A 141,625-nucleotide genomic window follows, 5' to 3' on the forward strand; every position below is an offset into this window, starting at 1 on the left:
ATGGTGCCATTTAACTTGAATTATATCTTCCCCTCCAACCTACCAGACTGTCCCAACCTTCCAGCAGTTTGCTGAAAATAAACTTCTCAGCACTCTGGGACTGTTGGCTCATCCACCAAACCATGAACTCCCAGCTCTTTATGCGGCCCTCTGATGGCTGCTGGATGAATGGGTGAATGGATGGATGGATGCTGGGAGATGACCAGTCAGTGTTAGGCTATGTGATCAGATGACAGACTTAAGTTAATGGGTCCACAAGACGATGAAACCATAACTTATCCCATTCATCTGAGCTACTGGAAACCATGTTTAAAAACTGTGATGGAGGAAAAGCACTAACTTGGATAATCCAAACTTAGTCCAAAAAATGACTTGTACGTGTCTCAAAAATTGTTACTGCTGCCTAATTGTTTAGTTCAAAATTGTCTTACTTGCTAAAAGGCTACAATAGGCAGGAAGCAAACCAAATCAGCAGTGGAGATGGCAGGCTGGGAAAAATCTTTTATAGGCAATTAACGTCTGAGAATCCAATTCCAGTGCAAATGCAGTTAATCTTTGGGTCTCCATTACTGGGAGTATCTTGTTTAGACTGAAAACTGTCCATCAGGATCCATGTTTCTGCTTTGAACCAGATTTTGGAGTCTTTTTCCTTTGAACTCTGAATGTGTACACAGGATTCTTTCCTCAGAGGGACAAGAAAAAAATCTTGGCTATAAAATGCATTCTCAATTACTTTACACACACACAGAGAAAAAGAGAGAGAGGGAGACCAGATCCCAAGGGAAGGGACGAAGGGGAGAAGAGGAGGGCTGTCTTGCTTCAAAGAGGGGTTCTTTTAACCTTTTGGGGTGAAGCTGATTCAAATACCTGAGCGGGAGAAAGGTTACACATGTGAAAATGTTAAAAGATTGACAGTTAGGGCTTCCCTGGTGGCGCAGTGGTTAAGAATCCTCCTGCCAATGCAGGGGACACACGGGTTCGAGCCCTGGTCTGGGAAGATCCCACATGCCGCGGAGCCACTGGGCCCGTGAGCCACAACTGCTGAGCCTGCGCGTCTGGAGCCTGTGCTCCGCAACAGGAGAGGCCGCGATAGTGAGAGGCCCGCGCACCGCGATGAAGAGTGGCCCCTGCTCGCCGCAAGTGGAGAAAGCCCTCGCACGGAAACGAAGACCCAACACAGCCAAAAATAAATAAATAAATAAATTTATTTAAAAAAAAAAAAAGATTGACAGTTAATTGCTTAAAGTGCTAAAGTAATAAAGGGCAAATTTGCCACCATTTCTCTCTGAGTACAGGGTCTGGGATGTTCAGATACAACTGGCTAGGCTTTCAAAAATGAAGGTGATGTTGTTCTTTAAACCAACAGAGCATGCAGCCGTCATGGATTAGACAACCACCCAAAACCTGGCCCTGGCGAGTCCCTGCCTGTATTTACAAAGCCACCGATGCTGATGCAGGGCACTGTCCTCCGATAGCCAGGGGCTTGCGGCCGGCAGGTTCTGAAGTCCGTCAGGAGACTAACTTTAGCAATCCCCTTAGACAAGAGCGCACACACACGCACACGCACACACACACTCACACTCACAAACCGTCCAGCCCCGCCAGCATCTCATCACCAGGATCCAGAAAGCAACACCTCTAGCAGGTGCCCTTGGTCCGAGATCCTGCAGGCGGTTTAGGTGAAGACCTCTGAAGCTTGTACCCATAGCTCCAATCCACAAACCCAGTTTCCCACAAAGCCTTCCTCCCCTGGTCCTGGAGAAGCCCCATATCTGGCTTGTCCGGACCACACCCTGGGGCTGTCAGTGGGAGGGTGGCCACGAGTGGGCCTCCCCCAATTCTTTTTCCAAGTTTCACAAGTCTCTGATGAGCACAGCTACAGAAGGCTGGCACAGCCTGCTTCACATTTGTCTCCTTAAAAAATCCCACCCTCCCCCATGTGTCATATTCCCACAGGAATATGAGGACGTGACCCACAACCGTGGATGACACAACCACAGTTTTGCTTCACAAGCTGGTGTGATGAAGGGACTGAGCCAAACTGAAATTTGGGGACAGCCAATCTGGTCTGAGAAGAGGGGCTTACCTCCAGAATGAACTGAGGAATCGGGGGACCACAGAGCAGGGGCAACAGGAAAGAGGAAAAAACCAGAGGCCACACTGGCATCCGCAGTCTTGACTCTCAGCTTTAATCCCAGCTTCCCGCCCGTTCTAGGCCTGGCCCAGGCTTCAAAAGAGGGATGGTGATGAGAGCTGCTCCAGATGCTGGGTCCAGAAGCTGGACTCTCAGCTCTGGCACTCGGCACTTGGGTAACACTTAGGAGACAGTGCAGCTGTGGGCCTGGGTTTACCCATCTGTAGAGTACAGGTTACCGTGGTCCCCACCACAGGCTTGTGTGGAGGACTAAATGGGTCATGTATGTAAGGCCCAGAGCATCACGCCCAGCACATGAGGACTACTCAGAAGTATATTACACCCTAGTGCTAACAGTTGCATGATATCGGACAATGTACATAACTTGTAAGGGTCTTGATTTCTGAGCTGTAAATTAAGGAAGTAAGATGAGCTTTGTATTCAATAAAGAAATTTAAAGACTAAAAAACATAAAGCAGTCCACGACAGGTTAACATGAAGATAAATAAGGAGTTCAAAGGATTTGGAGGGCCGCTCTCGGCCCAGAATCCCCACCACCAATATTGCCTCCCAGAGAGAAGGCACTAACGCCATGCCTGGCTCTTTTGTTATCACCTTCTGAGGGCAGCATGGGGACCCGCCTCAGTCTCAGGGCTGGGTCAGGATGTCCCTAGGTCTTCATTATCAAGATCCATTTTTCCTCCATGTGAGAGGACTAGGAACAGGAAGGAAGGAGAAAAGGGGGCATTGCTGTGACCTCCCTACTTTGTGCTGTTACCACGTACTCACTCAGAGGCTCCTACTGGCCCGCCGCTCAGAATCCAAGCCTCACTGCCCTTCCCACAGAAGGCCTGAGGCCAGGCCTGCTCTCAGACGTGGACGGCTCCCTCAGCTGCCTTCTCTGCCCGCTCCCCACCTCCACCACCACAAGCCCAGCCTTGGAGCCCAGGAAAGTGGACGCCTCTGTAGTCAGGACACCCGGTTGTTTCCAGGCCCTGTGTCAGCACCTTTCGATGAGCTCGATTCTATTTTTAGTCAAGATGGAGCTGAAAGAGCCAAGAAATCTCCCACCTACCTCTTTCTCCTGCACAAGGTCCTACCTAGAAAAAATCCTCTTGTTCTCAACCTGAAAAACAGAGTGTTGGAAACTGAAAGTTTATGGGCCGGATGAGAACTGAAGAAGATGGAGACAGGGAAAGAGCAACACAGAGCAGATTTGTTATAGGAGGCTGAGTCCAGCGTGGGAGGGAGAAGTCTGCAGAGTGATGGATAAAAGGAAAGTAGTTAGGTGGGGTTGGAGGCAGGGGGTAGTGTTCAGGCAGGGTAAGAAGTCTGGGGGCCCAGGGTAGGCCAGGGAAGGAAGACACAAAGGTAAACATTAGGATGGGAAAAGCCCAGACCAAACTCCTGAATCTCTCCCACACACTCCTCACCCACCTGCCACCCCATCCCAATGTGACAGAAAGCACTTCATAAACCTGCATCCATAGAGATGTTTGTTATGATCCTAGCTTCATCTTTTGCCAGGACTCCCCCTCCACTGGCTCCTTTCCCCATGAATGGCAGCTGATTCCACAAACTAAGGGTGGTTTCGTTCCCCAGAAAAACCCATCTGAGAGCCCTCCATGCCCAAGGGTTGATGGCATGCCTTCAGATTTTCCTCCTGAAAGAAAGGCTTTTGCCAAACATTTGTGAAAGGCAGATAACATAAAAAGGGAAAACGCTGAAGGCAGAGATTAAGAGGAAATAATAAAGAAAAGATGGGTGAGGAAAGCAGCTTCTGCATCCTAGTTTCTTCCATTAAAGATGGGCAAAACATCCCCCAAATGGCCAGAATGCTCACACCTTTGGATGCACAGACTTGCTTTCCACACATTCTAGGGAGTGACACCTGTGCAGAGGGTGCTGGAAGGTGCTGGAAGGTTGGAGTAGCCCCTGTTGACTGCAAGGCACCAAGAGTTTCTGGAGGACCCTCAAGCTTTCTACTTCCCATCTTCAAGACCCCACTTTATTGAACTACCCCACTACACCCCTTAAACCTGTCTGCACCTTCATCCTCAGAGCCTGTCACTGGGGACACACCTCTGAGATCAGAAAGTTCTCATGCACTTTTTTTTGCAAAGGGGGGTTTAGGGATTCAATTTCACACACACTGATAGGCTGCTGATGTAACAGGTGTGGCTATCTGGCTGACCCAGCAACCTTCAGTTCCCTGCTACGTTATACATGAAGAAGCACTGCCAACAGTGGCAGCAGTGAGCAACCAAGTAATCTAAAAAGACAGCACCATTTACAGCAACATGGACGGACCTAGAGACTGTCATACTGAGTGAAGTAAGTCAGACAGAGAAGGATAAATATCATATGATATCGCTTATATGTGGAATCTAAAAAATGGTCCAAATGAACTTATCTACAAAACAGAAATAGAGTCACAGATGTAGAAAACGATCTTATGGTTACCAGGCGGTAAGAGGGGGAGGGATAAATTGGGAGATTGGGATTGACATATACACACTACTATATATAAAACAGATAACTAATAAGCACCTACTGTATAGCACAGGGAACTCTACTCAACACTCTGTAATGGCCTATATGGAAAAAGAATCTAAAAAGAGTGGATATATGTATATGTATAACTGATTCACTTTGCTGTACAGCAGAAAGTAACACAGCATTGTAAATCAACTACACTCCAATAAAAATTTTTCTTAATAAATAAATAAATAAGTAAGTAAAAAGACACCAAATAGGGAGCAAAGGGTGGGAGAGAACACAACAGTTTGGAGGCATTTGGTGCAAAACTGAGTGCAATGCCTCAAAATGGCTCCCAAGCAAAGCCACAGGAGATGGTGCTGAAGGTCAAAATCAGACAACCTTCATGACATTCACGCAACAAATGATGTATTGCATATATTTGGAATTCCTCATTATGTCTCAAAATCTTTATCAAAAATAAGTATTTTTCCATTTCTTTGTATCTGTTAATAATGACTTCATTTTCAAAGAAAAAAAAAAGAGCACTAGGACAGCACAATGAAACACTCGCCTTTTTAAGAGATGAAAAGTCCTAACCATCACTCTCCAGAAACAGCCTGTGAACATCCAAGATAAACCCAGTACTGAAATTCAGGTAGGAAAGGCTCTCTCAAATCCTATGTGCTCTTACTGAACATAGAATTCTAACACCTTTGGCTCTATTCATTTCCAGACCCATAGGAGCCAAACTAGAGAGAGTCCTCGTAAAGGCAAGGAAACAGACATGAGAAATACGTGGAAGGGGATGTGTGCTGCATGTACCACAAAATGCTGTCCTAATGATGACCTGAGGTCAGCATAAACAGGGTGAATATAAATAATCTGGGGTAGAGGGAAGTGGGGAGTATAGACAAAATAAAAGGTAGTCATGAATTGATCATTGCTGAGGCTCGCTGTGGGGTATATACAGTTTATTATATTATTCTCTCATTTTTGTATATGCTTGAATTTTTCCATAATAAAAAAAAGGTATTTTATGGGGAGTTCCCTGGTGGCCTAGTGGTCCGGATTCTGGGCTTTCATTGCTGTGGCCCAGGTTCAGTCCCTGGTCAGGGAACTGAGATCCTGTAAGCCACGTGGTGCAGCCAAAAAAAAAAAAAAAAATTATTTTAAGGCTGAATTGATCTTAGGGTACTCTGCTTTTAAAAGGTGGAAATCACATCATACATTATAAAACCATTCTTTTCAAAAAACAATGCAACAACATAAGAAGGTACTTTAAAGGATATACTCTAGAAGATATACATTTATCTGAAAATACCTCATTTCTTGGCAGTAATTTCTTTATGTGCAGGGAAGGAAGTGTGTGTATGTCAAACTCTCTTGCCTCTGCTAGGGCCCAAATCTATTCTTTCTGCACTGATAACCTCTCTCTCTACATAGACCAGCCAGCCCTAAAATGTGCAGCCCAAGGCACGAGTAGCTATGGCCATGGGAGGCGAAAATGCTGGGCCTCCTGCCAGATCCTGCCAGAGGAGAGGCGCCCTCCCAGGCTGCCCACAGGTGCCTGGAACCAGGATCTCTATCCTCTGCTGGCTGCCGGGGTAGCCTGGCCAGGGCCGAGCTGGATCCAGGCTCTGAGATTTGGGCTCAGGCACACGTGCGTCACCACTGGCCTCTTCCTGGAGCCTGAAGGGTTTCACCTCACCCCCTGGGTGTCAGCCATTAGGGAAGATTGGTGCTGCAGAGCAATGCACTCTCTCAGACCAAAATTAAATTGAGTTTTCAGGAGACACAAGCACTCGGGTCTGAGGGGGAATCCAATCACTCATTCCAAAGCAAGTTAATTTATTCTTCATTTGTTCACATCAATGATGTCTCAATGGCTTGAGCTCAAGAGCCGTGGGTAGGAGACAGCAGCCAGCCTTGGCATTCCAGTGGGCTTCCTTTGGAGGCTCCAAATTATTTCCTGTTTGTGAACACTTAGAGGTGCCAGCCTTCTCTGCATGTTCCTGTCAAGGACCATTTGATATGATTATCCTTGAGGGAAAAGTGCATCGAGATAGTTAATGACCTATGAACAGACAGTCACTCAAGGCAGTAGTGGCCATCCACTATTTTTACAGAAGCCCCCAACTCACAAAATGGTACCATCACCCATCTTATTACTCAAAACAAACCTGGGCACCAGCCCAAAAAGTACCCTCTCCAACACATCCAAGCCAATACAGTCCATTTTCATTCCTAAATTTCTCTCAAATCCACCCAGCTCTCCACTCCTACCTCCAATACCCTCATCCACTCTAATTTCCTTGAGCTTACTGATATCTGTGAGAAAGTTCTAAATGAGGCCAAGCAACGGAGAACACACCTCCAAACCCCAGGAAGGAAGATGTGCCTTCCCTGCAGGGGAAACTTGGCATTGTAGAATATCAAATTCTCCCCGAGTCTCAGCATCTGTCTCAACTCATCCCCAAAACTGGAGCCAATCAGGCCAGCATCGATGAGGGGGATTTGCTTGAGGGGTTGTCCCTGAAAGCCACTCTGAGCAGCAAGCAGAAAATCAAAAGTCCTATCCCAAGAAGAACAAGAAAGGAGTTTGGGGACCCAGTTAAGAATTTCACATGGGGTTACTAGCATAAAAAGTTGACGAGTCTTTCAACATGTCAGGCTGGTTTCATGTGAAACTCATTCTAATTCTTGAGGGACTCAAAGAGGCAGCCTGTTGACATGACCAAGAGCAGGTTTTGCTCGAGGTGTTTAGTATTGGCCTGAAAGGCCTTTAGCTGGAATTTTCCATCTGCATTTCACCCCAGGCCCCACCACACCTGACAGTATGACACCTGGCCAATTTACATATTTCCGCAACCTTCTGAACCCTCAAGGCATTTAATTGCTTCACCCCCATAACTTGAGCATAAATGGCAACAGAAGGCCCCAAAGGAGCACACTGTACAGTGTGTGACACTTCTCTCCCTGACCCAGCGTCTCTGGAGAAGGAGGGAGCCGGGAGCTGCTCCAGGACCTCTCGCCAAGTCCAGGGAGGGAGGTAAACCAAGTGTCCATCAGGTATTCACAGACCGCTCAACTAGAAGGGGAAGCCGAGAGTGCTGGAAGCAGACAGGTGAGAGGCAGGTTGTGTCTCGAGCTTCCACGGCCAGGCAGAGGGGAAGTGGGGGGTCAGAGCCATCACCCAGCTGAGGGCTGCGCTCTGGGGCCGGCTGGTGTTCAGCCTCCCTGGTTACCAGCGCATGAACAGTTGAGATGGAAGCAGCACTATAGAGACCATCATGTGGATGGCTGCAGTCTCCTCCACGGACCCTGCTCGGGCCTGTGCCTTCCTGCCAAGAGCAGAGCAGCCCTGGGTAAAAAGGCAGCTTGATAGCACAGGGAGATCAGCTCGGTGGTTTGTGACCACCTAACGGGGTGGGATAGGGAGGGTGGGAGAGAGGGAGACGCAAGAGGGAAGAGATATGGGGACATATGTATATGTATAACTGATTCACTTTGTTATAAAGCAGAAACTAACACACCATTGTAAAGCAATTATACTCCAATAAAGATGTTAAAAAAAAAAAAAAGGCAGCTGGAGGGTTTGGGCTGCAGCTGAACATCCTCTGCAGTGTTCACTCCAGAGGAGACGCCACGGTCAAGTCCTTCCTATCCTCAGTGGAGCTCCTCTTGGCCAGCAAGGCCCTGGCATTTCTATCTCCTGCCCTTACAAAGAAGGGGTTCAATCCAACTCTTTACGTTTGAAGCCCTTTTTAGAAATCCAAACTCTCCACAAGTCCAGATGGAGCACACCTCTTGCAGGGTGGCCCTGGAGGAGGTAACAACCCCTCCCCAGGCAGACGTGATGCTTCAGGAAGCCCAGAGGAACCACCCTAGACTTGAGCACCAGAAGGAAGAGAGCACCAGCTCAGTTCCCCATGAGCTGAGCCTGTCACAGAACAATTCAGGGTTTGCTCTTCTCTGAGTTTCAAATCCCAGATGACATGTCATGTGCATGGCAATGGCTGCTCATTCTACCCGTTAGGAACCATTGCCCTTTCCAGTTCCCTGGTTGACCATTCACTCCCGTATTCCTCTGTTTGTTTACTCATTTGCTCTTTCATTGCTATCACACACTGAGAATAAAACTCAAAGTCCTCATCACAGCTTACAAGGCTCCTGGTTACTTGACTGGAGCCTCCTGACTGCTCTCCATACACAGCAAACATCCTCAGTGCTCTGGGCCTTTGCACTTCCTACATGACTCATCACTCCTTGGATCCTGCACCTTCCAGCAGGCTGACCTGGGCTTGCTTACGTGGTAACTCAGCAAGTTTCTGAGGCAAAGGGAGGAAGCACCCGAGGTCCCTCGAGGCCTAGGCCGGGACCTGGTAGTTGGTCACATCTGCCACATTCTACCAGCCACAGCAGGTCACAGGGCAAGCCCAGATTCAAGGGATGGGGAAATACACTGCACCTCCTGAGGGGAGAAGCTTCAAGGTCACAGAGCAAAGAGGTTTGGATAGAGGGAGGGAGAGGAACTATCGACATTTTTCAATCCACCATATTCGCATTGATTTCCTATAAGGATCAGGTCTGGGAGAAATCTCCCAGGGGTGGGAGATGGAGTTTTCTTGATATGCCTTCTTATCCCTCTTGGATTTTGAACCCATTAAAGCAAATAATTGCAACTAAAGCAAATAATAAGCAAATAATTTCAACTAAGTCTCTTTTTTAACCTCTTTTTTTAAATGTCCATTAAGGAAGGAGATGCAAACGTTTAGCTAAAGAAAATATGGGGCTTCATGACCCCTGCACAAGTTAAGATGGATAACCACACGTTGGCTGGGTCTGTGTTTCTAGCAGTCCAGTTTGTTAACGTCTTTGTATTTTGGTCCTTTCTAACATTCTGCCTGTCCTTAAAGAACAAGGTGGCTGAAGTGTCATTTCAGAGGTCCGGTGTCTATGATGTTATGTACGTGTGCCCTGAGGTCACACCTTCATGGGTTCGAGTCCTAGCTGTGACATTGCCTATCTGGAATCTCGGGCAACTCGTTCATCCTATTTAAGTCCCCGTTTCCTCTGTAAAATGGAGATAATAACATCTGTTCTGTGGGATTTGGGAAAGAATTAGAGAAAACATATACAGAATACCTAGAGAAAAGTCTGGCACATAATAGGTGAAACAAATAGTACTACTCAGAAAGTTGAAACTTGAATTTTCTTTCCACAAACAATTTCCTACGTTACTTTAAAAATAAACCTTCTCAGGGGACTTCCCTGGTGGCACAGTGGTTAAGAATCTGCCTGCCAATGCAGGGGACACGAGTTCGATCCCTGGTCCGTGAAGATCCCACATGCCGCGGAACAACTCAGCCCGTGCGCCAGAGCCCATGAAGCCACCACAATGAGAAGCCCACGCACCACAACGAAGAGTAGCCCCCGCTCGCCGCAACTAGAGAAAGCCCATGCACAGCAACGAAGACCCAACGCAGCCAAAAATAAATAAATAAATTTTAAAAGTAATATTTTTAAAAAATTAAAAGTGAAAAATAAACCTTTTCGGGAGTTCCCTGGCAGTCCAGTGGTTAGGACTCGTCGCTTCCACTGCCATGACCGGGGTTCAATCCCTGGCTGGGGAACTAAGATCCCACAAGCCACACAGCGCAGCCAAAAAAAAAAAAGTAAAAAAATACCTTTTCAATAGAATGGATAAACAACAAGGTCCTACTGTATAGCACAGAGAACTATATTCAATATACTGTAATAAACCATAATGGAAAAGAATAGTTTAAAAAAGAATGTATATATATATTTACACATATATACACATATATACATATATGTATAACTGAATCCCTTTGAGGTACAGCAGAAATTAACACAACATTGTAAATCAACTATACTTCAGTAAAAAATGAATAAATAAATAAATAAACCCTTTCAGATCAGATAACTGGCTAGTGCCTCCACATGAAGCCCTGGTAAACAACCCTTTAAAAAGACATGGCAATCCTCTTATTGGTTATGATTTTCAAAACCCAGGTTTACTTAAGGTAAACAATGCCAGTGTTAATCACTGTCACTCAGAAAGCAAATCTATCCCCCAACCTATTAAATACACCATCAGAAGACACGGGGCATTTTTTATACCCATAGTTAGATGAGTCAGGCCTCCAGGAACCCAGAGGCTGGGACCGCCCCAGAGAGAAGTAACCTCTTTCCAAATAAAGTGTGGGGTTTGGAGAAAATTAGACTCTAATTCAGAAGATGGCTAATAAGAGAATGGTATGATGCCATATGCTCCAGGAGGTGCTCTTGTAAACCCTAGGGAAATGAGGCTCAGGTCGACAAGATGTCTCCTGGGATTTGGATGGATAACCGAGATGAATCAAGTAGATTATCAAGGCTCTAACTAGGCTGACTGCATCCTTGCCAGCTTAACCACAAAGGCACTTCTCTGGAAGGGCAGGGCTCCACCCTTGCTAGGGGCTTAGAAAAAGAAAGGTCCTGGTATCCAAGCGGTGGGCTCAGGGCTGCCGGGAAGCTAAAGCGTCGTGCACTTGCGTGGGGTGCCTGCTGGGTGGCTGAAAACTGAAGATGATTGCTTTCCAACGACAAGCTCCAGCTCACACTTGCTCGCACATACAGATTTATTACCCAAACAGTGAGAAGCGAAATTTTATGTCTTCGACAAAGAAGGAGCATTTTGAACTAGGGATTTACAATGACCAAGAGACAGCAGAAAGATACAGTCCTTTGCATCCATCCGAGCACTGTGGCAGTCTGAGAAATGATTATCGCTGCGTTCCTTGAGGGCGTTCATCAGAATTACAATGAGAAACTGGAAACTTCCACCGTGGAAAGGCCAGGACTGGCAGAAATGTGAAGCGGGCTGAAGTACTCTTCTAGACTTCCTGGCTCTTCTCTCCTTCCCAGCTAACCTGCCCCCATAACTCACCCCTAGACCCTCTCTCCTGCATCCCACTCTCCCAACATCAAAGGCTAACCCTAGGGAATGATCTAATCCAGGGATCAGCTAACTTTTCCGGTAAATACTTTAGGCTTTCCAGGCCATGAGCCTCTGTTGCACCGACCCAGCTCTGCTACTCCAGTACAAAGGCAGCCAACAACAAAACCGTGTTCCAACAACACTTTTATTCATGGACCCAGAAATTTGGATTTCATATCATTTTCATGTGTCATGAAATATCTTCTCATTTTGATTTTTTTGCAACCATTTAAAAATGTATAAACCATTCTCAGCTCACATGTCACACGAGAACAGGTTGGCAGGCAGCACTGGCCCTGGGGCAGCAGTAGTCCTGATCCAGTGAAGTCGCACACACTGGGAAGTAAATGACTTCTAGGGTTGAAAGTATCACCTCTCCCACAGGGAACTGCACATAAGGGAGTCAACAATGACCCCACAATCCCACTATGGGGCATATACCCTGAGAAAACCATAATTCAAAAAGAGTCATGTACCACCATGTTCATTGCAGCTCTATTTACAATAGCCAGGACATGGAAGCAACCTAAGTGTCCATCGACAGATGAATGGATAAAGAAGATGTGGCACATATATACAATGGAATATTACTCAGCCATAAAAAGAAACAAAATTGAGTTTTTTGTAGAGAGGTGGACAGACCTAGAGTCTGTCATACAGAGTAAAGTAAGTCAGAAAGAGAAAAACGAATACCGTCTATGCTAACACATATATATGGAATCTAAAAAAAAAAATGGTCATGAAGAACCTAGGGACAAGACAGGAATAAAGACTCAGACCTACTAGAGAATGGACTTGAGGACACGGGGAGGGGGAAGGGTAAGCTGGGACAAAATGAGAGTGGCATGGACATATACACACTACCAAATGTAAAACCGATAGCTAGTGGGAAGCAGCTGCATAGCACAGGGAGAGCAGCTCGGTGCTTTGTGACCACCTAGAGGGGTGGCATAGGGAGGGTGGGAGGGAGGGAGACACAAGAGGGAAGAGATATGGGGATATATGTATATATATATGTATAGCTGATTCACTTTGTTATAAGGCAGAAACTAACACATTATTGTAAAGCAATTATACTCGAATAAAGATGTTAAAAAAATTTTTTTTAAAATAAGGGAGTCAACAGAATCCATCCTTCCAATAACTAGTTATTGAGCATCTTCTAAGTGCCAAGCACCATGCTGGACCCTGGAGATATATTGGGTGATCCAAACAAGTCCTGGTCCCTGAATTCCTGTAGCTGATGGGTTAGCAGGGAATTTCCCTAATTGTAGTATGTGAAGACTTAGAGCAGCAAGAGAGGCTATCTTAGAATGACCAGAAAACTCCCCTGGATGTCAAATCCACACCCTTGAACCCAAAGTCAACCTTTGACAAACCCAAAGGCTGAACCGGCTACAACACAGCCCCGCCATTCCTCCAGCTGGATGTCTTCTGGCCCCAGAATTCCTTGAGGAAGCAGCAGCTGCTTTGTCCTGTGGAGAGTTGGATGCTTTACTGGGGAGGTTGGAGTGTAGTACAGGGGTGAGGGGACCAAGTCAGGAAGATCATTGAATGATATTAAAACTCAAATCACGGACTTGTGGTGGGATTAACATCTGTTCCCAGGCAAATTTACCGATGATAATTCAGAACTTTACGTTTTCTGGGCAACGAGACTCATTTACGCAGAGCTTTTGAAAATTCTGTTGTTCTGTCTCCCCAGCCTGTGAAGGGCGCAGAACGCAATCTGCACTTGCTTATTTTGTATCTAAGCAACTGTCAGATTCCATATCTACTAATAAGAAAGGGTATAATTATACCATGATACTTTAATTAGTAGCAGATGCCTGTGTTTGTGAATAAAATGTAAGATTTTGAGAGACCCGGAAGCTCAATTATATGCAAACTTCAGGTGCCTGATGTTTAAGACTCTAAACCTTCCTCTTGGTCAGCGAGGACACAGATGCCCAGACAGTGGCCTTTACCAGATTTGGCCGCAGTGAGGAAGGTTAGGGGCCTATTTGCATGCAATTTTCATATTATTGAATATCACTGTGTAATAGGAACAGACTTTCTCTAGCACTTTTCCGGTTATGGATGGTAATGTCTTTATTTTTAATTCACCACCTCTTTCTACCCACAAAACCTATTCAACTAATAAACCCTAAAAGAGAAAGGGAGGTGAGAGCCTGGAGAATTCGGGCAGACTACCATAAACTGGATTACAGTTTGGACAGCATCACCCAGACAGTATTTTTGAGTTTATCTATTGCAGAAGGTGTATTTCGTCGGGCCAAAAAAAAAAAAGTCTTGAAGTTGACTAGCTTGATTTATTTTCATCCTCTCAGAATTCAAGGCAAGTTCCTACAAATGAAAAAATAAAATTTGCTTCCTCAGGTCTGAAAGCACTATGTCTTGTATCCAGGCCTATAGGGAGGACAGAAGTGATCAAACATGTCCTTGGAATTGCTAATACTGCTGCTTACTTACTTCCACCTGGTAAATGCAAAGCCCCCGAGGGCTTAAAAAAAAAATCATCAAAATTCAAAAAAAAAGAGGAAGAGAGAAAGAGAAAGGGAAACTAATATAATAAGACAAAAAAGAGGGGTGGGGGCAGGAAGCCATTCTTCCATACCTGTATCCACCACTCACCATAAGGCACCTGGGCCATAAGCTGATCCATAAGCTGATAGAGACTGTACTTCAGTCTCTTTGTTTGGCCTCGGTCCCTGGCACAGAGTGGGCCCTCATTTAAGGTTGCCAAAACAGACTGAATGGAACTCTCTGGGCCTCAGTTTTCCCATCTGAACAAGACAGGCTGGGGACAGGACAATCTCTAACATCTATTCTGTAATTCTACAACCCTATTACCAGTAGGCTTGCAGACTTCTGCAGGGGTCAGCTGTCCAGCCAAGCCTAAATTTTGGTTAGAGATAGAGAATAACTTGAAAAAGTCCAGACCCTGACCTTAAACACTGAAATCTCTAAGAATAATGTGTCTCCACCCACCTGAAAACAACTTCAAGGTGTTTTCAGATGGCACTTCCACCAAATAGTCAGGAAAACATGACTGTCTCTGAACGGATTTCCAACGAAGTGCTCCAACTTTGGGGTCCACTGACCAAATGAGAGAGTCTCTGGAACAAACCACTACAGGATAAAAGAAGCTGGACTCTATATGGTGACCTCACAATCTGGGGAATTTCAGGAAACCTTCCTTTGCCCTTGTTTTCTTAGAAACCAAAGATGGACTCCAGTCCCTCAAACATGGGGGGCCACAGGGCTCCACCCTAGAGTTTAGTCCCAGGGAATCTACGGAGGATGAAGAAGAGAGAACCTTAGGAGCCAAGATAACCATGTATATTCTTTTCCCCAGTCTGAATTCAGCCGAACAGCTGGACACAGGAGGAAAGCAGATCTGCGCTCTGTCCCCTACAGAGCTGGAGGGTGTTAGCAGAGCCTCTGGGCAGCGGGTGGGCCTATCCTGCAAGCCCATTGCATGGTGGGAAAGGATGCTCTCATTCCCCGCCGGCCAGCTTTGACCAACCCACACTGCAGACTGGCTGCCGCTGCCTCCCCGACCTCAGGGAGCAGAACAAAGTGGATTGGGAACTTTTTCCCACTCTTAATTCCCTTCAGCTTCGCTGTACCCAGCTGCTGACATCCCTCCCCGCGGGAAGACTGTGTGTGTTTAACATAGCTCGAGGCAAAAAAAGAAGCAATTACTCTTGCCCAAATCTCTGATTCCACAAAACAGCCTTCCCAGACTTGCTGGTGAAGTCTCAGTTTCTTTAATATCATCCCAACAATCTCCTTTCACGACCCAACCGTGCTCAGCCACCCCTACCCACGCCTTTATCATTTTGTCTTGACCCTTGGCAGTGACAGCGCGGCGCCTGCTTTCTGCCGATGCCTGTCCATCCACTGCCACCTAGCGTTCGCACGCTGTCAGATCCGCCAGACTCTCAGGCAGTTTTGTTGAGAGCATTTCCTTGAACAATTCTGTTCGTTCCCCTGGAAAGAAATACTAGGAGTGGGTTTGGCTTTGTCCCCTACTCACAGGGGAATTTCTGACAGTGGGGACACACGGCATGGAGCCTGTTGGTGTCACCGCTGTCCTAGGCCTCGTTTGGAAGAAGCCACCCGGACATCTCTAGAGCAGGGCTTCTCAAATTTTCACATGCATTCCAATCACAGGAGGATCTTGTTAAAATGCAGATTCTGATGCATCAGCTCTGGAGTGGGGCCCGAGACTCTGCATTTCTAACAAGCTCCCAGGTGATGCGGACGCCGTTGGTCCAGAGACCACACTGAATATCAAGGTGCTAGGGAGGCAGGAGGGACTCATCGGCATTAATTAGCAGCTACGTACGTCCTCAGCTCTGTCTGAATTGCCCAGCGCTGCTTGCACATCCCCCCCACAACCCTTGCCACAGTCCACAGGACCCCCTGCTCCAGGGCGGGGTTGAAATCCGACTCTACCACTTATAGTGTGGCCTCGGGAAAAACGCTGACCCTCCCTCATCCTCAGTTTTCTCCTCTATCAAATGAGGACAATGATACTCCTCAGGGATAATACTCATAAAGCAATCATTCGTCCCATGGTTGGTGCTGAATGACTCCATCTTATTCTCATTCATTGTCAGGAAAGCTCCAAGGTCCCTATCCCGCCGCCCCTGGACGGTTATTTGTTCTCTAAGAGATGATGAGTATTCGAATAGGCAGGGGCTTCCGGAGGCCAAAAGAGCAGACCCTGATATTAAGAAAAGCGGGGAGGTGGGGAGGTGGGGAGGAGGGGTGTCAGAGGCAGACAAGGTAATAACTGCTGCTGCCTTTTGATTTCTGCTGAAGCCTCTGGAACCTGCTTTGTCACTTGTGAATGGCTCTCCAGGGAACGCGACAAGTGATGGCCCAGCTCAGGGGCTGTCATCAGGCCATGCACACGCGCCTCCTCCCCACCCTGCTACTTGGTGCCAAAGGTTTTTATTTCTGCACAACTGGCCTTGCTCCCACCCCACGGGCACGAGGCAGAGGGAGAGGCAGGCAGTCAGCACCCGGCCCTGGGGGGCTTTGTGCCATCCGGGGGACAGCAGCAGGTGGGGAGGGGGTGCACTAGGACAGAGGTGGGCGGCGGGCAATCTTGCTCTGTTCCCAGGCTGAGGCCCCAAAGGGCTGACAGTGAGGAGTTAGGAAGGGCAGGAGTTATTTGTGCTTATTCCAGATGATTGTTTTGACCAGACTAACCTGCATCACAGTTCCCACATAAAGGAATAAAAATCACAAACTTTTTTAAAAAAATGTATTCCAAATTCTAGCTTCCTCAATCTGATGGCTAGAAAGTGTTTTCTGCCTAGTACATCCCTTTGTTATTTGAAGCCATAATCAGCCATGAGAAACAGCCATAAACTGAAGTGTTAGAAGCAGGGAGATAATACATTTGCATTGTTTTGATTCTTCCCGAGGACTTTTCCATTCTATTTTTCTATATTTGAATGGCAATCCTAGATAAAATAATCTTATATAAAAAAAAAAAAAAAAAAAAGGCTGGGACTTCGCCTGTGGTCCAGTGGTTAAGACCCCGCGCTCCCAAAGCAGAGGGCCCAGGTTTGATCCCTGGTCGGGGAACTAAGATCCCACATGCCACAACTACAGAGCCCATGCACCACAACTACTGAGCCCGCACACTCTAGGGCCCACGCACCACAACTAGAGAAGCCCGTGTACCACAATGAAGAGCCTGCAACGAAGACCCGATGCAGCCAAAATTTTTTTAAAAAGGCTGCAAATCTTTGGCAGGCCTGGAGCATTTTATAATAAATCTCCAGAAAAGCCTTAGGAAAAATGACTTTGGGGTTACAGAGGGGACACTGAGGCAAGCCCTTCAAAGCCCTGGTGTAAGAACTTCTCCTTGGGGTGAGCTCAGAGCAGGCTAGTCTTATCTGCCTTTGAGAAGATGCCAATGGGTGGTCCCCTGCTGAGGATCTTTGGATATACCCCAAGCTTCCCCAGCATTTCCTCCCTACATGCCTTTCTGTTCTTGAACTTAAACCATTTTCCTACTGACTCGAAGACAGCTTCCTCCATGGTTACCACTGACAACCTTCTGAAGTCATTACACGGAAGACACTGCCAACTGTCTCTCCAGAAGCAGCCTCATCCTGAGGCCTGAGGGGCAAGAGCAGCTCAAACTCCAGGCAAGGAAGGGTTAGGTCAGAGGAGCACTGCTTACCTTGAAACCCTTCTGGCAAGAGGGGAAGAAAAGAGGTTGCAGAGGTGCACGCCCTCCCCCATGCAGGAGGCCAGCGTGGCTGGCATGCAGAGAACCAGGTGAGTGGTAGGGTAGGTGAGGTCACAGAGACTAGAAGCAAGATAATCTATCCAGAGACTGGTAGGCCAGAGCTGGGATTATTGAACACCCCTGGCATGCCTACCTCAGGGCCTTTGCACGTGCTGTGTGCTCGGCTCTCAAAACTCTTCCCTCGAGATACATAAGGCTCCCTCCTTCACCTTCTTGGTCCTCACCCAGAAGTCTCCCTGACCACCCCCCCAACACCATTTATCCACCTTTGCTTCTATATTGTTCCTTCCTAGCACTTATCATTACCTGCTATATGATATATTTCCTGATTTGCCTTGTTTATTGTCTGTCTCCTCTACCTGATTTCAGCTCTAAGAGGGCAGAGACTATTCAGTCCCATGTGCTTAGAACAGTGCTTGGCACTTAGTAGATGCTCAATAAGTTTGTGTGGAATGAATGAATGAATCAGTGAGCCTGGGTTCACGATCAAGTCTAAACCCTCAAATCACATCAAGGAGTCACGGAGTGCTCAATGTGGGCAAAGCCCTGTGCCTTGTGCCACAAGGAAGTCAGTGAGCAATAATGCAACATCCCTGCTTCAAAACTCACATAGCCTATTTGGAAGACAAGTCATAAATGTCAGGAAAGGTAAACAATAACAGAGGATTTCACCCTTTGTGATCTATTGAGATTTTTCACTCTCTAAGACAAAATCCCTGTGCTGTAGAGTGCTGGGCTTCGGTGTTATGGAATTAGTGATTCCCTACTTGATGAAGAGTCCTCCATCCTCACCAAATGACACAATCCTCTTAATATGTATCCAAGGCTGTCGTACAGACATGATAGGACTAGTGCATCAGTCAAGTGGCCAAAAACAGTGCAAGGAAGATACATAAAACTTCAGTGTATTAAGAGTTAAACAGAGGGCAGACAGCAGAAGCAAGAAGAACTACAATCCTGAAGCCTGTGGAACAAAAACCACATTCACAGAGAGACAGACAAGATGAAAAGGCAGAGGGCTATGTACCAGATGAAGGAACAAGATAAAACCCCAGAAAAACAACTAAATGAAGTGGAGATAGGCAACTTTCCAGAAAAAGAATTCAGAATAATGATAGTGAAGATGATCCAGGACCTCGGAAAAAGAATGGAGGCAAAGATCGAAAAGATGCAAGAACTGTTTAACAAAGACCTAGAGGAATTAAAGAACAAACAGAGATGAACAATAAAATAACTGAAATGAAAACTACACTAGAAGGAATCAATAGCAGAATAGCTGAGGCAGAAAAACGGATAAGTGACCTGGAAGACAGAACGGTGGAATTCACTGCTGCGGAACAGAATAAAGAAAAAAGAATGAAAAGAAATGAAGACAGCCTAAGAGACCTCTGGGACAACATTAAATGCAACAACATTCGCATTATAGGGGACCCAGAAGGAGAAGAGAGAGAGAAAGGACCAGAGAAAATATTTGAGAAGATTATAGTTGAAACCTTCCCTAACATGGGAAAGGAAATAGCCACCCAAGTCCAGGAAGTGCAGCAAGTCCCATACAGGATAAACCCAAGGAGAAACACGCCAAGACACATATTAATCAAATTGGCAAAAATTAAAGACAAACAAAAATTATTGAAAGCAGCAAGGGAAAAACGACAAATAACATACAAGGGAACTCCCATAAGGTTAACAGCTGATTTCGCAGCAGAAACTCTACAAGCCAGAAGGGACTGGCATGATATACTTAAAGTGATGAAAGGGAAGAACCAACAACCAAGATTACTCTACCTGACAAGGATCTCATTCAGATTCGATGGAGAAATCAAAAGCTTTACAGACAAGCAAAAGCTAAGAAAATTCAGCACCACCAAACCACCTTTACAACAAATGCTAAAGGAACTTCTCTAAGTTGGAAACACAAGAGAAGAAAAGGACCTACAAAAACAAACCCAAAACAATTAAGAAAATGGTCATAGGAACATACATATCGATAATTACCTTACACATGAATGGATTAAATGCTCCAACCAAAAGACACAGGCTTGCTGAATGGATACAAAAACAAGACCCATATATATGCTGTCTACAAGAGACCCACTTCAGACCTAGAGACACATACAGACTGAAAGTGAGGGGATGGAAAAAGATATTCCATGCAAATGGAAATCAAAAGAAAGCTGGAGTAGCAATACTCATATCAGATAAAATAGACTTTAAAATAAAGACTGTTACAAGAGACAGGGAAGGACACTACATAATGATCAAGGGATCAATCCAAGAAGAAGATATAACAATTATAAATATATATGCACCCAACACAGGAGCACCTCAATACATAAGGCAACTGCTAACAGCTATAAAAGAGGAAATCGACAGTAACACAATAATAGTGGGGGACTTTAACACCTCACTTACACCAATGGACAGATCATCCAAAATGAAAATGAATAAGGAAACAGAAGCTTTAAATGACACAATAGACCAGTTAGATTTAATTGATATATATAGGACATTCCATCCAAAAACAGCAGATTACACGTTCTTCTCAAGTGCGCACGGAACATTCTCCAGGATAGATCACATCTTGGGTCACAAATCAAGCCTCAGTAAATTTAAGACAATTGAAATCATATCAAGCATCTTTTCTGACCACAACGCTATGAGATTAGAAATCAATTACAGGGGAAAAAATGTAAAAAACACAAACACATGGAGGCTAAACAATACATAACTAAATAACCAAGAGGTCACTGAAGAAATCAAAGAGGAAATAAAAAAATACCTAGAGACAAATGACAATGAAAACACGACGATCCAAAACCTATAGGATGCAGCAAAAGCAGTTCTAAGAGGGAAGTTTATAGCTCTACAAGCCTACCTCAAGAAACAAGAAAAATCTCAAATAAACAATCTAACCTTACACCTAAAGGAACTAGAGAAAGAAGAACAAACAAAACCCAAAGTTAGCAGAAGGAAAGAAATCATAAAGATCAGAGCAGAAATAAATGAAATAGAAACAAAACAACAGCAAAGATGAATAAAACTAAAAGCTGGTTCTTTGAGAAGATAAACAAAATTGATAAACCATTAGCCAGACTCATCAAGAAAAAGAGCAAGAGGACTCAAATCAATAAAATTAGAAATGAAAAAGGAGAAGTTACAACAGACACCCCAGAAATACAAAGCATCCTAAGAGACTACTACAAGCAACTCTATGTCAATGAACTGGACAACCTGGAAGAAATGGACAAATTCGTAGAAAGGTATAACCTTCCAAGACTGAACCAGGAAGAAATAGAAAATATGAACAGACCAATCACAAGGAATAAAATTGAAACTGTGATTAAAAATCTTCCAACAAACAAAAGTCCAGGACCAGATGGCTTCACAGGTGAATTCTAACAAACATTTAGAGAAAAGCTAACACCCATCCTTCTCAAACTCTTCCAAAAATTGCAGAGGAGGGAACACTCCCAAACTCATTCTATGAGGCCACCATCACCCTGATACCAAAACCAGACAAAGATACTACAAAAAAAGAAAATTACACACCGGTATCACTGATGAATATAGATGCAAAAATCCTCAACAAAATACTAGCAAACAGAATCCAACAACACATTAAAAGGATCATACACCACGATCAAGTGGGATTTATCCCAGGGATGCAAGGACTCTTCAGTATATGCAAATCAATCAATGTGATACACCATATTAACAAACTGAAGAAGAAAAACCATATGATCATCTCAATAGATGTAGGAAAAGCTTTTGACAAAATTCAACACCCATTTATGATAAAAACTCTCCAGAAAGTGGGCACAGAGGGAACCTACCTCAACATGATAAAGGCCATATATGACAAACCCACAGCAAACATCATTCTCAATGGTGAAAAACTGAAACCATTTCCTCTAAGATCAGGAACAAGACAAGGATGTCCACTCTCACCACTATTATTCAACATAGTTCTGAAAGTCCTAGCCACAGCAATCAGAGAAGAAAAAGAAATAAAAGGAATACAAATTGGAAAAGAAGAAGTAAAACTGTCACTGTTTGCAGATGACAAGATACTATACATAGAGAATCCTAAAGATGCCACCAGAAAACTACTAGAGCTAATCAATGAATTTGGTAAAGTTGCAGGATACAAAATTAATGCACAGAAATCTCTTGCACTCCTATACACTAATGATGAAAAATCTGAAAGAGAAATTAAGGAAACACTCCCATTTACCATTGCAACAAAAAGAATAAAATACCTAGGAATAAACCTACCTAGGGAGACAAAAGACCTGTATGCAGAAAACTATAAGACACTGATGAAAGAAATTAAAGATGATACCAACAGATGGAGAGATATACCATGTTCTTGGATTGGAAGAATCAATATTGTGAAAATTACTATACTACCGAAAGCAATCTACAGATTCAATGCAATCCCTATCATATTACCAATGGCATTTTTTACGGAACTAGAACAAAAAATCTTAAAATTTGTATGGAGACACAAAAGACCCCGAATAGCCAAAGCAGTCTTGAGGGAAAAAAACGGAGCTGGAGGAATCAGACGCCCTGACTTCAGACTATACTACAAAGCTACAGTAATCAAGACAATATGGTACTGGCACAAAAACAGAAACATAGATCAATGGAACAAGATAGAAAGCCCAGAGATAAACCCATGTACCTATGGTCAACTAATCTATGACAAAGGAGGCAAGGATATACAATGGAGAAAAGACAGTCTCTTCAATAAGTGGTGCTGGGAAAACTGGACAGCTACATGTAAAAGAATGAAATTAGAACACTCCCTAACACCATACACAAAAATAAACTCAAAATGGATTCGAGACCTGAATGTAAGACCGGACACTATAAAACTCTTAGAGCAAAACATAGGAAGAACACTCTTTGACATAAATTACAGCAAGATCTTTTTTGATCCACCTCCTAGAGTAATGGAAATAAAAACAAAAATAAACAAATGGGACCTAATGAAACTTCAAAGCTTTTGCACAGCAAAGGAAACCATAAACAAGACGAAAAGACAACTCTCAGAATGGGAGAAAATATTTGCAAATGAATCAACGGACAAAGGATTAATCTCCAAGATATATAAACAGCTCATGCAGCTCAATATTAAAGAAACAAACAACCCAATCCAAAAATTGGCAGAAGACCTAAATAGACATTTCTCCAAAGAAGACATACAGATGGCCTAGAAGCACATGAAAAGATGCTCAACATCACTAATTATTAGAGAAATGCAAATCAAAACTACAATGAGGCATCACCTCACACCAGTTAGAATGGGCATCATCAGAAAATCTACAAAGAACAAATGCTGGAGAGGGTGTGGAGAAAAGGGAACCCTCTTGCACTGTTGGTGGGAATGTAAATTGATACAGCCACTATGGAGAACAGTATGGAGGTTCCTTAAAAAACTAAAAATGGGGCTTCCCTGGTGGCACAGTGGTTGGGAGTCTGCCTGCTAATGCAGGGGACGCGGGTTCGAGCCCTGGTCTGGGAGGATCCCACATGCCGCGGAGCACCTGGGCCCGTGAGCCACAGCTGCTGAGCCTGCGCGTCTGGAGCCTGTGCTCCGCAACAGGAGAGGCCACGATAGTGAGAGGCCTGCGCACCGTGATGAGGGGTGGCCCCCGCTTGCCGCAACTAGAGAAAGCCCTCGCGCAGAAACGAGGACCCAACATAGCCAGGAATAAATAAATAAATAAATAAATTTGGAAAAAAAAAAAAACTAAAAATGGAATTACCATATGATCCAGCAATCCCACTACTGGGCATATACCCAGAGAAAACCGTAATTCAAAAAGACACATGCACCCCAGTGTTCATTGCAGCACTATTTACAATAGCCAGGTCATGGAAGCAACCTAAATGCCCATCGACAGACGAATGGATAAAGAAGATGTGGTACATATATACAATGGAATATTACTCAGCCATAAAAAGGAACGAAATTGAGTCATTTGTTGAGAAGTGGATGGATCTAGAGACTGTCATACAGAGTGCAGTAAGTCAGAAAGAGAAAAACAATATCGTATATTAACGCATGTATGTGGAACCTAAAAAAATGGTACGGATGAACCGGTTTGCAGGGCAGAAGTTGAGACACAGATGTAGAGAACAAACATATGGACATCAAGCGGGGAAAGCCGCGGGGGGGTGGGGATGGTGGTGTGATGAATTGGGCGATTGGGATTGACATGTATACACTGATGTGTATAAAATTGATGACTAATAAGAACCTGTGGTATAAAAAAATAAATTAAAATAAAAAAAAAAACAGTTAAACAACTACCGTACAGCGCAGGGAACTATATTCAATATCTTGTAATAACCTATAATCAAAAAGAATCTGAAAAAGAATAGATATATATATATAACTGAATCATTCTGCTGTATACCTGAAACTAACATTACATTGTAAATCAAGTATACTTCAATAAAAGAAAAAAAAGAATTTTAAATCATCATGAAAGATAAACCATGAGCAGATATGTTTAAAGTTAACTTGTGGCCTCTAGAGAAGATTATTACAAGAGAATCGGGGGCAGCAGGGGTCACTTGGGGGCACTTAGTGTCACTTAAAGCAGGATGGGTCAGAAAGGAAGCACGTTTGAGCCAGAAACTCAGTTTACCAAGCCAACTTGAACACGGCCTATTGAGAGACCTGGGCTCCCTCAGAAGAAACGAGGGGATTTCCCAGAAAGGATAGGAACCCTCTTTCCCATTAAGAGGAAAATCCCAGAACACCATGCTCTGCAAGTTTCCCTCAGAAGCCCCTTCTCTCTCAGGAGAATTTCAACACTCGGAGCACCACGCAGAGCTTGGTTTCAGGGGAGCAGCCTTCACTCCCAGGCAGTTTCCCTCTTGTCCTCATGAATAAGAAGAGGTGAGCCTCGGGGTGACGTCGGGACTGACTTACAGCTCCCAGCTGGGGGAGCAGGCCTGTCTTGTCACCCACTGTGTCACTTCCCTCCTTCATTCATAATTACTCTCACTCCCACCACCAGGCTCAGGGAGCCGCTGCCTGGCAAGGCGCTGTCGTTCTGGAAGTCTACAAATGTGAGCAGGTGTGGTGGTCAGGGGGAGGGGAAGGCAATTATCTCCTGAAATGCACAGCCACCAAAATAGCAAAGTGGTGAGTCACCGAAAACTGCCAACCATGAAGATCATGACAGTGATGTCATCACAAAGAGGAGGAAATAGGAGGAAATACTCTCGAATTCGTCTTCTGAAAAGAGGTGGAATATGAAATGGGGTGAGAGGGCAAGAAATCGCTCTCAGCAATGAGCACGACACCTCCCCACTTCCTACCAGCCCTTCTACAGCCTCTCCTGGAAAAGGGGTCCTTGCTGCCCTAAGGGACTGTCTTGAGATGATTCATTCAGCAGACACTGTTCTGCACCTACTATGTGCTCAGATGAATCAAGTGAGCATCCAAAACAGTCTTTGCAAGGCACTCGCTCGAGTCCGATTTCAAAATTCCTCACAATCTCATCTCTTGACCGTTTTTATCTTAAACCTGCCTGAGAAAGAGCTGCCACCTAAAAATCAATGCCATTCAACTCAGTTTCCGAAGAGTACAGCCTAATCTGCCTCTTGGAAGAATCTGTTACATCCTGTACCTGACAACACAAGAGCTATGAGGGGAAGCGAGCGCTCCTTTAAAAACCTAACAACGGAATAGCTGGGTGCCGGCAGCTCTCTGCACCCTGGAGATGGGGGAATGCTGCCTCATCCAGCTGTCCCCTCCTCAGGGGTCAAGACAGCAAAAGACAAAAGCTGCGGCCACACTGCGGGGCCTCGTAGAGCCAAGGAGGGCCCTTGCCCAGGAAGAGTCAGACCTCAAGGTCACCAACCTCTCTTGGGAACATCCTTAACATCCTTCGGTTCCCTCAATAATTAATGAGTTCAACAAATCTTTGGCACAGTTTCATTCTATATTTGTTTGAGTGGCATTTTTAGCATTTTGAAAATTATATATTTGACAAATCCAATAGCATTAGACAGCATATAAGTTCCAGTTTGGGTTTGAACCCATTCACGTGAAGGTTTGGGAATATTTCTTGGTGGAGGAGGAGGCGGTAGGGATGCAGTTGAAATGCATGGTTAGGCTTTGGGGGACGGGAACTTGACCGTAGCAGCTATTCACGATAGTTTGGGATTCACTCATCAGGCACTACCAAGCTCCTTTTATTTACAATCCTCCTTTAATTCCTTCCTACCCTCCAAACATCTCAATCCATCCTCTTTCACAAAGAAACTGATTGTAAGGTCCTGCCCTCTTTTCACGGAGGAGAAAGGAAAAAAATCATATTATTTCCTGCTCGGAGATTTATCGGAAATCCTAGAAGACAAAATTACATCCAAGATCAGTCAAAACCTCAAACAAAGCAAAGAAGCAGATTGCAGGGCTGAGGCCTGGAGGGAGCTCTGCTTGCCGTCTGGGGAACAGAGGGGACTCAAAGGCCAGGAAGCCCCACCAGGGCCCCCATCCCTGGTTCTGAAGGGGCTGTACATTCTGTCCAGGGCCGCCTCTCTGTGACACTGTTAATTTTCTTCACCTTGCTGTGATTCATGGTTCCTGATGTGTTTCTGTGGTCTTTTCTCACCACCTTTCCCTCAGCAGTGATGTCAGTGATAGAAATGAGGAGTTAAGAACATGCCTATTTGAAATAAGCTGAGGATGGTCTTGGTGGGTTGTCAAAGAATGGCAACTAGCAGCTAAGTGCCGTGTCCTTCCTCTGTCGTTTTCCTTAACTCGGTAACGAATAAATTAGGCTGCTTTGGGATTTTCTCTTTTCATTTTCAATTACAAGTAGCTGAAGCCTAAAATGTCACAAATACAAAAATAACATCTCTTTACATTTTGCCACTGAAAGGCATTTCAGAGGGAGAACTCTATGTTCTGTTTGTCTACATGTGTTTAGCTTACATCATTCTTTCCCACCCATGTCCTGCTGGTATAATCCCTGATTTCTTTCCTGTCTCTCTGGTTTTGCTCGCTTTTCCATCTTCTGCAGGATTTTTCCTCTCTCAACTTCCCTCTCTCCTCTGGTTCTAAACCTGCCCACCAGTCTCCCAGCACCACAGCCTTTAACCCAGGAGTGCCCACCACCTTGTGCATGGGACCCAGGTTCCTTAGATTATGAGATCTTCTAGCTCTCAAACCTGCCCTGTCAATCTCTGGGCTGATGCCTGGCCTACAGTTGCTGGAGCTGGGGCTCGGGTGACTGAGGACCTGGGCCCAGCTCCAACGCCATCATTTATCCGTGAGCGGACAGGAGCAGATCAATGGCTTTGATCCTGTTGCCTTGTCTACACAATGTGAGTGACACATCTCAGGGGTGCAGAGGGGACCAACAAGATGATTTGTGAGAAAGCACATCAAAGGGTCTGGAAAGCACTAAACAGATGCTGACTCTGGTTTTCTTTCACCAAATGTCTGGCCCTGATCTCTCTCACTCAGAGATTTCCTGCAAGGCTTTTTAAGACAATCCAACAGGACACCTGCTTCTAGAATAAGGCTCTGGCTGATGCCTAGAGGACTTAACCCTGGCCTCTCAGCAACTGTGTGGCTCTGAGGAAGCGCTGATTCTCCCAGGGCCTCAGCTTCCTCATCCATACAGTATGGGTAACAAACACCTCCCAGTCTTTCTCGCAAGTTACCAGGAGGATCAATGAACATTTTTTGAAATCATAAATGTTATAGAAATGAAAGGGATTATTGTTTCTTTTTTTTTAAGTTTTTTTGATGTGGACCATTTTTAAAGTCTTTATTGACTTTGTTACAATATTGCTTCTGTTTTATGTTTTTCGGTTTTTTGGCCACTAGGCATGTGGGATCTTAGCTCTCCGACCAGGGATCAAACCCCCCCTGCATTGGAAGGTGAAGTCTTAACCACTGGACCACCAGGGAAGTCCCCATTATTGTTTCTTAATTTGTAAAAAGGAAGCAGTGCTTGGCTTCAGCTCAAAAAATTTTCCCATGACCTCCTGCCTTTCCTTATGGAAAATCTGACTCTTAGAAGATTTCTCCTAAGAAATCTCACTCATTCATTCATTCATTCACTCATTCAGTCATTCACTCATTCAGTCAATCAATCCATCAACAAAAATTTCCTGGGACTTCCCTGGTGGCGCAGTGGTTAAGAATCCGCCTGCCAGTGCAGGGGACACAGGTTGGAGCCCTGCTCCGGGAAGATCCCACATGCCACAGAGCAACTAAGCCCGTGCACCACAACTACTGAGTCTGCGCTCTAGAGCCCGCGAGCCACAACTACTGAAGCCCGCACACCTACAGCCTGTGCTCCGCAACAATAGAAGCCACAGCAATGAGAAGCCCGCGCACCAAAACGAAGAGTAGCCCCCCTTGCCACAAGTAGAGGAAGCCCGCGCGCAGCAACGAAGACCCAACGCGGCCAAAAATTAATTAATTAAAAACAAAAACAAAAACTTCCTGAACACCTCCAATGGGCCAAGACCCTCCGCCAGGCACTGGGCATCAAAGTTGAATGAGACAGAGTGCCCACTATCAAGACTCGTGGGAGACAGACAGGTACCAGCTGAGATGGACCTTGATGGAGCAGGACAGGAATCTACAGAAGCACAGAGGAAGGGGGCCAACTCCATAAGCCCTCTCTGGTCCAGAGGGTCCTGGTGTGAAAAATAAGGGGCTTGAACGAGACAAGCCCTAGGCTCATGAAGATTAAAAAAAATAGGGTTCTAAGACTCAGGACACCTGTATGCTCTAGTCCAACTGAGATACCATACACATTGAAACATTCTCTCTCTCTCTCTCTCACACACTCACACACACACACACACACACACACACACAGGCACAGCCCCCTTGCTGTGGGAAGGGATATGGCACATAATTCATAACCAGGCACATTCCATCTAGCTCCCCCCACTCTTTTGCTCATGGCTGAGGGCACTGCAGGGGTTTTCTGGATGAAGCTCGAAGAAATCCAGGTTGGGCCAGCCTGGCACAAAGCGGCTGAAGTTAGTATGGAGGCTATCCCAGGTTCAGGAGGTGGCTCCGGAGCTACTTTTAGACTTTTCAATATGCAGAGCTGTTGCTTCACAATTTCCATTAACCCCTCTGAGGTTTTAGCTGTCAGATTAATTTCCCAGGTCTCCAAGGAATGCTGGACCTTTATTAACCCCGTTGGACCATTTTCTTTGGGGGTTCTTTTCTCTGTATGTGGAAAACACTCGACATCTTCATAGATCTGCTCAATTTACCTTGTGCTTCTTCAGCCAGAAAAGTCAAAAAGAGCTTCCAGATTTTAAGACTCCTAAGCACCCTTCCCCAAACACCTTTCAGAGCAAACAAACTCACCATGGGGGCGTGCAATTAGGAGAAATGAAGCATGATCCATGTATAAGCACGGTGTCTACATACACAAATGGTAATATGTATGACTTCATAAGTATTTATGTAATCAAACCACAAAAAAGACTATCTGTATATATGTGCCACATCTTCTTTATCCATTCATCTACCGATGGACACTTAGCACAGGGAGATCAGCTCAGTGCTTTGTGACCACCTAGAGGGGTGGGATAGGGAGTGTGGGAGGGAGGGAGATGCAAGAGGGAGGAGATATGGGGATGTATGTATATGTATAGCTGATTCACTCTGTTATACAGCAGAAACTAACACACCATTGTAAAGCAATTATACTCCAATAAAGATGTTAAAAAAAAAAAAAAAAGACTATCTGTGTGACCTGAGTTCCAGTTCTAGTTCTGCTGCCAACTATCTACATGACCTTGGGCTCAGCTTTCTATCTCTTTGGGCTTAAGTCACCTTTTGTATCGAATAAGGGAGTTGGACTAAATCAGTGATTTTCAAAATTTTGAGCAGCAGAATTCTTTCTTGAGACCAATGAGATTGTAGAGGTGCTCAGTGCATAAAAGAGATGTTCCAATATATAAGGGAGGTGCTCCAGTGGGTCATGCAGGTCCTGAGTCCCACCTGGTGGGCCTCTCTTATCCCCATCCTGGAGCCCTTTGGGATCGCTGGAGCACAGCTTGAAACCCCTGAACTGAATGAGTGTTAAATCCTTACCAAATCCCAAGCTGTGTTATTCTCATTGCCAAGTTCTTGCCTCCACTGGCCCAGCCACCATCTTAGGCTGTTCCTCTGTTTTAAACAGTTCAGATCTACACGCAAAACCTTCCTGACAGAAACTCATAACGGCCACTTCACTTACGGTGACCCTGCACGACTCAGTGAGGTTCCCTCACCTCACAGCACTGGAGCAGAAGTGACCCACTTCACAGGAAGATGCCGTCAAGTGGGGAGACTGGACAAATGGCTTGAGATCTGCAGTGATAATCCAGACCTCCCAGCACACACAGAGCACCTCTCAAAAACAGGGGTTCACCCCACGGCCACCAGGCACTAGCAGAGAACGCAGAGACAAAGGTGAGTCCTCAGAGGAAGTCACCTCCACTGGGAGACATCCAGCTCTGAGTATCAGTAACTCGATGGGAGAACCTGGCAGCTGTGGGCAGGGCAGAGTGAGCGCCATCCTGAGGGCCAGGGCCTGAAACCCAACCATCCTAGACGGGGAGGGGACACTTTACCTTCCATCCCAAGGGTGTGGCTCACAGATGAGAGCCTCCAAAACTCTGGGGGTTCATTGATCCCTGTAGACAGTACCCTTGGTCAGGAAATCGATTTCAGGAAGTGTCTGCAGGCTCCACTGACTGTTCCACCAGGCAGACAAGTTCCCACAGGACCTGATGAGGAGAGACAGCAACTCATCCTCTCCTTCAACAAATACTAAATGCCTACCATGAGCCCTGAAATGCACCAGGAATTAAGCAATAAGCAAGACAACTATTCCCTGCAAAGCCACCAAATCCAACAGACGTTTATCAGTCTTTATGTCATGGAACTTTCAGCATTTGACATAACTGACCACCCCCTTCATGGATCACTGGTTTTCCATGGATTTTACAGACAAAACTCATTTTCCCACCTACCTGCCAGGCCTCTCTTCCAGCCCTTCTCAGCCTATCCTCCTCTGCTTGGCCCAAGACCCTATCCTAGCATCCTAAGCACTCTCTTCCTCTTGATTTAGACCAAGGGTCTTAACCTGGGGTCCCCAGGCCCCTAGGGGGTCAGTGAACTTGGATGTGAAAAAAACTGCATCTTCATTTTCACTTTCCTCTTACTGACATTTAGCAATTCCTTCAATTATGAATGCAAACAACAAACCACAGCAATATTAGCAGGACCTGTCACCTCGTCCCCAAGAAAAATTCCAGGGATCTTCATCCCACACAGCAGCTGTAGCAGACTTCTCGAAATCTGTATTCATCACTACTTTACAATTATAGTAATTATTAGAACTGCCACTGGGTATTGTTATTTAATGAGTTAATAAAGAAGCATCTATACTTCTATATCACAAATTTATTTTTAGTATTTTGATAACTGTATTTCAACATAATTGGTTTCCATTGTTATCTTATACATTTTATCTCACACATTTAAAATCATAGGCATTCCCAGACTACCAAAGTTATCCAAGGCACACAAAAAACGAAGAGCTGCCGCCCTTCATATGCCGCCCCATAGAGGGTCTTATGTATGACTGCAGCTTTAGTTATGACCACCCCACATATATCTTCAGCTCAGACCCCTCCTCTGAACTCCAAACCTGTAAAACTGCCTGCTCAAGAGAAACCTTTGACTATCTCCAAGTTACCCTAAACTCATCATGTTCAAAGCCAAGTTCATGGTATCCCCCAACCCAGCAGAGAACACCCAGCCTAACTCCCCAGGCTTGTGCTGTAACAGTGTCCAGTCCTCTGTCTCTGCCCTCCAGCCTCCCTTGTCAGTCCTTTGTACCCCACATTCTCCCTCCCACCAGAAATGGGGTCACAGCTGTCTCACTCCACCCCCTCCACCCTCCACCTCTGCCTAATTGACACTTACTTTCCACATCTCAGCCCACAGCAAAACCTTCCCTGCCCTCCTACCTGTCAAATTGCCCCATGGCATCATGTAACCCTTCTTTGTAGAACTACCTCCACTGCAATTTTACTTTTGCTTTGGTAATTACTTCTTAATGTTGGTGTCCCCATCTGATTACAAATTCCCTGAGAAAGGAATTGGGTCTATTTTTATCACCACCCATATCCCCAGCACCTTAGCACAATGCCTAGCACAGAACCGGCATTCAATAAACATTCGGTAAATAGATGAGTTAATTAATTAAAGTCCATGGAGTCTACAGTCTAGGAGAAAACAGATATGACACAAACATTCAAAATAATATTTAATTCCAACTGTCGTAAGTGCTACTGAGAAAAGAATGATGTGCACTGCAAATTTATAACTGGAGAACCTGATCTACTTAGTCCAGATTAGTCCACGAAGATTTTCCCAAAAAAGCAACATGTGAGCTGAGACCTGAAAGTTGACGACCAATTGTCCAGCTGAATGAAGGAACAGCATTTCAGGCAAAAGGATCAGCACGTGTGTAGTCTCGGGAGTGGGAAGAGCTGGGCAGATTCAAGGGACTGAAAGGAGGCCTTTGGAGCTGGAATGCCAAGAAGGAGAGGACAGGGACCAAATCACAAAGAATTATATAGGCCAGGGTAAGGGTTTGGGGCTGTGGTGGGTTGCAAAAGTGGCTACAGTTATTCCCCTACCAGGGTCTAGCCCCTTTGCAATGTGATTTTGCAGCTCCTCCCATCAAGAAGTGGAATCCACCTCCCCATCCCTTGAATCTGACCTGGACTTTTCTCTTGATTGAGCCAAAAGAATGCAGAGGAAGCGATATGCCAGTTCTGAGCCTGGGCCTCTAGATGCCTTGAGCCTCTACTCTCTCTTTCTCTTAGAACACTTCCCAGATGCTGAAGCAGGAGAGATTATGCGGAACAAAGCCCAGCGACCCAAGCTGAGTCCCTCCTAGACCAGCCAGTTCCCAGCTGACCCTAGAATCAGGAGTCAGCCCAGACAAGCCCAGAAGAAACACCCTGGCGAGTCCAGACCAAGTTACCAATCATAAGCCATAAATGCCTGTTAGTATCTATGTTTGGCATCATTTGTTAGGCAGCAAAACCTAACTGATATCACAGCTTATACTGAGATCCATGGGACGCCTTTGAAGGGATTTAACAGCTGAGTGACAGGGTGAGATGTGCCTTTGTAAGAACTACTCTGGCTGCTGTGTGAACATTGGGTGGAGAAGGGGAGGACTAACTCAGAGACCAATTAGTGAGTGCTGCTGCCACCGAGGGGGAGGGGATGCCGCCCTGGCCTAGGAGGTGTCAGTGATGTGATGAGAAGTGGACGGGCAAGGGAGCGCTTTGAGAAGTGATAGCCACAGGACTTGGTGACTGATTCAGTGCTGTAGGTAATGAGAGGGGATGACGCCTCTGTTTCTGCTTGAGCAGCTGGGAGGACAATTGTATTAGTCAGGCTTCTCTAGAGAAACAGAATTCATAGAATGTGTATAGAGAGAGAGAGAGAGAGAGAGAGATTTATTTTAAGGAATTGGCTCATGCAATTATGGGGGCTGCAGTACAGGTCTGCAGTGTGGGTGGGCAGGCTTGGGACCCGCGAGAGCCAACGGTGCAGATAAAGCCCAAAGCAGTCGGCTGGAGGATTTTTTTTACTTAGGGAAGGGTCCGTCCTTTTGTTCTACTCAGGCCTTCAGCTGGTTGGATGGGGCCCACCCACATTACGGAGGGCAATCTGCTTTACTCTACCAATTAAAATGTTAATCTCATCCAAAAACACCCTTGGAGAAACATCCAGAATAACGATTGGCCAAATATCTGGGAACCCTGTGACCCAGTCAAGTTGGTACATAAAATTAACCATCACACTGGTGCTGCCAGTTACTGAAATGGGGAGGCTGCAGGAGCAGGCTCATGAGCTAAGGTGCCAAGCTCAGGAAGCACGAGGCTCAACGGACAGAGGCTGCTGTGGCCGGGACCAAGGCAACCCAGGGAAGCCAGAGTAGTGAGGCTGCTTGCTTCCACCCTTGCAGTCATTCCATCACTAGATCCTGATGTGACCCTAACAGCTGAGCAGCCATTGAAGAGACCACGGCGAAGCAGACGGCACAGCCCGCACCCCGGCAGATCTTGACAGTCTAGTTAGAGGAGAAAAGTGGAACTCAAGGACACTGGACCCCAGCTGGACTCATGGAAGAGATCCTGGGGCCGCCCTTCCAAAGCAGGCCCCCACTGCAGCCGTGGGCCCTGCAGCGGGCAGCCCGACTCCATGACTGCCCTGCCTCGTGGCCTGTGGGCCTGTGCGCTGCACACAAGGCCCTCCAGGGTCTGGGGCCTAACAGCCTGCCTCTCCAGACTCACCTTCCCTCACTCTGCCCTTCCAGGAAAAGACACCCGGAAAAGGGCAGTGGTTAGGAGCACGGGCTTTGCTTTAAGGCTGTCTGGGAGCAAACAAAGGGCTCCCTGGTAAAGGGCTTCAATCCCTTAACCATTCCCCAGTGTCCTCTTCTGTGAGGTGGGGATAAAACAGGACAGACTTGCATGTGTGGAGAATTAAGTGAAATAATGCTTAGCACAGTATCTGGCGCTTAGTGAGTATGCAGGGAGTGTTAACTACTATTGTTAGATTCTTGCTGGCATCACTATCATCACTATGGGCTTTAAGGTCCAACAAGCCTGGTCCACTCCTTACTAACTACTAATTAATGATGAATCCTGGCTACGTCACTTAACCTCACTGTGCCCCAGGCCCCAAACTGTGAGATGGGACAATGGTTCTTCCTTCTCAGGGATACTGTGAGGACTAAAAGAGACGGAGCATTGAAAACACTGAGAACCTTCCCCTCCCTGGTGCTTGGTAAGTGAGCAGTACACTTTAACCTGCAGCAGCAGCACAGGGTACGGTAGTTCTCAAAGTGCGCCATGCTGCTTGGCTCCCCTGTGGCTTTTCTGTTCGGACACCCCTGGCCATCGGCCAAGCATCATTCATCTCGTGAAGCCTGCTCAAGCCCCTACTCCCCTAGAAGCTTCCCGGATATCTGCCTCGGCCCAAGCATCTTCTCCTGGGTATACCTGCTGGCAAGGATATGCCTCTATCACTTCCCATGTCTCTTCACATCGAGGGCACCTGCTTACATGTCTGCTTACATGTCTGGACACTGCGGGACCTCCGGAGCCCAACACGGGGCCTGGTACGCAGCAGAAGTTCTGTAAATGCTGGTAACACTGAACCAACTTGGCAAGAGAACATTCTGGATTCATAAGAGGTCTGCAGCTGCAGGTCCACAGCCCCTCAGACCTGTGGGTCTCTGAGAAAGGCAGGGAGACACCGAGACTTCAGGGAGGTAGCCTCTGTGCCATCTTCTCCCTACCACCCCACACTCTCTCTTTCCTCCAGCCTCCCCTGGAGCACCCCCCACCCCAAGAGAGCAAGAGGAAAGCCACAAAGAAGGGAGAGGAAATGCCTCAGGCCTTCTCTCCTGCTAAGAGGCCTGAGTTTGCAGGTTCCCTACGGCCCCAGCCCAATCCTTAATGAGTTGGCAAGAAAAGATGCCTCGGCCCAGTTTGCTGGTCCTGCCAGAGTCAAAAAATGCTAACCGGCATCGCTCTGCTCCACAAGGCAGGAGGGTCACGCTGGGCCTGCCACGTTAGATGACACGCCAGCAGCCTGGGACTCGTGTGAACCTGGCCACACCTTCATGCCTCCTGCACTCCCGGTAATTGGACAGGGCTCTCCAGCAGGCCCCGTCCCCAGGGCTAATGGTCTCACAGCCTGGTCCCGCCGACGGCTCTGTGCACTCTCCCCAGAATTGTCTGCGAAAAGCTCTCAGGGCTCCCCTCCACCGTTAATTCAAAGCTCCTCATGTCCACACAGACCCTGGGAGGTGGGTCTGGAAGCTGCAGCCTTCACACCAGAAGCCCCCCACCTGTCCTATTAACTGTCTCGTCAGAGCTACTGCACGCGGGAAGGAGCCGTGGGCTGGATGGCAGGGAGCAGAGAGATATTCGCTGTTTTCCTGAGAAACCTCACACAAAAGGGGAACTGTTCATTCACTCATGTATTCTTTGGAAATTTACCAAGCGCCCACTATATGTGGGGTTCTGCGTTAGATGCTAGACTCCCAGTGGTGAGCAAAGCAAACACGATCCCTTTTCTCCCCGGTGGGGTCCGCATGCTGCTGCTGGGGCCAGATTTGAATCAAGGAATCACAAAAACAAAAGCTTGGTTCTACTCTGCGAAGCTGCTACGGACTTCAGAGTGACAGCCTGTGTCCTACCCTACAGGACAAGGGACCCAGACTGAGTCGGGGGCTCGGGATTAATCATCTCCAGAGATGCTTAAAAGGCATGTAATGAAATTACATACATTCTTAGGATGATTTCATTCTTAATAAAAAGAGGAATTTTTTGAGAATTCCCTGGCAGTCCCATGGTTAGGACTCCACGCTTCTGCTGACAAGGGCCCGTGTTCAATCCCTGGTCGGGGAACTAAGATCCCATAAGCCACATGGCATGGGCACCCCCTGCCCACAAAACAAGAGGAACTTTTTTACAGATTATCTTACAAACGTTTAGAAACAGTTAGTTCTCCCCAGGTTTCATCCTTTTCTTTCTACAGTAATCAAACACCTGAATATTAGCTGGGTACTTGGCTACCTAGAATAAAATTACATTCTCCCAGCTAAGTGTGACTATGTAACCAAGTTCCACACAATGGGATATAAAGCAGAAATGGTCTGAGCAACTTCCTGGACGTATACTTACAGGGAAAGAGAATGTCCCTTTTATTCCCTTCTCTACTTCCTGCTGCTGGAAAAGTGGTCATGACTCCTGGAGCTGGAGCAGCTGCCTCGGACCACAAGTGGAAAAGGAACATTGTAGATGACAGAACAACAACAGTTCATTCTAATTTAAACAGAATTTGGTACCTGCAGGTGGGGAGCCTCAGATAGCAAAGCATAAATGAGACGCTGTCCAAGTGGAGCCGCTGGGACAGCCGATGGCAAAGGTGCAGACATGATATCTCATCATATCTAAGGTGCACATTATTTGCCCATTTTAACATTTCTGAAATTGATTTGCATCTTATAACTGAGGGCACATTACAATCGCCACGGGCCATTTTTTACATTTTAACATTGTTGAGTAAGAGGTACCCAGCAATTACTAACATCTCACATAAAATATGGCATCACAAGCTGGTCATATGATGACTTGTTATTCCACACAGAGCTACTGGTTAAACCATCACTCATGGTACCTTGGAAGACGGACAACCTTCCAATGAAGGTGAAGCATTGGGGAAAATTCCAAATTTTGATGGACTTTAGCTGTCTTTTTCTTTCCTTCCACCCAACATTACAAGAGAGATTAACTCAGTCTAAAGCCAGCCAGTCACAAACACAGATGGAAGAGGACATAATTCTGCTAGGAGAGGTACTTTCTGTCTGTGGCTAGCAATCTAAGTTGCCTGGAAGTCAGTACATTTATGGCCTTGAACAATAAAAGACAAGGAAGAAAGTTGCCCACAGGCAGAGCTGGGGATTTCAGAGGACAATGACTTTTTCCCAGAGAGCAGAAAGAGGTGGTCCAAATGGACTAACCAGTGAAATGTGTTCTACAGCCAGAAAAGGGAATATTTGTCATAGCCCAGTGTAATTTCTGCCATGGACCAATGTCTATCATATCTCCCATTTTCCCTTTTCAACATGGAGTTCCTGTTGTGATTAACCTGTGTCCACTGAGTTACTACATATTGGCCATGCTGTGATTAGATCATTTCCCTTTTAGTTTAAAGACCACCAGATCAAGGGAAGACTATCTTTTTGGGAGGATGGGTGGGAGGTGCTCTGAGGAAACAGCCTGCTTTCTGTCGGTCCTCAGATATCTCCACCTAGTGAGTCTGTATGACTTGTGCTGTGACATTCAGAGCCAAACCTCTTCAATAAAGAGTTGAATATTTTATATATTTGTAAAAAGTTTAAAAGTTTTAATTATTTTGGTTCCTAGCATATATTGTTCCCTCCATGACACAATTAACCTCAATAATGAATTTTATTTTTTTAAAAACAAAACAACTCAACAAAATAAATTATGATTCTAAATTTGATCTTCTCATACTGTGGACTGAAAAAAACTTAATCTCTTATAAAATAAAGATAGGACCAGCTGACAATTTCTGAAAAACAAATCAAGGGAAGACTATCCTGATCTGATGGACAGGACTAAGCATCACCCACAGATCCTGGCTGTTCACCCAGAAGCTGACCCAAGTGGGACTCTGTTCCCATTAGGGGGTGGGGATGTGCTACATAGGGAAAAGGTACACACACAGATACTCGGCTAGCCCAAAGAATTGGCTATACCGAAGGTTACTAATGATGGATGCTTACCTAATGTAATAGCTATATATCCATATCTATTTTTTAAACCAGCCTTCCCAGTTTAATGGGAAAACACAAGAAGCACTCCCATTAAAGCCAGGAACAAAATAAGAACGTCCACTATCACCCTTATTATTTACAATGGTTCTGGAAATACTAATCAAAGCAATCAACAATAAGCAGAAATATAAAGTATAAAAAAATTTAAAAGTGAAGGCAAAGTTATTTGTAGTTGGTATGATTATCAACCAATAAAAGTCCAAGACAATAAAAAAATTTTGTAGGCTGGCTGGATCCAAAATTAATATAAAGAATTTAATAGCCAGTTAGAGTTATCAAGGAAGAAAATATCTCATTTATAGTAACCAAGAAGGATAAAACATACAGAAATAACCTAAGATGTGCAAAATCGATGTGAAGAAAATTTAAATTACCCCTGAGGGATGTACACCAAAAAACGACTTGCATTAATGGGAAGATGTGCCATATTCTTAAATAGGAAATACCTCATATGCAAAAAACAAAACAAACAAAAAACCCAAGCAAACTTTTTTAAGAAAAGTCTCCTTTTAAAAGCAATGTGCAGGGGCTTCCCTGGTGGCGCAGTGGTTAAGAATCCGCCTGCCAATTCAGGGAACAAGGGTTCGAGCCCTGGTCCAGGATGATCCCACATGCCGCAGAGCAACTAAGCCCGTGAGACACAACTGCTGAGCCTGCGCTCCAGAGCCCACGAGCCACTACTGAAGCCTGCACGCCTAGATCCCGTGCTCCGCAACAAAAGAAGCCACCGCAAGGAGAAACCCGCGCACCGCAACAAAGAGTAGCTCCAGCGGCAGCTCGCGGCAGCTCGCGGCAGCTCGCGGCAGCTCGCGGCAGCTCGCGGCAGCTCGCGGCAGCTCGCGAAAACCCAAGCACAGCAACGAAGACCCAACGCAGCCAAAAATAAATAAATAAAATAAATAAATTTTTTTAAAACTTTAAAAATTAAAAAATAAATAAAAGCAATGTGAGGGCGTGGAGGCGAGCACTGAGGCCTGGCCTATCTCCCCTCCTGCCCCGGCCGCCATGTGGCCCTTCCTCAGCCGCGCTCGCTTCCCGCACACCACCGAGGCCTGACCCCGGAGGGCTTCCAGACCCCGAGGCCCAGGGCGGGGGGCCTGGTGCCGGGCCGGGAAGACCCCTCTGGGCCCCAGGGCTAGAGACAGGGAGGAGGAGGAGACAGGGGAAGCGGGGAAAGAAGACGAGGAAGACGCGGGCTTCCTGCCGTCTCTCTTGGAGAGGGAGGACCTGGCCGAGTGCCCGGTACCGGACCGGGAGCTGGAGGCCATGAAACTGGAGCTGTGGGCCATGGAGCAGGCCCAGGGCCCAGAGGGGGAAGAGGAAGACGCCGGGGCCCTGCTGGCCGGGCAGCTGCTGAGCCCCGAGCCAGACACCCCCATGGAGACGGTGGAGGCCGACCACAGATCCATCTACATGGGCAGTGGGGGCTACGGGGGCACGGCCCAGGAGCTGGAGGCCTGTTTCAACCACTGCGGGGAGATACCCCAGGTGGCCATCCTGTGCGACAAGCTCTCCCGACACACCAAGGGCTATGCCTGCATAGAGTTTGCCACCAAGAGCTCGGCCCAAGCCGCCGTGGAGCTGAACAAGAGCGTCTTTTGAGGCCGGGTCACCAAGGTGCTGCCCAAAAGAAACAACTTACCAGGGACCAGCTCCACGGACCCCGGGGGCCTTCAGGGACACCCAGGCGCCAGGGGGGGACCCTCCGCCCACAGCAGCCTCCAGGGTAGGGCCCGTGTCGGACCACGAGGGCGGAACCTGGGGCGTGGAAGATTCTCCCCGTGGTATTCACCGTACTGAAGGGAGGACCCGATTTTGAGAGTGAGGCTGCAGCTGGGTCGAGTGTAAACACCTGTGCTCCTCGTAGGACCATTTACTCTGCGCAGAATCGCTGCCCCGCCCCCTTCGCTCGGCGCGAGGACGGCTCAGAACGCACGGCGGAAGCCCCCGGTCACGAAACAGTGCACGGGGTGGGCCTGGCACCGGGGCTAGTGGGGGCTTTGGAGGGCACCGGGCAAAGCTGCGGCCAGGTGAGGCCCAGGCGGCTCTGGGTATGCTCCCGGTCGACCAACGCCTTTTATAGAAAAGTAGAATCCTGTGTCTTAATGGTTATTTTTTTAAAACAAGCAATGTGAAAATGGAAATAGACCCACAGACACAGAAACCAAAGGGGAAAGGGGGGGAGGGATAAATTAGGTGCTTGGGATTAACATACACTACTATATATAAAATAGATAACCAACAAGCACCTGCTGTAGAGCACTGGGAACTATACCCAATATTTTGTAATAACCTATAATGGAAAAGAATCTGAAAAAGTATATATATGTGTGTGTGTATGTATACATGTCTGTGTAACTGAATCACTGTGCTGTACACCTGAAACTAACACAACACTAAATCAACGATACTTCAATAAAAAAATAAAATAAAATAAAAGCAATGTGAGAGGACTGCCAGATATTAAGATATATTACAATACTACAGTAATTAAGTTAATATGGTGCTGTCACATGAAAGGACAGATAGATGAAAGGAACAGAATTTAAAGCCCCCAAAGATATCCATCAATAAATGTGTGTATAAATAGATAAACATTTAACATATGATAAAGATGATATTTTGAATCAGTAAGAAAAAGATTTTTTTCAGCAAAATAAAATAATGTTAGGAAAACTAAATAGCCAGATAACAAGGCTGCCACACATTGCAAATATTTTTTCCTAATTTGTTGTTGGTCTTTTTACTTTGTATGTGGTGTTTTTTTGCAGTGCAGTTGTTTTTTATTTCTATTTTGCTTTATGTAGTCAAATACATCAATCTCTTTTACTATGACTTCTGGGAAAGTCTTGCCCATTTTGAGATTAAAACTATTTTCATATTTTCTACTAATACTTTATGACCTTATTTTTTTAATACTTAAATATTTGCTCCATCTAGATCTTATCTTAATGGAAGATGTGACGTGAGGCCAAGTTTATTTCTCCTAGTGTGATTTCTCAGAAAACCAAGGTGTGTTCAGAAAAGAAAAGTGATTCTTCCTCTGCTTCGAGGACAAGAACCTGCTCCCAACTGCAGAGAATCAAACAGCCTGCACTGGTCAAAGCCACCTCTTCAGCTCTAATCCTGAGAATCTTCACAATAAAACCAGTGGCTGCACTGCCTCCAAGATAAAGGTCAAAGGCAGGCTGAAAGCACTTCGACCTTGCCCTGCTTTTCAGTGCAATCTCCCTCTGGCTGGCTCCCTGCCCCAGAGCACCCTCATTCATTATCTGGATGAAATGCCTTGTGCATACTGGGATTCACTCTTCACCACATTCCTTGTCTGGCTAACTCATTTTTCAAATCTAAAGTCAGTCATTACAGGGAATTCCCTGGCGGTCGGCACTTCTGCTGCAGGGGGCACGGGTTCAGTCCCTGGTTGGGGAACTAAGATCCCACAAGCTTTGCGGCGTGGCCAATAAATAAAATGTAAAAAAAAAAGTCAGTCATTACCTACCCCTGAGCTGCCTTGCCTTACATAAGACACACACACACACACACACACACACACACACATTCCCCGCCCACATCTCTCCCTCTGGGCCACAGGCACATGCCCCAGACCCCTCCACACACATCACTACCAAAGCAGAAGCCACATTCCACATTGTGCTGTCCACTACTGTGTATCTTCCCTGCTGGACTCCAGACAAATGTGCCCCCTGCTTCTGCCCTCCCCCCACCTAGTGCAGAGGGACGCTGAATGAATGACTCCAGAATGAGTGAAGATTCCCATCCTGCTCCCTTAGTAAGTATTTTTCTAATGCCGAGAATGGTAAAATCATCAGGAAGAATGTGATGTTCATAGCAGTGATATATGTAATGTCCAGAGTAATGCACACTATAAATGCTTCATTTCTAACAGAGTGATACTCAGTCCGCCATTCTGGTATACAACAGCATGGTAGTTTTTGCAAAAATGGCCCAAATTATGCTCTTCCCTGTATCCATACCTGTTTTCAGTGTGATTTTACAGCATCTTCCATACAGAGGTGGAGTCCTTGAGGCTGACCTTGGAACTTGCTTTAGCCAAAAGCGTGGCAGAAGCCACACTGTTCCCATTCCAAGCCCAGACCTCAGGAGTCCTTGCATGTTTTTTGCTTTTCTTGGAACTCCATCCAGCCATGTGAAAAGTTCCATCTAGCCTTCTGGAAGATGAAATACGTACGGTCAAGTCATCTCCATCACACCAGGTGACCCTGCAGCACCCAGTAGCAGACTGTCTAACTGACCAGCAGCAAACCACAGGCATACAACTAACCCTAGTCAGGACGAGTAGAATCACCCAAACCCCAGCACAAATTGCTGACCCACAGAATCATGAGCTAAGCATACTGCTTTTTTTTTAAGTCACTAAGTTTTGGAATGGCTTACTATAGCAAAAGCTAGTTTACAACTGGTTATTGAATTGTTGCAGTCCTTCCATATCAGTTAGTAAATATCCACTACCAAATTTGCCACCACCAACAAATGGACGCCTGACCACTCTACACCCAGCAACAAGAGCTAATGCCAGGTCCAGCAGGGGCCTTCAGTACATGCTCTGTTTCTATAGCCTGATCTCTTCTGACTAATCGATGTTAATGAGGTATCAGTTGTTAAATATTTTTCAAATAACTCTGATCAAAGGGGAATGACTAAGTGAGCTATAGCATATCAGAATATTACATTGTCACTAAAAATAACCATATGAACTGTCAGTCCATAAAACCCTGTCTATAAAATACTGTTAAATGGAAAAGAACAGATCACTACCAATTGGTATGCACCCACTGTAATAACATCAAATGTCTATGTACACAATGACAAAAATGAGAATTGAAATTATAGTACCAAGAGCTTGGTGTTTTTGTTCTCTGTAGTTATTTTATTCTAGTGCATAATAAGACAAAAACAACTCTAATCTTTCTAAGTAGAATGCATTTGGAAACTTGTCTTCTTGGAATTGAATTTTCTCAGAGCAAAGTCCTGACATTGAGTAGAATGCATTAAGAAAAAACTATTTCGTTTCCTATAGGCAATATATCCTAAATGTCTACTTAGATTTCTAACTTACTTTTAAAAGCTAAAAAGTCACAAAATGAAAACAAGGTCAATGTGTTCTAGAATAGATCTTGCTTATTTAAGCAAATACTAATTCACGTGTGGATAACTTTGCTCCATCAGCTTCTCTCCCCCATCCCAACATGGACAACAGCCCTGTGTTTACCAAATCAGCCCTCAAAATTCTTGTGATGCAAAATCTAGAGGATGAGTATACCAGACATTGGCAACTTCTTACCCAATATCTCTTCTTCCCGTCTTTATTAACAGGACCCTGATTTTTTTTCCCAGGGTTGCAAGGTGACAGTTATACTTACTTCCCCAGGATCCCTTGCAGCTAGTGATGGCCATGTGGTCATTTCTGGCCAGTGGGATGTAAGTATCAATCTACTGGATGAGGCTTCAGGGAAAGTAATTGTTTTCCCAATATAAAGAAACCATTCAGATAAAGAGACAAAGAAGATGTGGTACATATATACAATGGAATACTACTCAGCCATCAAAAAGAATGAAGTAATGTCATCTGCAGCAACATGGATGGACCTAGAGATTACCATGCTAAGTGAAGTAAGTCAGACAGAGAAAGACAGATATCATATGATAACACAGGTAGAATCTGAAGTATGACACAATGAACTTATTTACAAAACAGAAACAGACTCACTGACATAGAAAACAAGCTTAGGGTTACCAAATGGGAAAGGGGGTGGGGGAGGGATAAAATAGGAGTTTGGAACTAGCAGGTACCAACTACTATATATAAAATACATAAACAACAAGGTCCTACTGTATAGCACAGGGAACTTTATTCAATAGCCTGTAATAAACCATATTGGAAAAGAATATATATATTCATATATATATTCATATATATATATGAATAACTTTACTGTACACCAGAAACTAATGCAACATTGTCGCCAACTATACTTCAATTAAAAAAATTTTTTTTTTAAATAAAGAAACTATTCATCAGGCACATGTCTTCTGCCTTTGTCCATTTCCCCTCTTCTGGCCTGGAATGCAAACACGATGCCTACAGACGCAGCAGCCATCTGTGAGAATGAAGAAAGCTACACAGCATAAATGGCAGAGCAGAAAAGCAGAAGGACCTGCTGGACCAGCTGTGGAGCACCTTGCTATGGACTTTTCTGGGGGGAGAAAAAGAAACCTCTTACTTGTTTTAGCAACCATAGTGAGGTTTCTGTAACATGTAACCAGACACAACCCTGACTGATATAAAGGTGGGATGGGCACTGAGAAAAAGGAGGATGGGACAGAGGGTATGGACAGAGAGGCCAGGCCAATCCATTTATGAAAGAAGTAGACGAGAGGAAGGAAGGAGCAAGAGAAGATCCAGCCCCAGTCTGTGGTTAGGGAGCCATGTGGGTGTTGGCACAGAGGCCACCTGGAGAAGCTGAGAGGGGAGAGGAGGAAAGGGCTTTGGAAGTGTTACTAGAGCTCAGGAATCACATCCCCTTAAAGGTCTTCAACAGAGTCCTGTAACAATGGAATTCCTTCTCAATTACCTCTGGCTGCTTCATTTTATTTTTGTGAATTGGGGAGGGGTGGCGGGCGGGTTGTCTCTGCAGTGACCCAGCCATGTGGAGCCCCAGGATTTACTAGGGTTATGTAAGCATCAATTCAGGGAAGTTTTGAAAGAGCAGAGACAAGGCAGCTGGACATGTGAGGTCAAGTCCTCATCCTTTCATGATTTGCTGTGGAATCTCAAGCCAGTACATTTCCAAGTGTGGCTTCAGATCCCCCTTTGTGAAAGAGGGGAGCAGATCAAACGTGCCAGAGGAAGCCTTCCAGCTCGGTTCCTATAGTAGTCCAAGCGTTACTGCAAGAGAAGCATATCTGGACTCCTAGAAGGATATCCCTCCTTTGGGTAGCCTTCCTTTTTGGCTTTGATGGCAATACATGGTGTGAAGAAAAGAAGCACATGCAGCAAAAATGAAGGCCATCCCAAGTCAATAAACATCTGTTGACCAGCTGCTCTGAATTGAGCACTCCGATGAAGATGGCTAAAGGATACAGTCTAAGCTCCGTAGCCAGGGGCAAAGCCCTCCCCACCCGGCCCCCTCTAATCCAGGGCCTTTCTCCCCCTGTCCCCCACACACATCCTCACTTCTGGCACTCAAGCTGCTCACAGCATCCTCAGCCTCTTGCGATACTCCATGCCTCCCTCAATCTCCTCCAGCTATACCCTCTCTCCACGGGAGATGCCTTCCCTTTTTGACCTGGAAAAATCTTACTCATCCTTCAGTGCCCAGACCAAGCATTTTGAGAAAAATAAAAGCAGCTAGTCTTTGGCCCAGGTGCTACCAGCTAGGCTGTGATGTTCCCCCTGATGAAATTGACAATTTCATTGACTATCAACGCCAGTCGAGAACTCCAACAAGACACAAATGATACCACTCGGGAATCATACCTGAATAGAAATTGAAAACAAAGACACTGTGCAACAAGGAGAAGGACCACACCTCCCCTCCTGAGGCTGACGTGAGCTGCCATGGCTTCTTTTCCAAGGACATCTCCATCCCCACTCCATTCATCCCACCTCCCAGACTAAAGGTATTAAGATGCCCAGTCACCAAATTGCCCCTCTTTCTAACAAGACTGACCCAGAAGAGACCCCACTTCCTTGTACTCGAGTCAGCAAACAGAAGCCCAAACCTCTATGAAGCCCCTCCGAATCGCTCTTACCCAGACACTCCATGGTTCCGTGGGGTGCATGTTCTCTTTTCATGTAGCAGGTTACAAACCCAAGTTCAACTACATGTGTATTCCTGGTGCCCTTGGCAGGTGGTCAGTGACAATCTCTTCCTCTCTGACCTGCTCCAATCCAGCAGAGCAAAGCTCCTCTCCCACGGACATCTACATCCCGTGTGCATACCTCTAGCTGCTGGAACACTCTGCTGTAACATCTCTCCTCAGTTCCACTCTCTCACTACCTCTCTCCCCAAAGCCTGTTCATCCCCTCATGACAGGGTTCACCTCTTCCTCTGCACTGAGCAGGTCCCTCGGGTGTCTGTGGAACAAATGCCCCAAGACCCCACACCACAAATCAGCATGGCTAGGCCCCCGAGAGTCTCAACCCCAAGCACCAAAATGTTCATAACTCTTCCCCCTTCGCGGACCACATATCACGTGGAACCACAGGACGGGAATATTAGAAAGTCTGTCTTCATCAGCACTTCCCACACTGCATCTCATTTTTGCCGTGTGCGCTGTTCTTAAATTTGCAAATTTGCCATCACTGCTGATCTCCCATCGAGGCCACCTCTGTGACTTGAACCTCCCCTGACAGTGCGATGCCACGTTATTGCAGAGGATTGCAACGGCAGGCAAATAACAGGAACATAAGTTAATGAGTTGAGAGCACCAAGCTCCTTCACCAGAGGGAAGAAAGGAAGAGTCCTGAGGTTTAAATGATGTCCATAAAACATCTGCAAAGAGGAGTCAGAGGGGCTGCTGGCAGCCTAGCAAACAGCAATTCTAGGAAGCAGCCCTTTAGAGATCAGTATGTCCTGAAGTGTACCTTTCTATTTCTTTTTCAGTTAAAACACATCGACGTGGAGGCCAGCTGCATTTGTCCTGGCCCTGGCACGACAGGACACCACCAGGAATGGCGGCAGCAGCCCATCTTCAAAGGCTCTCTGCGAGAAACTGCATCTGCTTTCACCAAGGAAAATGTGATTTTGCTCAGCCTTATGGAATGTGGAACAAATACTTTTTTTAAAAAATGACAGGTTTGGTTGGGGTTTTTCTCCCTCTCCAAAATGGTTCCCTAGATGACAAGGGTAGTGCAAACACCACTCACTCACCAAAGCTTAAAATAAAAACTTCTTAAGTCAGACAGAGAGAGACAAATATATGATATCGCTTATATGTGGGACCTAAAAAAATGATACAAATGAACTTATATACAAAACAGAAAGAGACTCACAGGTATAGAAAACAAACTATGGTTACCAAAGAGGAAAGGGAGTGGGGGAGGGATAAATTAGGAGGTTAGGATTAACAGATACACACTACTATGTATAAAATAGATAATCAACAAGGACCTAATGTACAGCACCGGGAACTCTACGCAAGATCTTGTAATAACCTATAATGGAAAAGAATCTGAAAAAGAATATGTATATATACGTATAACTGAATCACTTTGCTGTACACCTGAAACTAACGCAACATTGTAAATCAACTCTACTCCAATACATTTTTTTTAAAAAAGAAAATTTCTTATCTGCTCCCATTTCCCCACTCACTCCTGCAGTATCAGCCCCCATACTCCAGTACCTCATCAGAAAGGAAATAGGGTCACAGACACACACACTGGAGAGAAGGGGCCCAGGATGACTCTCTGAAAAAGAAGAGAGTTTTTCTTGTTGTCTCTTTTGCCGTTGTTGAGGGGAAGTTGAAATATAACAAAATGGCCTCTTTTCTTTTTTTTTTCAACAAAAATTAATTCTGCAGCCACAGGAAGGGTTGTAAACCAGATGCCACCTCTCAATAGTTTAAGAAACGTGTGACCTGGAGAATCATCTCAGTTTTGTCACCCGTAAAGCTGGGTTCTTTTATCTGACCCCAACATCAAAGGGATGTTATAAGAAACATTGGTACAATATCTTTAAAGTGCTTGTGATTTCTCAGAGAAAAAAAAAATTGAGTATGAGGTGAGACTGTAAAATAAAGCGTAGGCCTGTCCAAAAGTGAATGAAACAAGTTCTTAGACCACATGCCACACTGGCCTTGCTGCTCAGAATGCCAGCCTGGCCACAGCTGGGGGAACACCTGGGCTCCTGGGGAGCACTGCCCAGCGTCCTGCCGAGCTCTGCACCTGAACTGCACTGGAATCGGAGACAAACCTGGTTCCTGAACACGGGTCTGCTTTGTAGTCACAGCATGGAGGGCCTCCAGGGAGTCAGAGGGGAGGGTCCGTCCTCCTACCTCACCACTGAGTCCTCCTGGTGCCTGAGCACCACTGCTGCTGACTCATCGCTTCACCGTCAACACCAGCTACTCATCATCATTCCCCCCCTAGACTACCAGCGAAGACCCAGCATCACTCCACCCACACCCCTCATCACCCACCATCACCTCCCCACCAGCACATGCTGGTTCGCAAACTAACCCTACACACGAAGGGCGGAGAAAGATCAAGGATAGAGGCAGCCACTCCAGATGGGGAGGCGGCAGGTGTGACAAGCCAGGGAACTTGCACACGAGGCTGGTCTTGGGCACCACACGTCAAGGGGATCTCCCGCCCCCCTGCCAGAATCTTACAAGTATATAGAGAGGCCTTAACTGGGTTCAGTCACATATACTGTCCAGATGGTTCCAACACCTTACTCTCTCAAGGCTGTGTCCTTGAAACCGGCTCCACTGGGGGACGGCGAGTGGAAGGTACATTCCAAGGACAGGGGAGGTAGGGGAGGGGGTGCAGCTCTCATGTCAGCCTCAGAGGAAACAGGGTCCAGGGACCTGAGACCACTGGTCCAGACTGTCTAGTAGATTCACACAAACCTTTACATTTGTCATCAGAGAACATTTAACAAGTTGCCTAGGGCAATAATAATAATAATAGCTCATAATTTTGAGTGTTTACTATGTGTCAGAGACCATTCTAAGAGCTTTTCATGCATTAGCTCATAATAACTTCAGGCAGAAAGTGCCATTACTGCGCCTATTTTGGATCTGGGGAAGCACAGAGGCGAAGTCATTTGCTTCAAGTCCTGCAGCTAATAAAGTGTCAGACCCCCAGCCCCAGAGCCCACGCCTTTGACCACTTTGTCACACTGTCATCTCACAAAATAAATCTAGGGCACGTTAGTGAAGAGCATTTGTTAAGTTCCCCGGGTTATTGGGGTACCCGTGCCAGAAAGCCAAGCAGAAGCTGCAGCCGCTCACACTCTGGGCTACTGGTATTTGCATGCCCCAAGTACACCACACGCTCAAGGACAAAGCTACGATCCTCAATGATAACAGCCAAGCATGGCGCCAACCGTGTACACACTTGGTTTTCTTTATTCTCACAATAATCTCGTGAGGTAGGTGATATTGTTCCCACTTTATACAAGAGGAAACTGAGGCTCAGAGCAGATCAATAACTTGCCTGATGGGCATGCAATAGACACACCTGAAAAGATCCTGTTCAGAGTGGTCACCTGGACCCAACCTGTGCTGAGTTCTATAAGGAGCTAGAAGCCACAGCCCTTGGGTCTGGTGTGTGCTGTGGCCTCAGCACCCAGGACGGAGCCTGAAAGGTCAGCTCCTGTAGATGAAGGCATGCATGCTTGCAGGAAGGAATGAATGACTGAATGAAACAGTGTTGCTCATAACTAAAATAAGAGCCAAATATACCTGGAGAAAACCATAGTTAGAAAAGACACACGCACCCCCAATGTTCATTGCAGCACTATTTACAATAGCCAGGACATGGAATCAACCTAAATGTCCATCGACAGATGAATGGATAAAGAAGATGTGGTACATATATACAATGGAATAAAAAAAGAATGAAATAACGCCACTTGCAGCAACATGGATGGACCCAGAGATTGTCATACTGAGTGAAGTAAGTCAGATAGAGAAGGACAAATATCTTATGATATCGCTTATACGTGGAATCTAAAAAAACGGTACAAATGAACCTATTTACAAAACAGAAATAGAGTTACAGATGTAGAAAGCAATCATGATTACTGGGGGGGAAACAGAGGAGAGATAAATTGGGAGATTGGGATTGATATGTACACACTACTATATATAAAATAACTAATAAAGACCTACTGTACAGCACAAGGAACTCTACTCAATACTCTGTAACCTATATGGGGAAAAAAGTCTAAAAAAAGGGGCTATATGTATATACATAACTGACTCACTTTGCTGTACAGCAGAAAGTAACACAACACTGTAAATCAACTATACTCCAATAAAAATTTTTTTAAAAAAAGAAAAAGAAATGAAAAATTCGAGCTTATATTGAACCAAAAAGTACAGAGTACCCATATCCTAGAGATTATTTAATGTTGTGATATTAAATAAAGCTAGTATTTTATAATTTAAAAAATAAGATAAGAGCCAACAATCCTTAAAGGTCAGAAGAGCAGGAAGTGTAACAAAGGTTAATTTTAGAGTCACTGCGGGAGGTGGGAACACAGAACCACCCCGTCCACCAAGTCATTTTCCTCCAGGCCGACCTACTTCGGGTCGAGTGAGGGTTTGCAGAGCTGTTCCTCTGTTCCAGGCTGACTTGTGAAAGTGGCTGCTGCCCTTTGCAATTAGACACTCTCAGACCTCCATTCTGAGCCCTTAAATATATACAGTGACCTATGCGCTCATGTGGCCAAAGAAGGAGGAACATGTGAAATTGTTCCCATTAAAATCAGCCCTGGGGCAACCGCCGCGTCACCAAGCGGCAGGCCTGGCTGGGTACTCGGTTTGTAGTATAGGATCGCGGTGTCTCTGCGCCTGTAAAGTTCCGGTTTTATAAAGTCCCTCTCTCCTACCGCATCTCCCGCCTCTGCCCCGTCCCCTCCCCCACACAAGTGCAGCCACTTCCAACAGCCGCTGACTTAATGAAAACCCTTCAGCTTTGTTTCTACCCTAACAGCGGATCTGTTCCTACCAGAATAACAAACCAAGTATGCTCTCTGCTTCGCAAGTTTGGGTGTTTTTTGTTTGTTTGTTTTTTGTTTTTCTTTGGGCGGGGGGAGACAGCAAATGAGGTGTGGGCACTAAACTAGTTCTCATCCGGTGCCTGGGAGACTCACTTTTTCGCATCACGTCTTCCTGGACTCACAATAAAGGTTGCTTCATCTCTTGGCGGGGTATCAGCTTCAGAGCCTCATCACAGGACCCCAATTACGTTGTTAACAGTAAAGAAGAAAGCTTGAACCAATTTTAGAGCAAGAGTTAAGAGGAATAAAAATCCCCGCTGTGATCTTTTAAAGCATTAGTTGGGAAATAGTTCCCTCCTGTGGTGTAAGTGGAAATTGCCGCTCTTACCCATTGGAAAGTTTTCCAACGTCTAGAGGTTAATAAATTTTGTGTGCTGCTATGAACCATACGGGCAATCAGGTAAAGCCTATGGACCTCTTCCCAAATGCATAAAGTAAAATACATAAAATTACAAAGGAAACCAATTATATTTAGATTTATTTATCCAATTATTAAACAAGTGGGGTCTATACTAATACATGTGCTTTTTTGACAGTAAATAACAAGACCTAGTGGTAGGTCTATTTACCATAAATGCAAAGTAGTGATAAGTATAAATGACGTTTTGAGAAATCAGTGGCAACTGTAATGTGATATACAAATAGCTAGGATTTCGAGACGGGACAAAATCACAGGTTCTAGTAGTACCGCAAAGGTCAATATTTGACATTGTGTCACCATTTATAATTGAAGGAATTCTATATTTCAGTTAGAGCTTAGTAAACACAAAGCCTCAGTCTTTCCCCATTCTAGTAGAGGAGGAGACCTCCTGAATTCCATCCCCTTGGGGACCCCTTTGGGGTTGGTGGACCCCAGCTAGTCTCTCCACCTTAATCTATTCACAGAGCAGTTTCCCCACGTGAGGCAAGGAGGTTACCAATTTTGTAGTATTTCAGGGGGAAAATGCTATTGTTACCTCCAGGGTGTGAGAACTGGGGAATCTGAATGAAATGGCCATTCCAACACTTCACGTAACTGAAACAACACTGCTCTGAAAACCAGGACACCAGCTTCTCTTCCATCCTGGCTAAACTGGCAGAAATGGAGGTGAATTTCAGCAAGATAAAATACATATAACCCTAAAGTCAGAGAAGGGCCAACAATCTCACCAAATTCTCCCCAAGTTATGGGGAGTTTGCAGGTGCTGAGAACAATGATAACAGCCAGCAGCTCTGAGCACCTACCCGGGTCGGTCTTTCAGGCGCTGCTCCTTTGCTGCCTCACCATCAGGGAGATGGAGGCTTACAGTCCAGAATCACAAAGGACCCAGCCCAGGTCATGCTGCTTCTAACAACCAGCCTTTGGCCTTCGCACAGCGCTGCTGGTGGTTTGTAAATTTGGGACTTTCAGGGGTGAAATCTGAAACTAGCCCCGAACTCGAGGGCAGGCGAAGAGCAGACAAAGCGGCAGCCAGTCCAGATCGTAGGCGGCGTGTTAACAAGCGGAGGAGCTTACCTGCGAGGTCGGTCTTGGGCGCTGCAGAGTGAGTGGGTCTCCACATCCACCCACCCACCAGAATCTTACACGTTTCTGTAGAGGCATACTGGGTTCGATCATGTATACCGTCTAGAGGGTCTCAACACCGCATACCCTCTCAAGGCTGCATCCTTGAAACCCTCTCCACTGCGGGAACCACAGGTGGCGCGTGCATTTCAAGGACTGGAGGGGGCGAGGAGCCTCCTATTGCCCGGCTCAACTGCAGGTCCCGGTCGCTCGATGACCTCCCCCAACAGCTGCCTCAGTGGGAGGGACCCTGACCCCAGGAGACCCCAGTGATACCCACAACTTGGAATGAGAAGTTGAAGGGGAAGTGTGTCCTCTGGGAAAAGCAGCACATGAGCAGAACCCGGCGTTCAGCGGAGGGCCTCGCAGCCGTGGAGAATGACACAACAACACGGGCAACCAAGGACCCCTTGGCTGGAGTGTCCGGCCCACTTTCCACAAGCCTCTCATCCACCAAGCAATTCCACAGCCCGTCCAAATGTGCCCCTTCTCCCTGCTGGACTCCCCAGACCTCACCTGACTGCACCCCTCTCCTGCCCAAACCTTCTTGGGGCCTCTTGCCAACGGAGCTCTCTCACTGCTGCCCTTTCTCACCCCTGGACTCCTCACACATTGCCTTTGTCCAAACACTGCCCAACCAGCCCACCACCGCCTCCCCGTTAAACACACACACACACAGGGTGAGGGGGCTCTCCCTTGGCCATCTAGACACGGTGGGAAGGGATGGAGATGAGATGGCGGAGTCGCAGGACTTGAGCTCATCTCCTCTCACGAAAACCCCAAAATCACAACTAACTGCTGAGCAACCATCAACGAAAAAAGACTTGGAACCTACCAAAAAAAGATATCCTACCTCCAAAGACAAAGAAGAAGCCACAACGAGACGGTAGGAGGAGCACAATTGCAATATAATCAAATCCCACAAACTGGAAAATAATTCTGTTGCAGAGGTTCTCCCACAGGAGTGGGAATTCTGAGCCCCACGTCTGGCTTCCCAGCCTGGGGGTCTGACAGCGGGAGGAGGAGCGCCGGGAGCATTTGGCTTTGAAGGCTAGCAGGGCTTGAGTGCAGGAGCTGCACAGGACTGGGGGAAACAGAGACGCCACGCTTCCTTTTTTTTTTTTTTTTTTTTGGCCCTGCCGCACAGCTTGCGGGATCTTAGTTCCCTGACCAGGGATTGAACCCGTGCCCCCTGCAGTGGAAGCGTGGAGTCTTAATCACTGGACCGCCAAGGAATTCCCCTTAAACTCCACTCTTGGAGGGCATACACAAGGTGTCAAGGTGTCACGTGCACTGGGATCCAGGGCAAAGCAGCGACTCCGAAGGACCCTGGGCCAGACCTACCTGCAGGTCTTGGAGGGTCTCCTGGGGAGGCGGGGGTGGCTGTGGCTCACTGTGGGGACAAAGACACTAGTGGCAGAAGCCCCAGAGAATATTCCTCCACGTGAGCTCTCCTGGAGGCTGCCATTTTCTCACCAAGACCTGGCTCCACCCAACAGCCTGGGACGCCTCAGGCGGAACAACGGAACAGGGCAGGAACAGAGCCCCACCCATCAGCAGACAGGCTGCCTAAAGTCGTCCTGACCCCAAGGCCGCCTCTAAACAAACCCACCCTTTGACACAGCCCTGCCCACCAGAGGGACAAGACCCAGCTCCCCACACGAGTAGACAGGCACTGGCCGCTCCCACAAGGAAGCCTGCACAAGCCCCTGGACCAACCCCACCCACCATGGGGCAGACACCAGAAGCCAGAGGAGCTACGGTCCTGCAGCCTGCGGGACCAAGACCACAAACACAGAAAGTTAGAAAAACACCACAGAGAAATCTGTTCCAGAAGAAGGAGCAAGATAAAACCCAAGAAGAACAACTAAGTTAAGTGGCGATAAACAATCTACCTGATAAAGAATTCAGGGTAATGATAGTAAAAATGAGCCAAGATCTCGGATAAGCACGGTGGGAAGTAACAGCAGTGGTGTCCCACCGCCTACGCTCTGCATGCACCCCCCCGGATTCCTGATCCACCCCAAGTCCTCCTCAGCCAGCTCACCAACTGCAAGCTCTATGGCTGAAACCCCGTGAAATGCCCCAGGCCTCCCCACAAGCACACGGTTGCCTCCTTAGGACACCATTTCTGAAGCAGGGTGTCCCTTACCTGCCTCACCCCGCTGTCTGTCCTAAGCAGCTATCTCCGCAGAGTGCCCAGGCCACCCCATGAGGACGGGCTGAGGGCTGCCCTCACACTTGGGATGCAGGCTCCACACCCATTTCCTGAGAGTCTGAGACATATCCCCATGTGTTGGCCTCAGTGGCAGGGCCTGGCTCCCCCCACCCACTAGTACCGGCCTTTATGGCACCAGTGGTTGGAGAAGGTGTGAGGGTGAGGGTCGGTCAGATAGAGCTTGGGATGGGAGGTGCCGCTCAGGTCTGTCAACACCTCTTCTGAGTGTCCAGGCCTTGCCTGTGAAGTCCAGAGCTCTGGGGAAGAAGGCCTTCTGACCTCCTCTCCTGACCAGTGTGGGTGCAGACACGTTCCAGCAGACTGCTGTGTGCTCACAAGGGGTACAGCCCCTGAAAGACTGCTGGGGAGTCCGCATCACCCACTGAGCCTCCTTTGCTCCGAGACCCCCGGAGGCCCAGGGCGTCGCCCCTGGAATTTCATTCAACTCTACAGTTTCTCAGCTACCAACCTGCTGCATCTCAGGAATGAGCCCCAAAGAGAGGCAGACTCTTCTCCTGGGACCAAGTTCGAGCTTCATCCCCCAGCACCCACAGCTTCTAGTGGGCTCATCTCTACCCATCTCTATAGCAAAACAGGCTTCCCCACAACTGGGGCAACCCCTTGGCCTGGGCCTTACATGGCATGACCAGGCTGGGGCCATTTTAGGATTCAGGCAGCTCCCTCTGAGGTACAGGGCACTTTCTGCTGGGAATGAGAAACATGAATCTCCTCAGCACTGTCTAATGAGTGATTTACCTTCTCTCCATCCTGCCAACCCCCATATCTGACCAGCAGGTGAAAGCATTCAGATCACTCTTAAACATCAGCAGAGGCTTCCAGGAGCCCTGCTATTTCTGCTCACCAGTTCTCCGGGGGGGGGGGGGGTCTCAGCCAATCCAACCAAACGAATGCAGTGCTATTGTCAGAGCACGGCATGGTATGCATGGCATGAACATTCTTTGCCCTCCCAGAGATGGCCTGAATGCCATAGGCAGCTATGAATCGAAGCTAATCAGCCCAGGTACATAAGAAATATCTATTTATTGATTGATTCAATTCTGACTCTGAAGCCCATCCCACAGGGTGATGAGAAACTCAGTCTCAGTCATTACTGGCTCCCCACACAAACACCCAATGTGGTGCCAGGTCCTGGGTCACCATTCCATGCTGCCCAGACACATGGTCCCTTCAGTTACGGAAGCTCCACCTCATTTGGAGGGCTGCCCTCACACTTGGGATGCAGGCTCCACTGGGCCTGCTGTGATCCCTCTAAAAAAGCTATCCCCTCTGAGATGTTGCTGCTTCCTTTAACTCCTGGCCCCAGAGACTCCAGCTTGCTGGGTGGAGAGCTTCTGCTCTCCACCCAGCAAACGACCCCTGGAACAGGAACATGCAAGGAGTTTAGCTACCTGGTTGGCGTTGAAAGGAGGGAGAAGGAAATGGAGAACTCCCACAAATCCACACTTAAACCTATCGTTGTTCCCAGTTCAATTTCACTCTTCCTTGGAATATAAATTCCTTGAGGGCACAGTTGTATTCGCAGCACCTAGAATAATCAATAATCTCTCAATATATAATTTTGAATTATTGGGGAGAAAAAAAATGAATAGGTGAATGGACAGATGGATGTAAGGAATGAGAGCAAATGCCCTACTATAAAACAAATACTCCAAGAGACAGGAGACACTTTAGAAAGCCTTTAACTTTTCATCTCAGTGAGATCCCGGCTCCATCACTCAACTCCTCTGTGCCTTGTTTCCTCCTGTCCTGCAAAATGGGATGAAGTCACTGGCCAGCTCACTAGTGACTGCTCAGCTAAAATGTTAATGGAATTTAAATGCTTATAAGAGGACCTGGAACGTGGCAGGCACCCAGTAGATGTTAGCTACTTTTAGCGGTAACAACAGCACCCAAGAGGAAGCTATGTTTGTCATTGTAGATGTTCAGATCAGAGACGGCCGCTGAAAGATCCCCAGCTCAGCCACTCGGCAGCCGTGTGACCATGGACAAGTTGATCAACTTCTCTCCAACAAGCTGACTCCTCTGTGTAGAGTATGAATAAAAATATCAATTTCATAGGGTTCTTCTGCAACAAATGAATTATTATTTAAAGACTCAGTACAGTCCTTAGAACCAGTAAGTACAAAGCTGATGTTGAGCAAGTTATTATATGAAATAAGAGTAGGCAACCATGCTATCAGTGGAACACAGCAGCAGTTGACTAGAGAGAGAAAGGTGAGATCAGTACAGAGTGCATCAGAATGTAAAGATGAGATGTGAAGTCATTAGGGGCAGAACTCCCAAAACTGGAGACACAGACAAAAACAGAGAATCACAGGTTACTGGGAGCAGAAGCCACTGGAGCCAGAATCTTGGAGGAAAACACAAACCTGAGCACAAAACAGTTTTATTCATAATCGCCAAAAACTAGAAGCAACCAAGCTGACATTCCAAAAGTCATAATGTAAGAAAATAATAAATTAACAATATAAGTCCAAACCCTGTTTACAAAAATATATATAAAAAAGACAAGATTTAGCTGAGGATGGGAGGGAAGAAAATAAGAGTATTAGTGTTCCAAATAACTAGAAAAAAAGAAAACATAATCCAAGCAATGAAACACAGGAAAAGGAAATAGAAAGGACAAAAATATTCCAAACAGACAAAACATCAAAAGATCATATGATTATAATTTTAACAAAGCTGTAAATTATTTTAAACTTTCCTATTAGATTACAAAACAAAAACAAAAAACAAAACAAAAAACACTAATGTATCCAGATAGAAAAAAAAACATTGGAGATATTAATAATGTATATTAAAAAGTGAAAAAGGGTCACTTCATGTTCACAATAATTGGCTTGAATATGAATCACGTGGCTTCAAAATGTGTAGAGACTAGAAGAGTTACAAATACAGGAAAACTTAAAAAGAAACGCAAAGGTAATAGACTTGAACATATCCACCTGTATCACTTGGCGTCACTAGTTGAAAAGGATGTAACCAGCTTTTAAGCAAAAAGGAAGGCTATCAGGAGCCACAGAGCTGACACAAGCCAGGATCCCTTACAGGCAGAGTACTAAGGCAAACAACTTGGATGTGCCCCAGATGAATTAACTACAAAGGCAAGACCAGTCAGTGGATGGGGACCCTGGTTAGCATGGGCCGGCGGCTCTCTGGTACACAGGTTCTAGGCAAGTTCCTGTCTGCTCACAGGCAGTGCCCAGGCCAACCCCATCCGCCCTGCGGTCATAAACTGAAGCAGCCCCAGCAGGAGAGCTGCTCAAGTCACTGTCCTAGATTTAGGTTGCCGCTGAACTCCAGTTCCAGGAAGGGTCCCTTAGTTCCCCATGTCCTCCCACCCCACATGCCTAGATTCCCAAGCCCCTCCATGAGAACTCTACTCTCCAACCCAGATGCCAGATAAGTGAAAACAAACAAAAAAGATTTAACTATACCCAATAGTTATGTATTTTAAATGTATATAATAGGGATTCAGACTATAGATTCATTCCTGGAGGTAGCTTGTTCAACTTCAACATACTTGAAAGACAAAGTCAACACATTCTGTGATAAATTGTGTATCCTGAGCTACATAGGAAAACAGTTGCATCTGACCTTAAAACATGGGAGAAGTAGGAAGAAAATAAGAAAATATAAATGTTTTAAAAGACGAACACATTTCACCATCCCCCTTTCCCTGATCAATTGACTGTGGTAATCTCACCAAACATTTCCAAAAATTAACCCCAAAAACGACACCTGAAGAAGAGATTACTCTTCTGAAAGATCTGAGTCAAATCGTAAGTGATGAAAATCATGGTCCATCCATGATCAATTATAGGGTTGACAGCTGTAAGAAAACATTTAAACAACACCGTCTTCTTGTCTCATGCAGTTAGTCAAAGTGGGTATTTTTTAATTTCCCAACCCACAGTTTGTCAAAGAAATTAGAGAAACATAAAAGCTGAAGGATAAACATTTTAAATAAGAATTCATACTACAAGGAAGTAAGAATCTTTCAACTTTTATTTCTAGGATACATTTCATCTGGAACCTTTTGTTTTCTTTACAACTTCCCTCTAAGAGAAATGAATACAATAAAAATATCATCCAACTACCAGCAATGTTTGTAAGCAGAAAAGAATCTAAAATCTCTGGTGTGATAATATAGGATTTCTTAAAAAATATAAACTTCATACCAGAAATAAAGCCTGAATATTCTCTTTTTCTCTAAAAATATAATTTTTCCTTCTTTGCTCTTCCACATAAATCTTATAATCAACCATTTAATTCTAAAGTCTATTTTTAAACTAGTAATTATAATGCCATAGCACTGTTTTTCTCCTACTTTGTATCCTGTTCTGTACTGTGAATCAACTAATAATTGCAGAAGTGTTAAAAAAAAAAAAAGATGCTGCTAGGTTGTAGCAAGATTTTCCAAGATATACTACTGATCATCCAAAAAAAAAATTCCCCATTAGCAAACTGAAGCCTACTTAACAAATTGCATTTTGCCATGTTTATGAAATTAGAAAATGTGTACAAAACAGCACTTTTGCAAACTGTAAAGCTCTAATGGAAAATATCTTTTTAATCTTTTTTGACTAGATAGGCCGCTGACTGGTACAGAAAATCAGGGACAGAGGCTCTGCGAAAACTTTTTTTTTTGTAACTACTTAAATTTGGGGAGAGATTATAACTTGCAAAGAAGCTGGGTTCACAGATCTCACAAAGATTGACTGGTTTGCAGTGACATATGACTACTTTTCTTAAATGAGAATAAAGACCACGAGGCACAGGAGTAGACCAATACTTTACACCAGACTGAGAAGTCAAGCCATCTGTCTCCAACTAGGAATAAGAAGTAAGTTAGTTTTTCCCCACTTCAGACCAGCTCCTTTATGCAGAGCTTCATTACTTATAGTCCATTTTAAAGTAGTATTCCAAAGCCCGACATAAATAAAACAGAAATAGTGTCCTTTCTTTAGTTTAGGAAGATAATCAAAAAGCCTAATTATAAACATAGGTACAACATACCTGAACCAGAGTGATACTCTCCTACCTCTAAATAAAAAGCATAATCCACAACAACTTTTTAGGGTATTTTGTGGAATACAGGAAGTTAAGCAAAGGATAAAAAAGTTTGGTAACAAAAATAATCCCAGTGAGGGCTTGCTTCTTGTTTGCTAGAATACAAAACGGACAAAAGAGAAACTTCTTTCCATGAGCCACCTTAATGAAACTAGACAGTCCTATGAAGACACACCCAGCAATGAAGGGCTGCAGAAGTTTGGTCATCTGTACCTAAGACACTAGGTGACCAAAGGAAAGCATCCTCAATCATCTAAAGGATGAGTGAACCAACAAGAGGGAAAGGGCCTGGGTTTGCTAACAGAGCTAAGCGAGCTGGGTATGCTGGGGAGGCTGCCACAAGGGGCTGTGGAGCCTCCTTCCCTAAAGTTTCTGAACCATCTTCCTGAGCCCTCTGAGGGCACACAGGAGGCCTAGTCTAGCACAGGGAATGGGCTAAATGGCCTTGTAACTTCTCTTGTGGCCCTCCGATGCACTTACTCTTTTCTTTAGTGCCTTCTTTCCCCAAGAGAATATTCAGGCCAATTTTGTTTTGTTTTTGTTCTTTCTGCATTAGTGAGAATTATAAACTAGCAATTTGGAATACCCCCCTAATCTCACTGAGTATCTTACGATAGTAATGATAACTTGAGTAATAAGAAGGAGGAACTTAAGTGCAATTTACACAAGAGTCAAACAAGCCCATGTCATATTCTGATGATTCCACATAAATAAAACTTAGCTATGATATGTAAAACACTATTTTTGCCAACTTTAAACCAATTTCAGTATTCCATGTAAAGGTCATTTATATTGAAGTAACATGCCTTCATGTTTTCTACATACAACAACAAAGTAAGATTTTTTAAAATATACATATATTTTAAACCAATTCACTCCCTTTACAATCACACCTTCAGTCCCACATTTAAAATATAAACCCAAACTGTCAAATGAAAACAACAGTGGACCAACTGATAGTATCATTTAAATGAAACAATAATTCAAGAGAAGGTTAGCATTAAAACTTAGAAAATAAACATAAACAGATTCATTGGACATCTACTCATATGCCTGGTGTGTTCTGAAATGAACCTCACACAGAACAGACCCCACTGGGATATCAGACAACCCATTCCTTTCTCACTTTCTCATTCCATGAGGCATGTCTATGCATTCCACTAGGCAAGGCTCACTGAGGTTTATACAGTGATTAGTTTATCCTAACAGCAGAGACTAATATTAAATACACAGCCTATTCCAGAATTGGCATATGCTCCCGACAACTGTTTTGTGCACTCCCTGAATTATAAAATAGTCCAATCTTTTAGGAGCATAAAAATGAAAGGGCTTAGATCTATTCATATACATTGTGCATCAAATGTTAGTAGGTTAAGACAGTAAGGTGAAAAAAAGGAATGGAAGGGTACAGTAAATTTTCTTTAAACAATTCCATTACATTAGACAGCATTGTTAATGACATGTATTTATTTTAACCAGATTATGAAAAAAAGAAAAAGAATTATTACCAGAATTTGTATCAATTTCTTGGAGAAGCTAATAATAAAACATTAAATATACATATTTACTTGTATATTTATTTGAAGTATCTTTGGTAGCAATTGTGTTTCCTCCACATTATAGGATTTTTCAAAATAAAAGTCAAAATTAATTCACTAATCAGCATATGAAAGATAAATTATGGTTATTATTCTTTTGGTTTTCTTTTGAACCTACTAACTTGCATTAATCATGCACTTAACTCATGATCTGTTTAACTTGTGTACATATAAAATGAGAGACTAATACCAGAAAGAAATTAGACAGGAATGAGAATCAATGACAAAACATAACAATGACAACTGTTCTTAAGGAATTTATTTTTAAATTATAAGATTTACAATGTTTTGATTATGCAAAATAGCATAATGAAAATTAAACCAAATCAATAAACCAAAAGAGAAAGATAACTTAGTTTTCTTGAATATCAGTACTGAAACCATCATTGTAAGCCTCTGATGTTCCAATCATGTCTTATGTAGAACTAAGTATAATAATTTCAAACGTTTCACTTGTGGGTTTAATTTCTCATTTTCAACTTTTATGAACTGTAATGTAATTTATTTCAAATCCTATTACACTTAGTCTTTATACTGCAACAGCAGCAAATGGCCCATGTGCAATCAAATGTGGAACTGGGGCACAGCTTCTAGCCGCAGACAGAAATTACACACTGCATTCAGTACATCAGAGTACGTTATATTAACCAGAGCGTAGGGTTTAGTACACTTATTGCAGGGTTGGTATTTCTTTCCCTCTGAGCTGAACCAGCTGAGCTTCTGAGCTGACACACTACTGCTGTGGATAGTAAGGCTGCTGTGGGGGCTGAGGGAAGGGGTATGAAGGCTGCTGGGGTCCTGGGTATGGAGCCTGTCCAGGGCTCTGGTGATACACTGGCGGATATGGCATATTATACTGGCCGTACGCGTAAGGATTATAGCCCATGGGCATGGGCATTTGGCAATACCTGATGAGAAGAAGAACACAAGAAAGCTGGATTGGTAAATCAAACACTAGAAAATGAAACATACAATAATTATTCTAAAATGAAGTTTTTTCAAGAAAGCCATTCAATGGCGAGAAAAAACAGCTGTTTCAAGGTACTTGCTAGAGAAAAGTGTTCTATCCTGTTATTAATTGAAATCAAAGAAAAAAGTGTTGAATACTACCCAAAAAATAAGATTGTTGAAGGAAATAAGACTAAATATTCAACTATGAACAAGGAATAAAAACGGAGACCCTTCAATCTAATGTGGCAACCTAAGTACACTTCTGTTTCACAAGATTCAATGTTCACTGTAAGGCTCATAAATTTACTATTTACAAAGTTTTAACATTTGGAAGATACAATGTACTTACTAAGTAAAGTTTGGAAGACATCTTAAAAGGCAGTTAAATGTCTGGATTTTTAAGACTAAAAAAACTATCAGAAAGGCAGCTGATCTTTAAGAAAACACATGCCATAATTAGATAGATTTCTATTTAAGAGTTGATCAGAATGCCAAGACGTCAAAGTACAGGTATGTAAAGAAGGCCTTATCAACCTTGCTATGCTAAGCTCAGAAAAGGCACCTACCTGTTTATCACCTAAATAAAGAAGACCAAGGAAACATTCTGAATTCCATACAGAAGAGATATATTTAATATAAACCCAATATGTAAAAACTAAAAACAAATTAAATAAGCCTGGGAAATGGCTATTCAACGACTCAAATAAAGTGACTATGACTTACTTTTATTTCTATGTGAGCTGACAATGTAGCTTACTCATTCATGACACCTCCATTCAGAGAAGGGGTGAGCTTGTTTTTAAAAGACTAACCAGAGCTAGAAACATTAGCCAATTCATTGGGATACACAAAGTTTCAGCCTTACCCGGGATACCCTGGATAGGTGGGGTATGGGGGTCCCTGGGCCTGCAGAGGGGGAGCTGAACCAGGAGTTTGTGATGGAGCTGGTGCAGTGGTCCCAGTGCTCGCTGGAGCTGGAGCTGGAGCAGTAGCAGGAGGAGTTCGATTTGCTGGAAGCACAGGAGGTGGAGGCCGGGCTGGGGGCTGGGGCTTAGTAGGCTGTAAGAAAAAGTCAGCACTGACAAAATGTATCAGGTTTCTGTCAAATTGCTATCAATCAAAATAAAAGGGCATATGAGAAACTCTGAAATCCAACCAAATATATTTCTAATTCCCATTCTTAAATGTGGGCTTATAACTCCAGAAATGTACTGTAGTTGAAAAATAATTCTCCAATTTGTGGATACTCCATAGCCACTGCTCTTTCCCTGATGCCTAATATTTAATCATTTACTGTTCATTACTGCTCCCATCAATGGTTAGACATTTGAGGTGGGAAGAAGGAGCAGGTCAGGTACAGTTTATTACTGTCATCTCTTCCTGGCCCCATGAATTTTCATATGAAAAATTTTAAACACCAGAAAATTTAAAAGAATACTATTATAAACAATCACATGTTTACCAATTAAATTAATTATTAACATTTGGCCATCTTTGCTTTATCTATAGCTATATCCACGTATTTATCTATCTATATATTTGCAGAACCATTTGAAAGTTAAGTTGCAAACTTCAGGACACCAGCCCGAAAGACTTCAGCATACAAGTCCTAATATTCTCCTACATAATCACAATACCATTTCACCTGAGAAAATTAATAATTATTTCCTAATATCATTGAGTATCCACTCCACATTCAAGTTTCCCTATTTATCACAAAAGCTCTTCTAGACGTTTTTATGAACCAAGATCCAGCTGAGGTTCATGTATTGCATTTGATTATTATGAATCGTTCCTCTCTTTTAATCTGGAATATGCCCCTGGTCTATTTTTTTCTATGACATATGCTTTTAGAAAAGACCAAGCCAGGTGTCTCACAGAATGTTCCAGTTCTAGACTGTCCAACTGTTCCTAACAGCACAATTTAATTTCTTATTTTATCACTGTATTTGCTATAAACTGAAAGTTGGTTCTAAAGACTCCATTAGATTTAGTTAAACATTTTTAGGCAAGAATCCATGAGTGATGCTGTATTCTTTATAGTGCAAAACATCAGAAAGTCGCGGTTGGTCACCTGATCAAAGTGGTGACCACCAGACCTCACAATGTAAAGTCTGTGTTATCCTTTACAGCAAGCAAGCTGTCAAGAACACGTAAAACTTGCATTTTAAAAATGTGGTTGCTTACTGACCGGCATGGTTCTTGGCGCTGGAGTTGGAGGCGTTGGCGTGTGTCCCCCTGCTGGAGAGGACTGATACGCAGGTGTAGGAATTGAAGGAGCACTAGGTTCTCTGGCAATGCTTTGTTGCAAGTCCCTTATTAAAGACAGAAGTGTTAGAAATTAACACAATTTTGAAAACCAACACATACAAAACACCAGATCTTTTTCTTACTTTCATACTTCACGTATGAAACACAGAAAATATACTCAAAACAATGACGGTATTTTAAAATATACTACATTTCTGTTCTTGACTAGAACTAACTGAAATCTTCTTTCTTCCTACTATTGAATAAAATAAAGATAGTTCTTATTCTGTTTCTGAAGACCAGGGAAAAAGGTGAACTTTTTCAGAGATCATAGTTAGAGCCAGACTAAGGAACATGTCAAACTGAGCAAGTGATCCTAAGAAATTGCCCTCTCTCTAACAGGAGGTCGTCCCCTAGATGAGAAACTCATAACATAATAATCTAAAAATTATCGGAAAACTACAACTGTACATAGTTACCTAGCTAATATTTTAATCGCTGTATTGTATCAGTGTTTACAAAAAACAACAACCTATTCGAAACCACTGAGCAAATTTCTTGATGAAAACTTTAAAACCATTGTGCAAATTTCTTGATGAAAACTTTCTGACAGATATTCGAAATGTGGCACTGAGATAGTTTATGTTAAAAGATACCTCATAATCTATTATTAAGGTAAATTCATTAAAGATAGAGGTTGAAGGACCATTAAAATACAGTATTAAAAATTTTGTTAATATTTTAAAGTCTCCTCTAACAGTAAATTGGAATCTCACTAAACAAAACCCTGAAGTAAAATACACTCTATGAAGTACTTGGTATTGATCAACTTCTCACTGTGCTCATTCACATGCACAGAGCAGTAAACGTGACATGTCCTGAAATGTCTACAACAGGACCTATTGTCTTGATGTTAACAATTAACAGCAACTCCGAGTCCCCCAGACCACACTTTCGCTGTCAAAAACAATCCCAGTTGTAAGATAAATTAGACACTCCACATAGAAAGAAAACTTACACACATTCATCAAGAAATCAAAACTACTTCTTAATGTTTGTAAATTTGTAATAAATGCTTCCAATATAAACTATAAGTTTTTAGTCAATATTAAAATTTGAAAAAGGTCAAACTTTGAAACATCTAATATATATGTGTGTATATATATATAACTCACATATAGTAAATATAACATAATTATATTTAATATTTTAAATATTTTACTTATTTATTATAATTATCTTTACAATTATTTAATTAGATTTTGAGTATATTTAATCATAAACACAATATCTAGCATGTATAATTATAATATATTATAAAGCATATAAGACATAATATTTTTTCCTTTGATAAACTCCAGAGATGGTTGCAGTAAATAACACATTTATAGGACAAATGAGAATTTCCTAGCCACTTACTAATTATATAAATCAAAGCTATTAAATCACAGAGCCATTTCTGTTTGTTTCACAAACTGGGCTTCTCTGCAAGACTGAGTCTAAACAAAGGGTTCTATGGCTAAAAAAAAAAAAAGGCCAAGGGGGAACAGATACAATGTCAAAAATAAAGTTAGACTAGTTGGTGGTACTATAAAAAACATGAAATCCCTATAATTATTTAGATTAATTTAATATAATTTTCTGAAAAGGTAATATATTCACTTGATTCAAAAACTAAAAAGTGACAGGCCACTATCTACAAATTCTCATTCCACCATTCACTACCACAAACAGACAGCCACTATTTTTTATTTCTTATGAATCTGACCAGAGCTTCCTTATCAGAAATAAACCACTTCAAACGTGTATTTTTATCTTCTCCCTTTTTACATAAGAAGCATACTTTACACTGTCTGTAACCTTGGTTTTTTTTTACCATTATTTATCTCAGAGATTTTTCTACATGGGTAAATAGAAAACATCCTTTTTTTAAAAAAAATAGCTGCATAGTATTTCACTGTACAGATGTAGCTTTATTTCACCAGCCCTGGACATTTGCTTTGTTTCTATTCTTTTACTGGTACAAGCAACTTAGAAATGAATTCATTGATAAGTATGTCATTTCTAGCATACACCCTCAGAATAAATTCTCAAAAGCAGACCTTTCCAGGTCCCACACAAGTGCCCCACACAAGGACTGCCCCAATGTGCCTTCTCACAGCAACGGATGAGACCTGCTCCCCTACGTGTGCCAATAAAGCATGTTATCAAATTTCCAAATTTTTGCCAATCTGAAAAATGTTCTTTCTTTTTTTTTTTTTGGCCATGCCACATGGCATGCAGGATCTTAGTTCCCCAACCAGGGATCGAACTCGTGCCCCCTGCAGTGGAAGCACGGAGTCTTAACCACTGGACCACCAGGGAAATCCCTGAAAAATGTTATTTCAGAGTAATTTTAATTCATACTTATTTTATATTGAGCGAGGGTAGGTATTTTTTCATATGCTTAAGAACCACTCATATTTCATCTGCAGAATTTCTGTTCACATCCTTTCCCAATTTTTCTACTGAGTTTTTCCCTCCTCATTAGTATCTAGGAGTTCTTTATAAATTACGTAAATTTGCCTTTTGCCCATGAATAAGTTTCAAATATTTTTCCCCAGTTTATTACATTTTGACTCTTCTTATCATGTTATGATGAACTTTTTTTTTTTTTATGGCTTCTGGGTTTTAAGTCAGAATTAAAAAGACCCTTCCTATTTCAGCTTTACTAAGAAATTCTCTAATATTCTCTTTTCATTTCATTTTATACATTTCAATTATGATCCTTTTGGAACTTATTCTGAGGTAAAAATAAAACTTTTGTTTTCTAAATGGCTAGGCACTTGTCTCTAACTTCTTCTGACTGACTTAGGATCTTTTTTTACACTAAATTCACATATGTATTTGAATCTACTCCTATTTTCTGTCTTTGGTCTAATGTGCCAGTATCACTGTGTTTTAATTAGAGACAATATTACATATTTTAATATCTGGCAAATTAGTTTCCCCTTACTGTTATTATTATTCAGTTTTCCTGGCTAAACTTGTTTAACGGTTTTTCTACTTGAGCTTTAGGATCAACTTGTCTAGTTTTACATGAAAATCTGTTGATTCTTTTTTTAATCAAAATTATGTTGAGGGACTTCCCTGGTGGTCCAGTGGTAAAGAATCCACCTTCCAATGCAGGGGACGCAGGTTTGATCCCTGGTCAGGGAACTAAGATCCCACGTGCCACGGGGCAACTAAGCCCGCGCGCCACAACTACTGAGCTTGCGTGCCTCAACAAGAGAGGCTGCATGCCGCAAACTACAGAGCCCATGCGCCCTGGAGCCCCCGCGCCACAACTACAGAGCCCATGCGCCCTAGAGCCCACACGCCACAACTAGAGAGACGCCCAAGCACTGCAACGAAGAGACCACGTGCTGCAATGAAAGATCCCGCGTGCCGCAACTAAGACCCGATGCAGCCAAAAAAATAAAAAAGAAAAAAATAAATATTTTAAAAAATTATGTTGAGTACGTAAGTTTATTTAGAACTGACATCTTCATGAAGCTGTCTCACCCTATCTAAGGACATGATACGTCTTTCAGCTTGCTCAAGTCCTCTTTTGTGTCCTTGAATAGTGTTTCAAAGTTTTCTTCATACAGGTCTAATAAATGACAAATTTATTCCTATGTATTTTATCTTTCTTATTGCTATTTTAAGTGAAGTCTTTTCCTCCATTATATCTTCTATGTGTTTATTTGTATGAAGGCTATTGATTTTTTTAAAATATTTATTTATTTATTTATTTGGCTGCACTGTGGGACCTTTCTTTAGTTGCTGCATGTGGGATTCAGCTCCCTGACCAGGGATCGAACCCAGGCCCCCTGCATTGGGAGTGTGGGGTCTTAGTCACTGGACCAGCAGGGAAGTCCCAAGGCTATTGATTTCTACAAATTATTTTTATAATCACCTATCTTCAGTAACAATTCCTTTATTATTTGCAGAGTTCGAGGGTTGATTCTTTTGGGTTTTCAAGATGTATAATCATAAAGTCTGTAAGTAGTGATAGTTTTACCTCCTCCTTTCCAATTTTTCTATCTCTAATTTCCTCTTCTCTTCTAATGGTGTAGTCTGGTATTGCCAATATAATATTAAATAACAGCATTGATAATGGGCATTTGTCTTTAGGGGGAATGTTTATAGCGTTTCTCCATTAACCATGAAGCTGAGTTTTGCGCAGATATAAACAGATAAATAGATCTATTGTATATATACACGCATACACATATATTTTCATGTTAAGGAAGTCAATTAATTCCTATTTTGAGTACCAGAATAGTTATTTTCTCATGCTTCTTCCTCATCTATGAAGAGAATCTTTTTCTCCTTAGATGTAAAACTACTGAACCAATCACTGCATTACTGGAATAACCACCCACTCCCCCTTGGTCATGGTTCTTTATTAATATACTGGAGAATATCAATGGCAAGTATTTTATTTAGAAATTTCGCATCCATATTCATAAATGAAACTGGTCTGAAGACTTTTGTTTGAATCTTTGTCAGATTTACTTATCAGTAAAACTAATTAGGAGGTTTTTTTTTTTTAACCTCTAGAACCATTTAAAAAGCATTCTAATTATTTGCTTTTTAAAGGTTTAGTAGAAAAACTGAAAACAACTGGCCCTGCTCTTTCTTGGGGGGGGTGGAAGAAAGTAGCTCTTAACTTCACCCACTTCTTCAATGGGAAACTGTTTAAACATGGACAGAGACAAGAATAACGGTCAGGTCATCTGAAGGGCTCAAGAATGGCTCATGAGTATAACAGTCTCTGGGTCCTTTACATTCATTACTAATGAGCACGTGGCTCTGTATACACCTGAAGGACAGGCTGACTGGATATAAAGTCTTTGCCTCACATTTGCTTCCTTTGAGTTCCAACAAGCAGTCACTCCACTCTCTTCTAGCATGCAGTGCTGCCAGCCTGAATTTTTTTCACCTTTTTATAAACTGACCTGATCTTTTTGCCTGACTGCCTTTAATAGGATTCTGCCATTATCTTTTAAGACTACTAATTTATATGCTGGGGTGTTGACAGTTCTTGTTCATTTCTCCTGATCATATGATATATCCTTTCAACAAGACTTATTTTAGGAAAATGTTCTTGAGTCATATCACTAAATATTTGTTCTGGTCACTGTTCTGGTTTTTCTTCTTTGAAGGGAATTCAATTTTACATATATTGGATCTTCTCTGCCCACTTTCTCTAATCCTTTTCCATCCTTTCCTTACTTTGGTTTCATTTTCTTTGATTTCTTCTTTTCTACTTTGTGCTCCTGTGTTTTCTTCATCGTCTATTCTCCGTTTTGCTCCTTCCCATTTCATCTTATACCGGTGATGGCTTTGTTCTTCTCTTCCACTTGTTTCCTGAATCCCGACACCTCACGTTTTAGCGCCTCCTGTTTTCTTACCATTTTCCTTGAGTTCTGGTACTTGTCGTGATCCTTAATGACTGCTTCCTAGCCTTTTCTTTTTTATTTTTTTAAATTCATGGTAAATTTTTCATCTGTTCTGTGACATTATTCTGGTGAATGTTCTTCATCTATTAAGTTTAGTAAAATTTTGTTCTTTCTCACCTCAATGTATATAGTATCTTTGTATCGATGTTGCGTCAACTCTCTATTCATTACTCCACATGGAATGAGTCCTATGTTACTCGCCCAGCTTTCCCAGTAGGCCCCTGCAGAAAGTGACTTTGCTGACATTTTCTGAGCTATAAACCCTCTCTCCCTCATGTTCTGTGCCTCTAGTTTCATGTAAGGAATCTATTTGCCACTTCAAAGTAAACTGCTTATGTTTATTGGCATTTCCTAAGATCTGTTACCCTGAGCTATTCTGCTATCACTTCTGTGACATCACTGTTCTTCCTACATCTAGTTTCCACTCCTTTTCACTCTTTTGTTTTCAGATCATGCAGTTGTTTGCTTGTCGCTTTGTAAAACACCACACAGGGGACTTCCCTGGTGGTGCAGTGGTTAAGAATCCACCTGCCAATGCAGGGGACACGGGTTTGATCCCTGGTCCGGGAAGATCCCACACGCCACGGAGCAACTAAGCCTGTGCGCCACAACTACTGAGCCTGCGCTCTAGAGCCTGCAAGCCACAACTACTGAGCCCGCATGCCACAACTACTGAAGCCCACATGCCAAGAACCCATGCTCCACAACAAGAGAAGCCACCGCTCGCCACAACTAGAGAAAGCCTGTGTGCAGCAACAAAGACCCAACACAGCCAAAAATAAAAAATAAATAAATAAATTTATAAAAAAGCAAACAAACAAAGAAACACCATGGAGGAAAGGAAGGAAATTGCCAACTCACACTGCCAACTCACCACAAAAGTCTCCACATATGATTTTTTTAAAAGAGGTAGCAAGAATATTATTTTTTTAAAGAAAAATACTTCAAAAGTACAATTTAATACACAAAATAAACTTACTTTAAGAGTTCATCCCTCTCTGTCTTCCGTGCAAACACTATATCACTGCATTTGTTCTGGAACCTGATGAGTATTTCAGTCAGCTCATTGTAAAACTATGAGCAAAGAACAAACACAAGTGACAAACCAGAACAATTTTTAATCTAAGAGGAACACAATCTAAAGCTCCTTTGTCAATAACAGTTAAAGCTAAAGAGCTAAAATCCTCTGCATGAGAGACAGTCATACCACTTAAGTCCAGTAACTTAATATTAAATATGACCTAAGATTCCCTAAGAAAATAAAAATAATAAAATCATCGTTAGAAAGCACTGTCACCAAAAATTAAGTGGCAACAAGTTAAAAGTTTCATGATCATGAACAAGTTCCCAATTCCTAGAGAAAAGTCAACTTCTTAATAAAGACTCTAAACCTATTTAAGTGGAAGTATTAGATTTGCACATTCACTTCAGAAATGCAGGCATCATTTCAGAAACCCTCAGAAGAATTTCCAAAGGCACTCTGGTGAGTTTTCTCAGCTTATCTATTTCAACAAAGCATTTTAAACTGAATTAAAATGGCATTTTACTATCCTCTCTCTTTGGAAGACTTTGGCAGTATTTCTATGCTCTCTTCAGAGGGTTTGACATTATATCTACCGTATTTACATCAAGATAACTTTATTAAGTGATCATTATGGAGTTAAAGTACCAAAAGGAATTACGTATTTGAAAAACTTAAAAATCACTTGTTCCCTCAAAAGCAAAGTAATTGGTAAAAACAAATATAAGCATTTCCCTAAAATATTTAAAGGAAAGGCAAGAAAATACTTAAACATATTTAGTAAGCACTCTGAGTCATAAGCAGATCACAAATCTATCATAATCCAAACCACCAGCACAGAATATAAAAGCCATACACACCCCCTTCCCCACCATATATCGGCTTTGACTACTACTCCTGTTCCCTCATAATTCACTCAGATTGGCCAACTTTCTATCCCCCAACAAAGTGTCACTGACCTTTTGACCTCTCTGTGCTAATTCCTGCTACCTGAAATGAATGCCTACACACCCTCTTTCTGCCTGGTGAAATATAAAATTCATTCCGCAAAGTTCGCATGAAATACTCCCACCTTCATTAAGCTTTCTCCCATTTATACCAAAGCTCTCAGGGGCCAAAGTCATTAAAGCTAAGAAATTCAAGACAGAATGATTTGGTCCAACTGGAAATACCAATTAACTTCCCAAACTATATCCTCACATCCACACTGGTTAGTTAGCTCTTGTTTCTTTTGTGCTTCATACCTTTGTGCCCTCCTTCAAATTAGCTACAAGTTCAACAAAGTTGTCATACGCAACAGCTAAATTCTTCAAAATTTCTTCTCTTAAATTAGCTTCATTGTTAGACTGTTTCATTTTTGAAAATTCCTGGTGTGAGACCTTGTTAAAAGAAAGATTTATGCAGTTACACTTATTTATCAAGTTAATATAGCTCATAACATTTGTACTGATACTTTCCCAACTATGAAAATCATATATGATTTCATGCAGTTATTACTAGATATTTACCTAATATATTCCTTTTGGAGTAACACAGTACTTTACAGCTTTCCTTAAGTAAAAAATACCACAAATTCAGTGGGTATGAAAATATAACCAATAACGTTTACAGATTTCTATTAATATGTAACATTTGCAAAAAACACAATCCTAAATGGATACAGATTTAGTCCAGGTTTATCCTTCCTGTAATTTTTTTAATAAAAATCTTATTAAAGTATATAAACTTTACCTGAATATTTTTAAGAAGTCCTTCTTGTTTCTTTAGCGATTCTTGGACTTTAGCTGTAAGACCCCCATAGATTCGATCCAGTTCAGTAACAGAAATAGCTTCTTCATTTATCACACCATCTTGAGCCAGAGCAGTCAAAAATTTGCTCGTCATGTCAAAATTCACTGATTTCAGGTCATTCTCCAGCCCCTCTCTTTCCTTCTTTACTTCATCAAGATTTGTCAGTAAGGATTTTAAGACATTTACAACCTAAACAATTTAAAAAACTTAGTTTAATTGCCCAAAAAACAGAAGCCAATTTCAAGAAAGGAACTATATACAAAGGTTCACCAGGGTCAGGGAGAGACAATCTCTCAGAGAGCCAAGTATAAATTGTACATCAGGTTTATTTAGATACAGACGTTGCTGTACCTTTAGTGGATTCAGATTACAACAGCAGCAGCAATAATGATAACAGATCTACTGAACATCTATTATGTGCCAGGCACTGTCCTAAACACTTTACAAATATAATTTAATGTATTCCTTACAATACCGCATAGGGTATATATTTATTACCTCTATTCCACAGATGGAGAAATTGCGTCCCAGAAAAATTAAGTTAACATGCCTAAGGTTGCACAGCTACTAAAAGGAGCAGAGGTGAAATCTGAGACCTAAGTCTGCCTAACTCCAAACCAATCTCTTAACCTCGCTACACTATACTGCATCCTTGTCACGAGGTAGAGGAAGGTATATATATATTTTTAATATTTATTTTATTTTATTTATTTATTTTTTTTTTGGCTGCATCGGGTCTTAGTTGCAGCATGTGGGATCTTCACTGCAGCACACAGGATTCTCTCTAGTTGTGGCGTGTGGGTTTTCTCTCTCTAGTTGTGGCACGTGGGCTCCAGAGTGCGTGGGCTCTGTAGTTTGCGGCACATGGGTGCTCTAGTTGAAGCGCGTGGGCTTAGTTGCCCCGTGGCATGTGGGATCTTAGTTCCCTGACCAGGGACTGAACCCATGTCCTCTGCGTTGGAAGGCGGATTCTTTACCACTGGACTACTAGGGAAGTCCCCAGAAGGTATGTTTTTGTCCAGTAAAGAGATACCCTATTTTGCCGACCTAGCGAGACTGAGAGAGAGAGAGACGTGGAGACAGAAACAGAGATACGGATATATACGGAGAGAGCACTCGAGAGAGACAGACAGACAGACAGAAAGCTATAAGCCGTATGTTTCTTTTATATCCTGGGAGAGAAAGAGCGGGCGGGTTCTGTACCTCTCTTCACATCATGAGTTCTGCCTCTTACTCGGTCCAGGCAGTCTCTGACTAACACCCACAGGATTCATAAACACTCCGTTGTAGTAATAGAGTTAGAGTGTTCAAGCGCCCTCTAAGGCCACACATGAGCTGCCCCCTTTCACTCACATCTCTTCACACTTCTGCTAGGACCAGCAGGGAGAACAGTAACCCCAAGCCCTCTATTCTGCTTGCCCCAGGGATGCTCATAGAAAGAAAGTGGGGAAAGACAAAGGAAGAAGGGGCCGTCCATGAACCCCATCTACACCCCTGTCTGTCTTCCTACCAGCAGCACTTCCAGCTCCAAAGGATCTGCTCACCTACTGCCTGTTTCTAAGAAGCTCTGTCCGGCTCTTCAGTCCATGGCCTTAGTTAGCTCCCTGACAAGAGGGTCCAGGGCGACCTTCCCATGTGAAAACCAAAGACCTGAGGAAAAGTCTCAAGTTTCTTCTACATTTTGGCCTCTGTCACCACCATATCTCCTAAGTGTCCTATCTTAAATTCAGTCTCTTAACATGCAGAGCAGTGCAAAGAAATGGTCTTAGAGGTCCAAGAAGCATCAAACCACAGACACTCTAAAAGGAAGGAAGAGGAGAAAGAATCATACCTGGATGGACATTGCAAAGTCTAATATATTAAAGAGATCTAGTGGAATTTGATGTTAGACAATGTGGAGCAAAGTCTTGCTTCCAAATGACTTCCAGGACATATTGTTAAATGAAAAAAGGTATGTCGCATTTTGAGTGAGAAGGGAAATCAGAATATAAAGCTATACACACACATAATATATGATATGTAACTGTGTGCATATGTATTTTTCACAAAAATAAAAGCACTAAGCACAAACCAAAAACTAATGAATATTGTTACTTACATAGAGCAGATGGGAACAAGGTAGAAAGAAAAGGGGTGAGATTTCTCTGCATGAACCTTTTGAATCATGAACATCCTTTTATACATCCAAAACACAAAATTAAATCAAAACGTGAATACAGAAACAAATGAAACTAGTTGTCTAGCAAAGTGAAATATGATGACATCGAAAAAAATACTTCAACTCTGACTACACTCCCTTAGTGAATATAATGGGCTTAGTTACTGTATAACCAAGGGCAGTTTACCTGGAAAACTCAATTTTCTCACCTGCAAAACAAGAATAATAGTACCTATATGTCAGGACTGTTGTAAAGATTAAATAATCCATATAAAGTGCTCAATGTAATTTCTAACAGGCTAAGTGTTCAGTCAGTAGTAGCCATTATTATCAACTGTTAGTTAGGTTTCATGGTTTAACTCTATACTTCATGTGCATTGTGGACTAAAGAGGCTTAGGCACCTAAGCACTTAGACAAGAAGAGTAACAACAAGGAACAGACCAAGAATTAAGTATCCCTTATTTTGCTGAATTACAACTATTTCTGTAACTATGTGACACATTTTGCATTGGGGGGAATATAACAGCATATAAATTTGAAAAGGCTGTGACAGTTTTATCTGTTGGCATATTTAAACTGATAATGGAACCTCAACCATGACTATGACCCTATGTGAAGGTTGCTTGGCTATTAGGAGAGTAAGAAATGTCATTTTCCTCTATATGTAAGTTATGTCTAACAAAAGTTAGAAAATGTTTAAGTAGCCAAGTGAAATAAAGCTGGGGGAGAAAAAGGAATATGCAGAATTGGTCTTAAAAAATAGTCTAGTAAACAAAGCTGAAAGTCAGGAACACTATTATCTTGAAATAGACTGACTGTCTCTTACATAGTATAAAAACTAAGATCCTCTAAGTACCTAAAACCAGATGCCCAAACAGAACAAAGACAAATAACTAGTTAGTTGGCCTGTTCATAATGAGAGAAAAAAACAGCCCCACCTGTTATGCTTAGCCCTCTTAATAAAACATGTACTTTGTATCACTTTAATAATCAGCAATTCAAATGGTTGAGTTTTTCTCATAAAAACTCTGGCTAATGTGTCACCAACTACGATGATAACTATCTGAAATAGCTTTAATAAACACATGATGTTTGCCTTTTCTGATAAAGGCACATGATGAATGAATATTAAGAACACGGAAAATTGTTGATTACCTCACCTCTCTGCAGAAAATCTAGTTTCAGTAAAATCGCTTCATATTGACTATAAAAGTTTTCTTCCCCTATGTAATACCACTGTGAATTAACAAAGCAGCTACTACTGAATAAAATAACATATCAGTACATGCTCATTCTGATTTTGCTTAGCAAAGACCATTTTTGCTTTTCTATAGAAAGCAGGAGAATAAAAGGACAAAAACCATATAAAGTTCTAAGTCATGCATGTGACACTAAAAAGAAAAAACGAGGATACTAAACAGAGATGTTTTTTCTAAAATAAAAAGGGGCCAGAACGTGTTGCTGTTCTATGGGTCTGCAGGCTCTGTTCTTCACAAGTTAATCTTCTAACCACCTTCCTTTTCTCCCCCACATCCTCAAAGCATCTAACTGGCAGTCACTGTTCCCTCAGGCACCCCTGCCTTGAGACGCAGGCTCTGTGCCCACTCACCAACGCCGTCTTCTCCTCACTTCGGGGGCTGCTTCCACAGAACCTCAGGAGCCACTCTGGACACACCCACTCACTCAATCTTCTCGGATCCTACACATGTCCACTTTTCTGCCTGTCTACTGTTCTCATAAAGTGCCAATTTCTTAAGCCTCCTAAGCAAGGAGCTCCAAATGCTGGAACATAAGTACTTCATCACCTAAATTCTCACAGTATAGTTGTGACACTTTTCAACTTCTACCCTGTATTACAGTAATCCTTGTATATGTCTCATCTTCCACACTGGATCGTGAATTGAGGGTAAAGGCTGGATATTATGTGCATCTAGCATAGTGCCTTAAAAAGTAGCTATTCATTAAGTCTTAGCTGAGTAAATACATGAAATGCTTCTGTGCAAAGACAAATAAGGAATGACAATGATAACTTCTGAGAACTACTATCCCAGGAAATTCACCTTTTTCAAGAAGTCTTCAGCACTATCTCTTGCCCTTTGGCTTATTTTCCTGTGTGCTTCGGGTCTCCTCTTATCCTCCTACATTACTTCACAGTGATCAGCCCACACTCTCCCCTTTTGGGACTTAACGAATCACACGCCCCACTACTGATTTTCTCCTTCCTGTCACCAGTAGAAATGTCATGATGATGTTATCCATTTATTAGATTAACAAGTACACCTTGACAACTTTCCCTTCAGAGGTACTCCCAGTGGAATATGGTGGAAGGTGGTATAGAATGACGTAAGAAACAAAGAATCTGTGGTCAGAAGAGTATCTGGCCAATCCAGTCCTTCCACTTCAAGGAAGTTCCTATACTTCCAAGCCTCTCCCTTTTATAAAATTTGAATTAAACCTGTGAACATATGAGGTACCTAGAATACAGTACCCAGTTCATAGGAGGCATTCAATACATGGAAATTATTACTACAGGATAGTAGTATTATTAATATAATTACTTTTTACACAGTGTATATATCATGCTACTCTAAAAACAAGCACCTCAATGTACATCAGCATTTTTAGAAAGATGCCAGTAAGAAAAAAAATTGGTAATCCATTGTATATAATGGCTTGAACATAGTTTACATAAGCAAATGATCACCCACATCAAAATACATGTCCTCACCTCACTGCCCTGCATGGTCTTCGCTGGGTTAGCAGAAGGGATGGCAGCATTCAGCTCCAGCTCCGGCTTACACAGAAGTGCAATGGTGTCCCGGTGAGCCTGGTAACGCTCTTTCACCTGTCCATCTGCTTGCATAGCTTTATCCAAAACAGTTCTGAAGTTGCTTCCCTCTGTGGAGGGGAAAAAAAAAAATGTTACCAGAGCACAGTACTGATTTTAACAGTAATGTATATGAGCTGGTTGTACTTTTAATTCTCTTCTCCAACTTTACTTGTTTCCCCCTTCTATAAGTCCCAATTCACTAGATAATAGAAACTGAGCTATTAGTCTTTGCATTTTTGGTTTTGGAAAAATGACAAAATCAATTATAAAGCAAAAGCACAGTTATACCTTAAAATACATTTGTGGTTACTGTCCACCAAATAAAAGCCAATCGACATTAGTCTAATCTTTTCCTACAACTTGTGAATATAGAAAGATAACATTCACTCCAAAAATTGTCACAACTTATTTCAAAAGTATTCCTCTCTCAAAGGATCACTCCTTAAATCTGACTTAAAAGAAAAGCGGATATATTTTTAGAAAAATCTCAATAGTATTAATTACTTTTACAGAGAAATAAAACAAGTCTAGACATCATTTATCTTAACAAGCACAAAATCTTAATATTCAAAGTCTTAAAAATAATAATTTGGTTTCAGGTTAACTGTTAAAACTCATCTTTTACTACCCACTACTAAGTGAAATGAAATTACAAAACCATATATATAATACAATCTCATTTATGTTTTTAAAATATGCATAGAGCTTGGAATAGGAAATGAGAGTTATTACAGGATCATTTTAATTTTTACTTTCTTAAGAATTTGAACTTCTCATAATGAACGTGGATTACCCTTGTTATTTTTTGTCTTACACGGAACTGAAGAAAAACACCTGGATTTTCATAATAGCAGTTTCAAAAAAAACACGTTTACATCAGAGCCTACTTCAATCAAGCAAAAAACGTGGATCCAAACTGAGAACTTACTCAAGTCAAAGTCATTTATGCACATTCTTACCTGCTCTTAAAGGCTTATAGAGTTCATTGGATGGCGTCCTTTGCCAGCGTTCCTTGAATTTTGCTCTTAAATCATTGTCAGTTGTTTCTTCTTCATCCAACAGTCTTAGTGACTTTTAAGAAGAAGGTAAAGCAACAATGAAATATTTCTGGTGTAAAAAATTTAAAACATTTTTTAAATGATCATACTCAATACAGGTGAGAATTAGTGAGCTCCTACAGTACTGGTTAGAATATAAATTAGTACAATAATTTCTGTTGCAGAAACCCAAGTTACATTTAACAAAAAATCCTGTAAAAATTTAAGACTAGGTTAGCCATTACCTTACTCAGTAAAATTAAGAAAGAAGACTAAGAGATTATGCACATCCATGTACCAAGACTACTTTAAACAAGGATGTTTTTAAGATTAAAACAAATAGAAAGCCTTTAGACCACTGAAGCCATAAACAAAACAGAGAGAAAACTGATTAATTCATGAAAATAAAAGATTTAGACTTCACTCCCAATACAACAAACTGAAAATTAACATATAAAAAAATGCCTTTCTAATGCATAGCTGAGAAGACAGGATAGCAGAGGGCCTGAAACACAAGTGCTAATCCACCAATGGACACAAGTGCTAGAGTCAATGGTATCTGCTAATTCCTGATAGCTTAGAGCAGAGGTCTGCAAACTTTTGTGTCAAACATTAGGGTAAATATTTTAGGCTCTGTGGACTATAGTCTCTGTCACATATTCTTCTTCTCTTTCTTTTTTTTATAATTCTCTAGAAGTGGTAAAAATCATCCTTAACTAGTGAACCATATAAAAACAGGCCACAAGGTAGAACTGGCCTACTGTCCATAGTTCACCTACTACACATTCTCTAATGGCTTAGAGTGTGAATTTAACAGAACATGAATAGGAGACAAGAAACACAGGTGGAGTTAATAAGAGGAGGCGGTTAGATCAAGGGCATGATCTTCCCTCAAACTGGGTCACTTCCAAATGGGTGACACTCGGTAGACAAATTTTTAAAAAGGAAAACTGCCTGAGAGAAGGGAACTTACCTGTCTGAATCTTGGCTCTAAATAGAAAAGAAGTATCACCTTAAGATTCCTAATCAAAAGCCTGAACTTAGAACTGCAAATCATAATACCTGTGTGACACAAAGTCCTAAGATGAATTTCAGAGTAAAAGATTAACCACAAAGAAAAAAAAAAAAAAGAAAGAAAAAACCCTCCAAATTAACAGTCTTAAAATACAGGAACACACCAAAACAAAACAAAAACAAAGAACAAAAAACACTGAAATAAGAGGAAACAAACCACAATTAGCAAAAAATCAGCAAAAATAACAAATCATGAAACCAAAGCACAAAGACCACAGATACTAAGATGATAAAATAAAGAATATAAAATAAATATATTTACTATGTTTAGAATAAGAGATAAAAGTATGACAGGAGAAAGAGAATGAGAAGAATTGAAAAAGAACCAAATAAAATTTCTGGAAATGAAAAAAATAAAATGAAAAAGTTAGGAAGTTAATGGATAGTTAAAAACTGCTGAGATATAACTGAAGAGAACCAGTGAACTGGAAGACAGACCAGAAGAAATCACGCAAAATGAAGCACAGAGCAACAGAAAATACAAGTGGTTAAAAGACCCAGAAAATAAAGGGAGAAGATTCAACATCAGAGATCCAGAAAGAGATAATAATGAGAACAGGGAAAAAGTAATATTGAAAGAAGTGAAAACTAAGAACTGTCCGGGATGGATGAAAGACACAACTCCTCAAATTCACCGGATCCAACAGAATATCAAGCAATTTAAATGAAAATAAACCCACACCCAGACACATCATAATGAACTTTAAAGAAGAAAACTAAGTGTACAACTTCCATGCTGTTAAAAAGAAAAGAAAAAAAGAAAGAAAGAAATGGAGGAAACTCAATAAAACCAGGAAAAAGTGAGGGTGAGGAGGGACAAAAAAAGAAGGAAATCAAAAGAGTGAGAAAGTAGAAAATACAAAATATAGAAGAACATGATTCCAAATATATGAATAATCACAGCTAACATATATGGATTTAACCCTCTACAGAGATGAAGATTGTCAAACTAAAAGAAAAGGAAAAACCTTACTATGCGCTATTTACAAAAGACACAACCATAAGGACACACAAGTTGAAAGTCAGACACAAGAAAACTACAGACCAATATCCTTTATGAATATAAATGTAAAATGCTCAACAAAATACTACCAAACCAAATCCAGCAGCACATTAAAAGGATTCTACACCATGACAAAGTGGGATATACTAGGAATACAAGGGTGGTTCACATCAAAGAATCAATTAATGTAATACTCTGTATTAGTAAAATGAAGCGGAAAAAACCCATATAATCATCTTGAGATACAGAAAAAATATTTGACAAAATCCAACACCCTTTTATGACAAAAACACTCAAAAGACATGATTCCATTTATCTGAAATGTCCAGCCAATTAATAAGCTGGATGGCTAGCCTGAGACAATCTCCCAGAAAGAACAAGAGCACAAAGAGAAAAAGTAATAGAAACTTTAAGAGATGTGGGACTTCCCTGGTGGTCCAGTGGTTAAGTCTCCATGCTCCCAATGCAGGGGGCCCAGGTTCGATCCCTGGTCAGGGAACCAGATCCTGCATGCTGCAATGAAGATCTCGCAGGTGGCAACAAAGATCCCGAGTGCCGCAGCTAAGACCCAGCGCAGTCAAATTAATTAATTAATTTTTTTTTTTTTTTTTAAAGGGAGAGATGTGAAGAACTGACCCAGAAGCACCACCATCAATCTAACAGGAATTCATTAGGAGAGAATGGAGGAAAAAAGAGTAACTGAAGAAACAGAATCCATGAATCTAAGATTCTTTCCATCAGAGCCCAATAGCTCCCAAGCAAGATAAATTTATCATTTAAAAAATTAGTGGACACTTTAAATTTTCTCAAAATCAAGACTAAAATTAAATTTGCTACCACAGAGATAAACACTCAAAAACAGTATCAGCTTCACAACTTACAACTTACTTAAAATGAGACTCTCCAAGTACAACTGACAGAATAACAGTGACTCTGACTCATAAGGCTGTTAGGAACACCAAATAAAATAAATAAAAATCCTTCATATTAAGATAGGCAGACAACAGACATATCATATACACTAATAAAGCCAGTTTTTCCTTAATTATGAGATGAGCTTTTTTCCACATTAATATTTCTGTTTTATTTTAGTTAATCCTTTAAATAACCCTGGAAGGTATATAGTCTCATCCCCAAGGTTCACACTGTCATAAGTACTTAAGTACTCCGTCTTTGCCCCAAAGTACTTGGATATGATGTAAATACAACATCCTCTGATAGTTAACTGAAAGATCAAAACATGAATTAAAGCATTGAGAACAGAAGTCACCTAAAAAAGATGTGACTCCTAAACTGACAAAAGCCAAAATAACCAGCCTGAATATATTTATAGCTAAAGAAACAAATGTATCAATAAAGAAACAAATGTATCAATTAGGTGAAAGCACAGTAAAAGGAGAATAACATTGGCAAATAGCTGTCTTTAGCCAAAAAACTTTAGTGTTCCATTCTTATTGATAAAATCTCCTTTCTACTAAAAGATAGGTATAGTGGGCTTATAAAACATTTGATAGCCTAACTTCCTTAGTCTGATTCGTTGTTCACCAGAGACCTAATCTTTCATAGGAAAAAAAAAAGAATTAATTATGAAAAGCTTGAACAGTTTGTGTGATAGTAATTTCTCACAGTATACTAGTTTTACACAATGGTCGTACGAGTTTCAGTAATGTGCATTTATATACCCTTAAGACACATATGACCCCATTTTCACTCAATCAGAATTCCTGTTGAGGCTGAAGAGCAGACTCTGTCTGGGCCACAGCAAAGTCACCTAAATGATGAGTGCTACCTTGTGAAACCCAATAGGAAGAAGCCTTGAGTCCTAATCCCTGCTGGACACCAAGGGGCTGAAAAGTTTTTACCTGAAAAGCAAATCTCTTAAAACATACCTCATCTAGGATTTCTCTATTTCTTTGCAGAAGTTCAGGTAGCTCTTTGATCAACTGATCAACAGTCTGGATGCCTCCCTGTTCAATCACAGATGTGGACTTAGTCAGTATAGACTGAGGTACAGTATCTCCAGATATATCTTCAATTGCTGCTGGAAGATTAAGTGAAGCTAACACCCTGAAAAAATGAGATACTATGTCATCTAGAGGTCTAACCCTCCTTTAAAACACTGATCTCCTATATCCAAATCAATAGCAGCAGAGTTAGCACTCCAAAAAAGTGGGTAAGCCCTGTCAATGGAAACATAAAGCAAATGCAGAGGAAAAACAGAAAATCAGTGATTGATAAAATTAAAACAAACTCATTAAAGTGTTAAGTTAGGTTCACAGTTCAGAACTGAAAGCTAAAAGGTAAGAAATATGCATTAAAATATACTAGATACCTTTGGCTCACAGGTAAACTTAACTTCTTTCAGTCTAAGTAATTAAAAGTCAAAAATTCTATTTTAAAAATGCAATCTTTTATCACACTCCTGATTGTTATACTGTCAGTGACAAAACAGATATAATACACAAAATGGTTATAATTTCATATCATCTAAGCAAAATTTCAAGAGTACATAGTTGATCTATGTATTAATACAGCATCTTCATCTGTTCGGTTTTGTGGCACAATAACTATTATTCTATTATTTCATTTACATAATGGAGGGGATGTTAGAGTAAACTTATGTTGCTTTCTCACTGGAAAAAGTAAAATGAGGTCAAAACCTATGCATTCATCAAAATTAAAAACATGAAAAAGCAAACAAGACTAGGAAAAAACATTCTCAGTAACATTTCTGATAAAGGCTTGCCTCTAAAATATGTAAAGAACTCTTTAAAAATGATTAAGAAGAAAAACTCAGTTTCTGAAAACGAGCAAAAAGATTTCAACAGACACTTCACAAAGACATATGAATGGCTAATAAGCACATGAAGAGTTGCTCAACATCGTTAGTCATCAGGGGAATGAAAATTAAACCACTATGAGATACTGCTACACAAACACTAAAATGGCTAAAATTAAAGAGACTGACAATCCTAAGTTCTGATGAGAATGCAGAGCAAGTGCATTTCTCAAACAGTGCAGGAACAATGACTTTGGAAAACCATCTGGACATTTCATGTGAAGTTAAACATACACTAACCATACAACTCAGCAATTCTAATCCTAGGTTACTTACCCAAGAGAAATAAAACATGTCCACACAAAGATCTGTACATCAGTGTTCATAACAACTGAAACGTCCATCAAAAGGTGAAAGAATTAACAAACTATTTAACCATAAAAAGGAATACTGCTCAGTAATAAAAAGAATCAAACATACATAAAACATAGATTATGCTAAGTGAAAGAAGCCCAACACATTTTTAATGTATACTGTTACATGCTGTGCATACTGCAAGTATTGCATATTATACATACTGTAGCAATACTATACACTGTATATAATGCACTATCAATATATATCATATATAATGTACTATTTACTGCATATAATGTACTATATACTGTCATGTACATATTGCACATGCTATAATGATTACATTTATATTAAATTGTATAAAAGGTAAAACTAACCTATGGTGACAGGGAGCAGATCAGTAGTGGCTAGAGGGTAGAGGAGGAGGAATTGAATGGAAAGGCATGAGGGAATTTTTTAGGGTGATGGATATGTTCTCTATCTTGATCATGGTGGTGGTAGTTACATGGGTATACATATTTATCAAAAAGATTTGAACTATACACTTAAAATGGGTGTATTTTATTGTGTGAAAATTATACTTAATATATTTTTTAAAACAACGTATTATTTTCTTAGTCTTCAATCCACCAAAAACAAAAACTGTTTCAGAATACTGAATGTACATGTATCTTAACCTTGAAAGTTCATTTCTACTTCACATTTCCCTCAAATAAATATCTCCTAAAATACAAATTAATGGTCAAATATTTTCACTTTGTTTCAGTAATTAAATTTCTTCCAACTATAATACATTTGCCAGGGTTCAGTAAATATAGTGTCCCCAAGAAATGTGTGTGTGTGTCTATATTTGTTATTTCAAATATCCTTGACATTCAGCTCTGAGCTCAGAAAACTACAACGTTCATAAATAATCAATCAGAAAACATCAGAACTTTAGAGATAAATTTATGAAAGTTAAGCTCTACTTACCCATTTGCCAAAGTGGTGGCTTCTCTCATTTGAGCAATTGATCTGTTAACTAAATCAGCTTTCCTCTGACCACAGGCAGCCAAAGACTGCTGCACTGACACAGGAACCATCTTCTCAAACAGATCTAAAATTAGAAATCAAAATTTCCACAAAACTTTAAGACAAAAACTCAAACTGTAAAGTGACTACTCATATTTCCTTTCCAATATTCACATTAAAAGTCTACAAATATTTAAAGAACAAAACTAAATCACTATTGAAAATACAATGATGAAGAGAATTTTTAGATCACCATATTCGTGGACAATGATAACGAAAGCTTTTTCTTTGAACTTAACTTTCTTAGCTTTTAAAGATGTGTTAGTCATTAAGTTTAAAGGATCTTTGGTGAAGAAGATCTACACAGGAGAAAACAATGCTTATTTGTTGATGAAACTGATTGAGTGGGCCACAGTGCTATGGTTTCCAGCTCTATCACTTCCTGGCTCTGCAACCTTGGGCAAATGACTTAACCACTCTGCATCAGTATCCTCATCAGTCAAATGGGGATAATAATAGTACCTGTCTCATGGAGTTGTTCTGAGAAATAAATGAGCTAATATTTGTAAAGTGCTGAAAAGAGTTTCTGGTACATGGTAGACACTTTGTGTTTGTTAAATAGGAATAAGTACAGTTGTCCCTTGGTATCTGCAGGGGATTGGTTCCAGGACCCCCGGCGGATATCAAATCCGTGGATGCCCAAGTCCCTTATAAAAAATGGCACAGTATTTGCATATAACCTACACATATCCTCCCAAACACTTTAAATCATTTCTAGCTTACTTATGATACTTAATACAATGTAAATGCTATGTAAATAGTTGCCAGAGGATGGCAAATTCAAATTTTGCTGTTTGGAACTTTCTGGAAATTTTTTTATGTGAATATTTTTCAGTCAGCAGTTGCTTGCATTCATGGCTGTGGAACCACAGATACAGATGGCCAACTGTAAAATAACCACCCAATAACTTAGAATATTATCCTTGGCATCTCAGCTAGAGGCTACCATAATATTGCATATACCTACAATATTCAAGGATATTATAACATTTGATACAACCATGACTCCAGAAGTTTATATGTTTAAAGTCATGTTTATGTATGTTTATTTTATTAGCAGAATCTTAAATAACGAATGTTAACAAAAAGACAAATGCTCACTGAAGTCATTATCATTACTCAGACACACAGTTTCAAGTTTTCTGACTCTGTTGTATATATACTTCATGCTTTACTACCATTTACTTTCCATCTTAAAATTTCACTGTAATTTTTATTCTCATATTCACTTTGAACAACATGAATGCAAATTATATTCAAAGCATACAATCGCAATTATGTGATTTTAGCTACAAAAAGTAGATTAAACTGCAGAAAAAATAAATAAGATTAAAGTGCCTCTGAACAGTTGACATACCAGTGAATTTCTGGCTGACGGGTACACTGACTGGCGTAGATTTCACAAGTGTGGCTTTGCCAATAGGGTCTAGATCTTTAAGGTCTGGAACTCGATCATGATAAATGAAGTCATTATCCTTCTTTGCTGCAGTAAGGGCACGGTTGATTTTGTCAGAAAATTCCTTCACGTTGACGTATTCATCATAGCGAGATGCCACTGTTTTAATCAATTCTGCTGCATGCTAGTTAAGAAAATGTAAAAAAAAAAAAAAAAAAAAAGATATTTTCTTTCTTTTTTTCAACCAGGTATCCAAGCACTGGTTTTTTTAAAAAATCTTTGAGGACTGGCATTACTAGAAATGTGGTCAACAGAACAGCCTAGAAATTCTCCCATCACAAAATACCAAAATATCAAAAAATGAAGAATAATACAGAGCAGATATTCCTTTAAAGACATGAATGAATTACAAAGAAAATAAAAGAAATCAAAACTATAAGCTGACATTGAGGAAAGCTGGCTCTGACTGTTGGGTATTTCTGTACCCAAAGGACGAGCTATTAAAATGCATTAAAAGCTCTCAGAGAGACTTAAGACAGGGGTCTTGAAACTACATAAGACAGAAAACTAAGAAACATCCCTTTCACCCTCCACATGAAGGCAGGAACCTCAAAGGGCTATACCCGTGATGAAAAGGGTGAGTCAGCAAAAAATTATGCAACATAGGAAATCAACAAGGAAGCATGCTGTGTCAGCACCAATAGGAATTTTTTCTTTAAAGGCTGCCCTTGTGATACATAAGATGAACACATGCCTCACATAAAGTTAGGGTTCAAATTACTTAGGTGGTGTTAGGTATAGTAACACCAGATAAAATAGACAATAAAGTCAAAAGCATTATTAGGGATAAATTCAGTATAAAACACTTTCCAATTTGCCAGAAAGATGTAAAACCTCTTAAATATTGTATTTAAAAGCCTTTATCTATATAAACAATTATAATGAAAAACTGCTAAATCTACCCAGCATTAGAGTGGAAGATTTTAACATTCCTGTCTCAGAAATAAATGGAGTAAACAAAAAATGTGTTAAGATTACAGAAGATCTGAACAACACAATTAATGAGTTTGATTTACCAGACAGAGAGAACCCTGGCTTCCACAGTTAGAGAATACATAATATTCTCAGGTATATAAAGACCATCTATATAAAGCGACCACATGAAGAGATAAAGCAAGTCTAAAACACCAAAATTACAAGATTACAAGAATGGTTTAATATTAGAAAACCTACTTATATAATTCTCCAAATAATAAATTTAAGTTTAAAAAATCGAATTATCTCTAAAGATGCTGAAAAATCATTTGATAAAATATTCACTCTTGACATTTTTTTTAAATTTTAGTAAAATAAAAATAGATACCCAGTTCCTTAACATGTTAAAATCTTAACCTCCAAAGCTAATCTCATGCTTAGCAGAAAAATAAAAGAAACATTCCTAGAGTCAAAATAAAACAAAGATCACCAGTATCGTCATGAACATAGAACACAGAACATGTCAAAATAACCAGACAAAAGGATAAAATTAGAGGTATAAAATTTAGAAAAGAAAAGGAACAATTATTATTTACCAGCTTTTGCTGGTATATATTTGTATACCAGCAAAAGCTAAGAGAATTAACTATTCTAAATAAGAGATAGCTTAGATTCAAAATCAACAGAGCAAATACAGATAAACAACCACCAATTTGAAAAGATAACTAAAGAAAAAATCCATTGTTACTAGCAACAGGAAGACAAAATATCCAGGAATAAATTTTAAAATATATGTGCAAGATTAACATGAAATAGAAACAAGGATAACCAAAACAAAGAAAACAAAAGCTATACCTTTAGTGTAAACCAAGAGATGGGAAAATGCACAAATTTAAATCACTTTTTAAAGTGATCTGTACATCAAATTTGATTTGTAAATGTGGTCAAACGTTCCCCCAAATTGAAAAATTATTAGGAGCTTAAGAAATGCTGAATACAGCAGGAGAAACAGGGGAAGGCTAAGGGCCCCACCCTGAGGGCAAAGTGCTTAATTAAGCAAATCTAAAAACAATGAAATGCAATGAGGTGACAGCTGCCAGCTCAAAGATAAAGGTAAAGCCAAATGGCCTGCCTGGAGCCACCCAGGGGTCACAGGAAAAATGGAATACTGAGGAGCCTAGTCCCAAGGACCTGCTGAGCACAGAGGCAGATAATTACAAGGGCAGGGATGCTGGGGGAAGCAGAACAGAGGACTGAAAGTGGGGAGAAGGCGGAAAGGGGATGAGCACTCAGAAAATGTCAACAAAATACAAACTCTGAAAGTAGATGCATCACCTGGAAAAGCAAAGGCTGTGAGGAACTCAGGGAAATACAGGCACAGAAGTGGAATCCTTCCTACGCCAGGCTTTGAGAAGCAGAGAGGAGGAGAGGAGGAAGGGCCCTACACAAGTAGGCTTGGAAAGATACCCTGTGGTTCCCCCACCCAGGAACCTCTTGCTATTCCCCGACTAAAATCAAGCTCATTCAAACACAAGTGACTGAAAAGGCATCCCATCTGCCTCAACACTAAGAAACCATAAGGAAAAGGATGAAAAAGAGCAGTTTAACCTTCCAACAGATAATGAAAATTCACTGAAGAAACGTTGCCACAGGGAGTTCCCTGGCAGTCCAGTGGTTAGGACTCGCACTTTCACTGCTGTGGCCTCGTGTTCAATCCCTGGTCGGGAAACTAAAATCCCGCAAGCCTCGCAGCACAGCCAAAAAAAAAAAAGAAATATTGCCACAAAGCAAAGAACACAGCATACTAAAAAAACTAAAATAAGCTAAAAACTTAAGGATGCAATCACAGTACCAAAGACACACAAAATATGAACAGAGGACCAGATGGCCCAGATTAACAGGGGGTGATAGATAGCAAGAGGATGTGAAACGGGACCTGCAGAACTCAGGAAAGAAAGTGAAGAAAAATACGAAAATAGTTTAAGGAAGACTGTAATATTTATGCAAGGAACATGAAAGAGATAACAGACATCACAGAAATCAGTGTAAGAAACATACAAAACAAGAAAAAGTGAGGACAATTCAACATGGCAGTTGGGGAGCAGAGGCCATTACAAATTAAAAATTCATGAGACACATCAACCAAATGCAACATGAGGACCATGTATGAATCCTCATTTGAACAAACCAACTGTGAAAACACATGTTAGAAAAAATCAGAGAAAGCTAAACTATGTTTGGATACTATTAGATTACTAGAATTAATTATTAATTAGTATTAATTGTGCTAGATAGGATGACATTGTGGTTTTAGTTTTTTTAAGACTTACATATACTGAAGTAACTTAAGGATGAAATGATACATAAGACAGCTGAAAATACTCCAAAAAAATAAGAGGGGAAGGGGAAACATGAAACGCAAAGCAAAATATTGAAAATCACTGAAGCTGGGTAATGGATATTTGATGATTCTTACTTTTATATATATTTTTTTGAAATTTTCCATAGTAAATACTTAAATAAAATTCATACAGAAGCATAAACAATCTCCTTAATATCTACAAGCTACTATCATAACAAAGAAAAAAACAGTACTTTCACAAAATCAGTTTTATCATCTCATTAGGTCCCTCATTAATGAATTAAATAAATTCTGATATGTATTCACTCTGAGTCACATTTTTTTATCTATAAAGAGTCATCCCTCAGTATCCGCGGGGGATTGGTTCCAGGATCTGCCACAGACACCAAAATCCAAATCCTCAAGTCCCACAGTTGGCCCTCCATACCCACAGACTCTGCATCTGCAGATTAAACATAGTACACGACCAGCATTTGATTGAATCCATAAATTCAGAACCTGAAAATACGGAGAGCCAAATATTTATTCATTGAAATAAACCTGCATATAAATGGACTTGGACAGTTCAAGCCTGTGTTGTTCAAGGGTCAACTGTATTTTTATGTCTTTTTGAAGACTGTACCTTGGCAGCTTTAGAGACTCCACCAGGATGATCAAGTGGACCCACCTTCTGGAGCCAAATGAACTGCACTGTCCAATAAGCGCACTTCATGAGCTGTATAAGTCCAGGTACAACTTTTCTTGGCCCCAGAAGTGAATCACAAGCAGCAATTTTCCCTTTGTTATTTTACCTACTGTTGTGATATTCCTGACTCTTGTGATTTTGTTTTTATTTCTGGTTTGCTCGTGACTAATAAGTTTTTCCCCATTATTGTTAACAATGATTGCAAAGCTGATTGAATGGTGCAACCATCAGGTACATGGGGCAGAAGGAGAGACTACGGAGAATATGACTTGCTTGTCATCCTTTTTGTCTGTTTTGTTCTGTTTGCCTATTTCTCAGCTCAAATCAAGTGGAAAAATATCTCATACTTAATGGAAAGAGGAACAGCCCTTGGAGATATGAATCAGTAAGTATTTGTGTTCTATATGTTAACTTCTGACCTATGACTAAAGGTGTAAAACTGAAGTTATAAACGCTTGTGTGTCTATAACTGAAAAAAGTCTCTATCTCTTGTTGTGCAAGTTTGAAATAGTTTCCTTTTTCCAGAGGGGTTTTAAAAATTAGATTAAAATTTCAAAAGGAGCTCTTACATAACTGGTTTATAGAGAATAAAGGCTTATTTGAATATAACAGTCCCAGAATTCCCCCAAAATAAAAAAGCTGAACTTCTGTAAAACAAACAGCAGTGCTCATCACCCAGTCATTATCCACTGCAGTGGCTGACCAACACTGCTCCCTGAGAGAGGAATTCAGGATGAAAAACAAGATGAGGCACTCTGTGCTTTCGAAAAACAGGCCCCTTAGACAGTTAGATGCATATCTCAGGAAGAATTTTAATGAACCCAGATTCCCACATCTTCCCATACATAGAAAAGCACTAAAATCATTAACTTGAGGTATCTGTTCTTTGTGACTAGCAGTAATGTTACTGAGACGTAAGCCTGACCGACTGTACATATTCCTTAGCCAAAATCATATATAAGCTGGTTTCTCCCCTACCTCTTCAGAGTGGTTCCCCAGAGCTACTGAGAGGCTGTCTCCCAGGCCACAGTCCTCAGTAAAGTCCCTGAATAAAACTTAAACTCCAACTCTTATGTTGTGTGTTCTTCTTTCAGTCAAAACTCCTAATACTCCTAATACTTTAAATATGCTACCCCAAAAAAATCTCTCCCCCAGAAACCGCATTCTCAGAAGCATTTTCATATAATGCTTTCATATGATGCTAAGTTATTACAATCAAAGTGAATCCCTGGAAAAATAAAATGTTTGATAATCTGAGTGTGCCCCTCTCTGATTTTGTCAGTGTGGAGGTGTGGAGTATAATACAAGCATACGTTTTATTTTTTATAAAACTTGGGTTTCGGGCTTCCCTGGTGGCACAGTGGTTGAGAATCTGCCTGCCAATGCAGGGGACACGGGTTCGAGCCCTGGTCTGGGAAGATCCCACATGCCACGGAGCAACTAGGCCCGTGAGCCACAACTACTGAGCCTGCACGTCTGGAGCCTGTGCTCCGCAACAAGAGAGGCTGCGATAGTGAGAGGCCCGCGCACCGCGATGAAGAGCGGCCCCCACTTGCCGCAACTAGAGAAAGCCCTCACACAGAAACGATGACCCAACACAGCCAAAAATAAATAATTAATTAATATAATGTTTTCTTAAAAAAAAAATAAAATAGAATACCGCTAGAGGCTTCTATACCCCTAGTAATAAAAATGCATTAAAAAAAAAAAACCAAAAAACTTGGGTTTCTTTTCTCATGAGAAGACTAATTAAACTGAACTTCCTAAATAAGACTTGAATAGTATCTTCTAAAACCAGTCCATATTTAAATTTCCTTAACAGTCCTCTTCCTACCCTCTGCTTACCAACCCTCAAAACACAAACAACTCATGTAAACAGCCCTTGCCCCTTCTGCGAAGTTGCCCCAGATGTCCCATCAAGTTTCTCACACACCCAGTGCTGATACAACAGCATAGAAGGTACTCTGTTGATTACCAAATCTATTTATGTATCTATTACCACTGTCCTTTTCAAGCTGTGGAATTGTATGTCCCAATTTAGACCAAGGCTAGGCCACAAGTTAAGTACTCCACATCCTTTCTGGAGCATATAATTAATTTAGAATATTTTATATTAAAATAAACATGGATAAATAAAAGAAAACTGAATGCAAATTTTGCATGAAATTTTTAGATAAAATGTGAGACTTCAAAAAGCACACAGTAGGTATAGCCTAGAAAATAAAAACAATCACCTGACTCTGTTGACAGGGGAAATGAGTGGGAAAGATTTTTACGAGCAAACTTGGGAATCTCACTAAAAAAAAAGAGAAATCCGGGCTTCCCTGGTGGCGCAGTGGTTGGAATCTGCCTGTCAATGCAGGGAACATGGGTTCGAGCCCTGGTCTGGGAAGATCCCACATGCCGCGGAGCAACTAAGCCCGTGAGCCACAACTACTGAGCCTGCGCGTCTGGAGCCTGTGCTCCGCAACGGGAGAGGCTGCGACAGTGAGAAGCCCGCGCACCATGATGAAGAGTGGCCCCCACTCGCTGCAACTGGAGAAAGCCCTCGCACAGAAACGAAGACCCAACACAGCCAAAAATAAATAAATAAATAAATAAATTTATTAAAAAAAAAAAAACGAGAAATCCAAGTTACTTAAATATTTATTTCTGAAAAACTCACCTGTAACCTTGCAATCTCTTCTCCAAATTTCTTCTGCTGTTTTGCCAGGATAGACTGGTGGTACTCAGCATAGGCCTGCATGATACAGTGCTTTGCAGCCAAGACAGGGAACACCTCCTGGAAATAAAAATACTGACCAGGGGAGAGTCCAACCACACAAACCACCACAGACAACATGGGATGCAGGAAGAAAAAGGAAAAGGAGACAGAAATTAGAATCACCCCATTAATGGTTTAGAGATAGGTTAGTCAGGTGTAAACAGAGAAGACCACATGATTTTGCACGGACTGGATTCAATGAATTCAGTTTTTTTCTTCCAATTAGAATTAAGGTTTGGGTTCTTTTCTTTTTTAACTGTTAAATGAAGCCAATTAAGCTTTTACAATTCACTTTAATTAAGCCATGAAGTCAACATTTTGTTTACAAAGAAGAAAGGAAAGCATGCATTAGAAAGAGAAGTAGAATGGACATTCACAGAGGAACACCAAGCACAGGGCTTTAGAAGCTTTCTTGTGAGCCCTTACCCAGCCCTTAAGAGTTAACTAAACCACCATTACTCACATATACTAATGAAATTGCTCTATAGGACTGTTTCAACGTGTTTAAAAGACAAAAGACAGTAAAGTAAGTTCCCACTTAAATTCATGTCCTAAGAGACTTTTTTAATAAAGATGATTTTTAGCCATATAAAAATTACTCAGTATCACATACTCAAAAACACATAGCAAACAGACAAATGCACTAAGCTAATGACTAATATGATAAAGTGCTATTTTGCCCTAATTTGTTTTGAAAAAAATTCCAGTCAAAATTAATTTTAGAAGATCCAACAACATGAACCAAAAAAGCAGTAGAGGATCTTCTAAAATGTCAAATCCTAGCCTATAACCTCATTGTTTTTAGGAAGTACATGCCATATAATATCCAAGAAATATACTAGACAATCACTGTCTAGACAAAAAAATAAGAGAATCAAAAACTGAATTACTACCTTGTGAGCTTTCCTGTCTCCCAGTGAATAATTTCCTAGCTTCCTGGGTCACTACTTGCAGATATTCCAGTTTTATAACTAGAATATGAAAATACCTTATGAGCTTTATTAGTAAAAAGGCAAAAAATAAAAGACATCTAAATCTCAAACTGCACTCATGCCAGTTCTCAAGGTAAGTCTGGAGCAACTTGGTACTTAAACAGGAGATTTTCAAGGAATACCAGGATTGGTGCAGAGGTAGTTTCCAAGTCTTTGTAGGTGACATTCTTCTCTCCGGGACAGGACTGAACTAATGGCCCAACAGGATGTAACGGTACACTGTGCAGCTGATCATGAGGTCTTCCAGATGAAAAAAAGGTGAGAGGAGATCCCAAGTCTCTTTTTAAGAGCAACACTATTACTACCCAAGAGTCCTGGGCAAATTTCTACTGATCTCTTGGTGAATTTTAAATCTCCAGGAATCTTCAAATTCCCTAGTGCTCATATTCTGACTAATGTGTTGATGTACTTACGTGCTTTTTTATTTCACCACAAAACTGTCTGTAATTTCATAATTTATAAAGATTCCTGAATGACTTATAAATCAATAAATTTCCCTACAAAAGAGCATGTAACAAATACCATTTGCTATCATACAGACAAAACTAATTCCTTGAACATTTCTGAGAGAAAGCAGTTGAATCGTACTACATTTCAGTCTGTAAGTTTCCGTTTTTAAGCATTCTGAATTTACTTCTTAGTCTAATCATCTGCTTTGTCATTTACAAATGATCATCACTGACTAGTCTCTTCAAATGCCACTTCAGAAAGGTTTATATTAAAACAATTAATACTTCCTGTGATATATGGTTTTAGATGGTTGTTTTCCTTAGCTGTCCAATAGCAGCCCAATTTTCTAGCCCTGTTGGCAAAACTTAATTCTAATCAAAGTACTGGATGAATTTGTTAAGTTTCCTTTTCCTTTTGTCTTTATGTCTGTTTTTGCGCTTTAAGATTCATCTTTAAGAAAACAGGACAATAATTAAAAGGGTGAATAATCAACATGCTCAAGTACTCATGCTGTACCAAATAACCAATGATTCAAAACTACACAATGCCCTTATCTGATAAAATTACTGGAGACAGGTGTTCAAAATTTTCCAGCAAGAGTTTTAGCTTGGAAAAACAAGTTTAGTAAAGAGTGGAAGCAAAGGCATCCCCTAAATATGAAAGAGAATTCGTCATGCATCTTAAATAAAAAACTGTTTCTACAAATATACTCTTCAAATGCCTCTCCTTAAATTTCAAATTTCTTTATAAAACATAATTTTTAATTTGCTTCTTATACACAAAAATGTCCAAATATTTCCACATGCAAAACAACCAAGTATTTACAAAAACAATAACTGACCTTGGGGAGAGTATCTTTGTACTGACACTGTTTAAAAGCATCACCAAAATAATCTGCAGCCTGATTAGCCAATTTAGCTATGATAGCATCTTTCATTTTATCTGGAATAAAATATTAAATTGACCATTATAATGAAAATAAATATAAAATAATCTGATATATCATAATAACTCAGTATAGACATTGAGATCACAAGTTTGTACATTTGTCTTAAAAAATTCTTATGGATGAAATCAATTCTTCTGCATACAACTTAATTATTCCACAGGCAGATCCAAAGAGTCAGAATAGATCAGCAGTTGCTAGAAGCTGGGGAAAAAGGGGAATGGAGAGTGACTGACAGTGGGTATGGGGTTTCTTTTGGGGGTAATGATAACATTCTAAAATAAGATAATGGTGATTGTTGCAAAACTCTGAATACACTGAAAACTAATGAAGCTGGGGGAAAAGGGGAATGGAGAGTGACTGACAGTGGGTATGGGGTTTCTTTTGGGGGTAATGATAACGTTCTAAAATAAGATAATGGTGATTGTTGCAAAACTCTGAATACACTGAAAACTAATGAATTGTATACTTTAAAAGGGTAAATTTTATTGTTTATGAATTCTACCTCAATATAAGCTGTTATTTTAAAAGAAAAACTTTTCCAGTTCATTTAGCTTCCACCTGATGGACTGCTCCCTTATTTTCAATTTCTCTGTACTTACATATTCAGTCTTATTCTAATTTCTCATACTAACTCACATGCCTTATAAGAATTGTTCTTATTCCCTCATTCACAGGGCCAGGGACTCTGCCTGGATGGCTCCTTCTTATCAGTTAAGTCTGGTTTAAACAAGGCCTCCTCAAAGAAACTCTTCCTGAATGATGAATCTAAAATAGCATGACTCCCCCTACATCCTTACCCAACTGCCAGACCACCAGTCATTATCACATCTTATTTTCTTCATAGCAATTATCTCTCTCTAAAATTACCTTGGCCACTTAATTTCTTGTTTATCACCTCCCCCACAATAAATTGTAAGCTTCCAGAAAACAGAAATCTTGTTTGTCTGCTAACTCTATCTAGAGCCTATCACAGGGATTGGCACACAGTTGTACCCAATACTTATTTGCTGAATGAACGAATTTTTGACATATTACAAACCTATATAAATACTATTCCAGAGTTCAGTGTTTTAAGACAGTAACTATATATTTCATAAAAGACTTCAAACACAGCCTACATTCTTAAATGTGCATTTGTACCACCTTAAGGTCAGAAAAGGAAAGCTGAAAATTTTCAATAATCCGTGGGTCAAATTCAAAGAGGAAAGTTCTATGTTGAACATATTACAATCACCTTCTTATTTTAAAAGCCTGTCACTTCTTTTCACATGCAACAAAATAGAGGACAAACTGGAATTACCTCTTGTGGCTTTTAAAAAGAATACTTCTTGGGCCTGTGCCAGCATGATAAGACTGAGAGTCCCAACGGTATCTGGAGATATGTCCACAGTAGGCTCTCTATTCAAGGCAGATAAAACTGTCTCTTTAATATGCAAAAAGGCACCACTAGCAAACTAGAGGAGAGAAAAGAATTTCTTTTAAATCTGTAAGAATTCAGCAAGACAATTTTCTACTGTTACACACAAAACCACTTACATCTGACCTATAGACAATAAGGACAGTTTTCTAAAACACTATAGAACAAGAGATTTAACATACATTAAAGTCAAGTGCAGTAACAAACAAAGTAAACTGATGGGACAAATTGATTAACTTTTTAGAAATACTTCCTCAAAACTAACATGAGAACAAAGGCAGGGAAAAAAACATTATTAAAATGTTTTTAGTCCTGAAATGCTCTTGCTTTGGTCCCAAATTCACCTCTCAAATAATTAAACATGCCATACTTAGGGGAAACCTTAAATAGTACTGATACCTAGTCCTCTGGGGAACAGCATGACTATCCATTGCTGCGGATTTTTTATTTGGCTTTCAGAGCTCCCTGCTGAAATGTTCCCCATCAGATTTTTCTTCTCAATTATATTTCGCTGAGGTTAACACTAAAATAACTTCGCTTTTATGAAATAAATAACCCTGGGAAAAAGAAAGGTGGCAGTCTGGGATTAAAAAGTGCTGGGGGGCACTTCCCTGGTACTGCAGTGGATAAGACTCTGCACTCCCAATGCAGGGGGCCTGGGTTCGATCCCTAGTCGGGGAACTAGATCCCACATGCATGCTGTAACTAAGAGTTCGCATGCCACAACTAAGGAGCCCACGTGCCACAACTAAGGAGCCCTGGAGCCGCAACTAAGGAGCTGGTGAGCCACAACACCCAGTGCAACCAAACAAATAAATAAATTTTTTTTTTTAAATGTGCTGGGGGTTATGCAGCTACGCTACACAGAGCTAACTCAAGGTTAACTGTACTGAAGTAAACTCAATGATTGCTGCAGTCATGAAGTATCATAAAACTAGAATGTCTCCAAGGAGTGATCAGCTGACTTGCTTAGTAAACTCACAGAATCACAGACTAGAACTGCAAGGGATCCAGTCTCTCATTCACAAATATGGACTGGAGACCTACAGAGTTTAAAGCACTTAGCCAAGGGCACAGAGCTTCTTGGCAGCAAACAGCCTAGACAGGGATCTAGGATCTCTTTCCATCACACTAGGGTACCCTGCTGTGAATCACAGAGGTGACTCACAGAATGGAACATATCCTCAGTAACTCAGAATGCCCTCTAAGATTTCACATGCCAACTAATGGAGTTACAATGAATGGAAAATTAAATAAAATTTTACTTCACTTTCACATTTTAAAATATTTGCCATTTATAGCCTCACAAAGGAAAGGTATATGCACCATGCTTGCCATCTGTGCCCATCTAAAATTGGGAACATGTTGTGTGCCTAAAGTACATTTTCCTCTCACTTTGTTAGAACAGCATTCTTCACCTCTCTTCTAAACTTAAACAATGGGAAAGATCAAACTCCACCTCTGAGACAAGCAAATTCCAGAGCCATGAGGGACAGTATAAGAAGCATTTGGAATTCCATAAAATTTGGAATCAGAACACCTGACACCCCAATCTACCACTTTATTAACACTTCTGCCCTTTAGTCTCGTCTGTAAAATGAAAATGGCATTATATAACATGCATCAAAAAGTTTATGTGAACATCAACATACTCTGTAAATTATAAAGGAATATAAAACATGAAAACATAATTATAGATATCACTTAACAATAATCACTTACTGTTTTTTAAATTGAAACAAAAAAGAAAAGCTGAGTAAATAACATACTGCTCCCAAATAATATGCCATATTAGTAAATGATTGTATCTAAAATCTAAATTTAGCTAACTTAAGAACATTACACATCTGACCACATTTAACTATGATCGCTCCACAAGCTCAGAGTTAAAATTTTCTTGCCAAGAGGTCTTAATTTTTGTGACACTGGTAAAATTTTTAGTGTGTCTCTCTAAGAAAAATTATGTAAAAATAACGTACAAATATTTTAAATGAGGTCATTCATTTAAAAGGGACTTGCCAAGGATTTCACCTCAAAACATTTAATCATTTGTTCTCCCAACATCTACTGAGCCTTTATTATGTGCCAGGCACTGTGCTAGGTGCTGGGTATACAATGGTGAGGAAAAACAGAGCTGGGTCCACAAGTAAGTAGTTTATCTAAGGGCTTCAAAAATATGTATCAAAAAAAAAAACAAGAAAAAAAAATGTATCAATTCATTAAAAAGTACATTATTTTTCAAGAAAGCATCTGCGTGTAAAGAAACATTTATAAACCTAAATGCAAACTATTTTCAATTTAATCCAACTTAGTGTTGATGGTTATGTAGTAACTACTGTTCTGCATACCTGATAATGCTTAGCAGCGATTTTCAATCCTTCATCATTATCCAGGTTCTGTTCCGCTGCAATCTGGCTAGCTAAGGCTGCACAATTGAACAACACACAGCTCTTTTCATATCCTAGGCTTGCAAGAGCTGTAAAAAATTGAGAAGGAAAAATTTATCAGATGATTTTTGTTCTAAAGAAAATGAATATTTCAAAGAGAAATACTATGACCTCTATCCCACTGGCTCGCACAAAAACAAGTTTCCAGACCTGTTTTCTGACCCATAATACCACTCCCATATTCCTAGCTGCCCTGCCAGGCATCTATTTCCACAACAATATTCTCATCACCTAAAACTCAAGGATCAATAAATTAATCTTTCCTTCCCTTTACGTCCACACTGCTATTAGTCAGATTCAAAATAAGAAGTCATTCAAGTCATTTCAAATTCAATTAGAATAAATTCTTTCCATTTTTCCATCACCTCTCTCAAAATGATATCTTCCCATGACATTCAAACCAGTTCCTCACTACTACAAACCTATGCCAATGGAAGCACCTCCTAGCGTAAAGGAGTGAGACATGGAAGGCCAGCTAATACATCTCTCAGAGGTATGGAAGATTATATGGTTAAAATACAATTCTGACCAAGAATCTACACACCTCACATCCACTGGGATAGCTACTATCAAACAAAATGGAAAATAACAGTTGTTGGCAGGCATGTGGAGAAATTAGGACCACTGTGTACTGTTGGTGGGAATGTAAAATGTTGCAGCCATGTAGAAAACAGTATGGAGGTCCCTCAAAAAATTAGAAATAAAATTACTAGATAATCCAACAATTCCACTTCCGGGCATAAACCCAAAAGAACTGAAAGCAGGGTCTCATTCTCAGAGATATTTGTACACCCATGTTTGTAGCAGAATTATTCATAATAGCCAAAAGGTGGAAGTAACTCAAGTGTCCATTGATTCATGAACAGAAACAAAATGTGGTGTGCACTTATAATGGAATATTAGCCTTAAAAAGGAAGGAAATCAGGTCTCATGCTGCAACATGGATGAACCTTGAGGACATTATACTAAGTGAAGCAAGCTAGTCACAAAAAGACACTCTATGATCCCACCTATATGAGGTGTCTAAAGTAGGCAAACTCACAGAAACAGAAAGTAGAATGGTGGTTACCAAGTACTGGGGAAAGGGTGAAAAGGGGAGTTGTTGTTTAAAGGGTAGAGAGTTTCAGATTTGCAAGATCAAAAAGTTCTGGAGATCTGTTTCACAACAATGTGAATATACTTAACACCTCTGAACTGTACACTTAATATTGGTTAAGACAGGGAATTGTCTGGCGGTCCAGTGATTAGGACTGGAGCTTTCACTGCTGGGGCTCAGGTTCGATCCCTGGTTGGGGAACTAAGATTCCGCAAACCATGCGGTGCGGCCAAAAAAAAAAATAAAGAATTTTTAAAAATTGGTTAAGATAGTAAATTTTATGTTACAGGTTTTTTTAACCACAAAAAAATTTTAAAAAAAGAACAAATTTAATCATAGTGACATTCAAGGTCTTACATAATGTGCCAGGTATTGAACACCAAGCAAAATAATCAGAAGGCTTCTTACAAAAAATACTGAACAAACCATCTAGGAAAATCAGAACAACACTACAGCTGTGTGTTTGTGCCACACAATAGTGCCATAAAGTGAAACCCTCCTTGTTATGTAGCACTTTAGTAGTCTCCCTCGTAATTATGGTCAGCTTTTAGCTTGCCTCCAACCTAATTCTAGCCTCCTCACCATAAAGTAAAGCAGACATACACACCAGCTACTCTAACCTACTTTCTTAAATAAATGTATTAAAAATCTAGAATAACCAGGATATGAGTAGAACATGCAGCAAAATAAAGATCAAGGTGAACTGAAAATTTGAGCCCAGAGTAAACAATTCCAATAATAGAAAACATTTCAAAGATCCACATTAACATCCTTAAAGAGATTCAAAGATGGTACATCCATAAACAAGTACAGGATATTATTTAAAAAAGAACAATCCATGAATAAGAAAAAGCCCCTGGAAATTAAAAACTTGATTGCTAAAAGTTTTTCAAAAGAAAGGTTAGAAAATATCTAGGCAGCCCATAAAGAGAAAACAAAATGAAACGTGTAAAAGTTGTGAGTGAGTAGCTCAGAACAATCAACATTGGTTAATACAGCATTCTGAACAGAAGAGAGGAAAAAATGAAGAAGAAATTATCGAAGAAATGTATGAAAATTTCCCAGGGCTGAAGGGAGAAAATGAGTCTTCAAACTGAAAGGGCCAACAATAAAATGCCATACCCCAAATGAAAGCCAATTAGATCTTTTGAGGTTTCTAACCATGAAGAATAAAGAGAAAACTGTAAAAAATCTTCCCAAGAAAAAAGAAACAGGTCACCTACAAAAGAATACTCAGCAGACTTTTCATCAGTAACACTGGATAGTAAAAGGCACGGGAACAATGCCTTCAGGTTCTGAAGAAACATGATTCTAATTAATTCAACATATATTAAAGCCAGTATGGCTAAAAAAAAGGGGAAGAAGAGACTAAATGGGAAGCAATGATGTCAGGGAGGTAAGAGAGCCAACTCTGCTGTAAAGCTTTAGCTTTTACTCTGAGTGAGGCAAGAAGTCAACAGAGTTTTGAACAGAGACACATTCAGCCCGCCCGGTGGACAAAAGACTGTGGGGAAGCAGCAGTGGTGGAGGCCAGAGATTAGGACAGGTAGCTGCTGCAATAAGTGCGAGGGGTGATGGTGGCTCTGACCAGAACGGCACGAGCAGAGGTGCTGAGAAGTGACTGGATTTTTAATATCTTTCAAAAGAAAATCTGATAGGATTTGCTGATGAATTCACTGAATGTGGGGAATGAAGTGAAACAATGTCAAGAGTGACTCCAAGGTTTTTGACCTAAGCAGAATTTCAAACCAAATTCATGTGAGGGCAAAATACAGACATTTCCACAAAGAAGAGATTCAGAAATTTGACCTTTTCTGAGAAAGTTACTTAAGAGTATATTCCGGCAAAACAGGAAGACACAATATCCAGAAAACAATGGCTCTAAACTAAAGGATAATAGTTATACAGCAGCCTTAGATAGCAAACAGTCCAGATTCAAGCAAGAAAACAGACGAGGCCAAAGGGAACAGAAGAGTCACTCAGGAAAAGGTGAGTCCAGAGAGATAAATAATAAGACCAAGAGTTTGGAAAGTCTTGAGAATATCATAAAAGCACAGAATGTGTGTGGTGGTGGAGCAATTAAAACTTCTAAAAACACACACACACGCACACAGAGCCATACAAGAAAGTCATAGTCTAAATATGAAGCAACTCATCCAGCATATACGACAGAGAGTCAGTGGACTTAAAGAAGAATGAAATATATTCCAAGCAACAGATAGAAGTAAACTTTTTATATACAAGATATACATGCCAGCCTATTATATTTCCTATAAACATTATCATCCCAGGCTGTTGTCTGTCATTTTATTTTGACAATTTCTCATGTATAAGAGATTTTGTGAAAACTTTTTCTTGTAATTAAATCTTTTTTCCTTTATGATTTCTTCTATCACATCTAAACTTAAATCAGGGTTTTTTTAAAATAAATGTTCAACTCTCCTTTCTTCAAAGAGCTCTTTTTGCTTAATATTGAACTTCATTCTTGTTTTTTTACCTGAGCTCTTCTTTTTCATTAAGCTTTTCAAAATGACAACAGCTTGATTATAAATAAAAATAGTTGTTCTAAAATTCAAACAATTGTTTACACACACACACACACAAAAGAAAATAAATTAAAAATCACTCAATATCCTCCCAGAGTTACCCACTAATTTTTGGTGAATATCTTGACAAATAAGTACATACATGTTCACATACCCAATTTTTCACAAATAGTACACTATATCATATTCAGGGTGCCTGGAATGCACAACTCCAGGAAGCAGCAATCACCCTGGTTTCTATACAAAAGGTGTTCCAAAGAGACCAGCTCTGGGGCCCCGAGTTACATGAATTCAAGGCAGCAGCTCTCACCTGTAACAGGCCTTTTATTGGATATTCAACGGACACAGATGTACGTGTCAACAAATATGTATTTGCATTATCATTCTTAATATTCTAAATTACACAATATTCTAATGAATGGGCAGCCTGTGTTTTATTTAACCAAAACATTAGTGATGGACATTTAATTCCCAATATTTGCTACTAGAAGTGCCTTGATGATCTACCTCCTGCTTTACTTACGCTCTCAATTTTTTGTGTCCCAATTCCTCTAGGACCTCAGTTCATCAATTTAACCTATCTCACTTAAGTGTCTCCTGGTTCTCCTGCTACCTGCTCCTTATTCTCAGCCAAACAACTTGCTTGTCACAGCAGCACTAGGAGTCCTTTTCTTGACCTTGCCTCCCTCTCAGCGTAACGTTCCCTTCGTCCCCAGCTCTTCACTGTATATTTTCTGAAGTGAGCAACCCACACACGCTGCTTGCACTTCCTCACTTCCAGTCCACCCCTCGACGTGATGCAATCTGACTTCAGCATGCCCCTAGTGACACTTCTTTCTCTGCCAAATCCAGTGAATTCTACAACCTTCTATTTCTTGACCTCCGCCACAATGACTCTGTCAATGACATTTCGACATCAGAGTCACCTGAAGGTATTTTCAAAGATATCAATTCCAGTGGCCCACCCTGAAATGTCCTCCTATCACATCTGGCATCCTGTATCTTTGTCTGTAAAGATATAATCTGTATTTCTAACATTTTCCCCAGGTAACTGTAATATGCAGCCAGGTTTGGGAACCACTGCACACAATCTCTGAAACTCTTCCGGCATTCAATCCCATTGTCTCTGTTTTACCCTGGTTCCTCTGAGATCTGAAAGTCTTTTCTCAACCTCATTCCCAGGAACCTCTTCTTCTCGTTCCCCTGAACGTTGTATTCCCTAGCTTGGCTTTCATATTTTTCCCAATCTACAATCTAACAGAGGAGATAAATTTATTATCATTTAATGAAAATTGTTCCCAAATCTACATCTCGACCTCTTTTGAGCTTTAAGTATATTATTTCTAAATGCCAAAGAGAAACTTCTACCCAGATATAACACAGAAAAGTCAAACTCAACCTGTCCATTGAAAGGAATAATTAGCCACAGGTCAAACCAAGTTACAAACCTTAGAGTCAAACATCAACTCGTACTCTTTCTTCTGACAGCCAGCCAGCAGATCCATCAGTTTCATCTCTGAACCCTCTCTCAAACCCATCCCTTCCTTGACCCACATACACTACACCTAGTCAAATCTTTTCATCTCTCACCAGTCTAACTGGTCTGTTTCTCTCTAGTCTCTGGACTTAGGCTTTCTGGAGTTATATCTGGCTTCATTAAGTCTTTGCCATATGATCTTAGAAAGTCACTTAATCTTTCTAAACCAGTTTGTGCAACTGGTGATAACAGTGCCTTTCCTCATTGGGCTGAGAAGGAATTTAGTAAGATAATATGTGTAAAGCCCCTTCCACAGTGCCCGGGTGGAATAAGCTATAAACATATAAGAGGGAAGAGCACAAATTCACAGTACACTTGGAGCTCTTCACAATCTACTCTCCAATGTCTTCACCCTCCATAATCCCCAGTTCACCTAAGGTTTCAAGCCTTAACAATAATTATATCAATATGTACTACATATAGTAACATACTATATGACATTGTTATATAATATTATATAGTATATATTCTATGATGCATACACATTATATATATGTATTTCATATGTAATATAATACTCATATTATTGATTGTAGCTAATAGTTATTGAGCCTTGTTCTAAGGACTTTACACTCATTTAATCCACAGAAGAACCCAATGAAATAAACAGTACTTCACAGTACTATTCCCCACTTCACAGAGGAGAAAGTTAACACACAGAAAGGTTCACGTGATGAGCTGGTAGATCAAAAAGCCTTGTGACTTTCAGTTATAATATTCTACCTGTAATGTTATTTTCTACCTGGAAAAACCAAATTCATCCTTCAAGGCCTCACTCAAACATCACTTGCATTCAAACAGGCAGAATTAACTACTTCCCCATCTATGCTCCCATAAGTTTGTTCACAGACTAATATACTCTCTACAATATTTTAGAATGATAGCTACCTTCCCAACCTGACTGAGTACAACTATCTTATTTATTTTTAAAACTAGGACAGTGCCTGGCAAGGTGTAGGCTCTCTACAAATATTCGGAAATTTCATTAAAAGTTGAAGTTAAAAAGAAAACATAAAAATTTTTATTATTTACAAAGAGTCGTTAGGAGAGCAATTTTAGAAACCTAAAACAATACAAAGTATTTAGAACAAATTTCCTATCATTTTTTATTTAAAAATTACATACCCAATTTTACAGATCCTCCAAAAAGTGAACCTTTATCAAAAGCATCCTTCCAGGTAAATGTCAAGCAGATCTTGATAAAAAGAGAAAAAAAAGAAAAGAAATTCATGTTACCTTCCTGGATCTCATTAAATATTGTCTCTTTCAAAGAAAAATCCACAGTGAAGAAAAGGACAAAAGCTTCAACCCATCTAAAATACTATCTTCTCTAACCAACCAATTCCTTTTCCTTTTTGTGGACCATAAAATTTTCTTTTTTGAAAGTAAGATACTGGCACTAGGATATTTCAAATGGTCATTCTGCCTCAGTAACTGAATACGTACTGTCTTCTTCAGAAAACACAATCTTACTCATCTTTACAAACACACAATGGCTTGAACAGAACAGATACTTAATAATGATCATCAAATAAGCCAAGAGAAGTAAAGGCAACAAAGTAAGCTCTACAGGTTTCCCAGAATATAAAATTTAAAACTATTCCATGATGACAAAAGTAGGAGAATGGTTACCTTTCCAGGATAAAATGAGACAATGTTTTATTTCTTGATTTGGGTGGTGGTTATACACATATATTCACTTTCTGAAGATTCAAGCTATACACATAATACTGTTCACTTTTATGTATGTATGTTATACACGAATAAAAAGTTTACTTAATTAAAAACTGCATCTCACTCTACTCTAAAATATTCCACACATGAAGGTTAAAAAGAACTTAGCCTCTTTTAAATTATGTATTGCAATCCAATACAAAATTTTTCAATTCTAGATTAGAGAAATTTTCAGTACACACAAAACTAGAGAGAATAACACAAGGAACTCCCATACACCCATCAGCAGTTTTTAGCCTTTTGCCCTTCTTGGTTCATCTACCCTCACTTCCCAACCCCAACCCCAATACACACATACTTTTTCTCCTGGAGTATTTTAAAGCAAATCTTACCATATTATTTGACTTGTAAAAACTTTAGTACAAGAATGTTTAAAGTATTTTGTATAAACTATTTAAAAATTTAGAAATGCCACACAAATTAAAAACTTTCAACAAGTCTCCCAAATAAAACTGTAAGAAATCATCAGCATTTTCAATATCTAGCCTTTAAGAGAAAGTAAGATTGACATTCTTTTATAGTGTAACATCTGATCATAGTATTTGCAAATTCATATGCAAATATAACTTGTGCAAATAATTTTGAAAGCACATAAAATGAGATTAGTACTTCCTGAATCATACAGTTTCCTTCTTTATTCTGTAAAAACCAAAGGAAAGGGCACCACAGATTATATTAGTCAAAAGAGCCTATTGATTAAAAACTACAAGAAAAAAAATGCAGTCCAATGCACTAAATGAGCCCAGAAGTGACTGAGGAATGGCATGAATAGAATTTCCAAGATACCCTTTACAATGGGCTTAAAAGTTGCTAATTTGTATTTTAAAAGTCTCATAAAAACCTAGGGATAGTGAAGAGGCACCATTTATTTTAATAAAATACCATGGGAAGGAGGAAATGAGTGATTTACCATTATCATATAACTTTAAAAACAAATTAAAATTAATGACTTACCTGGTTTTCAGAAAATGGGAATTTGGGTTCAATGGAACAGATCTGATCATAGTATCTAAAAAACAGAGCATATTTGTTTATTTTTGTTTTTGTTTCCCTTGACTGAGGAGACATATTCAAAAAAATATTACAAAGACTCATGTCAAACAGCGTACTATGTCTTCTTGTAGAAGTTTTACGGTTTCAAGTCTTACATTTAAAAGTCTTTAATCCATTTTGAATTTATTTTTGTGCATGGTGTGAGAAAGTAGTCCAGTTTTCCCAACACCATTTATTGAAGAGGCTGTCTTTTCCTTACTGCATAGGAGATTAAGAGGTATAAATGTCCTGTTGCAAAATAAATGAGTTACGAATATGGAATGTACAATGTGGGGAATATGGTCAATAATTATGTAATATCTTTGTATGGTGATAGATGGCATCTAGACTTGTGGTGATTATTTTGAAATGTACCAAAATATCAAATCACTATGTGGTGTGACAGAAACTAACATAGTGTTGTAGGTCAATTATATTCCAAAAACAAACAAACAAACAAAACATAGAAACAGAGATCAGATGTGTGGTTACCAGAGGTGGGGGGCTGAGGGGACTGGGAACTGGATGAAAGCAGTCAAAAGGTACAAACTTCCAGTTACAAGATAAGTAAGTACTAGGGATTGTCAAGTACAACATGATAAATATAATGAACACTGCTGTGCGTTCTATATGAAAGTTAAGAGAGTAGTAAATCCTAAGAGTTCTCATCACAAGGAAAAGAAATTTTTTTTCTATTTCTTTAATATTGTATCTATATGAGATGATGGATACTCACTAACTAAACTTATTGTGGTCATCATTTCATGATGCATATAAGTCAAATCATTATGCTGTACACCTTAAACTTATACAGTGCTATGTGCCAATTATATCTCAATAAAACAAAAAGAAAAAAAACCATAAAAAATAATTAATTAATTAATTAAATATAAAAACCAGTCAAAATTTAAAATTACCAAAGCTAAATATTACACACATTTACGTAAATACAACTGGAGTATACTAAAATTATGCGTGCTAACTTTGAATGGCCCACAAATCAGATTTCAATCAGCCATCTTAAAGTTAATTAACGTAGTCTTTTTTTTTTTTTAATTTATTTATTTGGTTGCACCGGGTCTTAGTTGCGGCATGCATGTGGGATCTAGTTCCCTGACCAGGGATCGAACCCAGGCCCCCTGCATTGGGAGCGCAGCACCTTACCCACTGCGCCACCAGGGAAGTTCCACGCAGTCTTTTAATGTGTAAACCTGTATCTAAAATGCATGCAATGAAAAAACTGTCAACAAAAAACTCTTACCACCAAAGAAAAATACTTATCAACTATTATTGGCTAAAAGCAAACTAATATCTGCCTAGGTAACCAATGTATATCTTAAAATACTATTTCTGGGGCTTCCCTGGTGGCGCAGTGGTTGAGAGTCTGCCTGCTAATGCAGGGGACACGGGTTCGAGCCCTGGCTTGGGAGGATCCCACATGCCGCGGAGCAGCTAGGCCCGTGAGCCACAACTACTGAGCCTGCGCGTCCGGAGCCTGTGCTCCGCAACAAGAGAGGCCGCGACAGTGAGAGGCCCGCGCACCGCGATGAAGAGTGGCCCCCGCTTGCCGCAACTAGAGAAAGCCCTCGCACAGAAACGAAGACCCAACACAGCCAAAAATTAATTAATTAATTAATTAATTAAAAAAAAAAAACACAAATGAGTTTAAAAAAAAAATACTATTTCTTATTAAGATAACTTTATATCCATTGGGCAGATTAACACCTCTGGTAAACTACTAATTAAAAACAGGTTTACCAACTTTCCCATATGATTTGGGTATGTCCTCTCCTGTCCATCACCACTGCTACACAGTCAACACTTCCACTCTCCCTTGAAAGTAAACTAATCCAAAAGTTCCCTAGCCAATCGCCCTGTCTCCTCTTCTCCTTTCTCATTCTCTTCAATGTGTTCTCCACACAGCAGCCAGAATGATTATCAAACATGAGGCAGTCTTCCCCTATCAGGCTGACCTCTGAGCTAGCCAGGGGGTTGGGGGGGTGTCCAAGGCCAAGTTTTCTAACTGGCCTGTAATCTTTCTTCCTTCCCTTATCACCTCCCTGCTCCTGCACCCCCATCACCACGGTTCTTTGCAATTGTTATTTCTGAGGCCAAGTTTTCCAGAGGGGTGGGAGCAACATGTCAGAGATCAAGTTTGGGTCTGCCATGGCCACAGGTTTGGTTACACAGAGGAAGAACTGAGCAATTAGGCAAATACAATGAAGATAATGGGAGTCAGGCTTCTTACTACCAGAGAAAGGAGTTACAAACATGGGAAGGTGGACAGCTAGAAGAAACACTGGCTTTGGATTGGAACTGGAGGTAACAGTGTGAACTCATTTTTTAATACAGTGTAATACAGATACAAAAAGAGGTATAAATGTGTGTGTGTGTATTTCCTAAGTGTATAGGCTGAGAGGTCCTAGAAGCAATAATACCTAAGTAGCAATAAGCACACCTAGAGGCCAGATAAATAATACTATGCATTAAACGGAGCCAGTCCTTAGAGAAATTGCTGGCTCCATGGCTGCAACTGAGAAAATTCAAGCGCCAAGCCTAAAACAACTAGCTATGCTAGGAAGTTAAGGACTCAAAAAATAATGAGGATATGTCAGAAGAACACAGGAACTAGCTTTAAGCAGTTCCTACTAGCCAAGCCCAGAATAATTCAAATAAGTAACAAATCATAACCCATTGAGGAAAATAAGAACACCATTCTAAAGTAAACAAAACAAACAGGTGAATAGGGAAAGCTCTACCCTATTGTACAATGCCAACTAATAAATCTAGAAGAAACGATGAAGTGAGAAAAGTCACCATTTGGCATCTTTCATAATATAATATCTGATTCAGGTAAAATCATTAATGGAAGCTAAAACACGAAAGTTTGATGGAAACAGGATATTACAAAGTCTCAAAGTACCTCCCCACAAAATACTAATTAGTATAACTTATTAATTGTAAGGCCAAAAAATCTGGCAGACAGCATCTTAACAAAGTGATAAAAGTTAAACATTATCAGCGATGGGACAAATCAACCTCGTGTTTTTCCTAATATGCACTAAAAAGAACACAGCATCACTGGGGTGGTACTAGAGCCCCAAAATGCATAAGACACAAGAAAATATGAAGCAAGCCCTTATTAAGGGACATTCTACAAAGTAAGTAGCCTGTACTCTTCAAAAATGCCAACATCGTGAACGACAAGGAAAAACTGAGGAACTATTCCAGACTGAAGGAGACTAAAAAGGCAATTAAATGCAATGCAAGATCTGGGATTAGATCCTGGACCTGTAAACAACATTACTGGGAAAATCAGCAAAATCTGAATGAGTTTTGTAGATTAAATGGTAATATTCAATCAATGTTGATTTCCTTATTTTGAAAGCTGTACTCTGGTTATGTACGAGAGTATTCTTGGATTCCCATTATACTTATAATTACATCCAAAACTTTTGACATAATTCATCATTCAACTCTCCAGCCTCAACTCAGAATATTCACTACACATTCTATGCACTAAAATTCTATGCTCTCTCCTGGCTAAGGGCCTTCACCCATTTTTTCCCCCCATCCCTGGAAATTTTCCCATCACAATTTCCCATTTTTCTTGTCCTCATTCATTCACTCATTCAACAAACATAAACTACAGGTTTACTATGCACCAAACACAGTTCTAGGACATAGGAATTCAGCAGAACATAAGCATTTAAAAATTTGCACCCTTGTAAAGCTTACTTTTTGAGGGGGAGAGAAAACAAGATAAAGTAAAAATGTAGTAAAGTAGATAGTGCTAAGTGCAATGGCACTTAAAGAAGTGAGAGAGATAAGGTATGTGTATGGGGTGAGGTGAGAAGGCTGTAGTTTTTTCAGATAACATGGTCATTTGACTACATAAAAGTAAAAAATAAAAAATTTTAAAACATCATGGGGGCTTCCCTGGTGGCACAGTGGTTAAGAATCCACCTGCCAATGCAGGGGACACGGGTTCAAGCCTCGGTCCGGGAAGATCCCCACATGCCGCGGAGCAACTAAGCCCATGTGTCACAACTACTGAGCCTGCACTCTAGAGCCCACGAGCCACAACTACTGAGCCCACGTGCCACAACTACTGAAGCCCGTGTGCCTAGAGCCCGCGCTCCACAACAAGACAAGCCACCACAATGAGAAGCCCGCACACCGCAACGAAGAGTAGCCCCCGCTCACAACTGGAGAAAGCCCATGCACAGCAACGAAGACCCAAGGCAGCCAAAAGTGAATAAATAAAATAAATAATTTTTTTTAAACAATCATGAATAATAGAGAGGGCATGAAGGAAGTGATGGGATGTGAGGGAAAAGCATTACCAGTCAAGGGAAGAGCAAGTGCCAAAAAGCTGAGACCAGAGTATGCCTGAAAAGATCTCTGCCATGATAAGGAGGCATATGGCCAGAGAGCGAGCACTGGAGAAAATAGTGGGAGATTAAATCAAGGAAGTAATGATGCCTTGAGCACAACTTGTAAGACTTTTGGCTTCTACTATAGAGTAAGAGGAGGAACCATCCAGAGGGTTTGGACAAGAGTAACACGAGCTAATCCGTTTTCACAGAGTCACCCTGGCTGCTATGTAGAAAACTGACTCGCAGGTGTGCCAGGGCAGAAGTAGAGACAAGTCAGGAAGCTATTGCAGTAATCCAGTAAACAGATGATCCACGGTGGTGGCAGAAATGATAGAGCCACTCAATCTCACTCCTTTTCTAAATTAGTTCCCCTCTCCATTTATAATCTTAGGCCCCTGAATTTTTCCTTCACAGAACTTACCACAGTTGGTAATATATTTATTTGCGGGACTTTGTTTAATGTCTTTTCTCTCAAAGGATTGTAACAGAAACTGGGTCTATTTGCTCAGCTTCATTGCTAGCTCCAAACAAATGAATCAGTAAAATACAAAGTTTTTAAAAAGCAACTTTTTTTAATCTCTGAAAAGTAACACCTGAGATTCTCTGTTTTGGGAATAAACAAGAGCTACCAAAAAACGTGTCCATAATGAGAGACTAGCAAGTACCAAGACCCTGAGGCAACAATGTGCAAGGAGGCCGACAGGGCTATAGAGCAGGGACTGGCACACTTTTTCTGAAGAGGGCTATTCTAGGCTTTGCCAAAAAAAAGGCAAAATTAAGGATAAAATGTAGGTACTTGTTATAACAAGAGAAAAAACTCCTGCCCTGCCCTGTGCGCTTTTTACCTGGGTTGGGCCATCTCAGATGGTGGGTACACTAAGTACACAGTTATCTAATTGCCATTAGCTGGAGACGTTCTCCGAGGGAAGAGGATACAGTCTGGTGGCAAGAAGCCCAGGGGAGGGAGGTGAGTAGTGGCTAACACAGTCCGTTTCACTCTCTGCCCCAGTGACACTCAAATATCGGCACGCCCTTCTCTCCTGCCAGAGTGTCCAGCCATCTCAACTTGGGCGGCTGGTACAGCTGGCAGGAGAGAGGGCAATTTGCTGCGTCACCAAGTCCCGGTGTGAGATTACACCATTCACTGCCAAGCCACTGCCAAGCAGAAAACCCAGCGTGTAGGGCACTTGAGCAAGCCCTGGCAGCAGTGAGGCATGGCTATTGGCCAGAGAGGCAAACACTTGGAATAAAGGGGAGGATGGGGCAGAGGGGAGCACCCCAGCTAGCTCTCCAAGGCTCACAACGCTAGAGTGGTGCCCTGGACCATACGAAAACAGGCAGCTGGGCAGGCCTTAGTTTGCCGACCTCTGCTCTACAGACAGCAAGGAAGGAAGTAGGAGGAGATGAAGCTACTTGCTCTGCAAGTGAATCAGGCAAAAAAGAAACGCTAAATAGAATGTACTAAAATTTTATACCTACCCTATTTATTCCAAAGCTTTTGGGGTCAACTCTCAAAACTTATGTGGGGTAGTAGTGCATGTATACCCTACATTTAAATGACTAGAAGATACGCAATGGAATCTTCAAAGTAAAATAGCTGTCTTAAGACAGGTTATATAATATGAAATATAAGTATGAAAAAATGAAATATAAGTACTGTACAACAATCATTGGAAATCAATAATATCTGACTTCATAATATGGAGTAAACGCCAACAAAGAGACCAACTAATGCTTTTCAAAAGAAAATAGCCATTGCTAACTGCAGGTACCACAGGGAAAATGCTGTTCCTACAGTACGAAGTACAGTAAGCTATTCTTTCAATATAATTCCACCACATACGACCCCTCATAGTTCAGCCTAATTCTCAGCTATCAAAGCTCTATAGAGAGGGAACAAGAGCAGAACAAGAGAATCTACCACAACCCTCTCTTTATCATTTAAATATGCTTTACTCAATCAGCAGATTCTATCCCAGCGTATACCTCTAACAAATTAGACCTAGGGGCTTCGCTGGTGGCGCAGTGGTTGAGAGTCTGCCTGCCAATGCAGGGGACACGGGTTCGAGCCCTGGTCTGGGAGGATCCCGCATGCCGCGGAGCGGCTAGGCCCATGAGCCACAATTACTGAGCCTGCGTGTCTGGAGCCTATGCTCCGCAACAAGAGAGGCCGCGATGGTGAGAGGCCCGCGCACCGCGATGAAGAGTGGCCCCCGCTTGCCGCAACTGGAGAAAGCCCTTGCACAGAAATGAAGACCCAACACAGCCATAAATAAATAAATAAATAAATAAAAATTAAAAAAAAAAAAAAAGAATTACTGAGGTAGCCCAAATGATTTCATTTAAAAAAAAAAAAAAAATTAGACCTAGGTTGCAAGTTTTCCACAAGTGGGGAGAGGGAAAGCCAGTATGCTACACCAGAGTACTGGTGTAGCAAAAAAAAAAAGAAGAATTTGTACCGTTAAAGATTTTATTTTAAAAATAAGTAAAAAAAAAAAAAATTAATTAACTATAAAATCCTAAACATAAAAAGGTAAGTCAGACAACTCTGAGTTTGAATCCCAACTCCACCAACTCTTAGCTGTGTGACTGCATGCAAGTTACTCAACCTCTCTAAACCCTTCCTAAAGTGAGGGCAAAACCTCATATAATTTAAGCATGAAGGACAAATAATACAATATATACTCAAAGCTTAAAATACTGCCTGGACACACTGCACATGTTGGAAAAACGGTAGCTACAGATTCTTATTTTACAACTATTCATAAGTATTTTACATGTTCTCCAGTATTTCATAAAACTCAACCACTTTAGACCACATATCTAAGAACTCAACGTTTAAAATCTCACGGGGAAATAAAAAGGAAATGAATATATTTCTTTTAATATACCAATGATAGGTACAGGACAAATTCCCATTAGAAATTCTAGTTTTAAAGTTTTTTTTAGGGGGAAGGTGTGAAGACGGAGAACAACCAATCCACGTTAGGCAAAGTGATACTGCAACGCAAATTCACGTAACCCATCCAGCTCCAGCCAGTACTGAGGGCTGGGCAACTCCCAGCCCACCAACCAGAGACAGAAACAAGAGAGCTGGGCCAGATACTGATCACAGTTAACAGATGCCTCCTGAACCTTATTTTCACACTTCTTTCTTTGCCCAATGTACCTCATGAAGAATCACTAATGAAGCACTACTGCAGCAGATTATGGCAGAAAGTAAATAATCAGGGAGTCAAGAAGTCAAGATCTTAGTCTAACTCTACCACAAAGCTAGCTGCGTGGCTTAAACCTCCTGTGTGCAGAAGATTCTGAGAGAAGATTCTCTCTAGGGTTACAAAGAATGAAGAAAGTCCTGACAAGCTATTTTATTTATTAAACATTAGAAAAGTCAGAACACAGAAAAGCAGAGATTTTAAATTTTCCTTTAAATTTTCAAGTTCATTCATTTATGCAGAATAAAATTACTGAGCCAATTTAAGGTCTGGCTACTACAGATACTCCTTGAGACCAAGGGTCAGGTATTATATATCTTTATATTCCGCACACTATTTTATTAACAAATTGTAGCAACGTCATTAGGGCTAATATTATCTCAATATCTTAAGCAACAATCAGAATGTAAGCAACAACTTGAGAAGTAAAACGGAACAGCAATATTTTCTTTCTTGATCTGTAAAACACTAGTGCTGGGATAAAATTTCAGAAATTATGAAACTAATTCCATCAACTTTATTTTACAAATGAAAAAGATACTACCATAATGCAGCAAACTAAATATTAACCCACAAAAAAGTGACACACAAATCTATTTAGAAATTTTACAAAATCTATATAAAGGACTCTTGAGTTAAAGAAAACTAAAATTACAAACTATTAAAAAATGTCAACAAGAATACTATATACCGGGGACTTCCCTGGTGGCACAGTGGTTAAGAATCCACCTGCCAATGCAGGGTACACAGGTTCGAGCCCTGCTCCGGGAAGATCCCACATGCCACGGAGCAACTAAGCCCATGCACTACAACTACTGAGCCTATGCTCTAGAGCCCACAAGTCACAACTACTGAAGCCTGTGTGCCACAACTACTGAGCCCGCGCGCCTAGAGCCCGTGCTCTGCAACAAGAGAAGCCACCGCAATGAGAAGCCCACGCACTGCAACGAAGAGTAGCCCCGCTTGCCGCAACTAGAGAAAGCCCGGGCACAGCAACAAAGACCCAACGCAGCGAAAAATAAAATAAATGAATTTATTAAAAAAAAAAAAAAAGACACATGCACCCCAATGTTCACTGCAGCATTATTTACAATAGCCAGGACATGGAAGCAACCTAAATATCCATCAACAGAGGAATGGATAAAGAAGATGTGGTATTTTATATATATATACACACACACACACACACACACACACACACACACACACACAGGAATACTACTCAGCCATAAAAAGGAACGAAACTGGGTCATCTGTAGAGACGTGGATGGACCTAGAGATAGTCATACAGAGTGAAATAAGTCAGAAAGAGCAAACCAAATATTATATATTAACGCATATATGTGCAATCTAAAAAAATGGTATAGATGATCTTATTTGCAAAGCAGAAATAGAGACACAGACATAGAGAACAAACATATGGATATGGGGAGGGGGATGAATTGGGAGACGGGGACTGACATATATACACTATTGATACTATGTATACAATAGATAACTAATGAGAACCTACTGTATAGCACAGGGAACTACTCAATGCTCTGTGGTGACCTAAATGGGAAGGAAATCCAAAAAAGAGGGGATATATGTATACGTATAGCTGATTCGCTTTGTTGTACAGTAGAAACTAACACAACGCTGTAAAGCGACTATACTGATAAAAATTTTTTTAAAAAAATTTCTTTACCTATCCTACCCTTCTATTAGATGTGGACACACATAATGGCCAATAACGTATGAGCAGGGTATTCCAGGGCAGTTTCCAGGAAACATCCTGGAGGCTGAGCCCTCTGCCTCCTTTCTCCCCCCACTCCATCCTCCTAAAACTTGGGTATGACTGCTATCTGGACCTTGAGAGCAAGGACTCTAGGTTTTACAGAGCAGATCACTGGAGGAGCCAGAGCCTGAGCCTGATGAACTTCACAGAACCACTACACCAGCCCTAGGCTACCAGAACTACCCATCCACCAACTTTTCACACGGAGTAAAATCATAATTTTTTTTTAATTTATTTTTTGGCTGCGTTGGGTCTTCACTGCTGCACGCAGGCTTTCTCTAGTTGCAACAAGTGGGGGCTACTCTTCGTTGTGGTGCACAGGCTTCTCACTGCAGTGGTTTCTCTTGTTGCAGAGCACTGGGCTCTAGGCATGCAGGCTTCAGTAGTTGCAGCACGTGGGCTCAGTAATTGAGGCACGTGGGCCCTAGAGCACATGGGGTTCACTAGTTGCGGCGTGCAGACTCAGTAGTTGTGGTGCATGGGCTTAGTTGCTCCACAGCATGTGGGATCTTCCCAGACCGGGGATCGAACCCATGTCCCCTGCACTGGCAGGCGGATTCTTAACCACTGACCCACGAGGGAAGCCCTAAAATCATAATTTAACTCACTGATAATTTGAGATCTACCACACACAGATGACTTCACCCCTAACACAGCAACATAAATAATATAAAACTAAAACAGATAATATAAAAAACTGCATACATGACTGTTGAGATCCTCAACTTCCATTCCCCCTGACCAAATTTCAGAAAGCTGACAACCAGGCTTTTTCATGGAAGGAGACTGGAAGCTCTCTCTCTAAAGAAACTAATCACAACAAAAGACATGGAAGCTGGTATCTGGAGCTTCCCCCTCCCCCCCAAAAAACCCAGCAGGGTTCCCATCTGATCACCTAGTGTAAAATTCACTATTTACCAAGGCTCTCCTAATCAATTTGTAGTTAAAGTCACTTTACAAAGGATGACATTCACTCTTAATATTCTAACTCATAAATGTATATTTTAGGAAATTTTAATAGGTCATCTAGAAGTTAGTAACAATAAAAAGGCAAGTCACTGTACCTATATGTAAAGCTGTGTATCAGTACTTACCAAGCTAGCTTCTATTCTTTACGAATTAGATTAAACCCTCTTTTTTTTAAATTTTATTTAAAAGTTCATTAAGTTTAAAATATGTAAATTGATGTTCAGTTTACACAATTATCACAATATAATTATTAAAAGTAAGATAATCTGCTTGATTGGATGACCACCCCACAACTGTTTGATTTTTACATCATGTATACCAAAGGTACTTTTGTACACACCTCCATTTAATAGACTATACTAATATCTATTAGTTTACCCTAACTCTCCTAGAACAGCAAGAAGTGAAAAAAGCGTAGTCGTTGAACGAATGTGCTAATATGAGGATAATACAGATGACTAAAGAAATACAGTTTCAAAGAGACTATCTCCTCAACAGCCCTAGAACCTAGGAACAGTTCTCACATTTACACCTTGGAAAAGACTAAAGGAATGAACAAATGAATGAAGTTTTAAACTTCACAGAACCACTACTCACTATTCTCTCATCTTCTAGTCTCTGAAGACTACACACTCCTTAAGGGCTGAGACCAAACCTAATGTATTCATGTGTACACTATACCACAACCCATGCTTTTTTAATACTACTAATGAAAAATCATCACTGGGGGCTTCCCTGGTGGCGCAGTGGTTGAGAATCCGCCTGCCAATGCAGGGGACATGGGTTCGAGCCCTGGTCTGGGAGGATCCCACATGCCGCGGAGCGGCTGGGCCCGTGAGCCACAATTACTGAGCCTGTGCGTCTGGAGCCTGTGCTCCGCAACAAGAGAGGCTGCAATAGTGAGAGGCCCGCGCACCGCGATGAAGAGTGGCCCCCACTTGCCGCAACTAGAGGAAGCCCTCGCACAGAAACGAAGACCCAACACAGCCATAAATAAATGAATAAATAAATAAATATTAAAAAAAAAAAAATCACTGAATGCTACTCATGTCTACATAAGAATTGTATTGGAGATTTTTTTTAAGTATGTTAACTCTAAAGAATGGCTAAGTATTCATAGGTTAAAAATTTTTTTCATATTTGTTTCTTTTTTTTAAAATTTTATTTATTTATTTTTGGCTGCGTTGGGTCTTTGTTGCTGCACGTGGGCTTTCTCTAGTTGTGGCGAGTGGGGGCTACTCTTTGCTGCAGTGTGCGGGCTTCTTATTGCAGTGGTTTCTCTTGCTGCGGAGGATGGGCTCTAGGCGCATGGGCTTCAGTAGTTGTGGCACGCAGGCTCAGTAGTTGTGGCTCATGGGCTCTAGAGCACAGGCTCTGTAGTTGTGGCGCATGGGCTTAGTTGCTCTGTGGCATGTGGGATCTTCCCGGACCAGGGCTCGAACCCGTGTCCCCTGCACTGGCAGGCAGATTCTTAACCACTGCACCACTAGGGAAGCCCTTACTTTTTAAAAAGCTTATACTAAGTATCAAGCTAGTGATCTTTGCAACCCAACAGTCCTATCTTTAAAACTGACACCAAGGGGCCATCATCTCTCTAAGCGATCTATTCAGTATCCTCCTTCTGGAGAACCAGCTCTTCCCCAGTCCATACTAATATTACTTTAATCCATGCTGGGCTTCCCTGGTGGCGCAGTGGTTGAGAATCTGCCTGCCAATGCAGGGGACACGGGTTCGAGCCCTGGTCTGGAAAGATCCCACGTGCCGCGGAGCAACTAGGCCCGTGAGCCACAATTACTGAGCCTGCGCGTCTGGAGCCTGTGCTCTGCAACAAGAAAGGCCGCGATAATGAGAGGCCCACGCACCGCGATGAAGAGTGGCCCCCACTTGCCGCAACTAGAGAAAGCCCTCGCACAGAAAACGAAGACCCAACACAGCCATAAATAAATTAATTAATTAAAAAAAAAAAAAGTTTGAATCCATGATGCATGGAGAAATTAAACCAGCAGAGTGACTCAGACACGGGCAATTAAATTAGGCCATTTCCCACCATCATACATGGGCACAAGCCAACCCAACCAGAGGCCTCCATGGACTTTCACCAGGGTGTAGGAGAAAAGCACTCTTACCTAAGATCCTGAGTGTTAAGACCACTGTAATTACAGGAGTGCCAAGATCCTGAGTGTTAAGACCACTGTAATTACAGGAGAGCCAGTGGCCATCTCTCCCAATAGAGAAACAAAGCTCTCCTAAGAGGTAATCATCATGAAAGCAGGATGATCTCCTGGAATGCCTAAAGATAAGGAAGCAATATTCCTTGACTTTTCAGTTACTAAGCTAGTTTAACCTGAGCTGCTCCTACTTGCATCCTAATACAGCTGTGTTTTTTCTGTGAAACAAGGAGAATATGTTACACATAGGAAATCAGATCATTAACAAGATGGGCGAAAGAAATTTTTTTAACTATTAAGTGCTATAAAAATGTTCTGCCATCCTAACTAGAAAGAACTACAAAAGGAACTCTCCTTAAATACAGCCTGATCTCAATAAACATTTGCTAAGATAACAAATTTACTCCAATATCTGCATACCTGTTTGTGAACAAACTGATTAAAAGCAACCTATCTTGAACGTTAATGTCACTCAAGTTTAATTTCAAACAATGGCAGCTCCTAACCTATGGAGTTCTCCATTTGTCGTTCGGTTACGATGAACCTAGGAAGATGGCTCATTCCGAAGTGGACAGTGTAGTAAGTAATAAACATGGGTTCCAGTGTTCCAATTCTGCCACTTCCCTCAAGCAACTACGATTAAGAAATCCAAACCTGGCCAAGAAAGTTTTGCAGTGATGCAAAAACGGGGGAAGGGAGGAGTCTCAGAGACTCCCCTCCCCCCACCAAAAAGTGAAGAAAACCAGTTCTGGGTAAATGTGGCACGAGAGAGCAGTACGTGGCAGGCCGTTCCTCCCAGGTGGCCGACCGACCAAGCCTCGGTGGACCAAGGGCTAGGGCGGGCAGCTAGGGGAAGCGGGTCGGGTCCCCGGGGCCTTCAAGGCCGCTCCTGCTCAGCAGGAAGGAATGCAGACCACACCTACGCGCCCGGCCAAGCAGGGGCAGGGCGGCCGGCCCGGGCCGTGGGTGTGAAGTAGGGAGGCAGGAAGAGCGGAGGAAGCAAGGGGAGCTGCAGGCCGCCGACGGCCTCCCCGCGCCCGGCCCCAGGCCCACCTCAGCAGCGTCTCGAGCGCGCCCTCGTGCTTGTCCAACGGGCGGCCGAGCGCGGCGCGGCGCAGCTTGCTGAGCTCCTCCGCCGCGCGGCAGTACTGGGCCTGCTCCTCCCCGCCGCTCGGGTACGTCTGCTGGATGAACTTCACCAGCGGCTTGGCCAGGTCCACCTCCGAGGTCTTCTTCAGCTGCACTGAGACGAACGTCGCCATGGCGAGCGCCTCGGCCGCCCTTCGGGCCAAAGGGACCGCGGGACGGCGACGAAGGCCAAGGCGCGCGGGGTACCGGACGAGCGGACTCACTGACTGACAGAGGTCCACTCAGCCTGCGTTTCGGATCCGGCCACTTCCGGGAGCTCTCGCGCAGGCGCAGTCGGCGCGCCGCCTGCGGTCACGTGAGGGAGTCTGGGCGGCGGCGCTGCTCACCTGGGCCCACACTCTGCCTGCGCCCAGACTTAGGGCGCCGGCTTTCTCCACCGGCGGAATTTTCTCATTCCTCCGTACTTTCTTGGCAGGTGGGCAGAGTGCTTTCACGTAAAGATAACTCTTCCTCCGCTCTAACAATTTCCCGGGGAAGGACTCCTGTTACTGCCAAGTGCGCGAGTTTGCAGCCACCTGTCCAAGACCTGGCAGCCTCAGGGTTATTGTGACCTATGGTAATTCTTTCAGCGGGCTGCTGTGTATGAATACTGTGTGCACAGTGAGCCGAGTAGGCAAGGTCCTGGCTATTGTGCAGCTTAATGTCAGGTAAGGACACAGATATTAAGGTGGACCAAAAAAGTATCTTGGTACAAAAAGCAGGGTGCTTGGCATGTAGGGTATGAGGGTCCCTTGAAAGAACCTAGTTTAAACAATAATAATTATTAAATAATTAGAGAAGGCTTTTCTGAGGAGGTGAACTTTAAGAGACCTGGAGTTTGAGAAGATGCTTGACATTAGGAGAAGGGAAGAGTGGCCGGGAGAGTAGTGGCTGGGGAGAGCCTCCCAGACCAAGGAGCAACAGCCTTAGGAGGCAAGCACTTCCCATGTTCAGGGAGTGGAAGCAAACAGTGTGGCAAAAACTTAAAAAACAAGTAGAGAATGGGATGAAATAAAGTTGGAAGAGTAAACAGGCATCAAACCGTTCAGAACCTTGTAAGCCAAGTTAAAGAATTTGTATTGTAGAATAAATGGAAAGGAAGCTATAAATGGCATTTAAGCAACGGTGACATGATACAATTTATCGATACATTTTTAAAAGGCCACCCTGTGCATCAATCTGATGGGATGTCATATGAAGTATACAATATCATCATCTATGATCTATTCCAGGCAAAAATGTTTAACTTGAATCTGTCAATTCTTTGCATCTAACACACAATTTATAAAGAAATACAGGGGATAGAAGAGCAAACTCAATGATACCATGAAAAGTAACCAAACGAATCCAGAAGGTGGAACATTAGGCAGAATAACTGATCCCATCTCTTTAAAAAATTATAGTTATGAAAAAAGCCACCGCTGTGTAAAAGAAATTTGAGGGACATAGAATCTGGATTGAATCCTGATTTGAACAGACCAGCTATGAAATGCGTTTTCAGGGCAGCTGAAGAAATTTGAACATAGATGGACTGAATATGAGATGAAAATGTATTGCCATGGAAAAGTGGAGATAATTAACTGAAAAGAGCAAGTCACAAAACAGTATGTATGTTACAATATCTCATGTTGATATCTCATTTTGATTATAAAATGCACATATGTGTATTTATGTACTATGAAAAAAGATCTAGAAGGATTATACCCTAAGGAATGAGCAGTTGTAATCTTTGGAAGTGGAAATGTATTATTTTCTTTATTTGTTGCCTATCTTTTTTGTGTAATTTTTTACAGAATACATTACTACTTTGTTACAAAAGTTTATTTGGCCACAGTTTTTTAAATTTTTAAGTTTATTTTAGTTAAAATGTTCCAGGTTAAAATAAATAAACTAGCCACTCTGGGTGCTATGTAGAGAATGTATTAAGAGGAAGGCAGGGTAGAAGCACGGAGCCAAATCATGAAACCATTTCAGAAATCCAGGCAAGGGATCATGAAAGCTAGCATTAGCAGTAGTAAGCCAGACTCCCAGATTTGGGGCCTGAACATCAGAACCGTCAGTGGAATCATTTACTGACATATTAAAAAAAAAAACAAAAACTGATGAATAATCCACTGATGGGCCCAGAGGATGGGAAGTGTTTATACCAAGCATTCAAGTGGAGTCATTAAATTGACAATTGGGTATATGAGATTAGAGCTCCAAGAAGAGATCTTGTTTGGGAGTCAACAGTCAGCATACAAATTAATTTGAAGCCTCTGGGCCTAGAAAGGAACACAAAGAAATAGAAATAGATCAGAAGCTGTCAGGAAATATAATATCAGATTATGTGTTTTTTTAAGACAGAAGATAGTATTTTGTAGGTTGGCTGACAGGACTGATCCACTGGGGAGAGAATGAAGATTCAGAAGAGCTGAGGGTAACCAAAGGAGCCAAGTGCATGAAAAGAGGACAGGAAAGGGTAACCAGAGTAGGGAGTGTACAAGAGAAGGGATTAACTGTCAGAAAGATGAGGGATATGTCATTTGTTGAGGCAGATGGAGGGAAAAAGGAAATGAACATAGATGTGGTTAAGTGTGGCATTGATCAAGGAAAGATTAAGGTGATCTTATCTGATGAAACATGATCTGTCTCTGCATGTCTCTCCAACTTTATGTTTTGCCACTTGTTCCTCATGTATTACTGCCCAGTCGTGTTGGTCTTATTTCAGTTTCTCAAACTCTCACTAAGATCTTTCTTTCCTCATATGACCTGAAATACTTTACCCCTTTCTTCATATCTCGGAAGAAATGTCTCCTCCCCAGCACACCGTCTAAAGTAGATTCCCCCCTTGTTAATGTCTAACTCAGCCATTGTTTATTTGCTTCATAACACTTATGCTAACTAGCAAGTTTTTTGTTACTTGATTAATTTTTTTCGGACTTTCTCACTAGAATGTAAACTTCTTAAGGACAAAAATTGTGTTTATTTTGTATACTGTTAAGTCTCTAGCACTTGGCACTTAGTAGGCAACTCAGTAAATATTTTTGAATGAGTCAATGAGTTTCACTGCTTGCAAAAAAATAAAAAGATTTCTACTATCAAAGTAACACAGCTTTCCCCTCAATAGCAGGTACCCTCATTAAATAGGCATTAGGCCAGTGGCCAAAGAAGGAGGGTATATAAGGGTAGGCAACTCATGTTCTGATAATAAACAATTTCAAAATCTCAGCATCTTAACATGATAAACATTTGTTCCTTGCTCATGCAAAGTCTTCTGTGGGACAAGCAACTGTCCAGGGTCGCTGTCCTCCAAGCAGTGTCTCAGTCATTCAGACGAGTTTGATCTTGTAGCTTAACTGTCTTAACATGAGACTCCAATTTCAAACGGGAAGAGGGAATCTGTAACATCACACAGCAACTGTTCACTGCCTCCGCCCTCTCACTTTCATTACCTTTCATTGTCTAGAACTTCTCACATGGCTCCATCAGACTGGAATGGGATCAGGAAGGGTGGTCTTCTGTATGCCCAGGAGGGAAGGGAGAACTGGATGTTAGGGAGCCCTAGTGATGCTTTCCAAAGATACATTTCACTGTTTCCAAACTCGCTTATGGTAACATTGATTTTCCATCTGTGTAATGAAACTTCATAAAATGTGTTCTTAGAGTGTATCCGCAGTGTAACGTTTTGGGGAATATTAAATCAATAGATTTTTTCCTCCCTGATAATCCCTGGTTCTGGTGAGCCCATCATTACCCCCACTGATTGAACCAATGGAAATAAACCTCTCTGGATGGACAGAACACTGCTGAAAACAGCTTTGATTTTCAAAATAGAGCTTTTCAAGTCCATGTTGAGACAGTAGCCCGAAAGTAAGCGCTTGTGATTTTTGGGAGGAGCGAAGCCTTGTTGAAGAGAAAAGAAGTTTATCAAAGCCAAGCCCAGAAGACTGTAACAAAGAGTTTTTACAGTAAATGAGAGGGTAAATAGTACAAGGATTTGATGTAAGCAAAGTCCCTACAATGCAAGAAAGAGCCCTTTTGGGTGCTAATAGGAAGAGTCTAAGAGAGAGAAAGTGACGGGCAAAAGGTAAATGAGGTGTCTTCACTCCCCTACTCCACTCTGTCGGGGTAAACTTAAGGGTGTTGAGGGGTCATGGGGGAGGACCTACAGGAAAGGAGGCAAGGAGTAGAAGAGTTCAAATAGACTTGCTGAAATCGATAACATTAAGGATGGAGAGGACTTCCCTGGCGGTCCAGTGCTTCCACCGCAGGGGGCAAAGGGTTCGATCTCTGGTCGGGGAACTAAGATCCCACTGCCACGTGTCACCTGGGAGACACATCATGTGTATGGAATGGAAAGGGGAATGGTGTGGGGCAGGGCGCTGAGTTTTTTGCAACATATAACATGTTTGAGAACTATTTGTCTCCTTAATCTATTTGCATATTTCTAAAAAATTAAAAATGCAAGAAGAGAAAATTACCCATTTTCCACTTATGGGTGTGTAAATTTTGAGGTCCACATGGCCTCAAATTTTTTTAAGAGAAATAGGGAAACTATTAAGCTTTTTACGTAGAATTATTCCCTGTGCAAGCCCATTCTTATCCCGTATACTAATGATCGTATTCCCACCAGCTGCCAGTTCTCTAATACCATTCACAGGTATTTAAATAACCTGCCCTTTGCCACCAGTGTCTCTTAGACAGGAGTTGTTTTACTTGGGTAAGATAACTTCTGAGAATAAATATCAGCATTATTTTGAAAGAATTGCTTTACAGAGTAGAAATAAATAATTCTGGACAGCTGTGCATATTGTGCGTATCTTGACGTTTGAGGGCATGTTTCTCCTATTTTCACCAAAATCCAGTATGTGTTTAAGTAGTATCCAAAGTTGAAGAGGAACTCCCTCACCCTCTCACCCTTGCTTTTGTTAATTTGCTTTTAGAGTTATATGAGGTTTCTTTAGTCTGTTCCCTCAAGCATACACTAGCTCTGTGTTTCAGATTCAGGGAGCAGTAAGTAAATGGTTATTGGTATTTCTTCATATTAAACATACTTGAGTTTCCTTGTAAGAAAATTATGCATGTACACAGACGTGTGATTTCATTTATCTTTACTTATTTAATATTTATGATCATATATTAAAACCCAAGCCCTCCCCGTAAGCTTCATGGTACAAAGGAAAGTATCAATAACATGTGGATGGCCAAACTAAGTTATTTAGCAAGTATCTGTTCAGGTTCCACTGTGTGCCGAGCAAAATTTAAATCAGGAGAATTCTGTAACCAATACATCAATCTATTGTATATATTTACAAAGTTCTTGGTTCCACACTCATAGAAGATAGTTCAGGAGATGGTTTATAGGATGGGGTCTAGGACAGGAGGTAAGCCCTACAATGGTAGCTGTGCAGCAGAGTAGCCAGACCAGATTAAAACAGGAAGATGAAGGGCTGCAGAAGGAAGGTCCCATAGAGAAAAAAAGAAAGATTAGAGGGGTCTTCCCTGGCGGGCCAGTGGTTAAGACTCCACGCTTCCACTGCAGGGGGCACGGGTTCGATCCCTGGTCGGGGAACTAAAATACTGCATGCCACATGGCATGGCCAAAAAAATTAAAAAAGAAAGATTAGAGGGATTAGATAGAATACCTGATGTGATGGCGCTTTCAGAAGAAACTAAGAGTTATTACAAAGAAGAACAAAAGACTGTGACACTCTAAGAAAAACAAAGGAAATAAAATCATTGTGCATCCCTTGGTGCTTACAATCATAATAAACACTAATCGTTTAAGGTTGCGTCCACCAGGTTTCTTTCTAGAAAAATTCCTATTTTAAAAAAATTTTTATTGAAGTATAGTTGATCTACAATATTTTGTTAGTTTCAGGTGTACAACAAAGTAATTTGGATAGATAGATATTCTTTTTTTCAATTCTTTTCCATTATACAAGACATTGAATACAGTTATTACAAGACATTGAATATAGTTCCCTGTACTATAGAGTAAATCCTTGTTTGAAAAATTACTATTTTTGCTTTGTAATTAATAAATAATTTGTGGGAATATACTTTGAGACTATATTAATGTGTTGTTCCTCATTAAACTTTTTTTTTTACTTGTTTTAGCATCCTTTGATGATTCTCACCTGACACTATTATTGCTATGATAGTGGCAAAATGGTGATTTTCTAATCCATCATTTCTCCTATATTTATTAGTAGGCATTATTCTTAAAGGAAAACTTTTCCTTTCTCTCTCATTTATTAATTTATTCGTTTACATATTTATTTATATCAGCACAAACTCATGGATTTTTATTCAGTAGATTATAATCCACTGCTATCATTATTTATTTTGATGCTCTACCTTGTCCAGGAGTTGGCCAATGGAAGCACCTTTAAGCTGGCTCCTATGTTCTTTTTCTCCCAACATTTTAATTTTGTAAATTTCAAACACAGCATAGAATTTTACAGTGAACACCTACATACCCACCCACTTAGATTCTAACATTAACATTATACTATCACACATATCTATCTTTATCACACCTCTCTCTATCTAATCATCCCTCTATCCATCCATCCATTAATCTGCCTTACTTTTTTGGATCCATTTCACAGTACATTGCAAACATCAGACAGGAAAAGTAAAATAAGTAACTTGATTGGTGAATAGGTAATAGATGGGAGTCAAACGATATTATCTAAATGATATCAACAAATATCATTTAAAGCTGACAAATCAAATAGCATAAGGAAGTAAAGAAAAAGGGGACCAAATAATTTTCTAAAAGGCATTACTATAAAGATAACCATTGAAGCAAAAATATAAACTTTCCTAATACCAAAAGAAAATTTAAAAGAGCAAACAGCCCACACAGGCAAAAACATAATAAAAATAGCAACACAATAAATACAGCACAGAATGATATAACAAATTGAGATCAAACCTAACAGTCATGTAATAAATGTAATCGGGTTTAAATCAACATTGAAAGAAAAAAGACTTTTATATTGAATCAAAAAGGAAAACCCAAATATGATAGATTGTAAAATTGGCTACAAATTCTTCTCCCTTCGTCTATGACTTTGCATTGTGATGTTGTAGATCTTCTCATCAAGAACTGGAGTCTGTTTGACCACCCTTAAGTCTGGGTTGTTGATGTAAATTGTTTCGGCCAATGGGGCATTAGCAGTCGTGATGCAAGCCGACACCTCAGCCATCAGAGCTTGTTCCTTCTTGCTGCACTTGAAACCCTGTGATCTCTCTGTACAGACTAGCCTGCTGGATTATGAAAGATGGCCCAGTCATCCCCCTATCCTCAGCCAATAGTCTACTAATTGGCAGACAGGAGAATTAGGCTATTGTAGATCATTCAGCCACCAGCCAACCCCCAGCTGATGTTAGTTACATGAGCAAGCCCATCAGAGTTTTGCTGAGCCAGCCTAGACCACAAATGCCCAACCAACCCACAGAATCATGAGCTAAATAAATGGCTCTTGTTTTAAGCCACTAAGTTTTGTCACAGTTTGTTATGCAGCAAAAGCTAACTGATACCCCAACATGGCACATATAAGCAGTACACCTAAAACAAAGTGATTCAGAAAGGATAAATAGAAATAGACAGAGATATGCCAGGCACATAGAAACAATAAGAATGCAGAGGTTATCATCTTAATATCAGACAGTTCAAGCCAAAAAGATATAAATATGATTAAGAACACTTCATAATGCTAAAGGATAAAATTGTCCAGAAAAAAAAAATGTAACTAAAGCTACAGTTATAGGTTTTTAATATCTATGTGTTGGGTAACCCAAAATATCTATGTATCAACACAGCAACCACCATCACAAAAGAGAAACTACAAGATTAAATTTTGAACTAATAATTTCAAATCTTTTGGCCAAATATTTGAGTAGCTGGGGCTTCCCTGGTGGCGCAGTGGTTGAGAGTCTGCCTGCCAATGCAGGGGACATGGGCTCGAGCCCTGGTCTGGGAAGATCCCACATGCCGCGGAGCAACTGGGCCCGTGAGCCACAACTACCGAGCCTGCGCGTCTGGAGCCTGTGCTCCGCAACAAGAGAGGCCGCGATAGTGAGTGGCCCGCACCGCGATGAAGAGTGGCCCCCGCTTGCTGCAACTAGAGAAAGCCCTCGCACAGAAACGAAGACCCAACACAGCCAAAAATAAATAAATTAATAAAAAAAATAAAAAATAAACAAAAGAAAAAAAATTAAAAAAAAATGTTTGAGTAGCTAAGAGAATTAAAAGGAATATCACTCAGGGATGATGCAAAGAGGATACACCTGGAGGCAAGATAGATGAATAATGTCCTCTCTGAATAATGTGTAATACCTCATTATGAGAGATGTGGCCGTGCAAATTATAGGGCAGTTGAGAAAGTATATATTTTCCACTTTGCAGTTAGGCTGTATTCTCTATGAAAAATAATATTTGTTTTTGGGAGATGATGATTCAACAGCCACCTGCAACACCTTTCGTAGAAACAAAAAGAATCTCATCTACAACTCCCAGTAGCAGTGAGTTTGTTCACCTACCTTGTACTTTGCAGGATCTGAATAGTCGAAGTTCCCCACCCTAACTTGGGAGTATGAGAGGACTCCACTGCCCTTACCCACCACACTCCCCCCCAGGTTATTTGTCTAGCCCTGTGGTTCCAACTTCAGGTAATTTTGCCCCGCAGGGGACATTTAGCAATGAATGGAGACATTTTTGGTTGTCAGAACTTGGGGGTTGGGGGGGTGCTACTGGTATATAGTGGGTAAAGGCCAGGGATGTTACCTACAATACACAAGACAGTCCTACACAACAAATATGCATCCTGCCCAAAATGTCAATTGTACTGAGAGTGAGAGTCACTCCTGAGAATCATGCAGTCATGCAGTCAGCCCTGTGTATCTGCGCATTCCCCATCTATGGATTCAACCAATAGTAGACTGAAAATATTTGGAAAAGAACTGCCAGAAAATTCCCAAAAGCAAAACTTGAATTTACCGTGATGGCAACTATTTACGTAGCATTTACATTGTATTAGGTATTATAAATAATCTAGAGATGATTTAAAGTATATGATAGGATGTGCATAGGATATATGTGAATACTACACCATTGTATATAAGGGACTTGAGCATCTGTGGATTTTGATATCCATGGGAGTCCTGCAACCAATCTTCCATGGATACCGAGGGACCACTGTACTCTGTCTGGTAGACTTTGAGGTCTTCCTACCTCCCGTATACCTTCACCCATTCACCCTTCTCTAAGTATCCTAATCCTCATCTGGGTATCCTCACCTCTCTCTTTGTCCTTTTTTTTTTCTTTGTCCTTTGTCTTAAACCTTAACGGATAAGGATGTGGCTCAGGCCTTAGATCATTAGTATAATCCCATCCTCAAGCCTCAGTAATTAAAAAAAAATAATAATAATTGATTTGGGAAGGCACCATATAATTTTAGTTAACCTGCATGCTGTAAATGTCTTCTATGTTTAAATAAAGAGGAAAAAATGTTTTGGAAAAAAAAAAAAATGACCCAATTCTAGCTATTGAGGTATGAAAGAGGTTTGCCAGAGGTCTCAGAGAAGGGAATTTCTTTGCTATTTTGAGAGAATTTCTAGAAGTGACCTTTCTTTCCCTAGATGTGGATGAGGAAACATGTTTCTGTATGTCAGAGTTCTTTCTTGTGCACAATAGAAATGAACTGTGGATAGTTTAAGCAGCAAGAGAATTTATTAAAGGATATCAGGGACTTCACAGAATCTCTGGGAAAGCCAGAGAATTATAGGACACACGGCAGAATATATCCTGTTGCTCCAGGGAAAACACCACTGCTTCCCCACTGAGCGCGACTACCCCTCTAGCAGATAATGTGGGGCCCTTGGGGGGCCTGAACCCCCACCACTGCTGCTTCTGAAGGTAGTACTGTCACCTCTGCCAGAGAGTCTCTGCATGGGTTTTGCAACTTTGTGTCACCAAGAACCATTTGAACATACTGGTAGAGCTACAGGAGAGTCTGGAAAACAATTTCTGAATTCCACATTGGTGAAGTATGGACTCATAAGATGGAGAACCTCCCCGCAACCCCAGGAAAGGTTTCAAAGGTGCCTTGCAGCCATTAAGCATGCATATGTCCACTATACCTTGGAAGTTGTTGACAACCATCTTATGACCCTGATGGAGAATTAGGCTTCGGATGAAATTGACATGCCGGAAGTCGGAGAGGAGAGCTAGAAAGAAACTGGGTCAACGAAGATATCACTGAGATGCTGAATCAAACCAGAGCTAAGCCCTCCTTGTGTCTGGGATCTAGGTCCAGGGCCTAGTAAACCCCCATTCTTGTTTAAATTGGATTTTCTGTTACTTACAAATAAATGCATCCAAAATGATATGTAAACAGAAAATAATTGGAAAATATTCCTGAATTCTTAACAATGGAATTACTAGATTACAGGGTATGTGCATTTTAAATTTGGATATATGTTAGTCAATTACCTCCCAAAATTTTACATTAATGTTTATTTCCACTAACAGTTTGTGAGAGTTTCTTCACACCATCACTAACACTACACTTTATCCTACTTTTAAATATTTATTAACCCGTTAGATGAAAAGTAGCATCTCATTATGCTTTTAGTCTTAATATTTAATAAGTAAAATTAAAACTCTTTAAGTGTTTTTTTTTCTTCTGTTAGATACTTATTTTTATCCTTTGTCCATTTTTCTGTTGGATTACTCATCTTTTTCTTTATTGACTTAAAAGTATTCTTTGTTTATTAATAAAATCATTCTTTTGTCATATATTTTGCATTACCATTTTGTCATTTGTCTTTTGGTATACATATCTGTTTTTAACATTGAAATTAAACTGGTGTGTCTATGGCCATACCGCCCTGAATGCACCTGATCTCAGAAGCTAAGCAGGGTTGGACCTGGTTAGTTCATGGGTGGGAATATCTGGTGCTGTAGGCTTTAATAATATACATGAAGAACAGGTGTACACAGTACACTATGTGTACTGTATGTTTGTGTCCTTCCATAGTAGACTCAGGAAGAGAGTCCAAAGTCTTAATCTTGCTTATAACTGGCTTTAATAATGAAAGATGGATGAATTCAGTAAAGTTGCAAAATCCAAAATCAATATATAAAAATCAGTTGCATTCCTATACACTAACAATGAACTATGGGCTAAGAAAACAATCCCATTTTACAATAGAATCAAAAACAAATACTTAGTAAATAAATTTAATGAAGGAGATGAAAGCTCTGTACACTAAAAACTATTAAACATTGATAAAAGAAATTTAGGAAGACACAAATAAATGGAAAGATAACTCAGTGTTCATGGGTTAGAAGAATGAATATTGTTAAAATGTCCATACTGCCCAAAGTGAGCTATGCATTCAGTGCAATTCCTATCAAAATTCCAATGGCATTTTTCACAGAAATAGAAAATAGAAATAGAAATAGAAAATCCTAAAATTTGTATGGAACCACAAAAGACCCTGAATAGCTAAGCAGTCCTGAGAAAGAAGAACAAAGCTGGAGGTATAACACACTTCCTGATTTCAAACTATATTGCAAAGCTATAGTAATCAAAATATTATGGTATTGGCGTAAAAACATACATATAGATCAGTGGAACAGAATAGAGCCCAGAAATAAGCCCATGCATATATGGTCAATTAATCTGTGACAAAGGAGGTGAGAATATACAATAGGGAAAGAATAGTCTTTTCAATAAGTGGTATTGGGAAAACTGTATATCCACATCCAAAAGAACAAAACTGAATCCATGTTTTACACTGTACACAAACATCAACTCAAAAATGGATTAAAGTCTTGAGTGTAAGACATGAAACTATAAAACTCCTAAAATAAAATATAGGGAGTAAACTCCTTAACCTTGGTCTTGACAGTGATTTTTTTTTTTTTTTTGAAATTGACACCTAAAGCAAAGGCAACAAAAGCAAAAGTAATCAAGTAGAGCTACATTATACTAAAAACTTCCACACAGGAAAGGAAACCGTCAACCAAATGAAGAGGCAACCTATGGAGTGGGAGAAAATATTTGCAAGCCACTCATCCAATAAGGGATTAATATCCAAAGTATATAAGGAACTCAAACATAAAAATAAATAACCCAATTTTAAAATGGGCAAAGGACCTCAACAGACATTTTTTCCAAAGAAGACATACAAATGGCCAACAGGTGCCTGAAAATATGCTCACTAATCATCAGGAAAATGCAAATCAAAACGACAATGAGATATCACCTCACACTTGTTAGAATGGCCATTGTAAAAAAGACAAGAGATAACAAATGCTGGCAAGAATGTGGAGACAAGAAAACCTTTGTACACTGTTGATGGGAATGTAAACTGGTGCAGCCGCTTAGGAAAACAATATGGAGGTCCCTCAAGAAGTTAAAAATAGAACTACCATCGGATCCAGCAATCCTACTTCTGGATATATATATTCAAAGTAAATGAGATCATCATCTCAAAGAGATATCTGTACTCCCATGTTCATTGCAACATTATTCACAAGAGTCAAGGTATGGAAACAAGCTAAGTTTCTGCTGATGGATGAATGTATAAAGAAAATATGTAAAATATATATGAATAATATTCCATTTTATATATAATATAACGTGTGTGTATATATATACACTAAGAAAGAAGGTAATTCTGCCGTTTGCTACAACATGAATGAATCTGGAGGGCATTTTGCTAAGTGAAATAAGCCAGACAAAAACAAATACCGCATGGTACCACTTACATGTGGAATCTAAAAAAAATTTTAACAAGAGTTGAGCTCATAGAAACAGAGAGTAGAATGGTGGTTGCCAGGAGAGATGGGAACAATAGGGAGAGGTTGGTAAAGGGTACAGACTTTCAGTTATAAGGTGAATAAGGCCTAAGGATCTAATGTGCAGCACGGTGACTGTAGTTAATAATACAGTATTGTATGATTGTAATAGGCCAAGGGAGTAGAACTTAGGTGTTTACCCCCCCCAAAAAAGGATGACTGTGTTCATTAACTCGATGGTGAGAAACTTCTCACAGTGTATAGGTACACTTTAAAAATATTACAATTTTGTGCTTCCCTGGTGGTGCAGTGGTTAAGAATCTGCCTGCCAATGCAGGGGACATGGGTTCGAGCCCTGGTCCGGGAAGATCCCACATGCCGCGGAGCAACTAAGCCCATGCGCCACAACTACTGAGCCTGTGTTCTAGAGCCCACGAGCCACAACTGCTGAGCCCGTGTGCCACAACTACTGAAGCCCGCGCGCCTAGAGCCCATGCTCTGCAACAAGAGAAGCCACCGCCATGAGAAGCCCGCGCACCGCAACGAAGAGTAGCCCCCGCTCCCTGCAACTAGAGAAAGCCCACGCGCAGCAATGAAGACCCAATGCAGCCAAAAATAATAAATAAACAAAAAATAAATAAATTTTTTTTAAAAATTACAATTTTATTTGTCATTATATTTCAATAAGCCTGGGAAAAAGTGAAAAAATGAGAGATGAAAAATGAAAGACTAAAAGATGGAAAACTGCTGCAGTTCACACAGACCCCAGTCTCTCCTACCTCTGCCCCACAGTGTGTCACTATTGAAACACAGAAGATTTGCTATATCAGGATTGTTCACAAGATGGAGCTATTAAAACTTGAGTGCTCTGGTAGTCTGAGGTTACAAACTTGAAGGACTCTTTTTCCTAGGGCACACCTGTGGTGCTAGAGGGAAATTTATAAGGGCTGAGCTAGAAACCTGTTCTCACAACCAGCAACGTTAAGCACAGGTAAGCAGCCCAGGCTTCCCTCTCCTTCGTGGTGAATTTTTCCTGGGTAAGCCTTGGTGTCTTTTGTTGCCATCTCAGGCCAGGGATGCTTCAGTGCATCAGAGGTGATGTATTAACACTGATCCTCCCAAAGAAAGTGGTCAGGATCTCAACTTCCTTCCCAGAAGACTCCTTAGTCTTTGGTAAAATTTGCTGACCTTCGCCTATCAACCTTCAAACTCCTGTACTAAAGGACATGTTGTGAAGAGCAGCATTTAGATTCCATGTATAAGTGGTACCATGTAGTATTTGTCTTTCTCAGTCTAATTTATTTCATTTAGCATAATGCCCTCAAGGTCCATCCATGTTGTCACAAATGATGGTGAAGTCACAATGTCCAGATAACAACTGCACAACAGTGCTGATTGGGGCAATGTGACAGGCAGATCAACTGTGGTCCTCACCATGGTTCTGCCATTGTAACTTACCTTTTTTTTAAAATTTATTTTATTTTATATATTTTATTTTTGGCTCTGTTGGGTCTGTTGCTTCTCACGGGCTTTTCTCTAGTTGCGGTGAGCAGGGGCTACTCTTCGTTGCGGTGCACGGGCTTCTCATTGTGGTGGCTTCTCTTGTTGCAGAGCACAGTCTCTAGGCACACGGACTTCAGTTGTTGTGGCACACGAGCTCAGTAGTTGTGGTTTGCGGGCTCTAGAGCACAGGCTCAGTAATTGTGGCACACGGGCTTAGTTGCTCCACGGCATGTGGCATCTTCCTGGACCAGAGTTCGAACCCATGTCCCCTGCATTGGCAGGCAGTTTCTTAGCCACTGCACCACCAGGGAAGCCCTGTAACTTACTTTTAACTCGATGAGACTTCTAGAGGATCTGCTTCACCAAACAGGGAATAAATCTAAATGTAAAATACAGATCAAGGACCCAGGGAATCTAGCCCAGAAGAAAAACAAAGGGAATTCCAAGACTGACATCAGAAGAAAGTCCTAGGATTATGGTTGTACAGAACACCTGGAGAGCAACCAACAGAGACAAGAAAAGGAGATTTACAGAGGAAACATTTCCCAAAAGATTGGAACTAATACATTTCAAGGCAATTAACATATCCAAGAAAAAAACTGAGAAAGGAAACCAAATAAAGACTTAAGTGTCTGTTAATAGCAGAAGTGGTTTATTCAGATCAACCCTACCACCAAAGACAAAACATCTGCATAGAATATTTAAATTAAACTTCTTCAGGCACTAATGAGCTAACAACATTCTGAGGTAGTGTTACCCAACTAAATGTGGGTCCGCTTGCCCTGGCACAGTAAAGCCAATCTACTGACACAGGGTTGTGGTGAAGGAGAGCATAGCTTTTATTGCAGGGCACCAAGCAAGGAGTCCAGGGCAGCTAGTGCTTAAAAGACCTGAACTCCCCGAAGGCTTTCAGGGGAAGGTTTTTAAAGACAGCGTGGGGTGGGGGATGTGGGGTGTATGATCATCTCATGGACGTTCTTCTGATTGGTTGGTGGTGAGGTCACCGGGAGTCAACATCTTCAACCTTCTGGTTCCAACCCATCTGAGGTCTCTGTGCTTGTGGGCAGCATACAGTTCACTTCTTCCACCTGGTCGGGATTTCAGTATCTGCAAAACAGCTCAAAGGACATGGCTCAGAATATTCTCTATAGCCCTTGAGGAGGAACTAGAGGTGCTTGACTTTGTTTAACAGCTAAACTATTATTATTTTGTCTTGTTTGACTGTTTCCCTTTCTTTCTGCATTTTCTCACTTCTCTGATTACATTTATTCTTTGGCTAAAGTTTTTTTACAGACAAAAGGCAGGCGGAAGACATGGTGGGGATGGGGTCCTGTCCTGGGAAGGCCCCATAGGGTCCTGCTCGGTTACAGTAGGATGCAGGAGAGGATGGAATCTGGAAGGTGAACATAGTATTCAGGTTGCTTACATCCTGGGAATTTGCTAGTCTAAAGGGGTGGCTGAGTTGTGACACTTTTGAAAGCTTCCCAGAACTAGAGAATACAAATCAGAGTTCAGAGCCCACTGAGGGTGGGGTACCCTGGTAAACAGTCTCCTGCTTTGGATTAGGATCTCAAAGACTGCACCCTAGAAGTCAGAGTAAATTGACAGTAAACCAGCCTTCACACAGATTGTCACCAGCTTTGAATGATGGGGTGGGCCCCAAATCTAAGGCTTTGAAATCAAATTAAAGTGATCCTAGATTACTAGTGGTCCCAGGAGCCTGGCAGAAGCAAATAGAAATCCTCTCTGGAGAGATATAACATCATCCTGAGTCTTAACTTATTTCTATAACTAATTTTTGAAATACATTGTTCAACACACAATCAAATATAACTAGACCCGTGAGGAGCCAAGATAAAATGAACAAGAACCAGCAGAAATAACTGACATCAGACACAGCCCTGGAGGCCTCCAAATCTTGGAATTATCAAACACAAATAGTAAAACAAGGGCACTTCCTATGCTAAAGGACGCACAAGCCACGTTGGAAAATTTCAACAGGAAACTGGAAACTATAAATAGTGACATACCACACTTATAAAAGAACCAAATAGAATTTGACAGGAGAAAAATACTATAACCAAATTTGTTAAGTGAATGAGTTTACGAGCAGATAAACTGGAAGGTATGTTAAAAACCGAATCATAAAGCACTACAACAGTCTGGTGAGAGTTACATTTGCATATACATAATAATATAAACACTGCGTGTTGATTTTACCAAATATTATAACTATATTCAGAAAATGAATACCACTAAGGATCCTACAGTTATTAAAAAGATAACGGTTTATTTTAAACTTATGATAAATTTCAATTTTAGACAAAATAGAAAACTTCCTTGAAAAACACAACTTACCAAAACACACAAGAAATAGGACATTTGAATAGTATTATATGTATTAAAGAAATTGAATTTGCAGTTAAAAACTCCCCCCTCCACACATACAAAACTCCAGCCCCAGATGACAGTAAATTTTTGAAAACATTTAAGGAAGAAATAGCACCAATGTCACACAAACTCTTTCAAAGAATAGAAAATGGGAGAATGTTTACCAATTCAATCTATGCTATCAAAATAACACATAAAAAAAAATCTGACAAGGACATTATAAGGAAGAAAAATTACATGTCAATACCTCTGATGCAAATAAATTTTAAAATTCTTTTAAAATATTTTAAAATTGAATGCAGTGATATATAAAATGGATAATCATCATGGCCAGGTTGGGTTTATTCCAAGAATTCAAAGGTAAAATGATATTCAAAAAAGTATTCAATTAATATATCAAAATTTTGATAGCTCAGTTTTAAGAGTACTGTCTTTTTCAATGATTGATTTAACATTTTTTCCAAATACTTTAATAGAAACTTATTGAATATTGACTCCATGCTAATAATAAAAATTAACTTTTTGTAATAAATGAACAAACCAAACAAAAACAAACATGCAGATAAAGAGAACAAAATAGTGGTTACCAGAGGGGGAGGGGTTGGAGAGCAGGCAAAATGGGTAAAGGGGATCAATGGTCTGGTGAAGGATGGAAACTAAATTTTAGGTGGCGAGCATGCTGTAGGGTATACAGAAGCAGAGATAGAATGTTGTACCCATGAAACATATAATGTTATAAATCAATATTACCTCAATAAAAAGATAATAAAATAAAATAAAATTTTTTGTAAAGAAAAAAAAAAGAAGATGAAGGATAGTAGGAGAGGAAATGGCACTGTGAGAGAATAAATTTGCATCTACCATAATATGAAGTTGGTAGATAATGTCTAAAGTAGCATGTGCATGTTATTTACAAATAGGTAGAGATGTAAATGCCAGAGGAGACAGCTAAAGGAGTAAAAATTAGTTGCTTCCAGAGAAGAGGAATGAAGAAACTAGGGAGGGATGGAAAAAGGGAAATGCTGTATTTTGTCATAACCCTTTGTAGTCCTGAAAAGGAAAAACTCAGTTGTTGTTGTCTTTCCTATGTAGGGAAAAACCCAGTTCTTCCCTACTGTGTCTTTCTTCCCTGTGTGTCGCCTTTACCTTCACAGAGAACACTTCACTTCTGACACTTGTGGTCACCAGATGTGTGAGGTTTATTCCCCACAACAGCAAGCTAGTCTCCAGCACCAGCTGGATGTCCTACAACTTAAGTCTAGCACTATCTACCTGGAGGTAGTGTCAGATCCCACAGATTAAGGGCTCAGTCCCATAAGACTGTTCTTAACCCCCGCACTTCAGACACCAGGGGCAAGCCCAGGTTGTCACCTGTGCTTCGGACCAACTGGCTGTAGATTAGAGACTCCTTGGGTTCGATTAATTTGATAGAGCAACTCACAGAACTCAGGGAAACACTTTTACCAGTTTATTAAAGGATATGATAAAAGATAGAGATGAACAGCCAGATGAAGAGATATATAGGGCGAGGTCTGGGAGGGTTCGGATTGCAGGGGCTTCTGTCCGCATGGAATTGGGGTATTTCACCCTTCAGGTGCACATGAGTTCGCCAACCTGGAAGCTCTCCAAATCCCATACTACCGGGATTTTATGGAGGCTTCCTCATGTAGGCATAGTCAATTATACACTCTGTTTTTAGCTATGTTCTCCTCTCTGGGGGATGAGGGGTGTGGCTGGAAATTCCAAGCTTCTAATCCTGGTGACCAGCCCCCATTCAGGAGCCAGCCAGGAGCCCACTCAGAGTCACCTCAATAGAACAAAAGATGCTCCTAGGGCTCTTATCACTTAGGAATTTGCAAGGGTTTTAGCAGCCCTGTGTCAGGACAGGATCAAAGGCAAATAATAAAACAAGAGATGCCCCTAGTGTTCTTATCACTTAGGAAATTACAACAGTTTTAGGAGCTGTGTGTCAGGAAGTGGGGGCAGAGGCCAATATATATATTTTCCATTATCTCACAAGTACTATTTGACTTTTCTAAATATGTACATATTACTTCAATAAAACAAAAATTAATTTAAAAAGTAAAAATGGGGCTTCCCTGGTGGCGCAGTGGTTGAGAATCCGCCTGCCAATGCGGGGGACATGGGTTCGAGCCCTGGTCTGGGAAGATCCCACATGCCACGGAGCAACTGGGCCCATGCGCCACAACTACTGAGCCTGCGCATCTGGAGCTTGTGCTCCGCTACAAGAGAGGCCGCGACAGTGAGAGGCCCGCGCACCATGATGAAGAGTGGTCCCCGCTCGCCGCAACTAGAGAAAGCCCTCGCACAGAAACGAAGACCCAACACAGCCAAAAATAAATAAATAAATAAATAAATAAAATAATTTTTTTTAAAAAAAGTAAAAATGAAAAAACCAGGACTGGATGAGATCATGAAGTAGACAGAGAAAAGAAGAACTCTAATACATGAGCCAGGACCCTTCCAATGTTTAGAGCTCAAGAAGATGATGAAGAGGAGCCAGCCAAGTAGACAGAAGGAGCAGCCAGAATCACAGGAGAACTTAAGAGAGTGGTGGCCTGGAAACCAAGTGAAGGAAATATTTCAAAAAGAAGGGAATGGTCAAGCATGCCAAGTGCGATTAGTAAGACTGAAAATTGATGAAAAAGAATATATATATATATATTCAAATATATACTTATATATATTATTAATATATTATATTATTTAATATAATTATAATAATTATATATAATTATCATAATTATATATAATTAATATATAATAATTATTGTATTATAATTGTAACATAATTATAATATATTATATATTATATCATTAATATATGTAATATATTAATGTATTATTCAAATATATATATATTTGAATCACTTTGCTGTACACCTGAAAGTAACACAACATTGTAAATCAACTGTACTTCATACTTCAATTAAAAAGAAAAGAATGAAAATTGATCATTGAATTTGATACCATCAAGTGTAATCTTCAAGAGCAATTTTGGTGGAGTGAAAGCCTGATCTAAGTGAGTTCTACAGAGTATAGTGAGGATGAAAAGTAAAAACGTCAAGAACAGCAACTCACTGGTAAGGAAAAGAGGATGGGTATTTGTATGTCAACAGGCAGCTTTGCACATCTAAGTGTGAGTCTGTGTGTATGGTTTCAAATGAAAATATTTGAATGTTGATGGGAATGACCTATTATGTTATAGGACAGGTATGTGATTTATATGCATATATGCCTAAAATAAACTCAAGTTAGACAGCATTAATCATTTAAAATGATCCTGGATTCAATTTGTTAACTTTTAAGATTTTTGCATCTATGTATAGGATAGCTTTGGAAGAATAAGCTCGTTTTCCTAAGAAAATTAGAGAGATATTTATTGTTTTCTGTGTTCAAAAGACACACGAATGTGTTAAGTTATTCATTAGATTGGCTGGACCAAGTGAAGAAATACAGGTAAGAGAATCCAACAAACTTGGGTCCTACTCC

General features: G+C 41.1%; 1 protein-coding gene and 1 pseudogene across 1 annotated transcript; one reads left to right on the forward strand and one right to left on the reverse strand.

The window, feature by feature from the left end:
• The first annotated feature begins 35,568 nt into the window (after positions 1–35,568).
• LOC137774037 (embryonic polyadenylate-binding protein 2-like) lies at positions 35,569–40,160 on the forward strand (annotated as a pseudogene).
• A 21,670-nt stretch (positions 40,161–61,830) lies between these two features.
• PDCD6IP (programmed cell death 6 interacting protein) lies at positions 61,831–121,693 on the reverse strand. Its single transcript, XM_068556891.1, has 18 exons — positions 121,342–121,693; positions 107,703–107,757; positions 106,140–106,209; positions 99,737–99,864; positions 97,272–97,425; positions 95,864–95,964; positions 93,482–93,598; positions 86,756–86,978; positions 85,300–85,423; positions 83,081–83,258; positions 79,037–79,148; positions 77,976–78,145; positions 73,029–73,277; positions 72,542–72,676; positions 71,256–71,350; positions 64,732–64,855; positions 63,406–63,599; positions 61,831–62,497 (listed from the first exon to the last, which is right to left on the reverse strand). The coding sequence occupies exons 1-18, from the start codon at positions 121,548–121,550 to the stop codon at positions 62,323–62,325; spliced, it is 2,613 nt and encodes an 870-aa protein (XP_068412992.1). The 5' UTR covers positions 121,551–121,693; the 3' UTR covers positions 61,831–62,322.
• Positions 121,694–141,625: the final 19,932 nt, after the last annotated feature.

This window comes from Eschrichtius robustus, chromosome 12 (assembly GCF_028021215.1).
Source record: "Eschrichtius robustus isolate mEscRob2 chromosome 12, mEscRob2.pri, whole genome shotgun sequence".
In the NCBI taxonomy this organism is placed as follows: Eukaryota; Metazoa; Chordata; class Mammalia; order Artiodactyla; family Eschrichtiidae; genus Eschrichtius; species Eschrichtius robustus.

What these genes read in the sequence shown, in the direction of transcription:
- PDCD6IP (XM_068556891.1), bottom strand. Translation starts at nt 121,550, where the DNA reads ATGGCGACGTTCGTCTCAGTGCAGCTGAAGAAGACCTCGGAGGTGGAC. An exon ending in GAGAGGGATGAACTCTTAAA is followed by an intron (nt 64,856 to 71,255) that starts GTAAGTTTATTT and finishes GTCTTTAATAAG; the next exon opens with GGACTTGCAACAAAGCATTG. An exon ending in ACCTATCCAGGGTATCCCGG is followed by an intron (nt 62,498 to 63,405) that starts GTAAGGCTGAAA and finishes TCTTCTCATCAG; the next exon opens with GTATTGCCAAATGCCCATGC.